The sequence below is a fragment of the Culex pipiens genome, chromosome 1, assembly GCF_016801865.2.
Source record: "Culex pipiens pallens isolate TS chromosome 1, TS_CPP_V2, whole genome shotgun sequence".
NCBI lineage: Eukaryota > Metazoa > Arthropoda > Insecta > Diptera > Culicidae > Culex > Culex pipiens.
The window spans coordinates 48,158,852-48,302,652 of record NC_068937.1 but is presented as its reverse complement, the minus strand read 5'-3'; the positions used below and the strand labels follow the sequence as shown (position 1 = coordinate 48,302,652).

At 35.5% G+C, this 143,801-nt stretch overlaps 9 protein-coding genes and 5 non-coding genes across 15 annotated transcripts; 9 read left to right on the top strand and 5 right to left on the bottom strand.

Moving 5' to 3' along the window:
• Positions 1-8,059: 8,059 nt before the first annotated feature.
• On the bottom strand, positions 8,060-9,553 carry LOC128092473 (uncharacterized). The gene is made up of 2 exons (XM_052706347.1): positions 9,376-9,553; positions 8,060-9,318 (listed from the first exon to the last, which is right to left on the bottom strand). The coding sequence occupies exons 1-2, from the start codon at positions 9,412-9,414 to the stop codon at positions 8,086-8,088; spliced, it is 1,272 nt and encodes a 423-aa protein (XP_052562307.1). The 5' UTR covers positions 9,415-9,553; the 3' UTR covers positions 8,060-8,085.
• Positions 9,554-40,274: 30,721 nt separating this feature from the next.
• Trnav-cac (transfer RNA valine (anticodon CAC)) lies at positions 40,275-40,347 on the top strand. The gene has a single exon. It is a non-coding gene; the product is annotated as a tRNA-Val (tRNA).
• A 5,743-nt stretch (positions 40,348-46,090) lies between these two features.
• Positions 46,091-46,163, bottom strand: Trnav-aac (transfer RNA valine (anticodon AAC)). Its single transcript has one exon. It is a non-coding gene; the product is annotated as a tRNA-Val (tRNA).
• Positions 46,164-53,984: 7,821 nt separating this feature from the next.
• On the top strand, positions 53,985-54,056 carry Trnae-cuc (transfer RNA glutamic acid (anticodon CUC)). Its single transcript has one exon. It is a non-coding gene; the product is annotated as a tRNA-Glu (tRNA).
• A 5,487-nt stretch (positions 54,057-59,543) lies between these two features.
• Positions 59,544-60,418, bottom strand: LOC120416446 (uncharacterized). Its single transcript, XM_052706274.1, has 4 exons — positions 60,244-60,418; positions 60,095-60,177; positions 59,815-60,031; positions 59,544-59,747 (listed from the first exon to the last, which is right to left on the bottom strand). The coding sequence occupies exons 1-4, from the start codon at positions 60,347-60,349 to the stop codon at positions 59,653-59,655; spliced, it is 501 nt and encodes a 166-aa protein (XP_052562234.1). The 5' UTR covers positions 60,350-60,418; the 3' UTR covers positions 59,544-59,652.
• A 12,694-nt stretch (positions 60,419-73,112) lies between these two features.
• LOC120416431 (uncharacterized) lies at positions 73,113-74,054 on the top strand. The gene is made up of 4 exons (XM_039578184.2): positions 73,113-73,322; positions 73,382-73,491; positions 73,549-73,765; positions 73,827-74,054. The coding sequence occupies exons 1-4, from the start codon at positions 73,196-73,198 to the stop codon at positions 73,979-73,981; spliced, it is 609 nt and encodes a 202-aa protein (XP_039434118.1). The 5' UTR covers positions 73,113-73,195; the 3' UTR covers positions 73,982-74,054.
• A 3,032-nt stretch (positions 74,055-77,086) lies between these two features.
• Positions 77,087-77,899, top strand: LOC120416433 (uncharacterized). The gene is made up of 4 exons (XM_039578187.2): positions 77,087-77,246; positions 77,310-77,392; positions 77,455-77,674; positions 77,741-77,899. The coding sequence occupies exons 1-4, from the start codon at positions 77,156-77,158 to the stop codon at positions 77,833-77,835; spliced, it is 489 nt and encodes a 162-aa protein (XP_039434121.1). The 5' UTR covers positions 77,087-77,155; the 3' UTR covers positions 77,836-77,899.
• A 5,635-nt stretch (positions 77,900-83,534) lies between these two features.
• On the top strand, positions 83,535-84,598 carry LOC120416444 (uncharacterized). The gene is made up of 4 exons (XM_039578198.2): positions 83,535-83,887; positions 83,953-84,035; positions 84,101-84,320; positions 84,390-84,598. Exons 1-4 carry the CDS (start codon positions 83,776-83,778, stop codon positions 84,485-84,487), a joined length of 513 nt encoding a protein of 170 aa, XP_039434132.1. The 5' UTR covers positions 83,535-83,775; the 3' UTR covers positions 84,488-84,598.
• Positions 84,599-89,654: 5,056 nt separating this feature from the next.
• Positions 89,655-90,846, top strand: LOC120416442 (uncharacterized). The gene is made up of 4 exons (XM_039578196.2): positions 89,655-90,064; positions 90,209-90,291; positions 90,363-90,582; positions 90,657-90,846. Exons 1-4 carry the CDS (start codon positions 89,944-89,946, stop codon positions 90,752-90,754), a joined length of 522 nt encoding a protein of 173 aa, XP_039434130.1. The 5' UTR covers positions 89,655-89,943; the 3' UTR covers positions 90,755-90,846.
• Positions 90,847-97,240: 6,394 nt separating this feature from the next.
• On the top strand, positions 97,241-98,508 carry LOC120416443 (uncharacterized). The gene is made up of 4 exons (XM_039578197.2): positions 97,241-97,465; positions 97,766-97,875; positions 97,937-98,153; positions 98,216-98,508. Exons 1-4 carry the CDS (start codon positions 97,333-97,335, stop codon positions 98,440-98,442), a joined length of 687 nt encoding a protein of 228 aa, XP_039434131.1. The 5' UTR covers positions 97,241-97,332; the 3' UTR covers positions 98,443-98,508.
• Positions 98,509-104,087: 5,579 nt separating this feature from the next.
• Positions 104,088-104,160, top strand: Trnam-cau (transfer RNA methionine (anticodon CAU)). Its single transcript has one exon. It is a non-coding gene; the product is annotated as a tRNA-Met (tRNA).
• A 12,465-nt stretch (positions 104,161-116,625) lies between these two features.
• On the bottom strand, positions 116,626-118,044 carry LOC120416432 (hyaluronidase Tab y 2.0101-like). Its single transcript, XM_039578186.2, has one exon. The coding sequence runs from the start codon at positions 118,027-118,029 to the stop codon at positions 116,968-116,970; it is 1,062 nt and encodes a 353-aa protein (XP_039434120.1). The 5' UTR covers positions 118,030-118,044; the 3' UTR covers positions 116,626-116,967.
• A 6,370-nt stretch (positions 118,045-124,414) lies between these two features.
• On the top strand, positions 124,415-125,630 carry LOC120416403 (leucine-rich repeat-containing protein let-4-like). Of its 2 annotated transcripts, none has more exons than XM_039578154.2 (2): positions 124,415-124,567; positions 124,628-125,630. In XM_039578154.2, the coding sequence occupies exons 1-2, from the start codon at positions 124,551-124,553 to the stop codon at positions 125,538-125,540; spliced, it is 930 nt and encodes a 309-aa protein (XP_039434088.1). In that variant the 5' UTR covers positions 124,415-124,550; the 3' UTR covers positions 125,541-125,630. The 2 variants fall into 2 exon arrangements, with proteins under 2 accessions (XP_039434088.1, XP_052565736.1); XM_052709776.1 differs by having other exon boundaries at positions 124,505-124,567; positions 124,616-125,630.
• A 16,180-nt stretch (positions 125,631-141,810) lies between these two features.
• Positions 141,811-141,881, bottom strand: Trnag-gcc (transfer RNA glycine (anticodon GCC)). The gene has a single exon. It is a non-coding gene; the product is annotated as a tRNA-Gly (tRNA).
• Between the last annotated feature and the right edge of the window lie 1,920 nt (positions 141,882-143,801).

Below are 143,801 nucleotides of genomic sequence, written 5' to 3'. Positions count from 1 at the left end.
TGTACCATTGCTGTTGATTTTCATCAGTTGTTATTTGGTAAGTTATGTTCAGAATGGTGTTTTCAGTTGTTTCTAAGCCTGCTTATTCATTTCCTTTCCAGATTGGATCAGAATGCATCGAAACAGTAAAACCTGCTTCAAAACTGATACAAATGCACGAGATTCCAACTGAGCAAGTTTCCCAGACTATGGATTTCGAACAAAATGAAACTTTGATATTCGACAACTTTACCTTGGGTGAACAGTCACCGGCAGACGAGCCAAATTATAACGATATGGGCATTTATCCAATACCTTCTTGTGATCGTTGTAAAGTACCAATTTCTGAGACACCAGATGCAAACGAAACCTCCGATCCCGGAATTGAAACCAATGCTCGTCTTCACAATCCTACCAATTCGAATAAAATGCCTCTGTTCCAGGTTAAGACTCCGGTAAAGTTGTTGAGCAATGAGTCACTTAACATGAACCCAGACGCTGACCGCATGGGCATCTATCCATTGGCCAATGCCAGAATCCCGCAGGCTCTGCCGATTGGCAGTTTCACAGACAGTCAACTGCTGGAAACTTCTGGCAAAAAGCCTGCCATTACTGCCAATGGGGGTGGGGGTGACCATCATAGAGTTATGAAACGGCAAAAGAAGACGACTACGGCCACAACCCGGAAAAGACTTCGGAAGAGGAAAACTACCACGTCAACGATTACGTCAACCACCAGAAGAAAGAAAACGAAGCGATCCACGATTGCATCAAAGCTTGTAAATTGATGCTTATGATTTGATTGTTTTTTAATATATCTTTGGCCCGACCCCTCCTCCATTTGCCGATTTGCATGAAACTTTGTCCTAAGGGCCCTTTATCAAAAATTCTGTAAGGTACTTTTCGATTGCAAATTCAATTTTGCATCTCTATGGCTCAAAAGTTGCGGATTTTTGTCCCCTAAAACATATCAAAAAATCTTGAAAATCAAAAAAATATTATTTTCGGAAATTGAGTTTTAGTGAAAAAAAAGTTGATTAAAAAATCTGCAAATTTTTTTTCCTTGTACCTATTTTTTCTCAATAGTCCTCAACAATACCTACATCTTTGCCGAAGACACCAATTTGATCAGAAAATTCACTCAAAAGTTACAGCTGTTTGAATATTTACATACCATTTTTGTATGGACAGCAGCCAAAATTGTATGGAGACTTGTATGGGTGAACCAATGAAACAAAAAGCTTATTTGGTCATAGGGAAGGCCCCCACAAAGTTTGAGCCAAATCAAAAAATACAAATAAAATCCATTTCCGGTTTTGGTAGAGAATTGCTCATATAATTTTCCATACAAATTTGGCAGCTGTCCATACAAAAATGATGTATGAAAATTCAAAAATCTGTATCTTTTGAAGGAATTTTTGGATCGATTTGGTGTCTTGGGCAAAGTTGTTGGTATGGATACGGACTACACTGGAAAAAAATGATATACGGTAAATTTTTTTTGTGAGTTTTTATTTTACTTTTTGTCACTAAAACTTGATTGGCAAAAAAAACTACAGTGGACTCTCTCGTTGTCGATATTGAAGGGACCGTCGAGAGCGGGAGTTATCAAATTATAGAATGGAAAATCAAAGCAATCTATTTGAAGGGACTGAAAAATTTATCGACAGCTGGAGCAATATTGATATCGAGAAGATCGACAGCCAGTGGGTCCACTGTATTTTCTTTTTTTTTTTCATTTTCTGATAAGTTTTAGGAGACATCAAATGCCAATTTTTCAGAAATTTCCAGGTTGTGCAAAAAATCATTGACCGAGTTATGAATTTTTGAATTAATACTGATTTTTTCAAAAAATCGAAATATTGATCGCAAAAAATTTTCAACTTCATTTTTCGATGTAAAATCAAATTTGCAATCAAAAAGTACTGCAGTAAAATTTCGATAAAGTGCACCGTTTTCAAGTTAAATCCATTTTCAGGTGACTTTTTTGAAAATAGTCGCAGTTTTTCACTTTGTTGAGACGACCCTTAGTTGCTGATATATTGCCATGCAAAGATTGAAAAACAGAGAAAATTGATGTTTTCCAAGTCTCACCCAAACAACCCACCATTTTCTAACGTCGATATCTCAGCAACTAATGGTCCGATAGCAAAATATAGAGAATTTTCTCAGCTTTTCAAAAATATTTTTTCAAAAGTAGGCAAACATGTGCACTAACTTAAAAAAAATTAAAAACTGCGACTATATTCAAAAAAGTCACCTAATTATGGATTTCACTTGAAAATTGATTGCAAATTTGATTTTACATCGAAAAATGAAGTGGAAAAATTTTGCGATCAATATTTCGATTTTTTGGAAAAATCAGTATTGATTCAAAAATTCATAACTCGGTCAAATATTTTTTTGCACAACCTGAAGATTTCTGAAAAGTTGGCCTTCATGATGTGTTTATTTGCAAATCAAGTATTAGTGACAAAAAGTTAAATAAAAAATCACTAAATTTTTTGTACCGTATCCATACCTACAACTTTGCCGAAGACACCAAATCGATCAAAACATTCCTTCAAAAGATACAGATTTTTGAATTTTCATGCATCATTTTTCTATGGACAGCTGACAAATTTGTATGGAAAATTATATGGACAAACAAACGATACAAAATGGCTTCTTTGGGCAAACCGAAGGTACCAAAAATGTTCAGCCCCCCCTACCCCCCCCCCCCCCCGAGCCACGCCGTAAAATCCACCAATTTGGATATTTTTTCCTTAAGGTAGACATTTTGACGATTCCAAAACACTATAAAACATAGAAGTTTGGTGTTATTTTGCATATTTCCCAAGCCTGCGAAAATATACTGTAACGCATTTTGCAGCCTTCGGGTTGCACAGGGAAATTTTTTCCTTCGGGTCTTGACTGTTTAGGAGATGAGCAATTCTCGCTGAAACCGTCCCACTAGATGCACATGTTCTCAAATCGTTACGGCAATGTTCTCATTCGATTCAGCGCACCAAAAAACCATAAAAACAACCTTCGAACCAATGAAAATGTCAGCCGTTAGCCACCTGTAAATAAAAACTTGTTTTGAACAATGGATTTTTTCGAAAAAATTCCATAATTTTAAGAAATGATATCTCCCAAAATACATTACCAAACATCAAAAACTTATATATCGTTGAAAAGGTAATCGCGAGGGCTTTCTATCGCACTTTGATAAACATTTAAAAAAATATTTTTTCAAAGATAATTTTAAGGATTTTTGGGAAACTTACTCTTAATTTTGAATTTTGACCGTGTTCGCAACCACTTATCGTTACGAAACCATTTTCATTCGAAAGATTGGACGATTTTGCATAAAATTAACTTGAGAAAAGTAGTGTAATGAAATAGTTTTCGTTTAGTTATTAACGGATGAAAGAAATTAGTCAAATTTCAGTTAAAAATAATCAACGCTCAGACATCAGGAATGAGCCTTATTTACAGGCAAAACAAAGCAGGATTGTATTTGAGCCAAATGTACGGTCATCTGAGGCAAATCTGGACATATAGGATGAATAGGCACAGTTATTTCAACTATGCTTTCACTCATTAGATCATATTTTTAATTTGTTTATGGAAAAGCATACATAAACAAACAAGTTTCTAAATTTTAAGCTTTTAAGTACTCTGAAAACTAATGTCCTTACTTAGACTGTAGTCTCGATTCGCCACATTTCACTGAAGTAATATTTTATGTACTGAATTTGTTTTAGGAAGGTCTGCCTTATTTGTAATCGTGCACATCAAAGTGCAAAGTTGAAATCAATATTTGTTGATCAAGTTAAAATTTGGTGGGGCTGTTGATACCATCAAAACAAGCAAGAAACTCGATATTCGTCCGAATCGGACTGCGTTGGGATTCATTCAACTTTAATTTTAATTGCTCTTAGAAATATGAACACCAATTATAAAGTTTTCATTTGCGCAACAAAAATAAACTGAAAATAGTTTTATTTGAAAAACAGACTACACCTATTGATTCTACGTAAAATTATCTTTCTAGTGAATTCTGGCTCGACTTTGTACGGCTTGCGGTTTTAGAGACATAGCAGTTTGAAAATGAAGGTTTTTAACATTGTTTGCAAAAAAAGCGAAACTTTGGGGTGTTGTCAAATAAAAGAGCGTGGTCTGATTTGAACGCAAATCGAGTTTATTGCTTGTTTTGATGGTATCAACAGCCCCACCAAATTTTAATTTGATCAAAAAATATTGATTTCAACTTGGCACTTTTATGTGCACGATTACAAATAAAGCAGACCTTCCTAAAACAAATTCTGTACATAAAATATTATTTCAGTGAAATGTGGCGAATCGAGACTACAGTCTAAGTAAGGACATTAGTTTTCAGAGTACTTAAAAGCTTAAAATTTAGAAACTTGTTTGTTTATGTATGCTTTTACATAAACAAATTAAAAATATGATCTAATGAGTGAAAGCATAGTTGAAATAACTGTGCCTATTCATCCTATAATCCTGCTTTGTTTTGCCTGTAAATAAGGCTCATTCCTGATGTCTGAGCTTTGATTATTTTTAACTGAAATTTGACCAATTTCTTTCATCCGTTAATAACTAAACGAAAACTATTTCATTACACTACTTTTCTCAAGTTAATTTTATGAAAAATCGTCCAATCTTTCGAATGAAAATGGTTTCGTAACGATAAGTGGTTGCGAACACGGTCAAAATTCAAAATTAAGAGTAAGTTTCCCAAAAATCCTTAAAATTACCCTTGAAAAAATATTTTTTTTAATGTTTATCAAAGTGCGATAGAAAGTCCTCGCGATTACCTTTTCAACGATATATAAGTTTTTGATGTTTGGTAATGTATTTTGGGAGATATCATTTCTTAAAATTATGGAATTTTTTCGAAAAAATCCATTGTTCAAAACAAGTTTTTATTTACAGGTGGCTAACGGCTGACATTTTCATTGGTTCGAAGGTTGTTTTTATGGTTTTTTGGTGCGCTGAATCGAATGAGAACATTGCCGTAACGATTTGAGAACATGTGCATCTAGTGGGACGGTTTCAGCGAGAATTGCTCAGATATTACATCATACAAGCGATTAAAAGAGGTAATATGCAACCTGTCAAAATTACACCTTCCATATTCACACAATTTTCGACAGAATTTTAAGCGTAATATAGCGAGACTTTCTAGGAATGTCCATTGTCTAACTCTGACGATCCGCAGATTAACCAATTTAATTTAATGATCGAATGGATGTGCAAATGTGGCTTGATGAAAATCTTATTATTTTGCAATCAATGTCTGCTAGTCACCTCACTTACTAGAGCGTGTCGTCCTTCAAAATTAGTTATAAACACGACCATTCAAGGCTGAACCTCAGTCAGAAACCAAACAGCAGTGCAGTTAACAACACTTTTGTTTTCGAAATGAAACCCGAATTATACCTGCTCCCCGTCCTGTTGGCGGTCTTGATGGCCACCCCGTCCGATGGTCAGGCCGCTGCCACGTACAACCACCACCAAATGTTGCGATCCAACAGAACCAATCCCATCATCGCGTACTCCAGCACGGCAGATTTGATAAGGCAGGTGAAACCAATAAAGACGATGATGGCACCTGAGCCAACGGAAGTTGGAACGACTGAGGAACCGGCCAAGTTGGAGCCGTCTACGGTGAGCGGAGAGGGTACCACGGTTGGGCAAGGAATCGCTGAGGAATCGGTGACCGTTCAGGCCGAGGATGGAGCCAACGGGGAAGATTCGTCCGAAGAAGAGGACGAGGAAGTTGTGGATGAAAATAGTGCCACCGAGGAGGTGGATGAAACGAAGAAAGAGTAGATGAATAATTCATTATTACGTTGTAATGAAAACAATTACCATGGGAACAAATGGAATAATAAAGCAAAATGAAACTTACATTTTTTCTCTGTGTAGAGGGTGAAGAGTCGCAACCGGGACTCCTTGAGACACGACATTCCGGACGCAGCACCATCGCTGCCGATCATTAACCTCCCAACCACCCACTGACCTTATGTCCGCTTCCGTCGTGTCCTGTTCCGGATTCCGCCAACCGGTTCCTGTTGGATTGTTATGGGTCCTCCAGGAACTCCCGGGAGTTATGACCTGATGATCTACCTGATCAACGGGGGTCTATATGGGTATATTAACCATCGGTATAGCCTCCGGTAGCTTCAGTGAACCACGATGGATATTCTGGGTTACATTGGATTGTTATGGGTCCTCCAGGAACTCCCGGAAGTCATGCCCTAGATATCTACCTGATCATCGGGGGTCTATATGGGTGTATTAACCATCGGTATAGCTTCCGGTAACTTCAGTGAACCACGATAGATATTCTGGGGTACGTTGGATTGTTATGGGTCCTCCAGGAACTCTCGGGAGTAATGACCTGATAATCTACCTGATCAACGGGGGTCTATATGGGTGTATTAATCATCGGTATAGCTTCAAGTAGCGTCACTGAACCACGATGGATGCTCTGGAGTTCGTTGGATTGTTAAAGGTCATCCAGGAACTCCTGGAAGTGATGACCAGATGATTTACCTGGTCTACGGGGGTCAACATGGGTGTATTACCCTCGGTATAGCTTAAGGTAACTTTAGTGAACAACGATGTATACTCTGCAGCTTGTTGGAATGTTTAGGGTTTTCCAGAAATTCAGGAAGTCATGGCCTGGGTGTCTACTTAAACCAGGCCATGACTTAAGAGAGTTCCTGGATGACCTAGAACAAATCAACATGGCGCAGGGTATCCATGGTGGTTCACTGAAGTTACCTGAAGCTATACCGATGATTAACTCATCCAGTTAAACCTCCGTTGATTTGGTAGATATCCAGGTCATGACTTCCAGGAGTTCCTGGACGACCTATAACAATCCAACGTACCTCAGAGTATCCTTCGTGGTTCAGTGAAGCTACCTGAAGCTATACCGATGGTTAATACACCCATATAGACCCCCGTTGATCAGGTAGATCATCAGGTCATAACTCCCAGGAGTTCCTGGAGGACCCATAACAATCCAACATGGCTAAGGGTATCCATCATGGTTCACTGAAGCTACTTGAAGCTATACCGATGGTTAATATACCCATATAGACCCCCGATGATCGGGTAGATATCTACGGCATGACTTCCGGGAGTTCTTGGGTACCCAGATTTGTGGATGTGGATTTTACGCCAAAACCCCGCAATAACGCTCCCCCGATTTGCGCCAATTAGAGCGTTATTTGGGGGGAGCGTTATTTCGGGGTTTGAGCGCAATTCGGTGGGCGCAAAACGGGGGAGGCGCAATCGGGGGGAGCGTATTTAGGGAATTTAGTGTGCACGCTTCAGTAAGGAATAGTCCGTTAAGGGATATTATTAGCCGGTCAATAAATTTATGTTGTTTACACTATTTTGAATGACGAAGACCCTACACTCTGCAAATCGTCGTGATCGTGCTAGCATGCCACACGTGCATTTTTATGACGTGCATTTTTTTGAGTTAAGAACGCCATTTACTTGGCTTTCAATTCTTCACTTTTTGGCGTGTAATGTAGTTCCCAGGGCTGGAATAATCGCAAAAATATCATTTTTTTTCTTCGAGCTTCCCCAAGAAAATCAATCTGTTGATGATTTTTTGTGAATTTCCTTTTCAGCACCACTTTAAATTATTTATTTACCTTTGTTTACAAACATTGTCCATTTACCAACAGTGACGACGTGTGACGTTACACTTGCAAGTATAGTATAGTGAAAAAGATGTTCCGCCGAATAATCAAGATGATGATTTTTTTAGATTCCTTTTACCGATTTTTCGTGCGCGAGAGAGGAGAGCCATGTTCCTTTTGGATTTTTTCTTTTGATGAACGTTTAAAGATTTTCTTTTGATGATGATTCCACACCACCCTGCAGTTGCGAAAGGGAAAGTTGGGGAAGGCAAATTTGCCACACTTACGTCGACTGTTTACACTTTACGATTATAAATCGGGACTCCAGCATATCAAATTAAACCAAATGTTGTGAGAATGCAGTTTTGCAGTTTTATTATTCAAGGTCAAACACGAAAACCGTACCGTAACTTTGTCAACTTTTATTGCTTTTTTAAGAATCTGCCGATACAGTGGTCCTCGTGCGTTTTATCTTCTTGCGGCTCGTAAAAACGCCCGTCGTACTCGCTGTCGTCGTTTTAGTAACCTTCCTCTTGCGTTGTCCCTTCTTGGTTGTACTAGTGGGTGGCATGGTACTAGTACTAGTTGTAACCGTAGTTTTCGTCTTCTTCCGCTTCTTGCCTCCGGTTGACAATGAGGGTGTTGATGGTGGTGGCGGTGGTTGCGTTGTTTGCGGATGGTCCATGGTCATGGCAAGCCTGTTTTTGTTTGGATTTTTGGACTCCTTGAAAAGGATGGCTCCATTGGTTGGAATGCGATTGGCGAGATTGATTTGATGTTGATGTTGAATTTGGTCTTGAGTTTGGGCTGGATGGAACTTGGAATCTGTGGTTTGAGGGCTGATTGGAAATCGTGGTATTAATTGGTTGTAATTCATTGTTGGTTTGGTTTCAGGAAGAGCAATCGGGTGGGTCTCGTTCAAAATTGAAGGTCTCAAACCTTCAGTAAACGCGATTTCCAATATTGTAGAATCACCAGGAAAATAACAACCGATTATCGGGAAGGTTTCGTTAAATTCTGACCCCAGTTGGTGGATGTCGACACTATCAACATTTCCGGTAATCAATGTTTCGTTGGGTGAGGATAAATCGGGAACGTCAACTGGATAGCCAATAACATTGCCTTGTTGACCATTCAGAAAACCTAGTTCATTGTTCAATGGCCCTCCAATGGGAGGATATAATTCAACTGTTCCACCACTCAGTTCAGTATTGTTTGAGATCATCAAACTATCGTCGCCCTTTGGTCTCCAAAATGAACAATCTGGAACTCGACCACTGTCCAACGGCAATAGCCAGCAATCTGGATCCATGTCAATCAAATCCAACGTGGCCATCTCAATCCATGGCCCAGTTAAGTTGTAGATGACGCTCGTTTCATTTGTCGGCTCCGGAACTTCCGTGGAATTCATTGATGGTCCATCATCATCATCATAAGGAAAATAACACCATGTTGGGGCCACTTCGTTCGAATCAAGGTAAAACCACCAGCAGGTGTAATCACCATCCAAACAGGAACAGTTTTCGGTTATTGTAAAGTTGTCGAAATCAAGGGTACCATTTTCCGTAGTCGAAACGCTGACATTTGCTTCTTCCAGAGGGAATTCCTGCGCTACTATTTCGAGCACTGGAGCAGGTTCACGAATTCTGTAGCCGTGAATGACTATCTGAAAGTAAAATTTCAAATATTTCTGTATATTTATTAAAAACTTCACCAAACTCACCAAAAAGCTGCAGAGGACACCTAACGACACGGGTTGCATTCTGCCTGAAGGACACAGAAAATTAGTTCTAGCTTCAAATTTGATCACGTTTTATAAGGCCAACCGAGTCCGGGTGTTTAAAGTGACATTAAAAAGTCATTGCGTGCGGTTTGCATTTTCCTATACTGTTTTTGGTAACTGTTAAGGCTGGTACAAATATTTTTAAAAGTTTTTGTCACCCCCCCCCCTTCAAATTTGGCCCGAAAAATCAGGGGGCAAAAAAAATATTTTTACAAAAAACTTCAAAATTTCAATGAAAATTCAAGTGCAACCAACTGAAATCAAATTAAAATACATTCTCCTGCGTTTAAAATCATTTTTAGCATGTTTGGGTTTATTAAAAAATCTTAAGATTTTTTGAAAATTTTCGATGCAAAATCTTTTTTTTCGATACAATTTTTGTTTTTGTCATATCTTAGATTTTTTGAAAACTAATGATTGCAAAACAACTGAACTAGTGTAAAATGCATTTTAAAACACTTTTTTCATTTAAATGTGATGAATATGGCTTGTTATTTAAATTTTTATATTTTTTTATTTTTTTGCCCCCCCCTTGACCTCGGCTAGGGCCGAGGGACAAAAACTTTTTTAGATATTTGCATCGGCCTAAAAAGAAGGTTAATGTAGCGAGAAGGTAATTTCCGAGTTTATTTTTTGCTCAAACTCCTAACAACAGCCAAACAGAGTAATTTTAAGACTCATAGAAGCTTTTATACATCATCAGTTGATCTACGCAAATGTCCATTTAATTATAACACCATAGCTATTGTCTGGGACTTCAAATTGAGTTAAGAACGCCATTTTGTTTTATCTTCGCAGATCCCCGAAATTCGATTTCTATCCTGAGATATTCAATAAAAACACTTTTGTCACTTTTCATATGAAAGAAGTTTCAATCTTTTCGTGCTATCTTGACACAGACTAAAGCTTGCTGTAAGTGCGGCGACCGGACAAAGGGATTTCAAGTCAGAACGCGTTTGACACACCTATATGTCCGACTATCGCAGACATTAGTACACCCAAAATTCAGAGTCGAGAGAATCGTTCCCTCAAAATGTGTTGAGGGCTTAAAACCAACATCGAAAGAATAATGCTACCAACTCACAGCATCTTAACAAATGTCGACATCTGACCAGTTGTGGTGGCCGAGGCAGTTAAGTCATTGGGTTAGCCTGTCAAAGGTCTCTGGTTCAATTCCCGTATGCGAAACTTTTGGTTTTTTGTTTTGAAGGATGAACATTTTTTTGCAAATGAACCTCGAGGGAATAATTCTCTCGTCCATCTCAAGCTGTGTTCTCTGTGTCTGTGAATGGTATCACTGCTCTCTCGACTCGAGGCCATTTTTCTCTCGGACGAACGCTGATCAGTTTTGGGAACTCTAGCAACCCAATTCAACCAAACTTTGGGACAATGCACAGAATGGTCAACCAAGCAAAACGGGTTTGTTATTGTTTACATTTACAAGCGAAAAGTTAGCACGACAGCGTCGAAATGAAGGATATTCGTATGTTTTTATTTGTTACTCAATTTATTATATTTTTCCTCAGCCGTTCGTCTTACATGTTTATAAAAATATGCTATGTAAATGATTAAAAACCAAATTTTTGTCCGATAAATTCCGTCTTTTTTTACTTGTTAAAATAGTGTCCAAGATTGTCCATTCCTAAAAATATTTTATAGTTCAGAAAATTTCCTACAATTGCGTCAAAGAAACATTGAAGATTGGACCACTGGTTGCTGAGATACTGCGGCTTAAAAAAAACAAAACGAGAAAACTTAAGTTTTTTAGGTCTCACCTACACCCAAAACTGATCAGCGTTCGTCCGAGAGAATAATGGCCTCGAGTCGAGAGAGCAGTGATACCATTCACAGACACAGAAAGATTTTCTCGAGGTTTATTTGCAGAAAAAGTTCATCCTTCAAAACAAAAAAACCAAAAGTGTCGACTACGGGAATTGAACCAGAGCTAACCCAATGACTTAACTGCCTCGGCCACCACAACTTTCGGTCAGATGTCGATGTATGACACTTGTTGGAGATTAATTGTTTCAATTAACGAATGAACACATTTGTTATGATTGTGTGAGTTGGTAGCATTATTCTTTCGATATTGGTTTTAAACCCTCAATACAACGATTCTCTCGACTCTGAATTTTGGGTGTAAAAACCCTTCATTTCTTATGCCGATATCTCAGCAACTAATGGTCCGATTTTCAATGTTATAACATGAAACATTCGTGAAATTTTCCGAGCTTTCGAAAACAATACTTTGAATTTTTTAAATCAATAATAACATTTCAAAAGGGCGAAATATTGAATGTTTCATATTTAAACACTATTTTTTGGACACTATTTTAAATAATTAAAAATAAAAATTTAACTTTTAATGGCTATATTTTGAAAACGGTGCACTTAATCAAAAAAAAAGTTAAGTACTGTTCGATTGCAAATTGGATTTAATATAAAAAAAATTAAGTCTTAAAATGTTACACCCAAAACTGGCAGCGCTAGTCCGAGAGAATGATGGTCTCGAGTCGAGAGAATAGTGGTACCATTCACGGACGCAGAGAACACAGCTCGAGATGGGCGATAGAACTATTCTCTCGAGGTTCATTTGCAAAAAAAGTTCATCCGTCAAACAAAAAACCAAAAGTGTCGACATTGGGAATCGAACCAGAGACCTTTGATAAACCAATCCAATGACTTAGCTGCCTCGGCCACCACAGCTTGGTGACCAAGGAGAAGTCAGAAGTCGATGTATGACACTTGTTGGAGATTTATTGATTCAACTAACGAATGAACTCATTTGTTATGATGGTGTGAGTTGGTACCATTATTCTATCGATTTTGGCACTGAGCCCTCAATAAATTTTGAGAGAACGATTATCTCGATTCTGAATTTTGGGTGTAAGTACAAGCTTTATATGTTTTTACAAAAATCACTTTTTTTTAAACAATCATAACTCGTCGGAAAAATTTGGGTACAAACTTCTGAATGGTTCAAAAGATGCGGCGTTTTGTCCCCTAAACTGCCCATGATCGCATAAATGTCCCATATGCATTTTCAACAAGTTGAGAAAACGAGCTTGGAAGTTTGAAAAACGTTTTCTCATTAATTTTAAATATACAACCAGTATACTCAAAAATCATTCAACATAGTTCTCATACATGCTCTTGTTTATGCTTTTGATAAGTTTGTATTGAAATTAGTCTTGATTTTTCTCTTTCAATTAAAAATAGTACGCAGGATGGGACCTGGTATGTGAACATTTTCTACATAGTGCATCAATATGTTCGCAAACCAGCCCGATCGCAGCATGCTGCCTAGGTAACCCCAGTAGTAAACAAATTTTTCAGCAGAAAATCGAGAAAATTTGCATTCTTTTAAAATGATTCAATCAGCCATTTGGGAGATTTGTGTGACCGTGAAATTGATGAAAACCCTTCAAGATGGCCGGTCTGTATAATTGCTGACTATATTTAAAAGATTGGAGTATCCGAAAGGTATGTTCAGGACATAATATTTCGTAGAGGGACTGGTTTGTGAACATTATCACGATGGGACTCATATTTGAACATTTTTCAGATGGGACAAACAAATTTGTCGTTGATTACTGAATTTCTGGAACAAAGTGGTAAATATTATTAGTTTAGCTTAAAGGAACACAAAAAACGAAGCCATTCCAATATCTAAGTCAAAATAGACAAAAATGCATATGGGACATTTATGCGAACATGGGCAGTAAAACAAATAAAAAAATAAAAAAAATATGGGTTTTGGAAAATTTTATTTTTGTTGAAAAAGAAAATTAAAAATCACGAAAAAAAAATTCCGTGGGCCTATTTTTTCAAACAATCCCCATCAATACCTATAACTTTGCCGAAGATTCCAAATGAATAAAAAAATCCTTGGAAATATACAGATTTTCGAATATATACGTACCATTTTTGTATGAAAAGATGCCAATTTTTTTTTTGGAGATTTGTATGGGTGAACCAATAACACAAAATGGCTACTTTTATGATAAAGAAGGTCCTCACCAAGTTTGAGAAATATAAAAAAAAATAAAAATAAAAATGATCGAAGTCAACTGATTTCGTAGAGAATTGCTCACAAGGCACAAAATGTTACTTTTTTTCAGGTTTTTTGAATGAATATTAGTTGTTGCAAAATATGAAAAACGCTCATGATTTGTTTCATTTTTGTATATAAAATTGAACATGCAAGCGACAAGAAAATAACACAATTTTTGGTAAACTGATCCGTTCTATCCTCGAAATAATGTTGTTTTTGTTTTGAAAAGTTCATAAAATTTCTAATATTTTTACTTCAAAAACAAAAAAAAACTAGTTTGATCAATGCATCGATTTTTACCTGCATGGCATTTTACAATATACATTTTCAAATATTAACAAAATAAATTTGAAGACATTTGGCTTTATCATTGCCGAGATACAGCTATTTAAAGTTAGCAGTTTCAAAAATATCTCAACACTTCTTTGACCAAATCGGCTTAAATTTTTGGTAAAGACTCGTTAAACTAGTTTCGTGTGCATGACGAAAGTCGATTTTTAAAAAGTTTATTCAAAAAAAATAAAAATATTTTTATGTTTTTCATATAAAAAATCATCAGTTTTTGATTTTTGCATTAAAAAAACTAAATTTAAAAATCGGACTTTGTCATGCATACGGGATATGTGTTGAGAGTCTTCATCCCAAATTTCAGCAAATTTGTTCCATCTAATCTTGAGATATCGTGGCACACGTAAATCAACTCCGTGTTTCGAGAAAAACGTTCACAAAGTTTGAGTTAGATTTGCGCATGGCAAAATTTTAATCTTAAATCGTCTGTTACTTACTTTAATCATGAAATATCTCCATGGAAGTGTGAAAACTTTTGAATCGTGCATTGTATTCAGTTTAAAATGCAATTTAAATCGATATTTTCAAAAGTTCTAATTAGTTCTAATTACAAAGGTGTACGGAAGTCGGGCGTGTACGTGTGTCAAACGCGTTTTGACCTGAAATTCCTTTGGCCACTTGTTGCACTTACAGCCATTTTCAGGGTGTGTCAAAATTGAAATTTCTTTGATATCAAGAGGGACTTGGAGTTGTTCCGTTTTTTGTTGAATATCTCAGGATTGAAAACGAATTGTGGGGATCTGAAGGTACAAAAAAAAAAAGTTGAAATATTCTGCAAAACATGGATTTCGGGACAACGCTCAGAATGGTCACGTTTTTTGAACATATTTTGTATTTCAAGCTCTAACTTTTGTTGTTTCAAGATTAAACAATAAAACTGTTTTCGAAGCCTCCAAAAGCAATGTGCAATGACAAGACCACACAATCCCACACTCCAAACGAATCAAGAATCTGTCGACACCGTGGTACGCTTCCGTTTCATCTTCCTGCGAGTTGTGCTGGTGCTCACGGTTGGCTGGGTCGTTTTGGTAACCTTCCTCTTGCGTAGCATCTTCTTTCTGTTGGCAGGTGACATGGTTGTGGCCGTAGTAGTCTTGTGCCGTTTCTTGATCTGCCGCACGTCACCACCACCATCGGCACTGAATTGAATTATTTCATCCTCCATGGAGTTTTGGTTGGACCGCAGCATGGAATTGTAATTGTACGAAAATTTCGGACTCAGTCCTTCAGAAAACGCTGGCCACAGGGGATCATCCTGCAGGGGTTCTTCAGGTCCACTGGCTGAATAAAGTATTGGATGAGGACTATCAACTGGTTTCATAGGGGAACTGTATGGAACTAGGGAATATCTTCGGATATCATCCTCATCTGTCGTTTGCTCAAGTGGTTCATGTTTAAAAAAAGCGCTGTCAAAGTCATCGTCCGCAAAGTTGTAATTGATTTCAAAGTATGTAGCTTCTCCAGTGGCCTCAAAACTTGCAGGACTGGTTGTAACTGGTAACTTAATTGTCGGACAGTTTATGGAAGAGTTGAATAATGCTACGAGCCAACAAATTGAAGAATTCTTAATCGTTGCAATGTCCAATGATCGTGCCCAAGAATCGTCAATTGTGAGATCTTTAAAAAAGTATGAAAATATGATTCAAACAGTTCAGTTGCCAAAATAACAATAAACAATTCTCATCACCTCGTTCGAACCAACATTTTGTAACACGATGTTCATATATGTTATTGTAAACAAACCAACATGTCTCATTCAAGAAAGAGCAGGGACATGTTTTGTTCGCCGTTGACTTAAGTGTTGTTACCATGCTGAACTTGGATGTTGTCACATTTTGCCCAAAATCAACGATTGAAGAATCGAACTCATCAGGTGAAAAACTTGAATTTGCCCCAATCACAGAAGCAGACTCAAGACTTCCAGTCCTTGAACCGTAAATTCTAACCTGAAATTCAAAACCATATAGTTTGAACACTTAGTTAATAAAATTAAAACTTTACTTACAAAACAGCAGCAGAGAACTACAAACGATACAATACTCATTCTGTCCAAGGACACAGGAAGTCAGTCAAGTTCTAGTACGTACGCGCTTTATAAGGCAAAAAATGACGTTTAAAGTTGCATTAAAAAGTCGTTGAAACGCACTGGGGTGTGTTACTATTAGTAGTACACAATTTAAAACTGTTATAATGCAAAAATAGTAAATTTTTTAAATTAAATGCATTTTAAAAGTGAAGTCCAGAAAACGTAATTATAAAAATTAAATCTTTGTGAAAGATACCGATTAAACCAATCATTATCCAAAGGAGTTATTTTTTTTTTTAATAAAACAGATGAATAACAAATTGAAGAACTGCATATGAACCCGTTAAAAGAAAATTTCCCACAAACAAATACCCAGGAAAAACTACCCCTTCCTCCAAAATCAAAACCGAAAGAAAACAAACCAAACAGGAAACGCTCGTACAAAAGTGAGCGATGTTGTTTTTATTGAACTTCAATTACCGGAAGCACATCGTGTGTAGTGGCAGCCACTAAAGAGCTCCTTTCACCGGAGAGTTTTTGTCCCCTCTAAAAGTCACCGATGCTCTCGTTACACATCGTTAGAGATGAAACTAGAAGGAGAGTCCCGGAATGTTCCCGGACTAGTTTGGGACTTTGAGGTTGACAAGGGCAGAGGAGCATTTGGGGAGGGACAGAGAGTAAAAGTACTTTCCTGTACGCGCGCCAAAGGTACACAAAGGAAAAGTCAACCAGACAGAACTTTTGTGGAATTTGGGGGCGAGGGAAAACTTTGTCGCGAGCACAACTATACATGATAGGTTGGGGTTGTTGGGGTTAAAAATATGTTCAACACTGAACTTCATTATTCTTACTTCTTTTCTATTAACTACAGTTTCATTTCTTTTTACTTTACTTTACTTTACTTTACTTTCCTTTACTTTACTTTACTTTACTTTACTTTACTTTACTTTACTTTACTTTACTTTACTTTACTTTACTTTACTTTACTTTACTTTACTTTACTTTACTTTACTTTACTTTACTTTACTTTACTTTACTTTACTTTACTTTACTTTACTTTACTTTACTTTACTTTACTTTACTTTACTTTACTTTACTTTACTTTACTTTACTTTACTTTACTTTACTTTACTTTACTTTCCTTTACTTTACTTTACTTTACTTTACTTTACTTTACTTTACTTTACTTTACTTTACTTTACTTTACTTTACTTTACTTTACTTTACTTTACTTTACTTTACTTTACTTTACTTTACTTTACTTTACTTTACTTTACTTTACTTTACTTTACTTTACTTTACTTTACTTTACTTTACTTTACTTTACTTTACTTTACTTTACTTTACTTTACTTTACTTTACTTTACTTTACTTTACTTTACTTTACTTTACTTTACTTTACTTTACTTTACTTTACTTTACTTTACTTTACTTTACTTTACTTTACTTTACTTTACTTTACTTTACTTTACTTTACTTTACTTTACTTTACTTTACTTTACTTTACTTTACTTTACTTTACTTTACTTTACTTTACTTTACTTTACTTTACTTTACTTTACTTTACTTTACTTTACTTTTCTTTACTTTACTTTACTTTACTTTACTTTACTTTACTTTACTTTACTTTACTTTACTTTACTTTACTTTACTTTACTTTACTTTACTTTACTTTACTTTACTTTACTTTACTTTACTTTACTTACTTTACTTTACTTTACTTTACTTTACTTTACTTTACTTAACTTAACTTTACTTTACTTTACTTTACTTTACATTACTTTACTTTACTTTACTTTACTTTACTTTACTTTACTTGACTTTACTTTACTTTACTTTACTTTACTTTACTTTACTTTACTTTACTTTACTTTACTTTACTTTACTTTACTTTACTTTACTTTACTTTACTTTACTTTACTTTACTTTACTTTACTTTACTTTACTTTACTTTACTTTACTTTACTTTACTTTACTTTACTTTACTTTACTTTACTTTACTTTACTTTACTTTACTTTACTTTACTTTACTTTACTTTACTTTACTTTACTTTACTTTACTTTACTTTACTTTACTTTACTTTACTTTACTTTACATTACTTTACTTTACTTTACTTTACTTTACTTTACTTTACTTTACTTTACTTTACTTTACTTTACTTTACTTTACTTTACTTTACTTTACTTTACTTTACTTTACTTTACTTTACTTTACTTTACTTTACTTTACTTTACTTTACTTTACTTTACTTTACTTTACTTTACTTTACTTTACTTTACTTTACTTTACTTTACTTTACTTTACTTTACTTTACTTTACTTTACTTTACTTTACTTTACTTTACTTTACTTTACTTTTAATTTACTTTACTTTACTTTACTTTACTTTACTTTACTTTACTTTACTTTACTTTACTTTACTTTACTTTACTTTACTTTACTTTACTTTACTTTACTTTACTTTACTTTACTTTACTTTACTTTACTTTACTTTACTTTACTTTACTTTACTTTACTTTACTTTACTTTACTTTACTTTACTTTACTTTACTTTACTTTACTTTACTTTACTTTACTTTACTTTACTTTACTTTACTTTACTTTACTTTACTTTACTTTACTTTACTTTACTTTACTTTACTTTACTTTACTTTACTTTACTTTACTTTACTTTACTTTACTTTACTTTACTTTACTTTACTTTACTTTACTTTACTTTTTACTTCACTTCAAATCACTTTTTTTTGTTTTTTTTTTTAATTTAATACTCCCGAGGTTTGTTTCAACCCCACATTCCCCGAAACTTCCGCTAATAAACGTGACGTGATGTTTTCGGGTGGCTTTTTGGCCGCGCTGAACTGATCGCAATTTTCGAGGGTTATGGGCAAAGTCGTGTCGTTTTCGTCGAACGACGACGTCTTTTATGCCGCCAATTTCTTCCGTTCTTTGCTGGTGCGCTTCTTGAAGGAAAAAGCTCCACGGTTGATTTAATACTTCCGCCATTACCGCAATCAGTGGATGGTGGTGAAGGTACTTTTGCGATGAGATGAACTTTTTCGCTGCCACTTCCGGTGGATATTCCGAGAAGAGCTTGTAAGAATTATCGACAAAGGTGGGCACAACTTGTTCACAACTTTAAATAGGCCGGAAATTATTAAACTTTCTTGGTGGGTTGTCAGAAAAAGTGCCTAAAAAAACAAAAAAATACAAAAATGCAAAAACACAAAAATACAAAAATACAAAACTACAAAAATACAAAAATACAAAAATACAAAAATACAAAAATACAAAAATACAAAAATACAAAAATACAAAAATACAAAAATACAAAAATACAAAAATACAAAAATACAAAAATACAAAAATACAAAAATACAAAAATACAAAAATACAAAAATACAAAAATACAAAAATACAAAAATACAAAAATACAAAAATACAAAAATACAAAAATACAAAAATACAAAAATACAAAAATACAAAAATACAAAAATACAAAAATACAAAAATACAAAAATACAAAAATACAAAAATACAAAAATACAAAAATACAAAAATACAAAAATACAAAAATACAAAAATACAAAAATACAAAAATACAAAAATACAAAAATACAAAAATACAAAAATACAAAAATACAAAAATACAAAAATACAAAAATACAAAAATACAAAAATACAAAAATACAAAATACAAAATACAAAAATACAAAAATACAAAAATACAAAAATACAAAAATACAAAAATACAAAAATACAAAAATACAAAAATACAAAAATACAAAAATACAAAAATGCTAAAATACAAAAATACAAAAATACAAAAATACAAAAATACAAAAATACAAAAATACAAAAATACAAAAATACAAAAATACAAAAATACAAAAATACAAAAATACAAAAATACAAAAATACAAAAATACAAAAATACAAAAAAAAACAAAAATACAAAAATACAAAAATACAAAAAAAAAAGTTAGTTTTTACAGTCCAGACTTGATAATCCGAAGGCCTCGGAAAAATTTCACTTCGGATTCGAAACTTTGTATAATCAAAACTTCGGATAGTCGAATCACGAAAAAAAATATTTTTTTTTCGTTGTCTTATTTTTGAGTCGAGCTTAAGTATGACCCCTAAACTACGCTAAAGTGATTTAAATTTTTTAAATCCAATATTATTTTTTTCATAAAATTATTTTTATTAGGTCCTTTTCGGTACTGGGACCTGGTAAGGACCGAGTCGGCTTTTGTAATTACATTTGACTTAATAATTACAGAGGATCTTGTGTGTAAATGTTAGTGGGAGGGGAGCCGATTACCCGCGGCCTACTCGGGGTTAGTAGGGAAGGGATTGATGTTAAAAGACAAGGCGTGGGAAGGGAAGGGAGATTGTGTAGGGGTCTTACCCAAGTAACCACAAGCACTAAATTGAAGTATTTATTCAGTACTAAATCAGCACTCGAATGTTTTGAAGTAGTAAATAAGCTTTACGAATGCCTCAAAGTACCAAGACTTTGCAGCATTACAACTGGCATTAAATCACCATTTACGACCTTGAAAATGTGCTTCAAAGCATTTGATGTTCATCAACAAAGTAACCCATCCATACGGGAAACATTTCAGCCAGGCACGCTCTTATTGACTTTTATCCTTCTCCCGTTATACCGTTCCAATAAGCGTGCGGGCTAAGGCGCATTTCCCCCAGTGTGCAACAGTTTTATTTTTGCGTGAACTGGGTTCAATTCCCGCTGAATGAAGTGTTTTTTTTGTTTTTTTTTTTTTGTGGAAAACTGCAGCCTGTAATTAAGCCAAATTTTTCAAAACATATTCCCATAGCACAAAGGACATTATCAAAAGTTCTCTGGTAAATTGAATGACTTTTCTCGCAAGCAAAAAGCTGATTTACGGAAGTCTGATACACTTTGTGAAATTTTGCCAACCGTGGACCAAGCACTCCTCGGAAAAACAGTTTACGTTAGCCGTTAGCCATTACTTGTCCCTATTAACCCCAAGCCTTCCGTAATTGATTGTACTGTACTTGACTGGATGGCCGCAATTTGCTGAGTGACTCGTCAATAATTTTCGTCCAACAAAATGACAACGGGTTTTTCTCATGAACCAGAAACTCGAAACAGCAGAAAGAAAGTCTTCCTTAATGTTCGATGCATCAACCACATCGATTAAAACTTTCAAAACAAACACTCATTTCAGAATACAGCAGTTGGCTGGCGCGCATCCTGGAGATCGACGAGAAAAATGCAAGAATAACATCAAAGTGTCACACTCACACATGAAACGCAACAGGAGAAAAAAAAACAAAGGAGGCCCACCACCAAGTGTGTGGAGCAGCTAGCTGTCCTTTTTTTTCCCCAGCCTTGACGTCGATAAAGCAGTTTTTTTGTTCGAGCTTTCGATGAGGCATTAAATCGGCATCACTGTGCGCCACTTGAAATATTTCTCAAGGGAAAAGTGCTGATTTAATGTTTTGAAGCATTATTTGCTGGTATTAAATGCCAATATAATGCTGATTTAATGCCGCTATTTAGTGCCTCGCGGTTACTTGGGTAGTTGCCTCTACTGGCCTGGAATTATTGAAAAAATGCATTATATTGTTAAATAGGCAATCAACTATTCAAATTTGACTAAAATGGGGTCGTAGAACTTAAATATGTTTAAAATAAAAAAGAGGAAAAAAAAAAACAAAAAAAATTGTCCGTGATTCGATTATCCAAAGTCCCATAAAAACCTTCGGATAATTCGGAAGACCCATACAAACCATCGGATAATCGAATTTCGGATAATCGAAACTTCGGATAATCGAGCCTTCCGATAGTCGATTGTAGTTTTAAGTTTTAAGTTTTAAGTTTTAAGTTTTAAGTTTTAAGTTTTAAGTTTTAAGTTTTAAGTTTTAAGTTTTAAGTTTTAAGTTTTAAGTTTTAAGTTTTAAGTTTTAAGTTTTAAGTTTTAAGTTTTAAGTTTTAAGTTTTAAGTTTTAAGTTTTAAGTTTTAAGTTTTAAGTTTTAAGTTTTAAGTTTTAAGTTTTAAGTTTTAAGTTTTAAGTTTTAAGTTTTAAGTTTTAAGTTTTAAGTTTTAAGTTTTAAGTTTTATGTTTTATGTTTTATGTTTTATGTTTTAAGTTTTAAGTTTTAAGTTTTAAGTTTTAAGTTTTAAGTTTTAAGTTTTAAGTTTTAAGTTTTAAGTTTTAAGTTTTAAGTTTTAAGTTTAAGATTTAAGTTTTAAGTTTTAAGTTTTAAGTTTTAAGTTTTAAGTTTTAAGTTTTAAGTTTTAAGTTTTAAGTTTTAAGTTTTAAGTTTTAAGTTTTAAGTTTTAAGTTTTAAGTTTTAAGTTTTAAGTTTTAAGTTTTAAGTTTTAAGTTTTAAGTTTTAAGTTTTAAGTTTTAAGTTTTAAGTTTTAAGTTTTAAGTTTTAAGTTTTAAGTTTTAAGTTTTAAGTTTTAAGTTTTAAGTTTTAAGTTTTAAGTTTTAAGTTTTAAGTTTTAAGTTTTAAGTTTTAAGTTTTAAGTTTTAAGTTTTAAGTTTTAAGTTTTAAGTTTTAAGTTTTAAGTTTTAAGTTTTAAGTTTTAAGTTTTAAGTTTTAAGTTTTAAGTTTTAAGTTTTAAGTTTTAAGTTTTAAGTTTTAAGTTTTAAGTTTTAAGTTTTAAGTTTTAAGTTTTAAGTTTTAAGTTTTAAGTTTTAAGTTTTAAGTTTTAAGTTTTAAGTTTTAAGTTTTAAGTTTTAAGTTTTATGTTTTATGTTTTAAGTTTTAAGTTTTAAGTTTTAAGTTTTAAGTTTTAAGTTTTAAGTTTTAAGTTTTAAGTTTTAAGTTTTAAGTTTTAAGTTTTAAGTTTTAAGTTTTAAGTTTTATGTTTTAAGTTTTAAGTTTTTAGTTTTTAGCTTTTAGTTTTTAGTTTTTAGTTTTTAGTTTTTAGTTTTTAGTTTTTAGTTTTTAGTTTTTAGTTTTTAGTTTTTAGTTTTTAGTTTTTAGTTTTTAGTTTTTAGTTTTTAGTTTTTAGTTTTTAGTTTTTAGTTTTTAGTTTTTAGTTTTTAGTTTTTAGTTTTTAGTTTTTAGTTTTTAGTTTTTAGTTTTTAGTTTTTAGTTTTTAGTTTTTAGTTTTTAGTTTTTAGTTTTTAGTTTTTAGTTTTTAGTTTTTAGTTTTTAGTTTTTAGTTTTTAGTTTTTAGTTTTTAGTTTTTAGTTTTTAGTTTTTAGTTTTTAGTTTTTAGTTTTTAGTTTTTAGTTTTTAGTTTTTAGTTTTTAGTTTTTAGTTTTTAGTTTTTAGTTTTTAGTTTTTAGTTTTTAGTTTTTAGTTTTTAGTTTTTAGTTTTTAGTTTTTAGTTTTTAGTTTTTAGTTTTTAGTTTTTAGTTTTTAGTTTTTAGTTTTTAGTTTTTAGTTTTTAGTTTTTAGTTTTTAGTTTTTAGTTTTTAGTTTTTAGTTTTTAGTTTTTAGTTTTTAGTTTTTTAGTTTTTAGTTTTTAGTTTTTAGTTTTTAGTTTTTAGTTTTTAGTTTTTAGTTTTTAGTTTTTAGTTTTTAGTTTTTAGTTTTTAGTTTTTAGTTTTTAGTTTTTAGTTTTTTAGTTTTTAGTTTTTAGTTTTTAGTTTTTAGTTTTTAGTTTTTAGTTTTTAGTTTTTAGTTTTTAGTTTTTAGTTTTTAGTTTTTAGTTTTTAGTTTTTAGTTTTTAGTTTTTAGTTTTTAGTTTTTAGTTTTTAGTTTTTAGTTTTTAGTTTTTAGTTTTTAGTTTTTAGTTTTTAGTTTTTAGTTTTTAGTTTTTAGTTTTTAGTTTTTAGTTTTTAGTTTTTAGTTTTTAGTTTTTAGTTTTTAGTTTTTAGTTTTTAGTTTTTAGTTTTTAGTTTTTAGTTTTTAGTTTTTAGTTTTTAGTTTTTAGTTTTTAGTTTTTAGTTTTTAGTTTTTAGTTTTTAGTTTTTGGTTTTTAGTTTTTAGTTTTTAGTTTTTAGTTTTTAGTTTTTAGTTTTTAGTTTTTAGTTTTTAGTTTTTAGTTTTTAGTTTTTAGTTTTTAGTTTTTAGTTTTTAGTTTTTAGTTTTTAAGTTTTTAGGTAGTTGAAGTTTAACCGTTGATGCCTATAAAAAATATGTTTGCACACTTGTCATGCACAGTTTTAATCAATCAAAAGTTACGTTTCGTTTACATTACTTCGAGAGGGTGTCATTCTGGAATCACCTTCCCCGATTAATTTCAACGCGCAAATGAGTGTTGATTCCTTGCCGCAGGTTCCACGTTGATGATTCCCGAGTGTCAGAATCGCACACCTCTCCCCTTGCAAAGTCCTTGATGAAACATCCCCGAGGGCACCTCCAGACCAGATCCCAAGGTTGATGATAAAAACATAATCAAAAACCTGTCTTGTGCGTTCAAGTGGGCTGCGGAATTCCAGATTCTATTGTGTTGGCCAGGACTACTTTCCCCGGGGGCCACTTCTTGGCGAGGGCGTGAGCAGCATGTCAAAAGAGTGTAGGAGGAGGGGGAAATACAGCCACGTGGCAAGTGACACCTAAGTGACGTCTAATTTCCACCTTCCTGTGGTTTCTTCACGGGACAGGGGACAAATTGTTCCGGCACCTTTTCATTCCCAGCCAAGGAATCGAGGAATGTGATGAATTATTTTTGCCTCTGGTGAAGGTTGGTTTTTCCCTGCGTTTTCATTATCACCGTGTGGTGGTGAAGTGGGTTTTCTCTATTTCAAGGAAGAAAAAACAATAATGGAGAGGAAAATTGTTTGGGCGATTTGGGAAGGATGGAGAAAATTGTAGGTGGCTAGAAATGATCTAAACTTGTGTTTTATAATTCATCAATATATTTTTTAAAAAAATCAATGAAACTGTATTTGATATAAATAGACAAAGCATGACGAAACAACACTTCCCTTTTAATTTCCAAGAAACGCAAAATTAACTCCATGCAGTAAACACTCCCATGCAGTAACAACATACACGGGGAAACTGATTAACATATTAATTAGAAACGCAGAAAATTAGTCTCCCTCCTTGGTTGGCATCGTCATTCACTCGAGTAAGCAATCCTTACTAATTTTGGAGGATGTGTGTTTCTGGCAAAAAAAATCCTCCCTCCTCCGAAACCCCGTCACCACACGACCGTATCTTTAATCTAAAATAATTTTCTATTATGCAGCCGATTTGTAATTTATATGACGCTACCTCTGCTGCTGTGGTTCTCTTTATATGAACAGAAAATGAGCAATGTTTTGCGAAAAGGTTGGTGTGGGGTGGTGCCATCCAGACACAAATATGTTACACGACGAGTTTTCCTCTCGATTGGGTTTTCATTTGCACGCGCGAGGCACCCGGATTGTAGTTCAGGAAGGGCTGGCTGGAAACATGGAGGAATCGGAAGTCAACCCCAAGTTTTGCGGGGGAAATTCCCGGAACACGATTGTAACGATGCGACGACGCTGGGCTGTTTAGGGGGAAGGTTCCAGTGAAATATTTGTAAGTTTTTTTTTGTAATATTTACCTAGTTACCATCTATAACCTACGTTGCAAATTAAAACAATACATCAGAAGTTATTTATTTTTCAAACTGGCTTGAACGAGACTGAATAGAAAAGCGACCCTAGCAGAAAAGCAGAGTACTCAGAGGACCCTAAACCACATGACTCATTTTGAACCTAAAATCGTGTTTTAGAAATTTGTTATTTTTTCAAACCTTACCAAGTCATCGATTTTTTTACAAATGTGAATTAGAAAAAATGCATTTCTTGTTAATTTTCGACAAGATTTTTTAATAAAAACTTTAAAAACAAGTAGTTCGATGTTTAAATTTGTTTTTCGATTTCTGTAAATCGGAGATCAAAGGGGAAATATTTGCCCTAATCACGTCCCTCTTCTAGTCAATTTTTCGATACCTCGAGACGGTGGGGCAATAGGACCCCTTTTATATTTTGGATTTTTACAAAGGTACGTTTTCAATGGTTTCTAGCTTGAAACAGTGAAGAAATATTTATTGGACGCCCAAATCAGCAGTGAACTCAAAATTTAAAAAAAATCATTCAAAAAAAAACTTTAAACAAGTTGTATAATCACTGCAAATTCCAATTTTTCAACTGTAAAAAATCGAGAGACATGTAATTTTAATTTTTAAATTAAATTTTTCTTTTTACATTTCATATCTTTTGTAACTATACAGGGTTATTTGATGAAGTGTACCAATGTAAACAAAAACAAAAATTTGGATTTGGGTAATTCTCTACCAACTCACACGAAATCGGGAAAAGTTGCCCCGACCCCTCTCCGATTTGCGTGAAACTTTGTCCTAAGTGGTAACTTTTGTCTCTGATCACGAATCCGAATTTTGATATCTCGTGACGGCGGGGCGGGACGAACCCTTCAATTTTTGAACATGCGAAAAAGAGGTGTTTTTTAATAATTTGCAGCCTGAAATGGTGATGAGATTGAAATTTGGTGCCAAAGGGACTTTTATGTTAAATTAGACGCCCGATTTGATGGCGTACTCAAAATTCTGAAAAAACGTATTTTTCATTGAAAAAAACACTATTAAAGTTTTAAAAACTCTGCCATTTTCTGTTACTCAACTGTAAACAAATTTGGAACATGTCATTTTATGGGAAATTTAATGTACTTTTCGAATCTACATTGACCCAGAAGGGTCATTTTTTCAATTAAAAATTTCGTGTTTTTTTCTAACTTTGCACGGTTATTTTTTAGAGTGTAATAATAACCTACAAAGTTGTAGAGCAGACAATTACAAAACAAATTGATGTATAAACATAAGGGATTTGCTTATAAACATCACGAGTTATCATGATTTTACGAAAAAAAGTTTTGAAAAAGATGGTCGTCGTCATTCATGCCCGTTCATGGTCACCCACTACAGATACGGACGACGAAACAAAGAGAAACGCAAAAAGTAACTTTTTCAAAACTTTTTTTCGTAGATTCGCGATAACTCGTGATGGTTACAAGCAAACCCCTTATGTTTGTGTATCAAAATTTTTGTTATTGTCTGTTCTAACACTTTGGAGAACATTGTTACACTGTAAAAAATAACCCTGCAAAGTTAGAAAAAACAGGAAATTTTAAAATGAAAATTTTTGTTCTAAATGAAAAACTGACCCTTTTGGGTCAATGTAGATTCGAAAAGTATATTAAATTTCCCATAATAGTAGTTTATGCAACAAGTTGCAAAAAGAGGATTTTTTCAGCACGAGTCGTACATTTATCCAACGAGGTTCACCGAGTTGGATAAATACGACGAGTGCTGAAAAAATCAAGTTTTGCAACGAGTTCCATACACCATTTTTTGCAATTTCGAAAAACACCCATTGAGTGAAATTTTAAGTCGAATTTTCATGTATTTTGTCAATAAATCGTTTAAATCAAAAAAATGTTGAAAAGTGTTACTTTTCGAAACAAGTGCTGAAAAGTTCAACTTTTCAGCACCCTTTACAGTGCCGAAAAGTAGAACTTTTCAGCATTTATTTTGAAAAGTGTTGCTATTCGATTCTGTTTTTTTTGGTACAGAAAAGTAGGCTATTTCGTCGTTCAAGAATGACAGGAAAAGTAAGTAGTTTCACGACGGAATTGCAAAAAAACTTTTTTAGTGTTTTTTTTATGAAAAGTACGTTTTTTCGGAATTCTGAGTACGCCATCAAATCGGGCGTCTAATTTTACATAAAAGTACCTTTGACACACCTCTTTTTTCGCATGTTCAAAATTTGAAGGGGTCGTACCGCCCCTCCGTCACGAGATATCAACAAACGGACCTCGGATTCGTGATCAGGGACAAAAGTTACCTTTTAGGACAAAGTTTTACGCAAATCGAAGAGGGGCCAGGGCAACAGCTGTGTGAGTTGGCGGAGATCCCCTCCCCTCCCCCCCTCAATTTATTCACGGTGATGATTTCCTGAGCATTTCTGCTCGTCACCCTAAAGATTTTAACACAAAAAATTTAAGTGGCTGAAAATGACACAATATCAAAAATCTCTGTATGGTACTTTCGATTGCAGATTTTCATTCACATCTTAATTAAAAAAAAAAACACATTTCTGAAAAAAAAAATTAAAGGCCATTGCAATTTTTACAGGTTGTTGTCCACCAATGATTTGAAATTTATTTTGAAAAAAACACTTGTAGCATGGGTTGTAAACTATTAGGGATTCATTGTTTATTTTTTATATTTTAATTCAGATTTAGCATTTTGAAGTTTTTTAAAATGTTTAATTTTTGGACCAAACATCCAAATTTTACGCAACACGAGAGACAAAAACATCGAAATTTGTGCAAGCCCAATGATGATTTTTTTTCTGAATAGCTAGCATCACTGCCAAATAAACTCTGACCATCATGTTGTTATGCTCATGATTCGGAGCACTTGGCATGGTATGTCCACGCATCCTTCCTCCTCGATTGATTCTATGAAATGTGATCCGTTCTCAGAATCTGTCTTTGCGGTTAATGCAGTGCAGTAGGCCTGGCCGCTATATTGTTTGCAACACATTCTTGTGGTGACTCGGGTGTACTGAATCCATCAAAACTGTCCAGATTCGATTATCCGAAGGACACGGAAAAAAAATCACTTCAGATAATCGAATCTTCGGAAAATCGAACCACGAATAAATAAATTTTCTATCAAATGATTTAGAATTTTTAAACACAAGATGGTGACCAAAATGGCGGTAATAACATATAGATAAATGCTTTTTTAATTTAAAAGGCAATCAAATTTTTAAATTAGATAAGATTAGATTAGATTAGATTAGATTAGATTAGATTAGATTAGATTAGATTAGATTAGATTAGATTAGATTAGATTAGATAAGATTAGATTAGATTAGATTAGATTAGATTAGATTAGATTAGATTAGATTAGATTAGATTAGATTAGATTAGATTAGATTAGATTAGATTAGATTAGATTAGATTAGATTAGATTAGATTAGATTAGATTAGATTAGATTAGATTAGATTAGATTAGATTAGATTAGATTAGATTAGATTAGATTCGATTAGATTAGATTAGATTAGATTAGATTGGATTAGATTAGATTAGATTAGATTAGATTAGATTAGATTAGATTAGATTAGATTAGATTAGATTAGATTAGATTAGATTAGATTAGATTAGATTAGATTAGATTAGATTATATTAGATTAGATTAGATTAGATTAGATTAGATTAGATTAGATTAAATTAGATTAGATTAGATTAGATTAGATTAGATTAGATTAGATTAGATTAGATTAGATTAGATCAAGAAAAAAAAAATTTCGCGAAAAATAAAATTTTCGCCTATGCTTAGATATTTTGAAAACTAATGATTGCAAAACAACTGGACAGGTGTATAAACACTTTTTTCATTATAATGTTGGAACTACCGTCAGTGGGGGTGACTATGGGTCAAAAAACAATACACCTCTCGTATTTTCTTAATAACAAAAACAATTTAAATAACATCGAAAATCTATCAACGTAGATTTGTTCTTAGATAGTTTACTAACATTTTCCCAAAATATGGTGGATTTTGATGAACACTACCTTAAATGCCTATTGTTTGAAAATTGACCCAATCTCACCCCTTAGAGGGGGTGACATTGGGTCAAATGAAACTAAAATGATGCTCAAATACAACGATATGGTAAAAACAAGTCATCCAACAGTGTTTCTTGTTCGAGGTAATCGTATTGACACGCTACAATGTTTGAAGTGGAGATTTTATAACATTTGGGTAGTTTTTGAGCAATTCTAACAAAAATATTAGAAAAATGATTTTTGCAATTCCGTCGTGAAACTACTTACTTTTCCTGTCATTCTTGAACGACGAAATAGCCTACTTTTCTGTACCAAAAATAACAGAATCGAATAGCAACACTTTTCAAAATAAATGCTGAAAAGTTCTACTTTTCAGCACTGAAATGGGTGCTGAAAAGTTGAACTTTTCAGCACTTGTTTCGAAAAGTAACACTTTTCAACATTTTTTTGATTTAAACGATTTATTGACAAAATACATGAAAATTCGACTTAAAATTTCACTGAATGGGTGTTTTTCGAAATTGCAAAAAATGTTGTATGGAACTCGTTGCAAAACTTGATTTTTTCAGCACTCGTCGTATTTATCCAACTCGGGGAACCTCGTTGGATAAATGTACGACTCGTGCTGAAAAAATCCTCTTTTTGCAACTTGTTGCATAAACTACTATTTCTAGAGGTCATTTTTGGCCAAAAACGTACCCCAACTTTAGACAGCTGCCAAAATAACAGGATTTGTTCTAGGAACGAAATTTTTTCAGCGAAGTCATCTTAAGATGTCCCCTACACAACCCTTTCAACAGAATTCATTTTCATTGAGAAGAACCTGAGAAATGGTAAAATCCGTCAAAAATCACTTTGACCCAATCTCACCCCCCAGACCCAATGTCACCCCCACTGACGGTATGGCTCGTAAATTCAATTTTTAAACTTTTTTATTTATTCCCCCCCCCCACCCCTTCGACTTTGGTCAGAGGCGAGGGACATAAACTTCAAAAAATATTTGCAACGGCCTAAATGAAACATTTCAGCACTTGTATCGAAACGTAATACCTTTTGATACTGTTTTGGTGATTGACACTTATCGAAGGCATGTAATATTCAAGCGAAGAAACAAAAGTTTCACAGAACAAAACCAATTTGAAGGGTATATACCGGAATAGCAAAAAAAAATTAATTGGAAAAAATATTGCAAATCGTTGCAAAACATGATTTTTTCAGCACTCGTGTTATCTATCCAAAATCTAAGTGGATGAATGTACGGCTCGTGCTGAGGAATTTTTCTTTTTTTTATCAACACACTACTATTTCACTCTGCAAAGCCTTTCGGTATGTTTTAATCTCAATTTAAGTTTTCAAATAACAATTGGTTTCCATTCGTTTTGCTAGATTTCACATGACTGCTTATTTTGGATACCTTCTACTGGTCACCCTCCCTTAAACTCCACCCAACTTAACTCACCGGTTGTCATGCTCTGCTCTGCCGTGGAGGTCGCTTTTGTGGGAGCTTAAATAGAATTCCGAATTAGAAGCGATTATACGCGAGATACATTTTAATATTATTATTTAATCTCCATGTATTATTAGTTCTAAATCTGGTTTTTGGTTTTGCCTCATTTCGCACTCCAGGCAATCGTCAGCAGCGTCGTCAGGTTATGTGTTGACAACGCCAAATTTAGATCTTTTTCAGCTGCTTGCTTGCTGTTTTTTATTACGAAATTTCCACACAAAAAGTCCTTCCCACAGTTAAGGAAGTTCCTTCACATCGTTTAGCCACAGTTTATGGACATAATCTCTCGCTCGGCTTAATTAATTTACATATGTTTTATTTTAATTTTTTCCTGTTTTCCCTCGCATGTGGAAAGCCATTGGCCGGAATGACCCGTTGTGCGTTTGTCCTGCCGTGGCCATGCGTTTCGCTGCCAGCCTCGCACGATGTTGTAATGGACCACGGCAAATTTATGTATGGCTTTCAGATTGCGATCGGCATAATTTAGTCCACCGCTAAATTGTTGAAATTTCGGGGGTTTCCTGAAACTGGTTTCTAGAGTTTGGAAAGAGAGGTCGAAAAAAAAGAAAAACATAGAATGAATAAATTGAACATCTTCTGGGAAATGAGATTGACCAACGGAGATAGTGTGTGGAGAGTTAGCGGTGGGAAATGAAATAAAATTATGTCATAAAACGCGGAAATTTAGAACCTCGTAAAAACTCGCAAACCACTTGGACTCAAGATTAGTGTGTCCTAACCAAGGATAATCAAATGCCTTCCGTATGCATAATCACTTGTGGTTTTGCGATGAAAAATTCATCCTTGAGCAAAGTTGCTTTATTTTTTCGGCAGAGGAAAAAGACAAACTCCGGTAGCTCGAAAACTTTGGTAGAATTAAGGCGAGGGGGAAGTTTATTTTGGCAATCCTTCCCCCCTGAGGGAATGCGAATCGCAATAAAAATCAAATCAATCCGGAATCCGGATTCGAACGGGGTGTGCGATATCGATGCGATGATGATATGGGGGAGGAAAATCGGTGTGTGATTCTACTAGGTTGATGTTAGGGGAGGAAAATTCCTGAAAAAAATATGTCAAATTGCAAGCCTAATTTTAAAAATTAGAAGGAAAAATGTATAAATAAATTCATGGGAATGTTTTATTTCTTAAAGTTTTACGTCTTCTCGCAAATTAGGATATTGTTTATTCATTAAAACAATTTAAACATTTCAAATTATTTTAAGCAAACAGAATTTCTTGAGTGTTTCGATTATTTTTGTATTTTGGAAATATTTAACATGTTTCAATTTCTTATTTAATACAAAGGTCACTTTGATTTTATTTGAGTTTTTGATGAAGCATTCCTCAATTTTCCAACCCTAATTCCACATCTGAGCCCACACCGTTCCCGAACGGTGAGTACGTAAAAAAAAGGATACACACACGAATCCAATAACGATATCCTTTTAAGGTGAGGACCGCCGGAATCAACAACTGCGAACTGCGTGTTTGACGGGAGGAACCCAGCTGACAGAATGCTACTTTTGCGGGGAGGGAGGTGGGTAAGAACCATTTGCACCACCCCCAAGAGCTAGATGTTCCAGATATGGATGTTTATTGAAATTAATCCCCTGCGGATTGCATGCCACAGGCTGATTTTTATTGAAGGCAGGGAACTCGGAAGAGTCGTTTCCCGGTGATTTTGTGAGTCATTCGCAGAAGAGAGAAGGGTTTTTATCATTTTAATATGCTTCCAATTGACTTGCAGGTGATGAATAACAAATCGAAGCTTCCGGTTCCCCTTCTAGGAAAGGGTCTCCTTTTCCCCCTCAGCAAGGATTTGCAAAACCACATCGCAGACGGCACCCACTTTGAGCTTCTTTTCTTGTGGGGTCCCCCTCTGAAAATTTAGTGCCATTTATCCAAACTATCGACATCCAATGGGAAAATGCACTCTGCAAGAAAAGTGCAACCTCTCGTTTCTTTCACTTATTTTTCGATCGTTTTTTAAACGGAAACGACAGTCAGTTGTTGAAAATAATAAATTCATTAGCAAATTGATAACTTTTATTTTGTATAAATGAGGTAATGAATACAACAAAAGTACAAGGCTGATATAAAATAATCAACACAAATTTTAACTTATATATCTATGATGGCATGTTCATCCAAATAATGATGTTGAAGATAATTAACCTCACTCTCAAGAACGGGGACTGCACATGGTGCGACGTTCGGTGAACTCCCGGGATGCTCTGCCCTGCGTCGCACAAGCAGTGCGGGTGCCGTAGCGCCAGTCCTGTCGGGAAGTAAGATGGCCGCCGAACGACTGTTCCAAGGCCATGAGTCAGAATTCCAGAGATTTGGAGAATTCAACTGGTTCCAATTTACCAGGGGTTTCTCCTGATCAACGCACACGGCACACTGGCACAACTTGTTCCTATCTTTGATCTAATCGTTTAAAAGAATTTAATTATCAAGTTGCAAAGAGTAAACCCACACCGTTCTTGGAAATTGAAAAACGCGAAGCAAAAAAGAACGTAACTTAATCCACCTTTAGGTGGTTGGTACCTTCCTCCCATTTATAGAGTGATTACAATCCCCTAAAGTGTCCACATGGTTTATGGATCTCCCCTAACGTGATCGCAGCACCTAAGAGGTCCTAATAAAAATAAGTGACGAGTAAAAAAAAAACAGACTTCCTACAGACTTTTTGTCATCGCCTTTCAGGAAAATGGCATTCCTCTACAAGGCTTTTTTCGTGGTGATCAGACGGGACCATTTGAGGTTATGTAAGTTCAGACCATTTTTAAACTGCTTGTAATTTTAGATAGGTAAGCCAGATCTTGAAAATTCTTAATCCACAAGAAAGGTCTTCTCATATGCTTTCTAAAAATATATAACATGTGAGGGTTTCGTTACTATAATTTTAATTTAATATGAAACAGTTTTTTTTAACATAACTTGTTAAATACATGATAAAACTGCATGAATTTAAATAGCAACTTAGGGGACGTAAAGACGGATCGATTAAAACCATTCCGGCCAAAATCGGTTGAGCCTGTGACGAGATATTCCAGTGACATTGATTTGGTACACATGTCTACATACAGCCAAACACACAGACATTTGCTCAGCTGGTGATTCTGAGTCAATATGTACAAATGAAGGTAGGTCTAGGAGGTTTAACTAAAAAGTTCGTTTTTCGAGTGATTTTATAGCCTCTCCTCAGTAAAGTGAGGAAGGCAAAAACAAAGACTTTTATCCGGTCACTTTCACTGTCACGGTTGAAATTGCCGTGTTTGTACGTTCGATTACTGGGACTTGTAATCGGCAAGCCGAGTGCCGAGTCTGTCGCTCGTGACTTCCTCGCCCTTGACCCCCAGAACCGGCTAGTGATGTAATTATTTGCTCTACCGCCCAATTATATCTGCCTTCTCGCTCTGCTCATGGCATAACCACTTAAGGTATGGGCCATTAGGGTGGAATCTGATTATATGGAAAAATTTAAAATGATAAAAATCCTATCAGCAACACATTTTTTGGGTCCCTTTTAGGGTCCCAAACAACCTCCCAAAATTTGGGAGCGATTGGTTAAGCCCACGATTGGTGCAAAGCGAATGAAATTTGTATGGAAATTACTATGGAGAAACTTGCATTTTCACATTTTTGAAATTACAAAATTCATGTTTTATTATTTTTAGAAACTAATACCGTAGCCTTGAATGTCCTGAACAACTCTTCCGAAGACAGTATGGTGCTAAAGTGCGTCACAAAAAAGATACAGAGTTTTCAAAAGTAGTGTGTTGAAATAATCAGTGAAACTCGCATTTTCTGCCAACATTGCCGAAGGAACCATGAAATACTAAATAAACACGATTGATCTTAGATTTGAAGAGCCTTACGTAAAAACGTTATGAAGAAATGTTCAGAAGACATTATTTAGTTAAATTTTACCCAAATTCCTCAAATATATTGTAGTTTAAGAAAGTTTCCACTTGACTTGGCAGTGTTGGCAAAAGGTATGATTTTTACCGAGTATTCCGAAATGACTCTCTTGAACGCTCTGTAACTTTTGTTAGAAGCAAGTTAGCACCATACTGTCTTCGAGAGAGTTGTTAAGGACATCGAGGGCTATACTTGTACGGTGTTGGTTTCATAAAATAATAAAACACGATTTTTTTAATTTCAAAAATGTGAAAATGCAAGTTTCCCCATAGTAATTTCCATACAAATTTCTTTCGCTTTGCGCCAATCGTGGGCTTAACCAATCGCTCCCAAATTTTGGGAGGTTTTTTGGGACCCTAAAAGGGACCCAAAAAATGTGTTGCTGAAGAAACCAATTTTCGATTCCACCCTAATGGGCCATGGGATAGTTTAGGTCACGAAGTCCAATATAGCCCTGTCAAATCAATCCGAATTCTGAAACAGAATCTAATTAGAATCTTATACAAATTCCGTTTCAAACGCAACAACCGGTTCCGTGTTGAAACGGAATTTGTATACGATTCTAATAAGATTCCGTTACAGAATTCGGATTGATTTGACTGGGAGCTCTCCAGACGGTCACGAGAAGAGAGAATTCGACGGAATTCAGCTTGATCTTGATGATTTGCATGCATCCACGCATGCAAGTTTGGATTTACTTCGCTCGAATTCAAATTCAGCCACGTTCGTTTCATTTGTACTAGTGTATTCATTCTTATAAATAATAATTATAGAACGCTACAAACTTTTCATAACAAACTTTCTATTTTATCATGCTCCGATTTTTTTTTTTGTAAATTTTAAAGGTATCGAAAATTTACCCAATAAAGCTTTTAACAATCAATTTAAGATGTACAGTCCAAACTCGATTATCCAAAGTTTCGATTATCCGAAGTTAGATTATCCGAAGGTTTGTATGGAACTTCGGATAATCGAATTACGAAGAAATCTTTTTCTTTCGTTTTATTTCTTTTTCTTGTTTTGAACATTAATTCGAATTCTGCAATCTCATTTTAGTCAAATTTGAATAGTTGAGGCCCGTGGGCTGATTTTGAATGATCATGTAAGATGGCTCTTTGACCAATCTGTAAACTAATTTGTAATTCTTAAAAAAATCAGATTTAGTTAAAGCTTTTTTTTAAGAACCATATTTGAAAAAAAAATATTTATCCATGCTTAATCCTAATTATACGAAACAAATATTCTGTTGAAAAATCGATCTTATTGAAACAATTTCACATGATTTAATGTGATTGAAAAAAGTAAATTTTCTCAAAATTTTCACCAAACATTTTCGTAATTGAGCTATAAAATGTTCTAATTAGACTAATGAAGAAAACTGAAGTGTTTACAAAAAATATAGGCCTCAAACTTATTTTGCACCTTGGGATATAAACGTATAACATTTGATTACGAGTTTGAGAGCAAACATCTGATTGTACTTTCGTGGCGTTACAACGCAAACTTTTACAAAAGGGTGTTCTGCTTGCGTTGTAACGTCACGGAAATGCTGTATTCTCAATGCTGTATCTCTACGAAAAATTTACCAATTTTCATTTACCCAGTTGCATTCGACGGAAAATTTATCATATTTTCAGGATATGATAAGCTTTGGAAAAATGGTTCCTGAACACCGGAGATATTTCGGGTTTCTCGAGGTAATTTTTAGGTGTTTTTTTTTTTGCTGATAGAGGTGCCTGAAAACATGATATTTCGGTTTATTGCAGTTTATACTCCACTTGCGTCTAAAGTCAAGATTTTAAGTCTTTAAATGTTTGAAAATGTTGGTTTTACAAGTCTTAAACTATACAGGATCCAATCACAACATCTATTTTACCATTAAATCAAGTTTTTTTTTATTTTCCCGCTGGTATTTATACTAGCCCAGAGAATGTGTCAGATGTATTTTTAGCATTAAGATTGATATAACGTAATTTCTTTTTTTCTAATAGGGTAATTCTCTACCAACTCACACGACATCGGGAAAAGTTGCCCCGACCCCTCTTCGATTTGCGTGAAACTTTGTCCTAAGGGGTAACTTTTGACCCTGATCACGAATCCGAGGTCCGTTTTTTGATATCTCGTGACGGAGGGGCGGTACGACCCTTCCATTTTTGAACATGCGAAATAAGAGGTGTTTTTCAATAATTTGCAGCCTGAAACGGTGATGAGATAGAAATTTGGTGTCAAAGGGACTTTTATGTAAAATTAGACGCCCGATTTGATGGCGTACTCAGAATTCCGAAAAAACGTATTTTTCATCGAAAAAAACACTAAAAAAGTTTTAAAAAATCTCCCATTTTCCGTTATTCGACTGTAAAAATTTTTGGAACATGTCATTTTATGGGAAATTTAATGTACTTTTCGAATCTACATTGACCCAGAAGGGTCATTTTTTCATTTAGAACAAAATTTTTCATTTTAAAATTTCGTGTTTTTTCTAACTTTGCAGGGTTATTTTTTAGAGTGTAACAATGTTCTACAAAGTTGTAGAGCAGACAATTACAAAAAATTTGATATATAGACATAAGGGGTTTGCTTATAAACGTCACGAGTTATCGCGATTACACGAAAAAAAGTTTTGAAAAAGTTACTTTTTGCGTTTCTCTTTGTTTCGTCGTCCGTGTCTGTCGCGGGTGACCATGAACGGCCATGATCAACGACGACCAACTTTTTCAAAACTTTTTTTTCGTAAAATCAGGATAACTCGTGCTGTTTATATGCAAACCCCTCATGTTAGTATATCAAAATTTTTGTAATTCTCTGCTCTACAACTTGTTGCACTCTAAAAAAGAACCCTGCAAAGTTAGAAAAAAACACAAAATTTTAAAATGAAAAATTTTGTTCTAAATGAAAAAATTACCCTGTAGTTTAAATTTTCCATAAAATGACATGTTCCAAATTTTTTTACAGTCGAGTAACGGAAAATGGGAGAATTCTTAAAAATTTTTAGTGTTTTTTTCGATGAAAAATACGTTTTTTCGGAATTCTGAGTACGCCTTCAAATCGGGCGTCTAATTTTACAAAAAAGTCCCTTTGACACCAAATTTCTATCTCAAAACCGTTTCATGCTGCAAATTATTGAAAAACACCTCCCTTTTTCGCATGTTCAAAAATGGAAGGGGTCGTACCGCCCCTCCGTCACGAGATATCAAAAAACGGACCTCGGATTCGTGATCAGGGTCAAAAGTTACCCCTTAGGACAAAGTTTCACGCAAATCGAAGAGGGGTCGGGGCAACTGCTGTGTGAGTTGGCGGAGAATAACCCAATAAACATTTTTTTACGTTTGGCCCGCAAGCTTATTTGCGCTTAATATTTGGCCCGGCTTTCAACTTTGAGCGCTCCTGTATTAAATATGATGAAATAAAATGATTTTTTTTCAATATTTCTTTTTTTTTCGTGATTCGATTATCCGAGGCCTTCGGATAATCGAGTCTGGACTGTTTAATAGAATTTTAAAACTAAAAAAATCTTATTGGTTTTTGAAAAAGTGTTAATTTTCGTCTATCTTTCAAAAATCAAGTAAATTATTTAACGGTGCACATCAACCAGAGCTTGTTGGACCAAGATTAATTCTACACGCATTTTAGTCTCTTCAAAACAATGGGAACTATCGATATAATTCTTTTTTCATCCCCTAAATTTGCTACACAAATGCTAAAAGTAGAACTTTTCAGCACTCAAATGTATAGGGGGATGGTGTTGCTATTTTTAGACCACGTTTTCCACTTTTTCTCATCGAAACCGACTACTTTATCGACTTCATTTTGCTGGGCGAGATAGGACGCCGTCTATTTTTAGACGATGACTCAGCACTTTTCCACTCTTGCACTTCAAAAAACCAGATGGCAGCACGATGTAACGCCACGTCCCTATATGGTTAGTTATTAATCGTGTTGAATATAAAAACAATCTTGTATTGTATTACCTCACGTTCGAAATGCTGAAAAGTTCAGCTTTATAGCAAACATTTGAGTGCAGGAATAGAAGTTTATGCAACAAGTTGCAAAAAGAAGATTTTTCCTCGGAATTGGGTTCTAAAATCAAGCTTAAATTTGAGATATTATTGTTCACAAGCTTATTTTTCTTAGAACCATGACCCTTTGATCCTGTTATTTCTGGTGAAGAAATGTAGGCCAGTTTGACATTCGAGAGTGACAGGAAAAGTTAACAATGGAATTGCAAAAAAAATGTATCAGACCAGTTCTGAGCACGCAATACATTTTGACAGGATCAAAAAAGTTAATCCCTAATCAGAATGAAACTTCTTGTTGCAGTTTTTTTGTGAATTTTTCCTGCACATGCTATATCTCAACATAACACTAACTAACACTAACATAACTAAACAAACTGTACATAAATTAATACAACAATTAAATGAAATGAATGAAACTTCGCTTAAAATAGATACAACCTCAACATTTTAATTTTGAAAAGAAACTTGTCGTCATATTATTTAAGTTTCTTTTAGTGACCAAGTGTACAAGAAGGATGGACGAACTGTTGCACACTTCGGTACTCGAACTCCGAACCCCGAGAAGCAGTGCACCAAAAGTCGTAAAGAAGTCAAATAAAATCGAGACCCTCACCGGATCAGACTGGTGAACTTTTCCTTTTTCCAGCGAAAAAAGTAGTGCGACTAGTTTTCAATCCAACTCGAATTGGGAAGGTGGGTGGAAACCTCGTCGCGATTCATTGAGCTCAGTTTAAAAGCTTATTTTTTTACTTCTTTTTTCTCTCATCGGTATGAGGAGCAAATTTGTGATAAATTCCTGAAAAGCACAAATTCCTCGACGGAATCGTTTGTGAGATTTTTGCAACTAGCAAAAAAAAAAAGCAGAGTGAAAAAACCGCCACCACCGTTTAAATTCTACAGTTCAATCGATGCTGAACTTGAGAGTCGGAGTCACATAAAGTTACGTCGAATTTTGGGTTTGAAAAGGACTGGAAGGAAAAAAGGACACGTGTGAGTGCGGCTGTTTTCACCCAAGTTGAAATAAATATGTAAAACTTTAAATTGGTTTTCGCCACCAGCCACCTGCGATCGGAGAGAGGAAAATTGGCGAAACAAGTTTTTTTGTTTGTCGTCGTAGGAAAGGCGTTTGAGGCGTTCTGATTTAACGTGCACAACACACAAACACATTCTAGAAGGACTCGAGTGACAATTACTTGCTGTTCGGTTTTGGCTTGGTCCGAAGGAAGTAGGTATTTAACGGTGGAACTGGATCTGGGGGACACATGTGGGACACGTGCAAAGTTTGATTATGGGGTGACTAAGCGGAAAGCAATTTGGGTGGGAAATTTAAATTTGGACAAAGTGAATCAAACTAAAAATACTGAAAAGGGTACTTTAGCCATGAAATCACTTAAAAAATATCACTGAGAAATCGATCACTTGCGCTATTTATCATCAGTTTCCGTAGTGTAGCGGTTATCACGTCTGCTTCACACGCAGAAGGTCCCCGGTTCGAGCCCGGGCGGAAACAGATAAGTTTTTTTTCACGTAATTAATTTTGTTGATGATTTCACATTGATATTTCTCAAGATCTTTATTCAGAATAAATTGCTCTTTAAAATTTGCTTAAATCCAAACTAACACCCAATTCATCTAAATTGATTTCTCCAATCTGCCAAAACCTTAAACTGGGCCATAAATTTCCCTACTCCCGTGAAACCACAGCACGATCCCAATCCCAATCATCACCTCCCAAAATCCGGGGCATCATTATCGTAAAAGGACTCCGTGATTACGGTCAACAATCTCAGGTTCCCCCGGCCGGCACAAAGAGAGCCCCTCGGGGGAATTAGCAGGCCATAAATCGTCCACGAAAGCGCCACCGTATAATCAACATCTTAATCAATTTGCATAAAAAATTAAAACTAACTCAAGTTCATTTCGGGAAACATTCCGAACGAAGTCCGACTATGACAAACCGTTCGACCGTGTAATGAATTCCTCCCCGCTTTTTCCGGGCGGCGCCCAACACTCCTCCGGCAGTCAAAACACTCTGTTTAAAACGAGAAGTTAAAAGTAAACATAAACAATCAACATTAAAAATCAGTGGAGGCCGCCGTACCCCTGGGTCCAGCTCCCGCCCCTCCAGGAAGGTACCTTTCGAAAAACGAAGGAAAATCGCAAACTTTTCAACTTCAACAGCAAAAGGAATGTTTAATTACCTTTGGTGCTGCTCGTGCCAGAACCGGAAGACCGAAGCTCGGAACAGCAGCCCCTAAGGGCCAGATTCGCCAGATTTTTATTGCTTTCGGATAGACGCATAAATTTGGCAGCGCAGAAAGGGCGCGTGTGCGACTTGGAAGGTATTTATTTGCTGGGTGGGAACAATCTTGCTGATGAAGAACCAACGTGAACCAGTGATTTAATTAAAAAGTTAAGTGAAAGGCGGCGAAAGATGATTGTGACACGATTCATTTTCAGAAGATTTTGCTACAAAACTGGTGCATTTTTTTTAATTATCTAGAGCCAAATAATATAACCAAAGTTATTTTGATTAGTCTCTAAATTTAATATAAGGTTTTTTTTTATTTGTTTAACTGGACATTAGGCCATCCCAAAAAAAAGTGGTCAAAATCTTGGAACTCACCTCTAGAATGATAGATTAGGATGTCAAAAACAATGTTTTCATAGAACACAAATTCCCAAAAATGGTTTGGAAACTCACGCGCTGAGCTTGTCACGGTGTGTTTCTTAGAACAAAACTAAAGATAAAAAGTTTTGGCAAGTCTGACACTAGGCACCATGAACTATCGAAAAAAATCGTCGGGGAGTTATAGAATATTTTCTTCGGAAAGTCGCTGGATAACAAAGGATTTTCGAACATATTGTCCGTTTCTCTCAAAGGTACACGCCGCGCGGCATTTCAGAATATGCCGCAGACATTGTTGCCAGCGATTTTCTACACTTTTGGTGCAATAAAAATCATACCCGGCAACAATACCATGCGATTCAAAGAAAAGATCAACAAAAACGAAACGTGGAGTATGGGATTTGATAGCGCGCATTTGCCGACAGTGCGGCGCGTCGTTTCGAGGCTGATTTGCCGCGTGTCTTTTTCGGGAATTTGCGCAATATTCATCAAATTTTGTCATGAATATGCCTTGGGAGACTCTAAATTACATATTTGACCAATTTTTTCCGAACCGAATTTAACATTTTAATTACATTTATTCTTTTCTGAAATTACCCCTAAATCGAAGCTACAAAAACAAAGATGACCGAATAAAAACCATTTTCTTTGTACAATTTGTCATGGAAAATTCCGCAAAATATTGCCTAGATACAAATTTGAATGATCAATAATGCGTGGAATAAAAAGGGAGAGGGCTGAGAGGGAGTCACCTCAGACTCAATGTCACTACTGATGACGGTACTATGTTTATTTTTTTATTTTCGTTTATTGGACATTTCAAAACTTCAGATATTTTGAATATTTTTATTCTGCTCTCTCAAAAAATTACATCTTTAAATAATATTTCTAGTAAAAAACAAGTGGTTTTCTCACAATGTGATTTTTTTATTGTTAGTAAATTATTTTCAAATAAAAACAATGTTAATCACAATATTCTAAAAGTGTTCAAATTACTCCCATTAATTTTGTTGAAGCCTCGTTAAACTGTTCCCGTGTGCAAAACGAAGAAAGATTTTCAAAAAGGTAATTTCAAAAACCCGATTTAATCTCACCTAAAGTTAGATAAAGCCTTTCTTACAAAAGGAAGATAACGGCAGTTGAATCTTTTCAAAGAAATAGCAAAATAAGGAATGGTTCATTCATTAATCAATTCAAAACTCAACATGATTTATTCATATAACTGAAAAGCGCTGGTTTTTGCCCCAAACCCCAAATTATTTTTGAGGCAGAGAATTAGCTCACAATTTGCGATGTTCGTAATGTTTTCTGCCATTTTTTTTAATTTTTTTTTTTAAATATCAAGAATTAACGAGAAAACAAAATAATTCCGTCTTGCTCCAGAGCGTTAAAGTGGTTACAAAATAACTGGCAGAAAGTGTTTCCACACTCGAGAATTTGCCGTGTTGTAAACGATGTAACGGTAAAGCCGCTTAAAATTTCTTGAAAGCTTTGAAACGCCAAGCCAGAAAATTATGTAGTATGCAATTAGGGGTTTTTGTAGAGAACCTTCAAAGAGAAATGATACAACAAAACTCGCTCTCCCGCCTCTTTCCCGCTCATGTGCTTCTAAACGAAGAAACTCAAATTTGACAAGTAATTCAAGCGCTGCACTGAGTGACGACGCTTCTCTCTCATGTTCTCTAGGTTTTTGGGATTGGGAAGCATACTGCGACTGAGCGCTCGGTGAGACTTCACTACGACAAACGCAAACGTACCGAGTGAACCACCTTGGTTCATACGCTGGGTTCATTGCCCACGAGCCGACGCGTGTCTTGGTGCACTGGTACGATGAACCAAAATACTAACACACAAATAGGCTCGTACTGAAGCTAGAAAACCAAACCCGCGATGTGCCTTGTCACAGGCGCATGGGAAGCATGGACGCTCACCAGAAATTCGTTCACTCAGAGATCGATCAGAGAATGAGCAAGAAAAAAAAAGAAAAAAAAAAACAGAATGAGCATAGAGCTATCTACGTGCTCATGTATTGCGTGTACGTACACGATGGAATTTTAGGTTAAAATTTGTGGTCGCCAGCAAAAACAAATGGTAAGCTAGTGTGCGTGAGATCGGGATTAGATAACTCTATGGGGCTTCAGAACGGATAGCTGCTTGCGTCGTGTTGCCTTCACTGAAGCTTAGCATCGATAATCATGATAGGCGATGTGTGATGAACGAGCAATCGATAGGGCTACTTGTACAAAAAGGGGGTAATCTGGTATCAAAACTCAATACGCGCCAGCATTACTCGCGTCTGCATGTGAAGCTCAACTTGACAACGAGGCGACGAAAATCGATCGTTCATGATTTTTCGAATGAATATTTCTCGAGAAACGATTGGAGAACGAAGCTTGATTTGAAGTCGGAGCCAAAAGCAAACCCTATACCTTTCTTTAGTAAGAAAGGCAAAAAAGATAAAAATATATTTTTTGCATTTCATATAAAAAATCGTTTTTATTTTACTTTTGTATATCTTGACGGTGCACATCACGCAGAGCTTTTGCACCAAGATTTTTGTTACAGACATTTTAGTATCCTCAAAACTACGGGAGCACTCGATAGCATTTTTGATTCATCCCCTAAAGTACTGTCTACAGAATAATTTACAGCAAAGTTTGACTATTTTTACAATCAGATTGTTGCAGGATTGGGTCCGTAAGTTTGACAATTTTGGAATAAGAAGACAACAACTTCCTTGATTGCTGTGCACCCTTAAAATATAAAATTTCAAAATCGGGCTTCGTCATGCACACGGAATATGTCTTGAGAGTCTACAAACCAAATTTCAGCCAATTTGGTCCATCCCATCTCGAGATATCGTGACACCCGTAAATCAACTCGGTGTTTCGAAGAAAAAAACGCTCACAAATTTTGACAGTTCGCTTTGCGCATGGCAAATTTTTGAGCTTAAATCGCCTCTTACTCAGTTTAATCATGAAATATCTTCATGAAATTTTCATGAGTGATTGAAAATATTTTTTTAGTCGATTTAATAAATTTTCTGTAATATGAAATTTTGTAATTTTCTAAATTATGTAACCCCTTATGGTCTTGTTAATAAAGTAAAAAAAGAACCTTGTAGGTGGCCTACTCAAATAAAAACGAGAAAACAGTGAAAAAATCCGGAACTCGACTAAAACGAAATTGACTTTATAGCTGTCGGCCACCATTGCTAGTACCAACCACTAGTGTCTTCCTTTTTAACTACAAGGACTTCGCCGCCCTGGGCTCCTAAGTGTACTAGAGTATGGCACGGAGCAACCTCTGGATTGTGAGCCAGTGCGCGGTCCGATTGATCCACACGGGCGGGACAAAATGGAACTCAACTAACAAACCTAGATAATATTTTATTAACAGTCTGGACCCGAAGCCTGATTTTTCTGTTACATTCTTATTGGAATTCCATATAAACTGTAACGGGGATTGCAGGCACCGGGTCCTGACTATTAAGTTAGGTTAAAATTTACAAATTGATCTATTTTTTTCTAATAAGAATATTATATAAGTAATCCTAAAATAATTATTCGGGAAAACTCTATTTGATTATGTGCAAAAGACTCAAGCTTCTTGGTTTTCAATTTATTTCTGCCATGGTATTTTGAACTCTAGCAAAGCAAAATTTAAAAAAAGTGTTTAATAATGTTTTCTTATCAAATTTGCATACAAAAGGTAAGATTCAAATTCTGAAAAATTTTCATAGCCAAATAATTTTGTTTGTTTGTTGAACAAAATTGCAGCAAGCACATAATGTTTTTTTAAACATCTTGTGTTGTAACTAAAAATAAAACATAATCAGTAAGTTGAAAACATAAAAGTTTGTTTACTTTGTGCAACTCATTATTCATGTGAAAATAGTTTGCAATGTAGACAACGATTTTGAAATATTTTATAGCATTTTTGTATGTAACACTGCCAAAATAGTACAGACGAATTAATGATACAAAAAGCGTTTCTGGTCAAAAAAAAGTTCTCACAAAATTTCACCTTATTAAAAAAATACAAAAAAAATCAATCAATTGCTAATTCTTGGTCATAGTATTTACTTTTGTAATTCTTTTTTAAACTAACTTACTATTTTATAGCCATTTCCTGCTTTCAGTAATAATCAATATATTTCCATAAAACGAAAATATGTAATTTATTTATTTTAATTTTTGGAGACGAAATATCCTAAGATTAATGAAAACTGAAAACAGACTGAAAAGCATTGTAATTTGATGTAAAGTCTTTTGGTTCTGAAAGGAAACCGGGAATTTAAAAATCTAAATCTGGTGAACACCCTGTTGTTTAAGTAAATAATCAATTCAAAATTTCGTAATTGTCATAACCTAATAGAGTTTTGAATTTACTCTCAACTATGATTTAAGCTTAATAGTCAGGACCCGGTGCCTGCAATCCCCGTTACAGTTTATATGGAATTCCAATAAGAATGTAACAGAAAAATCAGGCTTCGGGTCCTGACTGTTAATATCATTTTGATGTAATTGGATTTTCTAACAATGAAGTTGGTAAAAGATGCTTCTAGACAACCTATTTAAAGCAATATATGGGAACATTTTGAATTAAACAACAAAACATTGTTTGTTTCCGCCCGGGATCGAACCGGGGGCCTTCCGCGTGTTAGGCGGATGTGATAACCACTACACCACGGAAACAACTGATGTATTTTGAATGCTGCTTCGAAAGTGGATACTTTTCAGAAATATAATTTTCTACTGAAAATACTCATCTAAATCATTTAAAAAAACGTAACTTAATCCACCTTTAGGTGGTTGGTGCCTTCCTCTCATTTATAGAGTGATTACAATCTCCTAAAGTGTCCACATGGTTTATGGATCTCCCCTAACGTGATCCCAGCACCTAAGAGGTCCTATTACAAATAAGTGACGAGTAAAAAAACAGACTTCCTACAGACTTTTTGTCAAGATTATACAGACACCGCCTTTCAGGAAAATGGCATCCCTCTACAAGGCTTTTTTCGTGGCTACCAGACGGGACCATTTGAGGTTATGTAAATTCAGACCATTTTTTAAACTGCTTGTAATTTTAGATAGGTAAGTCAGATCTTGAAAATTCTTAATCTACAAGAAAGGTCTTCTCATATGCTTTCTAAAAATATATAACATGTGAGTATTTCATGAAAAAAAACACCCTTTTTACCATAATTTTAATTTAATATGAAACAGTTTTTTTAACATAACTTTTTAAATACATGAGTAAACTGCATGAATTTAAATAGCAACTTAGGGGACGTTAAGACGGATCGATTAAAACCATTCCGGCCAAAATCGGTTGAGCCTGTGACACGATATTCCAGTGACATTGATTTGGTACACATGTCTACATACAGCCAAACACACAGACATTTGCTCAGCTGGTGATTCTGAGTCGATATGTACAAATGAAGGTAGGTCTAGGAGGTCTAACTAAAAAGTTCGTTTTTCGAGTGATTTTATAGCCTTTCCTCAGTAAAGTGAGGAAGGCAAAAAACGATGAATCCGATACACTGAAATAAAAAAAAGTTCCAAATTCCTCAATTCTAGGAATGTTGCCTCTTTTTCTTATTAAATAATCCAAAAAAAACCTAATCACTAAATGAGGAATGGAGCCAAATTCCTAGAATTTAGGAATTTTGTACTTTTTTCTTATTTCATTGTAGTTTGGATACTTAACTACACATCAATGTGGTTTTGATCATAGTAGGCCATGATTATTATCTACTAAGAAATCTCACCAGAACATCCTAAGCAAATCGATTTTTTAATACTCGTTGTATTTATCCAATGAGGCTCTGCGCAACACTTTTTTGCAAGTCTGTTTTGAAATACATACTTTGTTATTTTATACTGACGAAATGGCCTACTCATCGTCACACCCAACCGGCGGTCGCATGATTATGATGCATGGCGGCATGAAAGTATATCAGAATCTGCATGAAAACTGTCCTCATGCATTTTTTGCGATATAGGGGTATGACATTTTTGCCCGTTACCGACAATTATCGATATTACCGACGGCTTTTTGGTTGTATTTCACAAAAAAAAACTCTTAACAGAACGAGGATTGAACCACTAACTTCTTGGTTATTGATCCGACACGCTACCACCGCGCCATGGACGCTTGATGAAAAGTGAGTGAAAGAGCACCAACATATGCTTCTCTTGGGAGTGTTGCTCGGGGACGAGCCAGCGTTATATGTGTTGGTGAGAACTGCAGATCGCTGGAATGTTTACACGCGGGCAAAAATGATCTAGGGGCTTGCTACAAAAAATGTTATTATTTTTTTTTTTTCATAAAATTATTTTTATTAGGTCCTTTTCGGTACTGGGACCTGGTTAGGACCGAGTCGGCTTTTGTAATTACATTTGACTTAATAATTACAGAGGATCTTGTGTGTAAATGTTAGTGGGAGGGGAGCCGATTACCCGCGGCCTACTCGGGGTTAGTAGGGAAGGGATTGATGTTAAAGACAAGGCGTGGGATGGGAAGGGGGATTGTGTAGGGGTCTTGGTTGGCTCTGCTGGCCTTTGCTTGTGTCCTCAGCCGCAACTCGGTGTCCAGCTGCTGGGGCGTTCTTGCTTTGCTTCCGGTGCAATCCAGAAACGACGGCTTTGTGTGAAGGCGAGTTATACTAACTGAAGGAAAACTAACTGAAGGAAAACTAACTGGAAGAAAACTAAATGGATATTTTGGAATCTACGAGGAACTGATAGATCGGATAGAGAACATCAAGGTCTAGTTGAGATAACGCGTCTCGCATCGGGATTTCTGGTGGTCTTCCTCGGGCCCTGAGGGTATCTTTCAACTTAATTCTGTGAGCCTGGTGATCTGGACACGCCCATACGAGATGGTCGATGTCCTGATAACCCTGCCCACAGTCGCATAAGTTTGTATCACTCATGTTGATACGGTAAAGATGAGCCTTGGACGAGTAATGGTTCGACATAAGGCGGGACATCGTTCTGATGAATCCACGCGTCAAGTCCATTCCCTTGAACCAGGCTTTTCTTTGCACCTTAGGTCGTATGGAATACATCCAACGTCCCTTGGTGTCGTCGTCCCATTGTTTTTGCCAATCCAGGAGCGCACGCTGCCTCGGCAAACCGTAGCATTCTTGTAGGCTAATTGGCCTTTCAAAAATGTCTCCACTCTCAGCACCCTTCTTGGCGAGCAAGTCCGCTTTCTCATTACCCGGAATCGAGCAATGAGCGCGGACCCACACCACCGTGATGCTGAAGGACTGAGCCGCCAGGTTGTTTAAAGTCTTGCGTATTTCCGTGAGGAAAAACGCAGACTCCCTGGTCGGCTTCAGAGACCGGATAGCCTCAACAGAGCTAAAGCTATCGGTGAAGATGAAGTAGTGGTCAGGTGGCATGGTCTCGATGATTCGCAGTGCGCAGTAAACCGCGGCTAACTCTGCGACGTAAACCGAACTCGGGTCCTTCAGCTTAAAGAACAGCTGATAAGATTCATGATAAACACCGAAGCCCGTACAGCCGTCGAGCTTGGAGCCATCGGTGAAGAATCTGTTGTTTGGAGGAACATGGTTGTACTTTGATGCGAAGATCGACGGTACAACTCCCCGCAGAAGATGGTTTGGGATACCGCGAGTATCGGCTTTCATGGACGTGTCGAAGCCAATCAGGGTGCTGTTGGTTAACGGAGGCGTGCGCTGTACCGTTGTGCTCGGGCTCCACTCCCACGATGACATAAAGTCATAGTATAGAAGCATGCGCCGAGACTCAACGTGAAGGTTCAGCAACGTTTCAAAGTTGTCAATTACCAGTTTATTCCTGTAATCACACCGGATCAGGAACCGGTAAGACAGTTCGTAGTAACGAGTTCGCAGAGGCAATACTCCCGCCAAGACCTCGAGGGTCATGTTGTGAGTTGAGTGCATGCATCCCAAGACAATGCGAAGACTTCGGTACTGTATCCGCTGGAGAACCAACAAGCGTGATTTCGCAGCTGACTGGAAGCAGAAACTGCCATATTCCAGCACCGAGAGTATCGTTGTCTTGTACAGTCGAAGCAGGTCAGAAGGATGAGCACCCCACCGGTTGCCAGAGACGCTGCGCAGAAAATTAGTCCTTTGCAGGCACTTTTGCTTCAGGTAGTTAATGTGCTTCCCCCATGTTCCCTTTTGATCGAAGATGGTACCCATGTACATGAAGTGGTCCGACTGCTCGATAGTCTTTCCCGAGAGAGAAAGATTGAGCTGCGGCGGTTCATGCTTCCCCGTAAAAACGACCAGTTCCGTCTTCGCCGGAGAGAATTCAATACCCTTTTCAACTGCCCAATGGGCCAAGTTGTTCAGGGTATCTTGCAAGGGTTCTAGCAGATCGACTTCCTTCTTGGCAGCGATTGAAACCACTGCGTCATCTGCGTACTGTATAAGGGTGCAGTCTCCGGTCAAGCAATCATCGATGTCGCTGACGTAGAAGTTATACATGGATGGGCTAAGGCGTGAGCCTTGTGCCAAACCCATGTAACTTATCCGGGTGATTGCCAGATCACCTTGCACAAAGTGCATGTGTTTTTCTGACAACAGGTTGATGAGGAAGTTGCACATCGTCGGATTGAGACCGCTCCGCCGCAGCTTTACTCCCAACACATCGATGGAGACTGAATCGAATGCACCCTTGATGTCTAGAAAGACAGAAGCCATTTGCTGTTTCTTACCACGGGCTATGTCGATCCCTGTGGCCAGCAAGGCTAGACAGTCGCTTGTTCCCTTGCCTCTCCGGAAGCCATACTGCGTGTCAGACAGCAAGTGCTCTCGTTCCATCCATGGTTCGAGGCGGTCGAGGATCATCTTCTCCAGCAACTTGCGTAGACACGACAGCAAGCTGATTGGACGATACGAGTTGTGGTCGGACGCCGGCTTACCGGGCTTTTGAATGGCAACCACCCGGACCTGTCGCCATTCGTGTGGAATTACGTTCTGCTCCACGAACGTGTTGAACAGATTCAACAGACGCTGCTTGGCGACGTCCGGAAGATTCTTCAGCAAGCTGAACTTGATCTTGTCCGGACCAGGAGCAGTGTTGTTGCCCGTCAATAGTGCTATGGAGAGCTCTACCATCGAGAAGGGAGGATTAGCATCGCTCCCATCAACAACGTCGAATGATGGTTGTGTCGGCACCGAGTCCGGGCACACCTTCTTGGCGAAATCCAATATCCACTTGTCCGATTTTTCCACACTCTCGTTCGGAACGGAACCTCTACGCATGGCCCTCGCAACGCGCCACAGAGTGCTCATGGACGTATCTGCTGGTAGTCCTTCAACGAACTCCCGCCAGTACATTCGCTTCTTCCGCTTCAGAGTATTACTGTACCTGCGATCGAGAGCTCTATACCTTTGGAAGTTCGCTGGGGATCCACACTTGCAGAAGTCCACATAAGCTACAGACCTGGCCGCCGAGAGATCCGTACACTCCTTGTCCCACCAGGGAAGTGGAGGGCGCGTTCGGATGTATGGTCCCGGGACGGGTTTCGTCTGAGCTTGTAACGCACTGTCATAGATCGTATTAGCCAGAAACGCATATTCTTCAAGCGGTGCCAACCCAGCTCGCAACTCAACTCCAATGGAGACTGCCTCCGCGTACTGTTTCCAGTCGATATTTCGCGTCAGATCGTAAGGCATCTCCACCGTTGTCGATTGCTGTGGGCCATGGCTAACCAGAATAGCGATCGGCAAATGATCACTGCCACGAGGATCTTGAAGCACGTTCCAGTCACAGAGAACTGCCAAACTGTTGGAACAGAGCGACAAGTCGATGGCACTCGCCTTCGTACCGGACGTAGTTGGCGTTGGTGGTGTTGCAATCCGCGTAACTTGCTTGTCCCTGTTTAGGAGGGTCATCTGGAAGTCGTCGCACAGTTCATGAATCAGATATGCTTGAGGGTCTGTCTTGTGACTTCCCCACTCGGTGCTGTGAAGATTAAAGTCACCCAGAACCAGTCGCGGTGCCTGCAACAGCTCAAGCATACCCCACAACTTTTGTCGAGTTAACGACACCTGTGGGGGAACATAGACGGACACAATGCAAATGTCCAGTCCTCTGATCCTGGCCTGTACTGCGACTGCTTCGATTCCTCCTAGCTTCGGGAGCGTGACCTTTCTAAAAGTGTGGCATTTCCTGACCCCAATCAGTACGCCTCCACCTCTATTTGGCCCTGCCCTGCTCTCTGTGATGATGTTGTACCCCCGGAAAGCTGGCGTCTCATCTCCGATAAGAAACGTTTCGCTCAGCGCAAACACATCACAGTCCCGTTCGAATGCGAATTGTTGAAAATCGTTTAACTTGGGGGTTAAACTTCTACAATTCCATTGTAGGAAGGAGATGCCATTTTTCGTTTTTGGTGTATTACCCATCAAAGGAAATGAACGACAAGAGGGGCATCGTGCTAGCAAGCTGTTTCCCGATGTGTCTAGCGAGAGGCTCAAACCGCTTTATGATTAAACGCGTCGGTTCACTCACGAAAGAGCACAGCCATTCCACGATTGTGGAAAAAGGAAGGACTCCTTTGAAGGCATCGGTGATCGGATTCGGTTGAGGAACCGGTTTTAGGGGGATCTTTGGCAGCTTGGGAACGGGCTTCAGCGGCTTGAGAGGAATCGGTGCCGGCTTCGGTGTCGGCTTCGGAGCGGGCTTCGGAGCGGGCTTACCCGACGGACCGAAAGGAAAATCCTCCTCGAAGTTCAACGAGTCACTTTCCTTACCCTTGCCGCCAGCGGCTTTTGTGGACTTGGAAACCTTGTTGCGCTTCGGATTTGGTCCGGAAGAGTCACTTTCCTCGTCTCTCCGGAAGAGGACTTCCTCCTCGTTTTCCTCGTCCCCCGAATCATCTGCCAAGGGGGCGAAACGATTGGATTGGTTCGCCTGACTAAGGATTTCCGCGAAGGACTTCTTGGAGCGTTCCTTCAAGGATCGCTTCATCTTGTCCTCGCGCTCCTTGTACTTTGGGCACTGCCGAGTTTTGTGCGGTTCCCCGCCACAAAGCAGGCATTTTTCAGCCTGCTTTTGGCATTCCACGTCCTTGTGGGGGACAAAAAATGTTATAAAATATAACATTTTCTGCAGCAAATCCACTGTTGCAGATTTTGAGATATATTTTTCCTTTGGGTGCACCAACAATTAATGCATAACAGCACTCATTTGAGTACTTTTCAGCACTATTCACCAAACTAATGCAAGGCACAACAAATCATCATTTCGCAACATGTTGCATATAGAAGTAGATTAGAACACTTTGTATTTTTCATTTGTTCAAGCAAACAAGTTTACATTTCATGAGCTACAAAGTTTCACTACTGGGTGCCCGGTTTGCGAGTCATGTCGTTATTTTCCAGCAAAATTGGCTTAGCATTCACTCCACCTCCAAAGCCGTAGGTTTTCCTTATGACACCATTCGCGCCTACCTGCTGGGACCTTTGGCCGCTTACTTTTTGGATAATTTCCCGAATAATTCCACCCCCTCTTCCAGCATTGGGTGGCCCAGCATGAGGCTGCAACTGATGACTTCTTGCGAAACACTGAGGAAAATTATAAAAGTGAGTTTGAATTGAAATCATTACTATACATACAAACTTTGCCAAAAAGGCAACGAACAACACGAACAAGGTCACTCGCTTCATTTTTCAGCTATTTCATCGAATTTCCGAGGTTTTTATAACATTCGAATCGTCCAGTCTAACGAGTTTATAATGAGTGTAATAAATTTCCAAATGTGTGCACTCTTCAAATCGAGTGTTCCAGCAAACTAACCTCAAAAAACGGTGCAACTCCCACGTGGATTATAAAAGCCAAAGAACCAGAAACCAGCTCACGTGAAATTTGTCCGATTTGAACCTGTCAGTCGTGCCGCTAATTTAGAGCTCTCGGCCAGAATTAAGTGCTTTATGGAAATGTGGCCAACCACCACCACCTTTTGCCATCGACCGTTTGAAAACATGATACGCACTCTCTTCAGACTATGGGCTGTACGATAATCGGGAGAGAGAGAGAGTTGAACCTGGCCAGGCCACCGGGAACATAATTTCCGAACATTATAATTCTAATCTGCCATGCGACCACCAAAAGTGGTTGAAGTGGGTTGAAGCAGTGAGAGAACATCGGAGTGGACCATTTAGGTGCAATTTTGACCCTTGTGGAGCTGGACTTAAAATTTTGTTATTTTCATGACTGCAATTTGATGATATTTTTCTTCAAATATCGGCAATTTGGTTTTCTTTTTGCTTTTTTTTGTAAAGTTTGTCGAAACAATACAAACGTTTAATTTTCTCTGTAGAATCTTTTATATTTCTATAAATATTTCTTTTATTTCTAGACTACTTTTTCCAAAGGTCATATGTATTATGGCATGAAGTTTTAAAAACAAATGGAAAAACTAGAATTTATAACAGTGATCATACGCTAGAAATTAAAATTACAGCATCAGCTGTTGCCTAAGTTTACATTTTCCCCCAACCATCCCATATTGTCTAGTGGTTAGGATATCCGGCTCTCACCCGGAAGGCCCGGGTTCGATTCCCGGTATGGGAAGCTTTTTTTTGGCAACAATAGCTTCGGTGAAGAAGATGTTTTTCTGGTGTTTTTTTGTCATTTTTCTAATTGTTTGTTTTTGTTTCCGATGTTTGGACTTATTTGTTGTAATTATTTTTTTTTTATATTTGTTTGATATAAAAAAATGGAGCTGTTTTATTGTTGTGTGGTAATTGTAATATTTGTCGCATTTGTTGTAATTGTTGAATTTGATGTATTTGTTGTATTTGTTGTTTTTGTTGTATTTGTTGTATTTGTTGTATTTGTTGTATTTGTTGTATTTGTTGCAGGGTTGTTAAAATATCAAAATATCAGCTCTCAGCAACTACAATTATCTCGCCTGAATATTCATGCCTCAAATACAACTGCTCTTCTCTCTTCATTGAAACTCTCAGCGCCGAACATAGCCGAACACGTTTTCGTGTTTACCCACTCGCGATTGACATTTTTCTTTTCTCTCTCATTCCCGCTTCCACGATCATCCTACCGCGACAGCGTTTAACCACAAAAGCCGCCACAAAACCAATTTCGCAGACGCAGTTTAACGGGACGTCATGCGTGGTCGGCTCCTAATCGCCATCTCGCGTTCTCTCATTGCAGTTTTCGGAGAGATTGGGGGACTCAGCGGTGAGAGCTCAGAGTCGAGGAAAAGGGGAAGAGTGATAAAGAGAGAGAATGACATCGCTGGGAATCACGAGACACGAGAAGAGATTTCAAGGCTATAGTGACGGCCGCTATACTCTCGGATATTTTTGGTGCAGAGATAATCTATTGATAGCTTTTTTATCACTCATTTGCAACACTGATTTGTTGTATTTGTTGTATTTGTTGTATTTGTTGTATTTGTTGTATTTGTTGTATTTGTTGTATTTGTTGTATTTGTTGTATTTGTTGTATTTGTTGTATTTGTTGTGTTTGTTGTATGTGTTGTATTTGTTGTATTTGTTGTATTTGTTGTATTTGTTGTGTTTGTTGTATTTGTTGCATTTGTTGTATTTGTTGTTCTTGTTTTATTTGTTGTATTTGTTGTATTCGTTGTATTTGTTGTATTTGTTGTTTTTGTTGTATTTGTTGTATTTGTTGTATTTGTTTTATTTGTTGTATTTGTTGTATGTGTTGTATTTGTTGTATTTGTTGTATTTGTTGTATTTGTTGTGTTTGTTGTATTTGTTGCATTTGTTGTATTTGTTGTATTTGTTGTATTTGTTTTATTTGTTGTATTTGTTGTTTTTGTTGTATTTGTTGTATTTGTTGTATTTGTTGTATTTGATGTATTTGTTTTATTTGTTGTATTTGTTGTATTTGTTTTATTTGTTGTATTTGTTGTATTCGTTGTATTTGTTGTATTTGTTGTTTTTGTTGTATTTGTTGTATTTGTTGTATTTGTTGTATTTGTTGTATTTGTTGTATTTGTTGTATTTGTTGTATTTGTTGTATTTGTTGTATTTGTTGTATTTGTTGTATTTGTTGTATTTGTTGTATTTGTTGTATTTGTTGTATTTGTTGTATTTGTTGTATTTGTTGTATTTGTTGTATTTGTTGTATTTGTTGTATTTGTTGTATTTGTTGTATTTGTTGTATTTGTTGTGATTGTTGTATTTATCATATATATATTTTTTTGTATTTGTTGTATTTATTGTATTTGCTATATTTGATGTACATCAAGTATTCGTTATATTTGTTGTATGTATTGTGTTTGTTTATTTGTTTTATTATTGTACTTTTTAGTTGCATTTGTTGAATTTTTGAATTGTTTTGCATGTTGTATTTGTTTAATTTTTTTATATGGTGTTTTTTGGTTTATTTATTTTTAAATAAGTTTAATTTGCTTTGTGTGTTTGATTTGCTTTTGTTTTTTCTTATACCTTTTTTGCATTAGTTTTCTTTTTTTATGATTTTATTTGTTATGACATTTGTTATGGTGGCTGTTCTTTGTAGTTTTTTTTGTATTAATTGTTGCATTTGTTGTATTTTTGTTTTTTATTTAATTAGTTGTCTTCATTAAAGAGCCTTCCTGCCATACACGCTGTTTCAGCTCGTTCTGTATTGGTATTGGTTGTAGTTGTTGATTTTGTGGTATTTGTATAATTTGTTGAATTTGTATAATTTGCCTAAATTATTTTATTTGTTTAATTTGTTTTATTTTTAATGTATTTGTTACATTTTTTGTGTTTTCAGTATTAATCAGATGTTTCATATTTGTTTTATTTGTTTTATTTATTTCTCTTCATGGCTGAGAAGTTTATTATTCAGTGTTTAATAATTTTATTTTTGCAATTCCGTCGTGAAACTACGTACTTTTCCTGTCATTCTTGAACGACAAAATAGCCTACTTTTCTGTACCAAAAGTAACAGAATCGAATAGCAACACTTTTCAAAATAAATGCTGAAAAGTTCTACTTTTCAGCACTGAAATGGGTGCTGAAAAGTTGAACTTTTCAGCACTTGTTTCGAAAAGTAAAACTTTTCAACATTTTTTTTTATTTAAACGATTTATTGATAAAATACATGAAAATTTGACTTAAAATTTCACTCAATGGGTGTTTTTCGGAATTGCAAAAAATGTTGTATGAAACTCGTTGCAAAACTTGATTTTTTCAACACTCTTCGTATTTATCCAACTCGGTGAACCTCGTTGATTAAATGTACGACTCGTGCTGAAAAAATCCTCTTTTTGCAACTTGTTGCATAAACTACTATTATATTTTGAATTCCAGAGTGGCTTTAACCTGCCCATGGTCTTCGTTTCGTGCATACACTTATGTTACTCGGGTCTATATGACCCAGAAATGAAATGAAAGTTTAGAATGTCTACTTTCGGTTCCGACTGGCAGAACCGTTTTTGGACACTGTGGCCACCGGGAACCTGCTACAACCGAAAAAGTCCTTTTTGAGGCCCCGACTTTGAGGACCTGTATCTCCGAAACGATAACACAGCATTTGACGGGTAATAACCTCAACTTTAGGCTCCCTTAGAGATAATTTGTCCAAAGTGGACACCGGTTCCGTTAACCCGGAACATCCGAAAAACATGATTTTTACAGCTTTTGTTATAAAATCAACCCATGGGCCAATTTTTTCGACCGGATTTTTTGGGATCGGTTCCGGCCAACTGTGTCCAATCCGAAACCGGTTCCAGGTTACCACGTAAACGGTTCCTATAATGGTATCGCTAGAAACCCGACATGTTGCATATCAAACTTCATGAATTTGAAAATTATGACCATCTGAGGTCATGCCGATACCCTCTGATCCAACCTGGTCACTCCAAAACCGGTTACCGGTGGCCACGGGGGGACACTTCCTGAGTATGCAAAGAACCCTACCATGCGACGTATCAAACTTCATGAAATTGCATATTATGACCACGTAAAGTCATGTCAATATCCTATGACCCAACCTGGTCACTCCGGAACCGGTTACCGGTGGCCACTGAGGGACACTTCCGGTGTATGCAAGTAAGCATATCATGCGACATATCAAACTTCATGAAATTGAAATTTATGACCACCTGAGATCATGCCAATAATCTCTGATCCAGCCTGGTCACGCCGACACCGGTTACCGGTGGCCACGGGGGGACATTTCCAGAGTATGCAAAGAACCCTACCATGCGACGTATCAAACTTCATGAAATTGCATATTATGACCACGTAAAGTCATGTCAATATCCTATGACCCAACCTGGTCACTCCGGAACTGGTTACCGGTGGCCACTGGGGGACACTTCCGGAGTATGCAAAGACCCGAAGACTACCCGGGTTAATAGTAATTGTTTTTCTTGCTAAGATCAGATTTTAAGTGTTTAAATTTAATTTCTAAGGTTTTCGTTTTTGAGAGTTATTTTTTTTTAAACTAAGTTTATATGCTTTTAAACAAAATACATATAAAAAAAAACGAAGTTGACTTTATAGCTGTCGGCCACCATTGCTAGTACCAACCACTAGTGTCTTCCTTTTTAACTACAAGGACTTCGCCGCCCTGGGCTCCTAAGTGTATGAAAGTATGGCACGGAGCGACGGCGCCGAATACCCATATTTACACAAGGAATTTTAGAGCGCCCGCCGCGGGATTCGAACCGGCGACCTCTGGATTGTTAGTCCAGTGCGCGGTCCGATTGATCCACACGGGCGGGTCAAAATACATATAAGACTTAGGTAAAATTGTGAAAAGATCAGAACTTTGGCTGACATTTTTTTTAATAATTTTGTTTATAATGATATTGATTAATATTGAATTTTGTACTAATTTCGAAGCACACATAAAAATTCATATTTTTTATTAAATATAAATGTATTATTTAGAAACTAATTATATATTCTCCTGGTGGAAAATTGACAAAATAAGCATTCCGTTTTTCAAAACGAACTTATTTTGAATGAGGATTTCACGACACTTTGAGATTATTGAAATAATCTGCTGGTTATGAATATCAACATTTTCTTTTGAATTTGGTTTACTACTTATTTAATTATTTAATTAATTAATTACTTGAACTTTTACCGCTGTTCATATTAGATGTTTTTTTTTTTTTGAAAATTTGATTAATTTTACTAAGAATTTTGCTTAAAATGTTATCATATAGAAAAAGTCAATCAAAGTCCTGCCAGGGTTCCCAGATATCCCGCAAACAGTATCCAATCGTGATGACTTTTCGGCGGCCATAAACCAAATCCTCTCCCGCTGGACGGTGGTCGTCGGACGCTAGTTCTAGTTCTGGTTTGAAGCGTCCTACCTCTACACAATGTTGGCGGTGCCGTGAAAATTCCACCCGCTTAAGTCCTACCCCAGCCACGTGGCCAAAAACGTTTGTTCAAATATTGTAACTAGTGGCCGGCAAACACGAGTGTGACTGTTGATGGCTAATGTTTACTATAAACAAAAGGCTGGTTCTGATGTTTGCCCTGTCACACACGCGAAGCGGACCCAAACTGGAGTCACGGGAAGACAAATTTGAGGGGGGGAAGAGTGGCGTTGCAAAAATAATCCCCACCGGACTAATTTTTGACAAACTTTCCCAAATACAACACCTGATTTAATGTTTGCCGGCTGGCAGCACTGCCGTTGTTGTGTGAAGAGCTGGTTGCCAAACACGAGGGTTTAACCGTTTGGAAAGAAGGGGAGAGTGGGCAGAACAGGAGAGACTGACACTGTTTAAATTGCACATGTTTTGATTGTATAAATTACAACAACAAAAAGTGGTGTTTGGTGTTGCGATTTTAACAGCTCTGTCCCGACTGTTGGGGGAATGGTTTGTTTTGAGTCTGTCGGAATAAGAGTGTTGGTTGGCAGGAGAAGCTTGAATTAGAATTTTTGATTGTGACTTCATCGTTTTGAATTGTTTTTCCAAACTAGAAAAAAATATTTTGATTGTTTGTTTGCAACAGTAGTTAATTGTTCAGCTGAATTGCTAATTATTTAAATACTGAACATTTGATTAGTTTTGAATTATTTAACAACATTTGAATCAAAATACATTGCTTATGCCACGCATATCAATTTATTGAATTATCATATCGACACAAATTGAAATTACATGTAAAATTTAAGCAAAATGCATTTTGTATTGCTTTAAGCACAGTTTAAACTGTCTTCATCAATTGACGATATTAATCGAAACCTGCACCTCTTCATCTCTTTTTGTTGCGTAAATGAATCCTTTGAGGACGCCTTGTATGATTGAATAGACCACTAAAATAATTAAATGATTAGTTTTCTCATAATAACTAAAAACACATTTTGTAAAAAGCCATCTCACCGTAAAGCACTGCACAGCACACCAGAAAGATGACACCCAAAACTTCCGCCGCACCTTGGGCAAGCCCAACTTTGCTAGCCCAGGGAAGGTTGACTTCATCCATCAAACCAACGAGTACGGCCAAAAGCAAGACTCCCAGCCCAAACAGGGCAACGACGAACGTCCAAAGTACCGCCTGGACGTAGTAAAGGTGGATCCTTACGAAGGTTGTATCGCGCTAACGAAGAAAAATCATTTTTGAGGTTAATAATATTGATATTTTTTAGTATAGAAAATTTACCAAACAAAGACCATAAACGAGGGTGAAATTGAATATCAGCCATAGAACCGCAAAAAGATGAATGAACTGACACTCATTTTCAGCTGAAATCATTTTTTTTTTAAATATATTCATTCAAGAAACTTTAACAAATCAATAAAAACTTATACATGTTGCCAAATCTTTCCTGTAGAACAGGAGAAGTAACGATCCCGCCAAGCTTAGTCCAGCGTACACAAAACTTAGAACACGAAAAACCGTTGCAGAAAGCGCCATTTGGACAATTTTTCAAAACTTCTCAGCTATATTAAAAACGCCAGTGAAATGAATGCTTCAACTTTAAGATCCAAACCAGAACTGAGACCCCTATCGCGGTGTTAATGTTTGACGGAGCAGAGCGAGTTGATATTTTGAGACGTTCATTTTTGATTACCTAACGAGGGAAATGCCAAGAGTGTAAACAAAGCGGACCTTTGTTTAGATTAGGGGCCGAGAATCGATGGCAGGAAGTGGCATATAGTTTCAATATGACGTCATGATTGTTTCTGCTGATGCTTTCTTTGATTTACTAGCTTGATGTTATATTCTTGGCTTTCCAAGATTATAGTAGAATAAGTGTTATGGCTAGCATATCGTCATACTCGTGCTATCCTGCCGCACTAGCATTTTCAGCCAAATTAAGTAACGTCATTTTATGCTGCTCTCAATGCCTTACCCATTGACCTTCAGAGATCTCCAAAATTCAATTTCAATCCTGAGAAAATCAACAAAAACCGCAATGTCGTCACTCTTCATATACACGAAGTTTCTGTCTGTGCTTTCTTGAAACACCATGAAAATTGTTGCAAGTGCTACAACTGCCCAAAGGAAGTTCAGCTCAGAACGCGTTTGACACATATAACTTGAGCGAGTTGTGGCGCTATAACCACGGCAAATAGTGTCCAGGGCATTTGTGGAAATACAGTGTCCCATCCTCGAGGGTCCCGGAGCACCAAAACTTCTTAGCATGGTGGCTCCCAACGATAATTTGCCTAAACAAACAGGAACGTGAGCGGGGGATCCCCACGTTTCTTCCTCCCCTGTCGATTCAGAAATGTGTTGTTGTTTGAACATTCGTGTTCAAACTCAATCCAATTCAAAGAATCATCTTTGCGGTAAACTTTACGCAGTTGGCCTGGCCGCTTTAACGTTTGTGATGTTTCAAAGCAATTTATTGCATTGGGCACTGCAATTGTTAATAATGACAAGAGGATGCTAGGCGTTAATCAACCTAAGGCATTTTCCAGGATGCCCTCGAAAGACTGGCTGCGCTAGGGTTAGATTAGATTAGATTAGATTAGAACGCGTTTGACACATATAACTCGGGACTCCAGCCACCAAATACAACTAAACTTCGAGACAATGCCCAGAATGGTCATCCAAACAAAACGTGTTTGTTATTGTTTACATTGAGTGCTCTAGTTTTTGTTTATTCAATTGGCGGGTGCGCAAGATAGCACGATCACGTCAATATTTCAATGTTGCAAATTTAGTACAGATTCAGTAGCACAGATCAAAATGTTTTATTTATTCTCCGTTCCCGCTGTTTCCTGCAAAAATGTATTTGAAAATCCACTTTTCATAACGGCTGCAGTGATGGGTAGTTTTTCCAGTGACACCAACTCTAGCTTCCAAGAAAAGCGAATAAAGCGGGATTTAGAGACTTCCATTTCAACTCTTAAAAAATACTCGACTCTATCGACAGCAACTACAAAGGTGTTAAAAATAAGCCGACTCCGACTTTGAATTCATTATCTTACTATTTAGAGACTTAGATTCCATCCACACAAAATAAAACTCCAAAGGGTCATTTTAACATAAAATTGACCGAACATTCCAAACAAAGTACTTTCAAAAGCTCACGATTTAGTTTTGAATATTTTAAACATCAAAGTCTGCTCAAAAATTGCCCAAATCATCGCTTAAACAACTTTTTCGTATACCGTCAGTGGGGGTGACATTGGGTCAAAGTGATTTTTAACGGATTTTACAATTTCTCAGGCTCTTCTCAATGAAACTGAATTCTGTTTAAAGGGTTGTGTAGGGGACATCTTAAGATGACTTCGCTGAAAAAATCTCGTTCCTAGAACAAATCCTGTTATTTTGGCAGCTGTCTAAAGTTGAGGCACGTTTTTGGCCAAAAATGACCTCTCGAAAAATCATTTTTCTAATATTTTTGTTAGAATTGCTCGAAAACTACCCAAATGTTTGAAAATCTCCACTTCAAACATTGTAGCATGTCAATACGATTCCCTCGAACAAAAAACACTATTGGATGACTTGGTTTTACCATATCGTTGTATTTGAGCATCATGTTAGTTTCATTTGACCCAATGTCACCCCCTCTAAGGGGTGAGATTGTGTCAATTTTCAAACTATTGGCATTTAAGGTAGTGTTCATCAAAATCCACCATATTTTGGGAAAATGTTAGTAAACTATCTAAGAACAAATCTACGTTGAAAGATTTTCGATGGTATTAAAATTGTTTTTGTTATTAAGAAATTAAGAGGTGTATCATTTTTTGACCTATAGTCACCCCCACTGACGGTACGTACAAAATTCGGATAACTTGTTTTTTAGATTTGATCAAAGATTTTTGAATTTTTGTCTACAGCCAAAGAATCTTTTATTATTCCTGATAATTTCCGTTTAGTCCAAAAACAATATGGGAATTTATGATTAAACAAATTATTTTGATTTAAACAAACATAATTCATCATTAGGAATGATATTGGGTCTTAGGGTGACATTGGGTCATACAAATTTCTTTTTTTGTATTACCCAATCTCACCCCCAGACCCAATGTGACCCTAATGACGGTTCTATAAATTTATCTTTCAATTTTGTAAACATCTATCAATTTTTTATTGATAGGAAAATTGTGAAAATATAACTCCCTTTAGATTTAAACGATTGGGATGCTTCTTCGTGCATTTTGTTGCATTTTTTAAGCCCTTTCAGTTGCATTTTTAATTTAGAAATTAAATTGAATTTTGCCTGAGTTATAGACTTTTTAAGATTGTTGACGTTTTTGAACCTTCAAACTTTGTGTCCCGATTTGCCCCACTTCTCGTTGACCTAGAGTGCTCATATTTTAGCCAGATGCTAGTTTTATATGTACAAACAACTCCTGGAAATTTCAGGCAGATTGGTGAGGTCGATGCGAGATGGGTATGCTTTGCTCGTGGACTCGCTCTTAAAGTAATTCTAGACCACGATTTATTTTGAAAAATATTCATTCGGTGAAATGATAAGTACACAATGAGAAAGATTCAACTTTTTTTTGCCTTCCTCACCTTACTGAAAAAAGGCTATAAAATCACTCGAAAAATGAACTTTTTAATTAGACCTCCTAGACCTACCGTCATTTATACATATCGACTCAGAATCACCAGCCGAGTAAATGTCTGTGTGTTTGGCTGTATATAGACATGTGTACCGAATCAATGTCACTGGAATGTCTCGTCACTGACCTTGCCGATTTTGACCGTATTGGTCTCATTCGATTCGTCTTGGAGTCCCATAAGTCCCTATTGAAATTCATAAGATTTAGTAAAGCACACCAAAAGTTATGCTTAAGAAACTGCTGCATATAATTGCCACCATTTGCAAAAAGGGTGGTTTTTGCATGGAAACCTGTCTCATCATATATTTTTAGAAAGGTTCTGAAACAACTTGTACAAGTTGGCAAAGGGAACTTTAGTCAGATGCAGTTTGATAAAGTTCATAAAGTTTTTTTTTTTTGTTTTCGTAACACATATTTTGACCATTAAGGTGAAGCCGTTGATCAATTTCGAAGAAAATTGATCATCAGCCTAAAATGCTCTGTATCTCAATCAATTTAACTAATTTCTATACCAAAATGAATCAGCATGTGCCGGTTGTTGCCTTCTTGAAGCCACTGAAGGAATTTTTGGTCTAAGTCAAATGTGTTTCAAAATTTATATAATTTTGTGGTACAATCATTGACGTCCTAGTTGGCAATCATTGATTAATGACGATTTCCATAACTTTACAAGGAATGGGATAATCTTTACCAAAAAGTATGAGCATGCGTAGGGCACTATTCTAAACAACTTGTAGAAGGATTTTTGTCAAAATATTGATAGCGACGCAAAATTTATATCTTTGAACGAAAAATCATGGCAATGATGGAAGTCTTCACGTTAAGGTTGCTATCTTATACAATTTTTTAACAACTTATTTTTCAGAGCCAGAATCAAATTATTTATAAATAAATTTATTTTCCTGGGATTCCCGGAACATTTGTTGAAAATTTGCAGAGAAATTAACGTTTCGCGACATACAATAAGATAGCAAAATCACGTCTAATTAAGAATTAAGAAATTAAATTAAACTTGGTACGAAAGTCGGACTAGTTATTTTGTGTAACATTTTTTACCTTGAAATTTTCAGAAGTTTCGAAAGACCTTGAATAGTTCTTAAACGTTAAGGTTGTGACTTTGATAGGATTTCAATTATTTTTCAAATATTTTTCAACGGATACGCTTTTCTATAGATTTAGTTTAGTGTTACCAGACGTACTATTTTTAGAAAACATGTCTCATTTCGAGCCGAAAAAATGCGTACTCTTCTTTTTTAAAATTAGTTTGTGTACTCTTTATTGCAATTTGCGGAAGATGTACGTTCCAAATATTTTTCAAAGTTTCTGTCAAAATCGGTCCGAAAAATCAGGGGGCAAAAAATATTTTTACATTTTTGAATACTTTTTTCATTGAAATGTTCAGACCAGAATACATTTTTGAATACTTTTTTCATTGAAATGTTCTGACCATGGCTCGTTATTTCATTTTTTTTTAATTTTTTTTTTATAAGGTTTAGATATTTCAAGACTATTTCAAATATTTTCTTAAGTTTCTTATTTGTTGTTTATTATCTAGTGTATTTTTTTCTAGTTTGGCTGACTCCATAATCCTAACAAATTCTACAAATCACTTTTATTTTGAATAATTATTACTGTTACAAGAATTGTTACCTATGGTTAACATAATGACAGCCATCAGTGGCATGATTTTTCCTGCATAGAAAGAAATTTTGCTTCCCTTACAATATTTTTGACAAATTCCTTCTACAAGTTGTTCAAAATAGTAGCCAACACGTTGTGATACTTTTTGGTGACGATTTTCCTTTTCGTTGTAAAGTTATGGAGATCGTCATAAATCAATGATTGTCTACTTCGACGTCAACAATTGTACAACAAAATTATATTAATTTGGTGACACATTTGCAGAATTAAGTACAGAGTGAGTTGAGTGATGATCAAATTTCTTTGAAAGTGATTGACGGCTTTACCGTAATAAATTTCCATCTTAAAATTTGATACCGATTTGTGATAAATTTTTCTTAACCCAATTTTATCATGAAGAAAAATTAAGAAATCCTCAAAATCGTGAATTGATTTCATGAATTTGAGAACGATCAATCTTATTAACATGTTGAACTATAAACGTGAATGAATTGAAAATTAAAAAATCGAATTGACTAAAAAACCAATTCGTTTAAAAGTTAGCGACTGTGTTTTTTTTTTAGCAATGTTTCTTAAATAAATAGAGAAGCATAGTTAATTAAAGTAACAAAAAAATATGTAAAAAATATTAATAAATAGTCATGGTAGAATGTTTAAGATCCAACAAAATATTTTTTTATGAGCATGAAATCTTAAACTTTTTACCATTTCTAACATTAAGACATGTATTGTTTTTTTTGTGGAATCAATTTTTTTTTATTTCAATATTTGTTTTTTAGTACCCTCTGATTTTTCATGAATTAAATGATTGGAGAGCTACACTGTGACCTCGTATTAGTTTCCATTTGTTTCAAAAATTAAAAATGTCAGCAATTCAAGCATTTGTTCACATTGCCAAGTATTTAGAAATACACTTGATCAAATATTTTTGATTTGAATGGATGAATGAAATGAATAAAAAAAAATTAAGCCCGTTTTCTTATTTAATTTTTTTTACAATGCTTTTCAAATTTTGTTCTGAACTGCTTCTCAATGTTTACTGTGAAAAAGACGCTTAATGAAATAATATACAACCATTTTTTAGGGAAAAGATTACAATTTTAAACATCGTCTCAGTCACTCACTAGTCACACAGGAAAGGATTCGTTAGTTCCCTCCTAATCAACCACTTCACACTATGATATGCAAATCGCACTAAGTCGCCCGACGAAGCAAAGCTGCTGAGGTAAACACTTTCCGGCCGGAGGTGTTTGTAACCCGACTAAGCGCTGTACCCATTTTCATCCCACCACCTACGTTTTCAGGGGGTGGGTGGGAAAAAGGTGTGCAAATAACACCAGAGGGAGAGCAGATTTAGAGGGGGGAGGCCGTTAAAATTTGAACATAAATTATGCTGTCGGACTTTTCAAACTTTTTTACGTTCATCCTCCCCCTCTCATGGTCAGGTTTGAATTTTATTACGTTTAATTTATGAATGAAATGTTGATGTTAATTTTATTATTGCGTCGTCGAGAGTCAGAACACAAGAGGACGATGTTCTGTTCCTCGGAGTTATTACTGCCCGGTGAGAGATTTCGGTCGGTTCCGGACCGTTTTATTGCCGCCGTGACTTTGCAGGAAAAGTCCGACAATTGACAAATTTATGAATGTTGTTTAGCGGTGCTCAAATTCGTACCTTAAAATGTTTAACGATTTTCAATCCACTCCCCGAGTCGAAACCAAGTGAAAATCCAATTTAATCTAGTTCTTTGAAAACGGTTATGAACTGTTTGTGTGTGTGGGAGTGTGTTTGTGTCGAAAAACTTTATCGTCACCAGAAAGGTAAAGTTTTTCAGCGCAGAGTTGGGGAAGAATTACCTTCATCTCCAGTTTTTGAACCAGTTCTGCTGTCTAATCCACTTCCGGTGCAAAAGGGTTGCCATATGTTGAGTTGAGGGAAGGGAAGTGAATTCTACCCGTGTGTGTGGCTTGCCCAAATCCAATTCTGAGCATCGATGCCAGGAGGCACGACACGTTTCGAACGCTTGCACAGTAATATATTATGATATCACACATCTGCGTTTTGGAAAACAATTTAAATTGTTGCAAACAAAAGTTTGGCTGCTGTAATTGAATCTGCGATGGTTGGTGTTGGAGTTTTGGGACTTTGAGGAATGTTATGGGGAGGTTGTGAGAGTTGTTGTAAATTTGATAGTGTTATGCACTAAAAATAATCATTTTTATTTGCAAAATGTTCAGTGTTTCAGTTGAGCTTCACAACTTTCCACCCAACAAACAAGAATTGAAGATAGATTTTTCTGGAAATTCCAGAGGTGGTCTAAATGTATTACCTGATAATATTTTTACAGAATGCCAAAAGTTGTCTGGGCTGTAGGTGGGCACTGCTCGAATTGTCGTGATAAGAATGGCGACTCGAGACTTTGGACCAATTTGACGATTTGTTTATGCAGGCCATTTTATTGCCTTTTCCATGTTTCTCTTCAGGCTCTTCGTTCGCCCAAACCACATCATCCGAAACCGAATGGTCATAAACCAATTATTTATGTTTGTGTCTGAAAATGTGTTATTTTAGGTAAAATAAACAATATATTTTGGTTACCAACATCGAAGAGCACGGGAAAGCAGGATCAATTACAAGGACCAGAAATAATTTTGCAGTGCTTGTTACAGATCCATTCGTTTCACTTTCATTAGAAAAGCTTGCTTGAAAAAATAAACTTTTACTTGTTCTTTTATACCAATTAAAGGTACACCTGTCGCCTCAGAAACAAAAAATAAGAAAATGTCTAGAAAATGTTTTTTAAAGCTGTCCCGATTTTTAAATCTGACAACTCTGGGTAAAGGTAGCAGAACATGATCGCCCATGTTTTCATAAGAGTATCCAATAAAGTTGGCCAAAACTGGCTACAACATAACAATTGGAAAATTTCAGGTTCCAAAACTAAGTGCCCCGCTATCTCATACTGCACAGTAGGAAAATGGGCCTGAAAAATTACTGAAACATGGCTTCGCGCAATTCACCGATTGTTATACATATACACCAATTCCATTTGAAAAGAGCCTAAAGCGAAAAAAAAGTTCACCGATCGGGTTCACATTTTTTCTGGGGGTTCCTTAGCCAAAATAATTAGACCCGTATTTTTTGATTGGCCGTTAGGGTGACCTACACTGTGCTAAGGGTGGTTCGAAAAATTGCAATTTTCGTCATTTTTCGCAAAAACCACCTTTTTCAAAAAATCATATCTCCGCGTCATTTCAGCCGATTTTAGCTGTCATGCCTTTCAAAAAATAATAATTTGAGATCCGAAAAACCAGCCAAACATTTCAAAAACTCATATGCAAACATAAAATGGCGTTTTGGCCGTGTCTTAACCAAAGAGACCTCGGAAAATTTTACATAACATGTCAAAAAATTGGCTATGTCAAACCAAAAAAAAAAAAAAGCAGAGCAATCCACTAAAACGACCCCCGGGTCTTTTGTGGGCTCTGTTGCAAGTTTCTGCTCATTTCTAGGCGTCCGAAGGTTATGTGTGGTGAGTCACCCAAAACCTCTTTTACGCAAATGGACCGACGTTTTACTTCCCCATTCGATAGAAGGCGTGATCAGGCAAATCTCGTCTCGAAAAATGCCACCGGATCCGTCTGGAATTGAACCCAGGTCATACTGGGATTTAGAGGCTACCACGCTAACCACTAAACCACCCAACCATATACGTTTCCGGGATACGATTTTTCGAAAATAAAAACTAGATTTCCGACGCGCCACGTGCAAAAACGGAAAAAGACCAAATCGGCAAAAAAAATCTACTTTTTCACTAAAACTGCGATAACTTTAAAATTTCAGCGATGACCTACAGTCATCCCACATATTCGGAACACCCACAAATTCGGAATACTTTTGTTATAATTTGTCAATGGGTCATTCTCCGCCAACTCACACAGCAGTTGCCCCGACCCCTCTTCGATTTGCGTGAAACTTTGCTCTAAGGGGTTATTTTGGTTCCTGATCACGAATCCGAGGTACGACCCCTTTCATTTTTCTGGTTTTTTACTAATTCACGTTTTTTAGTGATTTGTAGCTCGCAACCGTGAAGAGATAGAAATTTGGTGTCAAAGGACTTTTGTGTAAAATTAAATTCCGAAAAAACGTATTTTTCATCAATAAAAGTTAAAAAATAGTTTTGAAATCGCTGCCATTTCCCGTTACTCAACTGTCAAAAATCGTGAGACATGTCATTTTATGGGAAATTTAATGTACTTTTCGAATCTACAATAACCCAGATGGGGTATTTTTTCATTTAGAACAATTTTTTTCATTTTATAATTTCGTTTTTTTTCTAACTTTGCAGGTTTACATTTAAGAGTGTAACAATGTTCTACAAAGTTGTAGAGCAGACAAAAACACAAATTTTGATATATAGACATAAGGGGTTTGCATGTATTCTTTACGAGTTATCAGAATTTTACAAAAAAGTTTTTTGAAAAAGTGATGATTTTGACCATTTTTGACCAGTTTTTCGAATTTTTAACCCCTGGGGCGTCTAATTTTACACAAAAGTTCCTTTGACACCAAATTTCTATCTCTTCACGGTTGCGAGCTACAATTCACTAAAAAACGTGTCCTAGTAAAAAACCAGAAAAATTAAAGGGGTCGTACCGCCCCGCCGTCACGAAATATCGAAAAATGGATCACGAAATATCGAAATCGTGATCAGGGACCAAAATTACCCCTAAGAGCAAAGTTTCACGAAAATCGAAGAGGGGTCGGGGCTACTTTTTCCGATTTCGTGTGAGTTGGTGGAGAATAACCCCATAAGCATTCCAATGCAGCTTTTCTGTCGACCCACTTTTTTTAGGACTTTCATTTGGACATTTTCTTGCCTTTTCACTAATAAAAGTAGTACTTTTTGAACAAAAAACTTCATTTTTAGACTATTCTGTCCAGAGCAGCAAAACACTGCCTCCAAATTGCCTGTTTCATAATTGTGAGATGTTATTGTGCCTCCCACAATTGTGGAACACCTGAATTTAACGGATATTTTCACAAAAAAAGTTTTCAAACCATTCATAAAACATAACTAAGTTTAAGTTTCGTTGGTGTCAGTGCCTGAAGTCATTATTTTGTAAAAATTATGTACTCATGGAGAGAACCAAAGTTTGTAAACATCCGTAAGGAAAAAAGTGTTCCGAATTTGTGGATTTCTAGGGTCAAAGTTTTTCTTCAAAAACTTGATATAAAAGTTAAAATTTGCAGTTGTTCGATACAGCATTCGAAAGATCGCAAGAAAAGCTTTCAAATGAAGGTAAAAGCGAATCATAAGGTTTAATTATAGATTTGCTATGATTTTTTGAACATTGGCCGATCAGTAAACTGTTCCGAATATGAGGGATGACTGTATACATGTTTGGGTGCCAACATTTTCGTTATTAAAAGAATGAATTTCTTGGAGATTTTGCATTTTTTTGAAAATACTGATTGTTTAAAAATTATTCGATTAAAAAAATCTGTTATTTGTAATTGTAATTTAAAAAAATCCAAAAAAAATAAAATCACGAGCCATAGTCTCAACATAAGAATGCAGAAAATGTTTTAAATGCATTTTACACAGTTGTTTTGCAATCACTAGTTTTTTTTAAATGTATGATTTGACGAAAACAAAAATTTTAGCGAAAAAACTAGTTTTTGCGATACTTAACATTTAACATTTTCAAAAATTCTAAAGATTTTTAAATCAACCCAAACATGTTAAAAATGATTCTAAACGCAGGGAAACGATTTTATATTGATTTCAGCTGATTGCATTTCAATTGTTCTTGAAATTTTGAATTTTTTTGAAAAAAAAAATTGCCCCTTGATTTTTTGGGCCAACTTTGAACAACAAGAACATTGAATAAAATGTGTTCCAGCCTAGTCAGTTCTTTGAAAATGGATTGTTTTTTCGAAAAAAGAAATCCTTACTTAATCCATCCTTAGATGGTTGGTAGGCACCACATTTAAAGGGTAATGCTATCCAAAATTGACACAAATGGGCTGACCTCAAAGTGTTTTATCAATTTGACTCATTATGCATACCATCTTCATAATTCAGGGTATTTATGTGCTTACAACTTTTGATAAGGTTGTCAGATTTTTCAATTCATTGGAATGGTCTCTTGATTACCTTTTGATAAATCTGGGCAACGTTTTCATCAACAGTAGAGGTGGGCAAAATCGCTCTTTTTTGGGAGCCGCTAATTTTCGCTCTTTTTCAAAATTTTGATAAAAAGGCTATTTTTTAAGATTGGTATGATTTTTTAAGTTTTTTTTTTTTGTTGGACTTTTATGAATTATTTGCAGAAAAAAACTAAATTCGAGAAAATCCCTGCACTTGAAAACCATTATTTCCAGAAAATATTCTTCATTCTGATTAAATCAATAGAGTTTTAAATACAAAAGCTTAATAGGGCAAGAGGATTTTTTACCACTATCTCCTGGGCTATTTGATTGATTTTTGGTAAAACTTTCCAAGCAAAGCAATATGAAATGCTCAAATTTGTATTCCATTTACAATCAACCTCCGGTGGTCGGTCACGTTTTCGTTTGACACTTTTTTAGTTTTCACCCCGTTGGTTGGTCAAACTAAAAAGCGACGAACTGTCACTTTTTACACGGCGCTCACGAGCACTATCAAAACAAACGTTTGGTAGTGTGTGTGAACTCCGCGTAAAAGAGGTGTCAAACTAGGTTTTCGTTTGACAACAGTTGATGTCAAACCATTGGGGTTTGAGTGTAATTTTTATCTTGAAGTACCGTAAACCGGGGTGACATTGCACAGTGGTCCGAACCGAAATCTAGCGTGACAAAATTGATAGCGGCCACACGTTAAGATTTAGAGCTTTGGTGTCTTCGAGACAAATGATTAGGGTCAATAGGAGCATCTTTTGGTATGGTGGACATTAGGGTGGTCCAAATTTTAGGGTGGTTCAGAATTTTTATTTTGGCGGGAGTGCTTCGATGTCTTCAGAAAAGTTGTAAAGAACACCATTCTGAGCAACTTTGCTGAAGAACACAAAGCTCTATCTTCAAACGGGAAGTTTCTAGAGCCATTTTTGTAATTTAGGTGTTTTGAAAAATCAAGTTAAGAATTTAATGTTCTGAGTGTTTTTATAGCCTTTCCTCAATGAGGTAAGGAAGGCAAAAACAATTTTAGTTTCTTTTAAACAAGACCAGTCTTTTGGGTTGTTTAGATGACTATTTTACTCAAAATCCGCACAAAGGAAATGTTTTGAAAGTCTTCATCTAAAATTTCATGCATTATTGACCACCAAGCCCTGCGATATTGCATGTTGGTTTTCAAGGTTTTGGTTTTTTGGGACAGCTAATTCCAACGCTCAATTCAGCCTCTCATTGATGGTTAAATATTCTCCTCTTTATGTTTCCTTAATTTCCCTTCTCTCATCACCTGTCTACGCACCTTCCATAATAAAATTTGCATTTGAATTATCCCACTTCCTATAACAAGTTCAATCGCCCCTGCCGCAGGTTAACCTCGAGTGTCACCACCAGGCTGATGATGACGACTTCCAGAATCACTTTTCAGTGGAGGACACTTGAACTCCTGTAGGAACATCTGGCTGTGAGCAAGAAGAAGACGTTTTCGACAAGACAGGATAATTATTGTGTTCCACGTCATTTTGCCATAATGGCGACTTGCCATAAAAACGTGACATTTGGTTGCGATTGTTGCACCAATTTAAGAAAAATTCCGTGATTCAATTCTGTAAACAAATCTTTCAATCGAGTGTCGTTTGATTTTATTTGGAGTTTCGCCACGACTCTTCCAGCAAATAGATTTCGTCGAAGGAGTCTTGAAGAAATCCGATTATTGCGATTCCTTCATTCGATATGTGCTCTTTGAAATCATGCCCATCCAACAGTGGAAATCATTGTTTAAATTCTGTCATTTGCTGAGTCTGCATGTTTAGCGATAAAGTTTCTCCAACGGTTCCACTCTTCAACCGCCACTTCAGTACGATCAGTTCTTTGGTGGACCTCCTGGTCGTTAGTCGCGTTTTAGTAAGAGTCAAAGTGATTTTCAATTTTCAAATTTCAAAGATGGCAAAATTTGTGGCGCTGATCAATTTTTCTCCGATGACCTATCGAGTACTTACCCTAGCTTATGTCGTTCTGAGCATAACTGGATCGATTCTACTGCTAGTGTACCGGAAAGATTTGGTGGAATGTGTGAACAAATCGTGATTTTCGTTGTTACAAATGTTTCTAATGTTTCGTTTTTTTCAGATTGCAACGTCAAAGAGTTCATTTCTGATGAGACCATGCGCAAAGCTGTGTTCATTTTTGGTCAATTTTGGGTTATTTCCAATTGGTCCCTCCTGTACGGTATTTCAAACGTAAGTTTGTACTAATCGTGTACAAGTCAATTGTTGCAACGTTATTTGAAATTTTAGCAAAAAGAGCTTTATGTGAAACTTCATCTCTACTACACGATTGTAGTTTTCATCGGATTTGCAGTGACCTTAGTATTGATCGCCTTTATGGTTCTAAGCGCAATGGTTGGAATAATGGACAAGGAAAATGCTGACTTAATAAACATGTTCGGGGCGTCGATGATGGTAACTTTGGGACTGACATTTTTGCTTACAATTGGTATTGGCATATTGACATGTACGTATATTTTTAATGCTGAATCATTAGCGATAAATGAACTACTTTTTTAAAATTATAGTGGTCATTGCAATGATCAACCTTACACTCATGGGAGTCGTTGTGACGTTCATACCAATTGAAGAAGCAGCTAAAGTGGTGAAAGAAGGCGATGACCAACAAACCAAACTACTGAAGTCAGAGGACGTTCTGAAAGAGAAGGAATGCATCGCCTAAACCAGGTGCGTTGTTTTGCGAAGTAGACTATTCATAAGTCAGAAATACTGAATATAACTCGAGTCCATTTCAATCAAGTACACGTTTTATGTTTGATTTGATGACATCCTTGTTTATAAATTAAATTAATTCATAAAACCCTCCACCCTCATCCTTCAGTGACCATGAAAAAAAAGTCAGAGATTTTTTGTTAAAAGTCTTGAAAAGTCTGTAATTCCACGCCTAATTGCTTGAAATTTATTTTCTAACTCTTTAAAAAATTATGTTATATTTTGTTTAATTTTCAATACAAATACAATCAATTCGCGTTAGGCACTTTTATCACAACTACTTTGAATCCTTTCACTTTTTTATTCTTTTTGCCTTCCTCACCTCAATGAGAAAAGGCTATAAAATCACTCGAAAAATGAACTTCTTTATTTGACCTCCTAGACCCACCTTCACGTATACCTACTCAGAATCAAATTCTGAACAAATGTCTGTGCGTGTGTCAGGATGTGAGTCCGTGCACCCAAAAATATGCACTCGATTATCTCCGGATTGGCTGAACCGATTTAGACTGTTTTGGTCTCATTCGATCCGTCTTGGGGTCCCACAAGACCCTAGTTAATATTATGAAGTTTAGAAAAGTACTTCAAAAGTTATGCTAAAAAACGGTTTTAGCTAAATTTCGGAAGATTGTAAAAAGGGTGGTTTTTGTAAGAGAACCCGTCATGCTATATATTGTTAGAAAGGTATTTGAAAGACCTTTCCAACGCGTCCAAAAGATTGAAGATCTGACAACCCCATCAAAAGTTATGAGCACTTAAGTGTTATTTATACACTTTTTTGAGGCCGGATCTCAAATATTTTGATGAAAAAGTTGTCCGGATCTATTATGCGACCCATCGTTGGATAGGTAATCAAAAGACCATTCCAACGAGCCCAAAAGATTGAAGATCTGACAACCCTATCAATAGTTATGAGTACTTCACTGCCCATGTTCGCATAAATGTCCCATATGCAAAAACAGCAAGCTGAGAAAAACGCTAAACAATACACTTTTTTTAGGCCTGATCTCAGATATTTTGATAAAAATAAGTGTTATTTATACGCTGTGTAGTGTATTCACTTTACGAATGTGAGGAAGGCACCAACCACCTAAAGGTGGATTAAGTAACGTTTTTTTTTGTTTGTTTATTTGAATATTGAATCAATTGATTGGAAAATTTAGTTTTCTGTTCTAAATTATACAATATGTCAACAAACTGCGTTTTAGTTTAAAGAAAGCGTGGGTTTTTTTAAATAAACATTTTTTTACATTTGTCCTGCCATTCAAAAACACCTTTGTTTTAGAAAAAAAAGAAATATATAAAGATTGATTTTCATATATTGGAAATGAGTTTCAAATGAAATCCAAACGGTTCTTGGGATTAATGAAAAAATATTGAAAACTTTTATGCTTTATGAAAATATTAAAAAAAATAAAATTACCATAAGATCCAATAGATTATACCGTAAACCGGGGTGACATTGATAGGATTTCATATTATTTTTGGATTATTTCCCAACTGGTAAAGTTTGTCTCAAGATTATTAATTTTAAAACATGTACTGGGGTTTGCCACACAAAGTCTATGACTAAAACTATGTTTTTATTTAGTTAACTAAGTTTACATACTTTACACAAAAATCATATTATATACCTAAAAAAAATTAAACTAGTTTTGTTTACAAAATTATCGTTTCATATAACATTTTAAACTATATTCGAAGCAAAAATTAGAAAAAAAATATTTCAAATGAAATTTGTTCTACTGAATTTTCAGCCTGCAAATTTGAATATTTTTTTAAATTGTGATTCTCTTAGTCGAAAATTTTCCAAAGAATCTCAAAATATTTCTCCTTTTTTCGATTCGAACTAAATTTCAATCAGAAATCCAAGATACTTTGATTATATTGAAATAATACTATTCATCTACATTTTATTAATTATAATTTACTAACTTTTTAAGGTCTTCAAAATTTTATGAAAACTTCTCCTTTGCACACTTCTCTAGCAGGGTCACTATGATTCATACTATTCGTATATAATTAAAGTGTACTCTTCATTATGCGGAAAAATCTCAAAAACTTATCATAGTCATCAGCCACATACGGTATCTTTAGAATATGTTTAAAGAATTAGTTTCTTCTAAAATTCGCATTCAATTTTTGTTAAAGGTAAACTGTGTTTTTCGTTAAAATGAAACTCAAAACATGATTTGATTTTGGGGTGATTTTGGTCACTGATTTCGAATCCGAGGTCCATTTCATTTTCAAGTATACGAAAAAAGACGTTTTTTCAGTGAATTGCAGTTCAAAATGGTGATGAGATAGGAATGTGGTGTATTGAAACGCTGATTCTGCCTGGTGAAAACTCGAAATTCCAGCAACCAAATTTAAGGAAAATGCACAGAACGATTAGCAAAACAAAACGTGTTTGCCCTGTTTTTTTTTTTTTTGTTTACTCCAGGCCAACCATTAAAAACTGTCAACATAATTGATGCATTTAAAATGTTCCTTTACATTCGCTTTCGAACAAACTTCCAATCTCGTCCATGGGGTTCACCAGAGCATCATTCTCGACGTGATCGTGCTATCTTGTCGCACGTCGCTTTTTGACGTTCCGAGAAAGACGCGTTTCAATGTTTGACCTTGAATAAACACAAATTACTGTAAGCAATGTAAACAATAACAAATACGTTTTGTTTGGCTGACCATCCTGTGCATTGTCCCGAACATTGGTTGAATGTGGTTGCCCGAGTCCAGAGTTATAATTAAAAATGCTTACCAGTTGTCGGGCTTGTACGTGTGTCAAACGAGTTCTGACTAAAAACCATGTTGCCAAGATAGCACAATCAGAACGATTTTTTTTTGATTGAAATCGAAAAAAAGATTTTTGTTGAAATCGAATTTTGGAGATCTGTGAAAGTAAAAAAGTGAGGCATTTCAAGCTGCACAAAATTGCATCCTTAACCCACTTTGACACAAAAACAACGTGCGGCAAGATAGTACGATCACGACGATCTGATAACCCTGTTCGCCATTTCCTTTCTTCGATATGCTTTTTGTGTGTGCATTGCGTCGTTGATAACCACAGCATTCTTTAAACAGCGCTCAGTCTGAGTTTAGCCCTCTATTTTATAACATCAACATGGTTTACCGAGTTTTGGGTTTCATTTACGCTGTTGCGAGCTTGATTGGTTCGATTCTCTTTTTCCTATCAAAGGATGATTTAGGATCAGGTTAGTTAATTATTTGAAATTAATCCTGGTTTCAAAATTTGCTAATTAACTTCGTTGAAACAGATGATCAGATTCGTCAAGCACTTTCGTTCTTTGCTGTTTTGTGGCTGATTTTCAACTTTGTCCTTATCTTTGGACTGTATTCAGTAAGTTTTGATCTTTTCATACAAATTAATTACAACACAATAAATTATGGTTTCTTTTCCAGAGTAACGAAAGCTACGTTAATGCTCACCTTCAGTTCATCAACTTTGTGTTCATTACGCTCACTGCAATCGTATTGTACCTCGCCTACGTGCAAAACGAGCAAAACGTTGAAGTCATGAACGTTGCCTTCTTCCTTCCCTCGTCGTTCAAGAACGGGGTGAGAAGGGAGGTCGTGAAAGATATCGCCGGAAGGGTTTTGCGCTGTTTGATTGTGCTTGGCGGTGGGTAACTTTCTTCCAGTTGTTGGCAAAATTAAAGTAGGCTTATCAATGTAATTTGCATTTCAGCCGTTTATGCACTCATCAGACACATACTCGTGAAGGTTATTGCGTCCATCAAAAAGGAAAAGCAGCAGCAGCAAGGGGTGGCCATTTTCGTGTGAGATCATCATCAATTATGATGCTATTCGATTTATTCTAATATAAATAGATGCAAATAAGCTTTTATACACATGTTATAATGGAGCAATTCCATCTCAAATCAGGAATTTTTCTGGTACTTTTGTACCCGACCCTCTCCGATTTCAATGAAACTTTGTAGACATGTTATCCTAGGCCTATATAAGCCATTTTTGTGTATACGGAGCCATTTGTACTCGAAAATAACATTTGAGAAGGGCGTAAGGTATTTAGATATTTTTGTATTCTGTAATTTAAAAATGACTGTAACTCGAAGGCGTTGCATCGTACCAAAAAGTGGTCAAAGACAAACTTGTAGGAAATTGGACGGGCTTTCTGAAAAAAATACACTGGACGAAAAATACGCGCCACTTCTATGGGATTTTTCAATTTTTATGTTTAAAAGTTAATTTTTAAGGTGAAGTCACGATTTTTTTTCGTTCAAAATTTTTGAGGAAATAGCCTAAAATGTGACAAAAAGACTCACAAAAAATGCAGGATGGTATGTCTCTCCTAAAAAAATACAAAAATCATTTACTAAAACTGTTTTTTTTGAAAAGTGGTCTAAACATCAAAATTTTCAAAAACCGATAGTGGGAATCGATTCTCCAGACAATTTTACATAAAAGTCTCCATACTGACCATTGTCCCAAGTCTAATCCTTGCGAAGTTACAGCGGTTTTAAAAATAAAAGTGTTGAAAAAACAGCTTTTTTGGTGGTTTTTTGCATTTTCTATATGACAGACTTGATTTTTCAGTCTCGAAAATATTTTTACCGGAAAGCTCGTCCAATTTCCCATAAGTTTGCCTTTGACAGCTTTTCAATATGACTCGTTTTAATATTTACGTAGGATGATTTACCTTCCAGATTTCTACCACACTGAAAATTTTGAACGAAAAAAAATCGTGACTTCACCTTAAAAATTAACTTTAAAACATAAAAATTGAAAAATCCCATAGAAGTGGCGTGTATTTTTCTTTCAGTGTATTTTTTTCAGAAAGCCCGTCCAATTTCCTACAAGTTTGTCTTTGACCACTTTTTGGTACGATGCAACGCCTTCGAGTTACAGTCATTTTTAAATTACAGAATACAAAAATATCTAAATACCTTACGCCCTTCTCAAATGTTATTTTCGAGTACAATTGGCTCCGTATACACAAAAATGGCTTATATAGGCCTAGGATAACATGTCTACAAAGTTTCATTGACATCGGAGAGGGTCGGGTACAAAAATACCAGAAAAATTCCTGATTTGAGATGGAATTGCTCAATGGCAAATTGTCTCCGAAGTCCATAAAATATGAGTCAAGACATGAAGGTCTTTATCAAAAATATGTTGTTACCTGAATTATTTAAATAATCTTTTTTTACTGAAATTCCCGAAACTAGCTTTAGATAAAATCAACAATTTCGACTCTGAATCCAAAATTTAGTAAGTGTAAGTATGTGGATGTGATCTAAATTATCAGTTTGCAGCACTAATTGAACCGATTTAACCAAAACGGTTACATTCTTCTCGGTTTGGGGTCCCATACGAACGTTACAAGAAAAGAGATCAGGATGTTACATAAGTGACCGAAAATTCAACAAAAAAATATCATGTAATACATCGTTGTGTAAGTTATCGAAAGATCTCCAAAACGATTAGCAAAATTTTAAATGTCGATTGCTAAGGACTTCTCAGACAAAAAAAAACACTACGAATTTTTTTTTTTGACATGGCTTTTCGCCAAAAAAATCAAATTAACCAAACATTTTTTTTAACTGACATTTTTTAATTTAACAAAAATGCCATCTTATAATTTAACAAAAATGCCATCTTTTAAGCTAACATTATTTTAAAAAAAAAACATGAAAAACTGTCGAAATAGTAGTGATGCAACAAGGTCCAAATTCAGAGCTGCTCTGCCGAGTTGAATAAATTCGCAAGGGCTGAAAAAATCGAGTTTTATTCTGAGTTCCATGCATCGTTTTTAACAATTTTGTAAAAAATCGTTGAAAAAGTTTAACAATGAGGAAACCCCATTTTCTGTTAGCGTCCAAAAGTTTGGCCATTAGGATGTAACAAAATGACTTTTTGGCGGGGCATTCAGGGGTTTGTTCCGGTGGGCATACTGAGCCCAAATCCCAATTTTGTAGCTTGATTGGACGTAACAGGAGCCTTCAATTTTAAATGGGATTTAACCCGTAAAATAGTTTTTTTTTTCAAAAATGACAGTTTTTGAGACATTTTGGCCACTAAAGCGTTTATTTTCAACATCACAGGCGTGTAGGCCAGATCCTTGCGCGTCTTTTGGTATATATAACAAAGGCTTATGAAATGTTCTCAGTTGAAAGGTTTTCCAAATCTGGAGTTAGCAGAACTGTGAAATTCTAATAAAACACTAATTGAATTGAAAATTGAAATAGTTCGTTCTAACATAATTTTACCAACCAACCATGAGTCAGTCCGAATCACATTGTAACTGTCCTATGGACTTTCCGAAAAAAAAAAACGCTGTAAGAAGCTGCCTACAAGAAGTTTCAAGATTGGCAAGTGAAGAATTGAGTTCAAGCCACGGACGAAAAGTCGGAAATCGTCACCAAGGAACTAAGTCCTTGAAGGACGCCGATGATTCTATTCATTTGGCTACAAAGGTAAATTTATTGAGGTCGAAAGTTGAGCTATCTTTACAAATAAAAATATAGACGATCATTTTTTTTATATAAACAGATATATTTGTGAGGTCAGATTTTGCAAGGATCTAATGTGAGCATGAATGATACACCCAAAGTTAAAGAACGAGGGGATAGTCCTCACGAATAGAAACGTGAGGAAAGTGCTATTTTGCGAGAGTATAGTCCTCTCGTGTTCACCGTCTGACATGGGGTGTCGTAATTTTCACCTAGCCGTCATAGCATACTAAGGACAATGCGTACTTTTGAATGGTGAATCGTTGATTCTAGACACACCGGACGTCGATCCAATGCGCACCTTGGGGACAGAATGGACAACCCGAATTCCTTCTGGAATGTGTTCATTGGACCATCCCCTACACACTTGTCTTTATTCCGAGTGAATCCATGTTGTCCCCAGACCTGTAGGAACGATTGAACGAAAAGCGCAAAAATCCCATAGTAATTTCCATTTAAACTTTAAACCGCTGGGGACAGGCCAATTCTCAACCAAATGGGCTGATATTTGGCATGAGAGTCCCTATGGGTATCCTCTACAAGGGGAACCTCGGTTTGCCTGATTCTGAGAACTTTTTTGTTTGGATGAAACACCCTAATATATATATACCGGTGTGGATTGAAAAAAGATAGAATACTTGCAACAATACTTAAAAAGCAAGACTTTATCATTTTTCGGAACTGTTTATATTTGAAATAATGGAAAAGTCACTAAAATATTCCAACCATTATTTTTTTATAAATCAAATAAAAACTTACACAAAATTTTAGAGGTAGTATTTTTAAAAAGAACCGCTCATATTTGAAAGAAGGCAAACATTCACAAAAACATCACAACAGGCAAGAAAATGTTTTTAAGAATAAAATAAAAACTTTAAAAATATTCTAGAAGTCGAACTTTTTTTTGAAGAACTGCTCATATTTGAAAGAATGGAAAAATAATTCCTGACCGATGGAAGGAGTCATTTGTTTTCCCGGTATTCAGAAAAGGCTGTAAACGAGACATTTGCAACTACCGCGGAATTGCAGCCCTCTGTGCCATGTCTAAAATTTTCGAGGTTATCGTGCTTAACTTTTTCCTGCATAACTATTCTTCGGGCACTGCTTACGAAAGCACAGATTTCTCCCCATTAGGTTAGTTTAAGTTATTATTTAAAAAGCCTTTTTGTCATTTGGATTGTAAATCTGTTGACAATAAAAAAAGAGGTTTTGTGCCTATTTGAGAAGTACCCATCGGTAGGCGATCCACTCAAACGGGCGTTTCCCTCCAAACAAAACAAAACAAAACAAATAAGAATAGGTAGTTAAAAAAATAGACTTTCAAAATATTCTAGAAGTAAGATTTTTTTTGAATGCACTGATCATTTTTGAAAGATTGTGAAAACTAACAAAAATAATATAAGACAGTCAAGAATAAGTTTAAAATAAAAACTTAAAAGATATTTCAGAAGTCGAACCTTTTTTGAAAGAACCGCTTATATTTAAAAGAATGGAAAAATCACAAGAATAGGTTGTTTAAAAAACAAACTTTAAAAACATTTTAAAAGTCGACAAGAAATGTTTTTTTTAATAAAAACTAAAAAAAAAATAAAGTTTTTATAGGTCGTTATTTTTTATTTTTTTGAAAGAACTGCTCATGTTTGAAAGAATGAAAAAACTCCCAAAAATGTTATAACAATCACGAAAAGGTTGTTTTTGAAATAAATAAAAATATTTAAGAGTTCGCCTTTTTTTAAAGAATTGCTCTTATTTGAAGGTATCCTATTCAAAATATGATTACAAAAACTAATGTTTTTTAGGGAATGGAAACTTATCAAAAAATAATTTGGAGGTTATTCTGTTTAATTGAAAAAAAAAAATCATTACTAAAAGGACGGATAAACTCACAGAAAAAAACGGATTTGTTTGTAAGAAAATAAAAGTTTAAACAAATATTCTTTGTTTCCATTGTCCATTCGAACTTTTGTCCATTCATCCTTATGTCTTTAAACCTTTTGGCATTCGTACTTTTTCCATTCGACCTATAGTCATTCGATCTTTTGTCGCACATCCTTGTTCAGAGCGTTTCAATCAGCCATGCCAGATATACAGATAAATCTGTATTTTACAGATTTTTCGATCCCAAAAATTCCAAAAAAACTGTGTATACAGATTTTTTTAAAATGATTCTATTTAAAAATTTCAACAATTCAGTACCATAATTATGTTTTATTATTAATATTAATACAATTTTTAAATCTGCTGTTAAAAAATTGAAAATATCTTCTATGGCTTTGATTTTGACATGATACAGATATAATACAGATTTATTTTTAAGAAAATACAGATCTCTCATAAAATAATCTGGCAACGTTGGTTTCAATTTTTCATTGAATTTACTTTACCGATGACACTAAATTCATCAGAAATTCTGTTATCATGCTACATATTCCAGACTATAAAAAGCTGATTTATGAGAGAATTGCACAGTATGAAAGCGAAACCTAATTTCAAATATTTTGATCCCGATAGCGACAATATCACAGTGGATCTCTTTGTTTATTAAATTGTCGTTTGCTGAATCTGCAAGCCCGGCTATAACAATCCTCCTTCCCTCTTCACACTTGAAACTTCGATACGATAATTTTTCATTTGCACTTCCTGGGCTTGCAATATTACAGATTGATGACAGACACGAAGCTTAATGACTTAATGTCTTCATAAATTCTAAAATAAATATAGTTGCCAGCAAACCTTTGCTTGATTGAATTTTAAGATATCTATCTAAGAAATGTTTTATATGATTTTTTTTTATATGGACTGCCGACACAAAAATCATTGGTTGAATATTACCTCTTTTTGAGTAACTTTACCTTAATAATTGAATAAAAAAGTGAAATTCAACAGAAACTGATAAAAATTTCACATTTTTTACACAACATCTGTCAGCCGTTATGATTACGTGTTCTTTGACAATTGGCGCTGCAATTCTCAAACTAATACATACTTACACACCGTTCAAACCAAAATAGTCGAGACAATATCTCACTTTCTCTTTCAACCATTCAACCATTCATTAAAAAAACTGCATTGTTTACGTTTCAACTCCTTTTTTCTCGAGACGCGTTCTGGAGTTGGGTCATAAACCAGACAGTCTCCTTTGCTGGGGTAGCTGATGTCGATCGACTGCATAAACTTAGAGCTCACTTGTTGTTTGGACCTTCTGGAAGGCGGTTGGCTGCGCTGAAACTAAGTGATTTGATTTGTTAAGATGATGAAGATTGTTTCTACCGCGATTTACCGATTTTTTGGATTCGTTTACGCTGTCGCAGGCCTGATTGGCTGTATTCTTTTGTTAGTGTTCAAGAATGACTTAAGCTCAGGTAAGCAATTGATTGTTTTAAGTAATCGATAGATTCGTTAATTTTATAACGTGCCATTATTACAGATCCAAGGGAACGTAATGCTATTCTGCATCTTGCTTGTTCTGGATTGTTTTTCTACGTGGTTCTAATCCTTGGACTAATTATGGTGAGTTTCTTCAGCATGCGTGTGATCAAAAAAATGGTTTAATTCAATTTTATGTCTTTCTCTAGCGCAACGAAAAACTTATAAAAGCTCACCTGATTTACATGGATGTAATGTGTTTAGTTCATGTAGTTGGTATTATTTGGGCCGGTTATGCGAGCAGTGAAAAAGTCCGCCAAAATATAGAGGAAGCAAATTTCCTAACTTTACCTGAAAAGATCGCGCTTGAAAACAAAGTAATTAGTAACATCGAAGCATCAGTTACATGGACCTTGGTTTGCATTGCCGGTAAGTATTGTTATTTGATTTGTTTTGAATTTTGATAAAAGTTAACTATCATTTTATTTATTTTTTTAGCAACTAATATCTTAGTCACTGTCATTTTTAGAGGTGTCATTAAATCTATCAAAAAGACTGAACAACAACAGCTGGATGTCGTTATTTCCTACGTTTAACAGGCATGAAGTTTGATTTCGTTAGAAGAAAGGTGGTAATGATTTAATTAGGTTGGTTTACTTGTATTGTGTAACACAATTTAGCAAATATATGTAGCTTGTAAAAATTTACACTGATATAATTGGTCATAATTCTATTTAACTAGTTTGAAGATTTCCTCTATTAAGTTTTTTTTTTATTGTTCTATTTTAAGAAAGCATTTCGATGCCATTTTGCTCTCTTGTACTAAGTTTGCTGGGTTTCGTATTCTTAAGAAACATTTTGGAAGTCAGAAAGTAATCCCTTTTAAAGTTTGTTTTTTTTTTTGGTAATATCAGGTATTTAAAGAAGTTTATCAAAAAAGTTCAATAATGTCTTTCTCCAAAATTTTGTTCTGATTTCGTTTTAAAGAAAATTATCAAAGATTTGCTTTTTTGTATGAAGCTTTTGGTAGATGTTTTCTATGGGTAATACTTTCATTTCTGCACAATATGCTAAGCAATCTTTTGTAATTTCAACATTACAAAGATTTTTTTAAGGAAAAAAAGCAAAAGTAAGTTGTACGAACTTAACAAAAGTTTAAATTGTTGAAATTAGAAAATCGGATAAATCACTTGTTTAAAAGTTTCAGATAGTTTTTCTAGACCTGAATATTTTTTTATAAATTGAACAGTTCTGAATTTTTTTGAATTCACATGACTGAAAAACTCAAACACAACAAAAATAAAACTACATAAAAATTTAAATGGCATTTCTATGAGAAGCCCATTGCAAAATGCCTTATACATCCGTACAGTTGATATGCAATCAATAATTAAAAAAAATAAAGATTTAGCGAAAAAAAACACTTTTTGAGGATTTGTGCATAGAAAATTCACAAAAAAAATCTAAAGATTTTTTAATAAACCCAAACAAGCAACCAAAGTTTAACGTTATTAGAAATCAACCCAATAACGTCATGATTCGAATTCCCGGACGCTTCGAAACCCGGACACTTCATCTTGTTTTATCAATTATTTAGATATAAATTCGCATTATGAATGTCAAAACTGTGTTATTTGATGAATTGAAACATTAACTTTCATTTAAAGTTTGTTTGAACGCTGTAGTTAATGCCAAAACAATTAAATACAATAAAATTATAAGTTTACCAAAAATGCGAAACATTTCACTTGAAATATTTCATAGGCGTTCGAAGCACCGGGAAGGCAAAGCAGAAATTTATGATTTCGATTTCCTTAAATTCTAGCATTTTTTTATATAAACTATCGATTGTTTTAATGTTAACAGCTTATTTGAGACCTAAAGAATGCCATTCAGTAACATTTCAGTCCAAATTTGTGCGATTCATAAGTAAATTCGAGTGTCCGGAATTCGAAGCAAAAGTGTCCGGATTTCGAATCAGCTTTTATCAGTGTCCGGGATTCGAAGCACAACAAGTCATTTTAATTTTAAAATTCTGATGAAAAATTGTTAGAAAAGACATATTTTGCATGCATTTTCTTGAAACTGACTGTTTATACTACGTCCTGATGATATTTCTACATTTCCAACTTATTACATGATTTTTTGCCAGCTATAACAAAAATGATATGCTACTAAGTGTCTGGATTTCGAATCATGACGTTAGTTTCCGATATATCTTGAGTGTTTGAGGAATGAGGACAAATTTTCGTATTTCCAAAAAAAATAAACTTTATTGGGATTGAAAATTATATACCAGTTGTTAAGCAGTCATTAGGTTTCTAAAAACAGAGTTCTGACGTTGAAAATCTTTAAAAAAAAAACAAATAATGGTACTATAAAACAAAATTTCACGAAAATTCAAATATTTTTTAACTGGTTCAAGCATGATTAAAATAAACATCAATGCATTGAGATGCTTTTGAATTGTTTTCGGTTACTGCAAGTAAAATTTTTCAATTCATAACTTTTGTACAAGATATTTTGTAAATTCAACTTTTAGTGATAAAAACAAAAAAATATGTTTTCCAAGTACCATACTTAAGAAATGTATTGACAATGCCAGATAAAAAAAAATAAAAAAAAAGTTGAATCCACCAAGTGAAAAAGCGGAAAAATTGCTTTATATAAGCTGATTTTGAAATCTCAATAATTTTCACTTTTAGCATTGGAAATTTGTTTCCAATAACTAAGTAAATTTCGAATTATTTTTTTTGAAATTAGTCCGAATATATTGAATATGAGAAAAACAACGTAAAAGATTAATTTTGAATTTAGTTTAGTTGATTGCACTTCTTTATTTAGGAAATTCTCTTTGATAAAAATATTTGACGGCTTTTTGGATTTTTGTAATAGTTTTAATGAAAATATATTTGATAAAAAGTCATTTTATGTATTATTATCTTCTTCTCTTAACATGAAAAAGAGTTGGTTATTAACAAAAATTGAAAAAAAAATCTGATTACAAGTATATTTTTTTTAAATATTTAATTGCTTTATTTATTATATAAAAGCTTTAATTACCTATTTATTACCTTTAACTACTCTAATTACCATCAATTACAAAATAATGAATGAATTACCAAATTACCAACCTTAAATCAAAGTAATCAATATTGGATATTTAATACTGGAAACCCTTTGCAAACATGCTTAAAAATGATTCTTAATGAATGCATTTAAAATAGATTTCAATTGATTGCAGTTTCTTGAAAATTTGAACGGAATCGACGTAACATCACGTAATGTTGCGGTTTCGTCAACGGATCCACAGGCGGGTCTCCGGGCACCGAATACCTATTATTTACACGTCCGACTCGGGATTCGAACCGGTAACTTTTCGATTGTAAGTCCAGTGCGCGGTCCGATTGATCCACACAGGCAAAAGTTGAAAATTTGAACTCCTTTGAAAAAAAAAAGTTGTTGTGACCCCAGATTTTTCAAGACTACTCTTGATAGGAGGAGGGCAAGTACATCCTGGGTAGGTATAATCAATTCTTTCGCAATCAACTCTTTTTTGTCTGCACACGTATAATCACACGCACCAACGAGGGTAGAAACTTTAACTTGCTCCTCCGTTCAGTAATAAAAAAAGGGTTATAAAAATGCAACAGGAAATCCCGATCGCTTACGTTTCGTGTCGCCATTCTTAGTTTGTGTTTTCTTTTAGGTCAATAAACAAAACTGTCTCCTCTACGACGACGTGGTTCAAGAAAGTGATCCTTATCGATTAGTTTGGACCTCCTGTGTGTTGGACGCACGTGCTCTCTTTTAGATCGTGAAAAAGATTTCAAAGTTGTTTGGAGGAAATATGTATTATTTTTAGTTTGTGGAAATGGACAAGTTCACTCCGAAAGTCTTCCGAACGTTGGCACTCGTGTATGCCTGGCTGAGTTGGGTGGGATCTATTTTGCTGCTGAAAAACAGAAAGGAATTGGTTGAAGGTATGATTTTTGTTTTTGTTTATGCAATCTTCTATTATTCATAATTTCAGAAAACCTCGTGGATGACCTTATTACTGATGAAAATCTGCGCATAACTATTTGTCCATCTGGCCATTTTTGGCTGATTTCAAATGGCTTTCTTCTGTATGGAGTTCTGTTGGTAAGTTTTTTGGTCATCAGTTATTTCGAAAAAAAATAATAATATTTTTCAATGTTTCTTCTTAAATTTCAGAAACGTGTCTTTTGTACCAGAATTCACCTTTACTTTATGGATGGAGTTTTTGCCACAATCGCTGCAGCACTACTGATTTTCTGTTTCTTGGTTCTGGGCTACGGTGTCAGAGAGATGGACAGAGCCGAAACTTCCTGGACGGAAATGATTGGCAAGTTGATGCTAGCCACCCTTTACTTGCTTGTTCTTCTTACCATCGCAGGTGCTCTGTTGTATTGTAAGTTTTTGTTTTCCTGCCCAGTTGGAAAATTTAAATCATTTTGATAATTAAAATAAATTTTCTTTTTAGAATGCATCGCATTGATCCACTTGATTCTTACTGAAGGTTTTGATTCAAGTGAATCATACAAAAATCTGAACTCATCCGAGAAGTCACAGGATGATGCCGAGCGGGAGAAACTCAACCTGTTGAAGGAAGTCGATCGAATATATAAATGTGTGGCTTTGAATATATTTTTACCATTTCAAAAGAGTGTTTCCCAAATTATTACTCCAAATAAAATTCAAATGCAATTATAAATCCTGGCTTGTAAGTTATGGAAAATATCACAAACCTTCTTGATTGCAGCGTTAAAATTCGGTCCATCTCGTTAAGCACTGTTTGAACTATTAAATATTTTAAGTGGACTTGAATACTCTTTTCTAAATTATAAATATATACAGTAATTCCATTTGAAAAGAGCATACATCGAAAAAAAAGTTCTCCGGCACTTTAGCACACTCAGTATTTATTGGCATTTTCTGGACATGCAATACAGTCCAGACTCGATTATCCGAAGGCCTTGGCAAAATTTCACTTCGGATAATCGAATCACGAAAAACTTTTTTTTTTTTTCGTTGTCCCTTACCCTTACATTACTCTAAAGTGATTTAGAATAAACTACTTTTTTAAAACAAAATGCATTTTAAACCATTCAAATTTGACTAAAATGGGATCGAAGAACTCGAATTTGATGTTAAAAAAAGATACAGCGTCCTCAAAACTCGTCTAAAACGTGATTTACGAGCAAAAAACATATTATAGACGAGTTTTGAACACGCTGTATCTTTTTTTATGAGCAAGTTAGCACCATACTCTCTTCGGGAAAGTTGTAGAGCACATTCCAGAGCAACCGAATTTGAATCCGGTTTTAATATAGCGTGAAACGTTGATTTTTAAAATATCAAAATCCAAAAAAATGTTTTCCCCATACAAATTTATATGAAAAATTGAATCGCTTTGCTTTGTGGGGACTTAACCAATCGTTCTCAAACCTTATGGAGTTGTTCAAGACCCCAAAAGGAACCGAAAAGTCGCTGTGCTCAATAAATTTGAACAACTTTTTTTTCCATACAACCATATTACACCCTGATGGACCATATGGCTGAAGCATGGCAGCATGACATCACTTGATTAAATGATTGTTTTGGAGTTTCAACAATATGTTTTATATTGTATTTAAAATAACAATTCAAAAAGAAATGCTGAAAAAAAATGAAAGTTTTTTCATGTTTCTTCCTGTTTTTTTTTCTATCTTCATAATAACGTGTTCTTTTATGATTGGCGCTGCAATCCTCAAACTAACACAAACTCACAAACAGTTCAAACCAAAATAGTCGAAACTATATCTCACCTTCTCTTTCAACCGTGTTCTTCGGCAACCGAATACAGCTTACAAATTATTTTCTTACCTTTCGTTTCCTTTTTTCGAGTTTGCTGTCCTGGGTTCGGTCAGAATTACGACCTTCGAGGGGGTGGCATTTGCAATCACTTGTTGTTTGGACCCTCTGGAAGGCGGTTGGCTGCCCTTAAACTAAGTGAAAGTAGTGTTTAAAAGTTTTCGAAACAAAACTGAATATGGTTGGCCAAATGAAGCATGCTGCTACAGTGATTTACCGAGCTTTGGGATTCGTTTACGGTCTAGCAGGCCTGGTTGGCTGTGTACTTTTGTTGGTGTTCAAGAATGACCTAAGTGCAGGTAAACTATCAATTCTAGATTAAATTTTCAAAACAACCTATCCCTCATGGGTTTCCTATGCAGATAGGACCTTTTGAAAATTTAATCTAGAATTGTTCAAGCAATCGATAGTTTGATTAATCATATAACGTGCCTTGTTTACAGACGCAGAAAAACGTGACGTTATTCTGAAGCTTGCTTGTTTGGGATTGTTTTTCTTCATTGTTCTTATCCTTGGATTACTTTTAGTGAGTATTTATTCAGCGTTTGCTTGTGATCAAGCAAATTGGATAAACTTCCATTTAATTTATTTCTCTAGCGTAACGAAAAACTCATAAAAGCTCACTTGATGTTCATTGATGGAATGTGTTTACTATTTATGGTCCTTATTATTTGGGCCGGCTATTCGAGCAGCGAAAAAATCCGTATCAAAGTAGAGGAAACAAAGTTCCTTTCTTTATCAGAAAAGATCGCTCAGCAAAATGAAGCAATTCAAAACATCGTAAGAAGGATTCTCAAGAGCTTGATTTACATTGTCGGTAAGCATCATCACTATTTTCATATAATTTAAATTATAACGAAAAATGAATCGTAAATTTCTTATTTTTTTTAGCAACATATGCCGTTGGAAGATTCCTTCTTGTAGGTGTCATTAAATCTATCAAAAATGCTGATCAGCAGCAGGTGAATGCCGTAGCTTGCAATGTTTAACAGAGATGATTTGGGATTATGTTTCAAGTAAAGGTGGAAAAGAATCATTTACTTTTATTGTGATACAAAAACTTTCAAATAAAAGATAATTTAAGAAATTTGCGTTTTTTATTTTTTTTTTAATTCATGCCTTGCATTTTTGCATCAAAAGTTTTTCCATACAAGGCTGCATTGAGCATTGAGAAAAAATGGTTAATGTACTGTCATCAGGGGTGACATTGAATCTGGGGGGTGAAATTGGGTCATACAAATTTCAGCATTTTTGTATGAGCCAATCTCACCCCCAGATCTAGGCTTCACTGAACACCAAAATCTGGTGCGCCGTGGTGCGGTTTTCGTGTCACTCTAGAAACCAAACCGAGCTGTTTATTGTCACACCATAGCAACTGTACCGAAAGCACCTTGGTACACCACCGGTGCACCCAAACTGTATACCAAGGATGCAACTCAACATATGGTTGATCCAAGTAACCGGAGGCGACATTGTTTTGATTGAGGTTTGTCAGCCACCATTCACATCTTCGGGATGGCCTGGCGGTTGTTGTCTCCGTCTGTTTACCACGAGGTTCATGGTTCAATCCTGAGTACAAATATTTTTGAGGATTTTTTTTTCAATATTTGCTGTCAAAATAACTGATTATATACATTTTTAAGTAACTTCTTCGAACCTGTGACGCTTTAGTCAAAGAGTTAGAAAATTGAATGGATTTTTGTAGTGGAACAGAGAAAACGTTCCATATTATGCAGGCAGGTTTAAGTGAAAATGCCTATTTCAGGATTATATGCACGAGAAGTTAAAGTTAATATTTCATGACACTACGAAATTCTATTCCTAAAGAATTATTCTAAACAAATAAAAATCATTGAAAAAAAAAATTCAGGATTCGATCCAAGAACCTTTAACTTAATATTGCACTGCCTTTGACAACCACACCATTAAGAACTGTTGAGTTTGTTTGGCTTGTTAGGCAAGGCAGAAGTTCCCAACTTCTCCCGTGTGGTAAGCGCAGAAACCATGTCAGTTTTATGTACCCGATCCACACCGCCGTCACACCAACCTTCGGTTTCGGTGCACCGATCAAGCTACCGAGCTGTGTCGGGTTTGGGTTGTGACGAGAAATGGTGCGAATAGAAAAACCGGTATCATAGCAAACCGTTGTCGCACCCGTCAAAAGGTAAGTCTGCCCAGACCCAATGCCACCCCGGATGACGGTATATGAAAAAAAATCCTCAATTTTATCAATGAAATTTGAACTCCCTAAATCAGGGGTGCCCAACCTTTTGGCCCTGCGGGCCAGATCTGATTTTTCTAAAGCAGAGGCGGGCCGTAACTAATGTTGGTGACAGTAAAAAACAGTAAACATTTTTTTTTATTAAATTTATTTAAATAGGTTAATTCAAGTAAACAAATATATAAACAAGTGTTGCAAATAAGATTCAAAGAACTTGATTTAAAGAAAGAAATACAAAGATTACTTTCAAAGATGTGTTTAATTGATTTACTTTTATTTTGTTTTGGACAAAATTGTATTGTAATTGTTCTTGTCGATGGAAATTGAATTCCGACACCATAAACAAAAAAAAAATATATCAAAATTGCGTCTTTGCAAGTTTTTATTCATGTTTGAAAAATCAACAAGACAAGATAAAATTTATTAAAACGAAATTTGGATTCAAATCTTCTCTACGAAAAAACAATTTTTGCGTTGTTGTGCACCTTTATTCAAATATTTTACAAAACATTTTAAAATTATTTTAAAGACATGAAATTAAAAAAAATGTATACAAATATAAATCTGATTCGTCATTCTTCAAATTTCTTAGAATTATTGAGGATCATAAACAATGCTATCTAATTTCTTGACTTCTTTAGATTGTTTTTTAATTTTTTTTAAATATTTGCAGCGATTTTTGTTATATATCTATTATATTATATAATATATATCTTTATCAATATGATTAATTTGCCTTTTTAAGCTATTTCCCAGCAAAACTTTATCATTGAAAAGTTACTCTGAAAAAATAATAATAATTAATCAAAATCCTCAAAAAAGAAACAATTAAATTAGAAATAAAAACAGCCAAAACTTTAAGAAATTAGAATTCAGTGTCTTTTGCAATCTTTTTGCATTTTTTCCAAGATTAAAAATTAATTCTTATAACATCAATATTGAAATAATAAGAATTAAATTCAAACATAAAGAATGTTTAGATGTGAAATAAAATCATTTCAAAAAATACAAAGGCATAATCCTAACAAACGTTGAATTAGTAACATTGTATGTCAAAAGCAAAATAAACAAATAATTGTTTTGTTATAATATCTTTAGAATTTATTGAATATTTTATGAAGGGCCGGTCATAGAACCATTTTGAAAAGCCGTCGCGGGCCGGATGAAATGGCTTCACGGGCCGGTTCCGGCCCGCGGGCCGGACGTTGGGCAGGCCTGCCCTAAATAGTTTTTTTTTGTTTTTAGATATTTTAATGGTGCTAAATCTGGTACTGGATTGTTGGGAAAATCTAAAACATGGTCAATCAAAATTTCAAAATTCGTCTATAGATGCTTAATAAAATTTTAAATAATTTGCACCCTATTTTTTATGTTTTCGGCAATTTTAGATATATTTTATAAAGCACACCTGAAAAAAATATTGAATGCTGAGAAAATATCTAATGATTTATTTTTTTGACTTTGTTGCTACAACTGATGGTTGCTTAGATATTGCCTGTTATACACACAAAAAATATTTACGAATTTTGCATCATTTATGATGTAACACTTTTGCACGTCATTAAACAATTAAATTTAAATGCAATTTGATGTATATTTGCAACAAATTATACGTAAAACATGATTTTACGTGGAATCTATGACATTTCCCCGAAACCCATATTACCGAAGGGACATTTCCCCGAATGCCACTTCCCCGAAAAGACACTTCCCCTAATAGTCATTTCCCCGAATTCCATTTACCCGAATTTCCCATTTCCCCTAATCGTCCACATCCCTGAAAGTCATTTTCCCGAATAGGCCACAATCCCGAATGCCACTTACTCGAATAGTCATATCCCTGAATAGTCATTTCCCTGAATGCCATTTCCCCGAACGCGGTCAAGCGGAAATGCCCGGTGCCCCGGAGCGCGCGCGCTCCTGGGCACCGGGCATTTCCGCTTGACCGCGTTCGGGGAAATAGCATTTTATAAGAAAAAAAATGATGGCAATTTTTATCACATCAAACCACATATAATATTTCTTGAAAGGTTCGTATTGGCCTTGAATGATCAACATTCTTTTTGGATTCACTCAGAACAGACGTAGCATTTTAGGGGGGAAAGAGTGTTGAAAGGTTTGGTACTATTCATTCATATAGGGGCAGGGGGGCAGAATGGACCATGGGGGCAGAACGGGCCACCCTTGGGTTTGGGCTTTAGAATGGATTTAGACCAACTGTAAGGCAAGGGTCTTATAAAGGACGTCAAATAGCATCACCATACCGAAAACGACGTTTGAATTCATTGTATTTTTCGAATTATGAGCAAAAATGAAAATTTATTGACAAAACCACGCAAATGTTGTTTATTTCGAGGTTTTTAAATAAGCTTTCTAAAAAGTTGGATTGTTTGAAAAAGTTTGCTCAATGCTTATAACGATACTAGATGTTACTACCAAGGTATACAAACAACAACGGAACCTTGAAATCATTTAGAGGCTTGGTGGTGGAAGTGTTAAATTAAAATCCACTTGGGGGCAGAATGGACCACCCTTATCCTGCCTTATAAAAACAATCAAAAGTTATGAAATTTGGATTTAATGGATTATTTCACTCCTGGTAGGTTCACAAATAACGTTTAATGCAACAATAGTTGATTTTTTAGTTGTTTTGATGCTTATTTGTGAAAATAGTGACTTATTTCAACATATTAAAACTATTTCCAAAAATGTTTGTTTTGGTAAGTGACTATTTTTATTAAAGTTGTCTAACTTCATGGAAACTATGTTAGAAAGGTACCTTAAGTCATTCTTATCTCCCTTCAACGTTGTATAAGACGAAATGGCTTGTTTTTTAAGGTGGCCCATTCTGCCCCGCAGTGTGGCCCATTCTACCCCGCAGGGTGGCCCATTCTACCCCGCAGGGTGGCCCATTCTACCCCGCACCCCTGAAAGTTAGTCGAAAAAACTTTTTTTTTAAAGTGGCTCAAAAATAGTTTTAAGCTAAAAAATTTCATAAACCAAGTATACAACATTGAAGGGAACATTCCAAAGCATAAGCCTACTACACTGAATTCATTTATGATTCAGAAAACATACCGTGCGATTTTCGTAGTACAGAACCCCGTTCACACTGATCATTTTATTCACATTGCTAGTTTTGGATTTGGCGAAAAGTATAATCAACAAAAACTTTAAATAAAATTTGTACCAGCCTGAACCTATTTGTTCGATTTTTGGGTTCTTGAACACACAACAACTCGATTATCCGAAGGCCTCGGAAAAATTTCACTTCGGATAATCGAACTTCGGATAATCGAAACTTCGGATAATCGAGGCTTCGGATAATCGAGTCTGGACTGTAATTGGGTCCTAAAATTAAGCTGATATTAGTGTTCACAATGATAAAGCTTATTTTTAAAGTACAATGACCCTTTTAACGACCGCAAAGGATTTAACATGGATTTTTAATTCAATTTTCAAAAATTCACTTCCCTGCCCTTCTTGGCAGAAATGCTCCTACTTGACAGCTCGTTCCAAGGGGACCATAGTTGATCCATCGAAAAAATGTTGTCTTGTTAATAACTTTTTTTTTGCATAAATAAAAAAACGTCATCAGAAATGGTTTTTAATCGTGTTCCTTACCGTTGTTCAAAAAAATTGACAAAGGGCTTTACTACCCAATTTACAACATTTAATCAACAGAATACCCGAAAAAGCTGTTTGTTCGGTAAAATTGAAAGAGAAAATAACTGTTAGTCATGGAAAAAGGCTTTAGCGAAAATAAAGATTAGGGAATATGAAAATTCGGGAAAATTTAAATTTAAATAAACGGCAATTAGCGTAAGTGTCACATCGGGGAAATGACCGATTAGGGGAAATGGCATTCGGGGATATAGCCGATTAGGGGAAATGATATTCGGGGAAATGGCATTCGGGGATGTGGCTGATTAGGGGAAGTGGTATTCGGGGATGTGGCCAATTAGGGGAAATGATTTTCGGGGAAATGGCATTCGGGGAAATGTCATTCGGGGAAATGAGCTAGACCCTTTTACGTGTGATTCAACCGTTTACATCGAATTTCAAGTTTACATCAATTGAGTTTACAATTGATTCATATTTCCGTGTCGAGTAAATTCACATTTTTTTCTGTGTAGTAAAATGTTGGTAATAATGTTTTTTTTTTTTTCTCAGCTTTTCTTAATTAGCCTCCCCCCCCCCTTTCAACTCACGATGTTTCGGAAGCTATTAATCTGTTTTTCAATTTAAAAAATAAAACCTAATCTCATGTCCATTAGGGTGCCCAGGATATGGGACTTTTTTTTCTAAACCTCGCTCCACAGGCTGAATATTGTTCCTTGACCTATTTTAGGACTCTGTGCCAAATATGAGCAACATCGGTCAACATTTACTCGAAGGTGAAGTTTGTATGGGAAAAATCGAGAAAAATGTATAAAAAATCCAATTTTCTTACAGTTTGGTCTGCACGGTCTGCTATTTCTATACAAATACAGTCCAGACTCGATTACACCGACCAACAAAAATTTTGCGCAGGCTCAACTCGAGGGGAAGCATAAAGTTTTGGGTCCCCAGAAACACGTGCACTTTGAATTTTTCACAAATATTTAGACAAGACCGAATGGTTTTTCTACAACGTTTGTATGGAGAATAAGGGCGGTTCGTCGCTGTTCCGTACAATCAAAAAATTGCATGCAATATGTAGGAGTAGCGAACAGCACTAATTCTCCATACAAATTTCGGAGAAAAACCATTCGGTCCTGTCTAAATATTTTTGAAAAATTCAAAATGTACGTGTTTCTAGGCACCTCAAACTTCATGCTTCACCTCGAGTTGAGCCTGCACAGATATTTTGTTGGTCGGTGTTATCCGAAGTAAAATTTTGCCAAGTCTTGACTGTATGACTAATTTTAAGAAAATATTTTCAAAATTATAGTCAGATCAAATATGATCTTGGAAAATGCGTAGTAAAGCAACTCCTTTCAAGATCCATCACGATCTTTCATGATCTTTCACGATCATCCCATCAATAACCCTTCACTCACACATGCAAACACACATCAAAACACCGGGGGTCGAAAATATATCTTACCTTTTCATTCAACCAGGTTCTGAGCGTGATAAAGCTGCAACACTGATGCAATCCTCGTTTGCTTGAACATTTTGTCTCCCTTTTTTCAAGTGCTTTTTGAGCTAGGTCATAAAATGCTTTCTACGACACGGTTCAAGAGTGCAATCGATGCACCGATCAGTTCAGTCCAAGTTTGAACCCCCTGGAAGTTGGTTGTGTGTGCTCGCTAAGATCGCGGATCTCTGCATCATTATTTTTTTTTTTTTTTTTTGGAAAAAATGTTCATTGAAAGGTGTATTGAAAGGTTGGTTGACTCTCCGGTGACCTGCCGAATTGTGTCCGTTACTTACGCTTTGCTGAGCTTGGTGGGATCGATTTTACTGCTGAAGTACAGACTAGAGCTGGTGGAAGGTATGAAGAGATTGTTAACTCCAAAATTGTTGGAACGGTAACATCAACTTGCTTGTTCTTGGTCATAACTCAACCAATCGGGCCTATTTTTAACCAGTGTTTTGTCTCAAAAATCCTCTCGAAAACACACACTGTTATTAGAGGATTGATCAAATAGAGTTTTCCAAAGTTGTGCGCACATCCTTTTAGAACTATGAAAATAATTATCCCGATTGGTTGAATTAAAATTTCCCTTCCAACTGATTTGGCAAGTTGGGTTATGATCAAATGTAACAAATATACTGCAATTTATATTTTTAGATTATAATCCGGATGGTCTCGTTAGTGACAAAAATATGCGCATCATTGTATTTGTTTTTGGTCAATTTTGGCTGACGTCTATTGTTATTCTCCTGGGCGGAATGTTATGGGTATGATGTTGTTAGCTATTCAACTTCAACAAATCTATCAAACGTATTTTTCCACCCTCAGGGAATCGTCACTCTCATAAAAATTCATCTCTACTTTCTGAATGGTGTTAATGTTGGATTTTTTGCAACTCTACTGATCGGTGCTGTCACATTTCTGGGCATTTGCGTTGGAGAGATGGATAAAGCTAGAACTCCTTGGACGGAGATGATCGTTCAGTCGTTTAAGTTCACCTTAGCAATGGCGGCTTTACTATCTCTTGTGGCCTTAGTGTCACTTTGTAAGTTTTATGATTTTTTTTTTTTGAAGTTATACTGATTGAACAAAAATATCTTATTTTAGGTTGCATTTTATTCATCCGTTTAATCCTCATGAACGGCTTCAGAACGTACAAACCGTTCAAACCATACTATGAGGAGCTGGTGAAGGTAGCTGTGCTGGAGAACGCCAAAGAGCACAAGATTGTTGATGCTGATAGACCAAAGGGTATCGAAGAGCTGAAGAACGCTGACGCAAATGGAGATATTCGTCTGACGAAGGAAGTCAAATGTGATGCTTACAATAATTGAACCGAGTGTGCAGTTACTTTATAATTTATCAAAATTGTTCCTGCAAAATTATCTTGAACAAAAGTGAAAAACGATTTTAAAACAACTTATCTTGCCTTTTGGATAAGGTGAAGTATCACAAACCAATTTGAATTCTGTTAACATGTCAAACAATTAATTCAAATAAAAAAAAAGATTTTTCTTTTTAAATCTTATCAATGTTTTTTTTACAAATTTCAATGATCAAAACTGTTCCTAATTTTTTGCCAACTCTGATGAAATTTCCTGATGTTTTTAAAAAAAAATCAAGAACGATGCAAACTGAGCAATCTTTAGAAAAATAATTAAAATATATTTTCCGCTAAATTGCCCAAAGTTGTTAGTGACCTAGAACGGTGCAAATTCATTCAACATTTAATTTTGAAAAAAAAATGCAACGATCAGGATACACGAATTACTTTCGAAAGAAGTTAAAAGGCTTTGGATTTTCGATTCTAATGAAAAATAATGCTTTTTAAATGACACATTATTATTAACTTTTATTACTGATCAAATTGTGGATTATTCTAACATCTTAAACTTCAAACGGTGTTCATCAACCAGAGTCTGGTGCACCGAGAATCCACGTACAAAAATAGTACAGTCCAGATTCGGATAAACGAATAACGAGAAATACAAATTGTTCGTTGTCTTATTTTTGTTTGTCGAGTTTAAGTATGACCTCTACACTAAGCTAAAGTGATTTAGTATTTTTGAATCCAAGTTGGTGGCCAATATTGTCGAGACGAAATATTAAAAAACAGCATTTTATTATTTAGTAGGCAATCAACTATTCAAATTTTATTAAAACGGGGTCGCAGAACTCGAATTTTATGTTAAAAACATGAAAAGGAAAAAAAATCGGAGAATCGAACTCCGGATAATTGAAACTTCGAATAATCGAATACTCTCCTTATTCGTATAAATGTCCCTTACGGTTTCGCAAATCAACGTTTCATTGTATTTTTGATCAGAATTTAACTTTGTCAATCGATTTCTTAGGTCCAAATTAACCATTTTGCATTATTTTGGTTTCTCCATACAAGTCTCCATACAAATTTTGGGCTGTCCATCGCAAAGTGCTATACAAATATTTGAGAAGCTTACCACAAAAAAAAAACAATTTTGCCAAATTTCACCAGATCTATTTGTTCCATTTTATTTTATGTTTTATGACGAATGTTTTGTTTTCAGCCAATTTATGTTTTTTTAAACATTTCGATTTTTGGAGAGTGTCGAATATCCTCTTCGAAAAACTCCAAACATTACTTTTGAAAGTAAAATTAAATTGGGAACCAAAAAGTACATTTGTGATTTTTGAATTAAATGCACCGTTTTCGAGTAAAAGCAATTTGAAGACTAAAATTTTTAGGGAAAAAATATATTTGAAAATCTGAGAAATTTCTCTTTATATTAAAACTTAAAGTCCTCTCATACCCTGTAGCTCAAAAGTTGTAAATTATTGTCCATTAAAACATATAAAAAAATAGAATCGAATTGATGAGAAAATCGTATTATCGAGTATAGTTTCAACAAAATCAAAATATTCTGATATAAAAAAAGATTTGGGTAATTCTCCGCCAACTCACACAGCAGTCGCCCCGACCCCTCTTCGATTTTCGTGAAACTTTATCCTAAGGGGTAACTTTTGTCCCTGATCACGAATTCGAGATCCGTTTTTTGATACCTCGTGACGGAGGGGCGGTACGACCCCTTTCATTTTTGAGCATGCGAAAAAAGAGGTGTTTTTCAATGATTGCAGCCTGAAACGGTGATGAGATAGAAATTTGGTGTCAAAGGGACTTTTATGTAAAATTAGACGCCCGATTTAATGGCGTACTCAGAATTCCGAAAAAAAAAGTATTTTTCATCGAAAAAAAAAACACTAAAAAAGTTTTAAAAATTCTCCCATTAACTCGTTACGCAAAAAGTAACTTTTTCAAAACTTTTTTTCGTAAAATCACGATAACTAGTGATGTTTATAAGCAAAACCCTTATGTCTATATATCAAAATTTTTGTAATTGTCTGTTCTACAACTTTGTAGAACATTGTTACAATCTAAAAAATTACCCTGCAAAGTTAGAAAAAACACGAAATTTTAAAATGAAAATTTTTGTTCTAAATGAAAAATGGCCCTTCTGGGTCAATGTAGATTCGAAAAGTACATTAAATTTCCCATAAAATGACATGTTCCAAATTTTTTTACAGTCGAGTAACGGAAAATGGGAGAATTTTTAAAACTTTTTTAGTGCTTTTTTCGATGAAAAATACGTTTTTTCGGAATTCTGAGTACGCCATCAAATCGGGCGTCTAATTTTACATAAAAGTCCCTTTGACACCAAATTTCTATCTCATCACCGTTTCAGGCTGCAAATTATTGAAAAACACCTCTTTTTTCGCATGTTCAAAAATAAAAGGGGTCGTACCGCCCCTCCGTCACGAGGTATCAAAAAAAGTTACAAAAGTTAGGACGAAGTTTCACGCAAATCGAAGAGGGGTCGGGGCAACTTTTCCCGATTTCGTGTGAGTTGGTAGGGGACCATCCATAACCCACGTGGACATTTTAGGGGGGGGGGGTATGGCGATTGTCCACGCTCCATACAAAAAAGATTTTTTTTGTATGGACAATTGTCCACGAGGGGGGGGGGGGTTGAGATTACCAAAAAAGTGTCCACGTGGTTTGTGGATGGTCCCTAGAGAATTACCCATTTTCTTTTTGTGATTGAGAACTGCTCTTTATTTAAAAGAAACAGCAGGTGGAGAAAAACACAAGAAAATTTGACCCAAACATAAGATAAGGTTACGTGGATTATATTGAGTTGTACAAACAATGTACTCAATTTCTGTAGATTTGCACTGCCCATGTTCGCATAAATGTCCCATATGCATTTTTGTCTATTTTGACTTAGATATTGGAATGGCTTCGTTTTTTGTGTTCCTTTAAGCTAAAGTAATAATATTTACCACTTTGTTCCAGAAATTCAGTAATCAACGACAAATTTTTTTGTCCCATCTGAAAAATGTTCAAATATGAGTCCCATCGTGATAATGTTCACAAACCAGTCCCTCTACGAAATATTATGTCCTGAACATACCTTTCGGATACTCCAATCTTTTAAATATAGTCAGCAATTATACAGACCGGCCATCTTGAAGGGTTTTCATCAATTTCACGGTCACACAAATCTCCCAAATGGCTGATTGAATCATTTTAAAAGAATGCAAATTTTCTCCATTTTCTGCTGAAAAATTTGTTTACTACTGGGGTTACCTAGGCAGCATGCTGCGATCGGGCTGGTTTGCGAACATATTGATGCACTATGTAGAAAATGTTCACATACCAGGTCCCATCCTGCGTACTTTTTTGAATTGAAAGAGAAAAATCAAGACAAATTTCAATACAAACTTATCAAAAGCATAAACAAGAGCATGTATGAGAACTATGTTGAATGATTTTAGAGTATACTGGTTGTATATTTAAAATTAATGAGAAAACGTTTTTCAAACTTCCAAGCTCGTTTTCTCAACTTGTTGAAAATGCGTATGGGAAATTTATGCGATCATGGGCAGTGCATTGCTTTAGAATCAGACCTCAACATTAAATCAAGTGAGATTAAAATGACCTTCTGCTCCACAAGTGGAAAACATATTTTTTTGTTATTTTAAGTATCGGTGCCAATTTTGATCGAAATTGATTAATTACTTTAAAAAATTCGCTTAATTTTACAGCTTTGGTGTGTTGCAGAAAGTTGTAGAGCATTACATTTCCAACAAGAATCTCATTTTTGGGATTTATACGGGAATTAAACCCGTAAGAAAATTGGGTTTTTCATACATTTTTCCTTATTTTCTAAAATAGCTCAAGAAACAATATTCAGCTTGTGAAGCGAGGTTTTGAAAAAATATCCCATATTGTGGGCATCCTAATGGAACATTTATGCAATCCATTCCGACCTAAAAAGATGGACAAGTATTTCATTTACGAAAACTTTTATTAAAATTAATAAAACTTTTTAAAACAGTCTTAATTCTACTATTTTTGCCAATATTTGCATTTTTGAAACTTTTTTCTTTATTGGAAATGCTTAGGAATAACACAAATCGAATATCCTTAACTAATCATATTTTTTCAAAAAAAAAAAAAAATATTATGGCGCATCGTAAAATATCAGAACGTGTGCCCGATATGTATTGATATTTGCTTTTAGAAGACAACAAGTTTACTGATGCATTTTATTTTCTATTTTCAACAATAACTCATCCAACGAATGATACTAGATATGTGTTGGTTGTTAGAAAATTAAATAAATTTGATTTAATTTTTAAATTATTTTTATTGAATCTAAATTAACTAAAATGAAACATAGCTTACAAAAAAAATACAAAAAATGGTACTTCTCTCAATACCTCAACGACCGTGGCACATTATCGTCGATGATGACATCAATTAAGGATAAAAGCATTCCACGATGGATGTTTTTTTTTCTTCCGGAACTTTCCCGGGAGGTTTTCCCCTTATTGGCCCCCGGAATGAGCTGGCAATTTTCCTCTCCTCCCCAAAAAACAATCAACCGCTGTTGAGATGAATGAGTTTTGATTTCTGACTCCTTCCTTGACTTCTCCATGTTGAACTTGCTTGTAATCTTGCACGAATTGCTACTACCTTAGGTTAAGGGATAGTTTACCCGGGAACATCTCAATTCCCTGAACTCATCGCTGGAGTATAGAGGGAAAAACTTGCTCTTTCGTTTGAATTCTTGGTGTTTTTCACAGCAGCTAGCAAACCGCTTGAGGTTCCTAAACGATGAATCGGGTGTGAGAAGAAATAAATGTTCCTTCATTTATAAAATCAATTCAGACTGTCTTGTTTTCAACCCCTCTTTATCTTTCACATTCATTGATTGTTATGATCGTCCGTTGCTCAATTCAAATTAAATTCAAATCCTTTATATAAGTATAAAGTTCATATAAAGTTAATGTCAATTCGTTTCAAACAAAGTCCCACTTGTGACTTAAAATTGAAAGAGACACTTAGGTCAAACAGGCAAATATTAAAGCTATTTGAAAAAATTTGATTCTCATTTGAAGATTTGTATTTTTAAACAACCAAGAAAATTTAAAAAAATTAAAAATAAAATTAACAATTTTACTCTCTTGTGCCCCGATTTGAAAATCCGTTCTCACCATTCTCATTTGAATTATATTTCAATAGGAAAGTAATGAACTTTTACCTCTCTCTCTCCTCATATATTTTCAAACACACACACGCCGTCACACACTCTCCCTCGACGGTGTCTCTGTTCGTTTGTTCTTAATCTAATAATAGTTTGTCGTTTCTGTTTTTCACCGTTTCTCTACCCATCCCTAAATCGGTGTGGCCACCACCGGTGAACACCGGCAGCTGCTACCTTGCCTTGGTGTGTGATATGAGCAAAGACCACCACCACGAAGTTTCTGGCGCGTTGTTTTGCGATTCAATTGAACAGTTTTGAGCTCGAGAGCTGATAAGTAAGTTTGTTTACGTTTCATTCTCATTCCTGTTGGAATCATTGTTGATGGACTTTTGCTCTGTTGATTTGTTCGAGCAACACAGTGTCTTTAGCTAATTTCTCCCCTCCTTCACCAAGCCTCGATGGCGCAGTTGGCAGCGCGTAAGTCTCATAATCTTAAGGTCGTGAGTTCGAGCCTCACTCGGGGCAGGTTTTTTTTGCGGCTGTTTTTTTTTGTTCACAGTAGGAGCGGGAGTTTGAGTAAGAGTCGCCAAATACGGAGAAGGAATACACCAAGTTTAGAGCCTAGTATTAGAAATGCAAATTACGCTCAGACCAAAGTTTAACGTAATTAATTTGCAATTTCTTTGTTTTTTTACCTGATAACTGAATATCCCCAGTCCTAAATTAAGATCGTGAATTAAGTTTGTTAATGGAATTACGTATCTTATTTCCATCAACTTGGAACAATTTGATTAGAGTCAGAGAATCGGTTGAGTCAGGTGTTTTGACAGAAGAAAAGTTGGAGTCAACGAATATAGTAACAAAAGCTAGGAAATCGATTTTTAATGATTTGATTCTTAGAATTTTTCAAAATGATTTTTTATTATACTATTTGTATCAAGTCAACTTCGTTTTCTTTGTTTCAAAATTTGGAAAATCAACCTTGAATTTGTCATCTAAAACTGACCTCTAACACAATATTTAACCATTTATTTTTCATGATATGTTTTCTTTATGACATTTTTTGTCGAGTATTTAAACCTTTTTAAGACCGTTGCAAATATTTTTCAAAGTTTATGTCTGAAATATCAGGGGGCAAAAAATATATTTTTCCAAAAAACATGAAAATAGAAGTCTAATCAACTGAAAACAATCTAAAATGCATTTTTCTGCATTGATAATCATATTTAGCATGTTTGGACTGGTTTAAAAATGTTTTGAATTTTTATGACATTCTAATGTACAGTACCGCAAAAATTTTATTTTTCGCAAAAAATAAAATTTTCGTCAATACTTTGATATTTTGGAAACTAGTGATGGCAAAACAACTGGACAGGTGTGTAATGCATTTTTAAACACTTTTTTCATTAAAATGTTGAATCCATGGCTCGTAATTTTAATTTTTATACTTTTTTATTTTTTTGCCCCCCCCCTCCCCCTCCTCGACTTTGGTCAGAGTCGAGGGACATAAACTTCAAAAAATATTTGCAACGGCCTTACATAAATTTGAAAAAAATAATCTAATATGCGGCTTTCAAACTGTTTATTCCCACAAAAAAAAAACAAAAAACAAAAAAAAAAACAAAACACAAAAAAAAACCAAAAAACAAAACACAAAAAACAAAAAACCGGCCGGCCCAAAAAAAAACAAAAAAGTTCAAATTTTCAATACAAATTTATGTGTAATCAACTGAAATAAATTGAAAATGCTTTCCTCTACGTTATGAAACATTTTTAGCAGGTTTCAGTTAGTTAAAAAATCTTTATATTTTCTTGTGTATAAACCGGCAAAAAGTTTTTTACCGCAAAAAAAATTGTCAAATCTTATTTTTTGGAAAATTAATTATTGCATATCTACTTTACGGGTGTAAAATGCATGTTACAATGGTTTTTTTCATCGAAATGTTGAAATTCTGGGTTGAAATTTCAATTATCTTTTTTTAACGGGTTTTCATCAATTTCCCAAAAAAAAAAACAAATTAACTTGCTTCCTTCCTCCTGGCCGACACAAAAATTCGAGACTCTATTAGCTTCTTCGTTACGATTGCTGTACTTCACTTCAGAGTTCCTCAGCAAACGACTCCATCGTTAAGTAGCCCTCTCAAGGACAGAGTTCCCTTCACCTTTTCCCAAGGCATCACACCGTGACCGAGTGTCCATGGTGGCAATTTCCAGGCCTCCCGCACCACCGGAAGCCAGCCAGAAACGGACACAAGACACGCCGTCGGAACTCACCTTGGTCTTCGGGGCCCAGAAAGATCGCCATGAATTGTACATTTGTTCAGCGTTTAACGAGCGCCCCGCCGGGATTCGATGAGGGTGAACACCGTTGATGACTTTATGAAGGTTTTGGGTCAAGACTTTAGGTGAAAAGGTTGGTACGAATTTGTTCAACGTTCATCAAATTAAAAAGATAATTGAAATAAAAAAAAAGACATCGAGGTTATAAAAAATAGTCTAACCTCTTTTCTAGAAGTCTGGACGCACTCCCGCACGAATTGTTTACTCCAAGGTTTCCAAAAAGAGTAAATAACCTCAATTTTCCCCATTCCCTTATTTCGATATTGTAAGGTACTTAAGTTGTTTCCTCGTTTTCCTCAGCAACAGCAGGAAGCTCTCTGACCTCGGAAGTGTTGGCGGCGGTCGTCCAACGACCGGGAAAATGACGAAAATCAAGAAATAAAAAACGAAGGAAGAAGAATCAATTTTCACGCACCAACAATTCCACCTTCCCAGGTCTTTGGTGTAGCTGTCAAAGTGGACGGAGGGTGGTGGGGGAAGTAAGTCATCTTCCCCTTAAGTGAAAGTCAGGAAGGAGGACTTGTTTAAATTTGCAGTTCGATTTTCCGTGTTCCGTTGCTCATCTAATCACAAGTCATGCTTCCGGGGAGGGAAAAAAAGTTGGTCAGGAATTTTAAAGAGGGGAGGGTCAACTTTGGAAAACTCATCAATGGCATTGAACACGTTCTGTTGGACGTTGAAGAAATTAAATTAGGTTTTTTTCTTACTTTCAATCATCCCCCCACCACCCCCTCCCCCTTAAATATAGGACTGTTGGTTATCGATTTGACACGATGACACCTTGGTGGGGATGGAGGAGGTTGAACTAAGAGGGCAAACCTTAATTGAAGAGTGTGTCGTTGACAGGTTTTCAATGGTTATTTGGAGGATATCAAGCGTTCATGTATTTAAATCATACCCATTTTCTGGTGTTTAACATCAACTCAGGAAAAACAACGTAATAGCTGTCGGCAACTATGGATAGTACAAACCTCTAGTTTCTTTCTTTTATCTACAAGGATTTCGCCGCACGGGTTAAGGGCACCAATACCCATATTTAAACTTATAAAAAGGCAAAAAAAAAGAAAAATTCTCGCTTGCTTTTTAAAAGGTTCTATGTACATGGGATACCCATGGCGTATTGGTTGTTTTGAAAAAGTTATCTAGAAATGAAAAAAGAAATGCTAAAAACCAATCATGCTTAAAATGATTTTCAGCGCAGGAAAATGCATTTTGAATTATTTTCAGTTAATTGCACGTCTAATATCATTGAAGTTTTGAAGTTTTTTAAAAACATTTTTTTGCCTTTTGTAAAGTTTAAATAATAAAATATTACAATCGCTCATTTGAAATTTCAACTGTAGCAAAGAACTTTAAGACAAGCAACTTACCTTGGAATATCCGTGAAAAAAATAGTTTTGACAGTGCGGAACTGTGAAGATATTAAAGTTATGAGGGTTGTCAGGCTTAATTAAAACATTGTTGCTATATATTAATTGAATCACTAACGTCTAAATAAATTTGAGGGTTTTTTTCTGGTATAGAGCAAGTCCAGCTCAAATCAGGATTTTTCTGGTACTTTTGTACCCAACCCTCTCCGATTTCAATGAAGCTTTTAAGACATGTTATCTTAGGCCTATATAAGCCAATTTTGTGTACATGAAGTCAATTGTACTCAAAAATAACATTTGAGAAAGGCGTAAGGATTTGGTGTAAAGATTTTAAATACTTTTGTATTTTGTAATTTAATTATTGCTGTATCCCTAAGCCGTTGCATTGTATCAAAAAGTGGTCAAAGACAAACTTGTAGGAAATTAGACGAGCTATTTGAAAAAAAAAATACGCTGAAAGAAAAATGCACGCCAATTCAATGATAACTTTAAATTTTTAAGTTTAACGGTACACATCAACCATAGTTTTTGCACCCAGAATTCTATTACAGACATTTTAGTATCTTCAAAACTACGGGAACTATCGAAATATTTTTTTATTCATCCCCTAAATGACTGTCTTCGTAGTTATTTACAACAAAGTTTGACTATTTTTACAATCAGATTCTTGCAGGATTGGGTCCGTAAGTTTGACAATTTTGGAACAAGAAGACAACAACTTCCTTGGTTGCTGTGCACCCTTAAAAGTTAAATTTTAAGGTGATGTGACGATTTTTTTTCGTTCAAAATTTTTGTGAAAATAGCCTAAAATGTGACAAAAAGACTCACGAAAAATGCAAGATGGTATGCCTCTCCTAAAAAAAAAAAACAGAAAAATTAACGAACACTGTTTTTTTTAAGTGGTCTAAACGTCATAATTTTTAAAAACCGATTCCCCAGACATAAAATTTACATAAAAGTCTCCATATTGACCACTGTCCTATTTCCAATCCTTGTTAAGATACAGTGGTTTTAAAAATAAAAATGTTGAAAAATTGTATTTTTTGTGGTTTTTTGGCAATTTCTTTTAAACAGTGAACGGCCCGAGCGGTTTAGGCTTTCAGGATTTTTGTGATATTTACTCGTAGAGTCAAAACAGATCAGTAAACTTCACTTATCTGTATATTACACTTTTTGAAGATTACATTTTTACGGTAACACTTTCAACTTTTACGCGCACGATCACATCACTTTGCATTGAGATCTTCGTCGAACCAGTTCTCTACGTTGAAGCCAGACTTGTCCTCCAGACCTCTTCGCCGAGCCATGCCAGACCCGAACTCCTAAGTCCCGGGTGGACTCTTCACGGCGGCTAAGTCCCGGCGGACTCTTCACAGCGGCTAAGTCCCGGCGGACTCTTCACAGCGGCTAAGTCCCGGCGGACTCTTCACAGCGGCTAAGTCCCGACGGACTCTTCACAGCGGCTAAGTCCCGGCGGACTGCGGCCTCCACCGCTAAGTCCGGCTGGACTGGGGCCTCTGCTACTGGTGGCTGCTGGCGGGTCCGGCTGGTCTGGGGCTTCTTCAGGATCTGGAACTGGACTGGGCTTGAACTGGCTGGAACTGACTGGAACTAACTGGAACTAATTGCCCTCCTCAAGAATTTTGGGGTTTTTATAGTCAGTCCCCGAAAACTCTACTAAATTTTGTTCTACTAAAAGTGGTCCGTTTCGATGAGAAGCATCGATGAACCTCATGAATTAAATTATGCAGACCTCTGCAATTCTTCATGACTTTCCGTATGGTGTAGTGAGTACACCTCAAAATCGGAAGTCATGGGTTCGAACCATTGTCGTGAAACTTTAAATTATGTTATTGGAATATCAAAATTATGTTCCTAAAACATTCTCAAAAATGTTGGTCAATAATGAGAAGGTCGAATTCTCCATTGAACAAACATGCCAATGAATTTGGTTAAGCCACACCCTCAATTTCCCCTGTGTAATAACATCGCACATTCATAATTGAAAGCTTAACCATTTTTTTTGATTGCCTAACAATTGGCGAAATTTAATAAAGGGCTTTTCAGGTGAGGATGACTCATGATCCACACCTGTACATAAGCTTAATTATTTGTCGCGCAACGCGAGTCGACGGGTAAAATTATTTATGCTTGCGTAAGCGCGCATGGTCAGAACTGTGGTGAGGATCGATAAATGGACAAATTTAATGATTTAAATTTGAGGTCGCTGCAACAGGCTTGACTTTTCAGTCTCGTAAATATTTTTACTGGAAAGCTCGTCCAATTTCTTGTTTAGCCATGGAGCAATTTTGTACGAAATCAGTTCTTTTTTTTGCAATTTTATTTTTTATATTTTTTATCTGGCTAAAACTTTTTTGATGCCATCGGTATGCCCAAAGAAGTCTTTTTGCATCATTAGTTTGTCCATATAATTTTCCATACAAATTTGGGCACTCATTTAAAAAAATAAATAACCTCGACTATTTTAAAAAAAAAAACACCTGAAAATGGGTATAACGTGAAAACGGTGCACTTTATCAAAATTTCACTTAAGTTCTTTTTGATTGCAAATTCGTTTTTATATCGAAAAATGTTTGCGACCGATATTTCGATTTTTGAAAAAAAAAAACAGTATTGAATCAAAAATTCAAAACTCGATCAAAGATTTTTGCCCGTTCTGTAAATTTCTGAAAAGTTGGCTTTTGATGTCCCGTAAAACATATCAGAAAATAAAAATAGTGTGTTTTTTCAAATCAAGTTTAAGTGACAAAAAGTGAAATTAATTTTAATTAATTCAGTGTAGTCCTTTTTTATACCTACAATATTGCCGAAGACACCAAATCGATCAAAAAATTCTATCAAAAGATACAGATTTTTGAATTTTCACATATCATTTTTGTATGGACAGCTGCCAAATTTGTATGGAAAATTATATGGACAAACTAATGATGCAAAATGGCTTCTTTTGGCATACCGAAGGCGCCAAAAAAGGTTCAGCCGGATTAAAAAATACAGAAAAAATCGAATGACCGAAATCTCAGAAAATTGCTCAATTGCAATATGGGTATCAAATGATTAGGATTTTTGCATACATTTCGAAAGTAAAAACACAAGTTTTTGAAAATACTCTAAATTTTCACAAAGCTACGTATTTCGAAAATAATACTCAAAATTTCAGTTTTTACAATATGGGTATCAAATGATCGGGTTTTCTTTCATAGACTCGAGAATAATAACAAAAGTTTTTGAAAATGCTCAAAATTTTTAAAAAACTACGTTTTTGTTGAAACATACTCAAAATATCATTTTTTTTTTAATTATTGGTATCAAAATGGTTGGGATTTTTTCAAACATTTCCAAGGTTATAACACGAGTTTTTGAAAATACTCAAAATTTTCACAAAATTACGTATTTTTGAAAAAAGTACTAACAATTTAAGTTTTTTAAATGTGAGTATCGAATAATCGGGATTTTTTCATACATTTAGAAAGTTTTAACACAAATTTATGAAAAAAACTCAAAATTTTCACAAAACTACGTCTTTTAAAAAAATACTCAAAATATCAGTTTTTTAGATGATTGCTATCAAATGATTGGAGTTTTTCATACATTTGAAAGTATTTTTGTAGTTTTGTTTTGTGAAAATTTTGAGTATTTTCGAAAACTTGTGTTTTTATTTTCGAAATGTATGTAAAAATACCGATCTTTTGATACCCATATTGCAATAACAATAATTACTATTTTTTCGAAGATACGTAATTTGGGAAAATTTTGAGTATTTTCATAAATTTGTGTTATAATTTTTGAAATGTATGAAAAAATCTCGATCATTTGATACCAACATTGTAAATAGCGGAAATTTTGATTATTTTTTTTCGAAAAAACGCATTTTTGTGACCATTTTGAATATATTCAAAACTTGTGTTATTACTCTGGAAATGTATGAAAGAATTCCGTTCATTTGATACCCATATGGTAAAAACTGAAATTTTGAGTATTTTTATTCGAAAATACGCAGTTTTGTGAAAATTTTGTGTATTTTTTAAAAAAAATTTTTATTACTTTCGAAATGTATCCCGATCATTTGATACCCATATTGCAATAATAATAATGTTGAGTACTTTTTCATTGCATTTTCAAAATACAGGAAAAATACGATCTTTTGTAAAAAAAAATCATGTAATTATAATTGCAATGGATAGCTGACATCATCCCGATTCTAAAACACTATATTTTTTTCAAAATTTGGATGATTTTTCATACGGTTATAGCCAAAATCTCACTAAACCGTGCTTAACCAAGGCAGCTGAACGAATCAAGGGCAGTGCAAAACCGAGGCATGACTGTAGTTTGCTGTAGGGATAAAAAAATTGCATATAACATGATGATATTGGATTGGCGGCAGATTTTTTTTAAGTTGTTTTTTAAAGAGAAATTTGTAAAAAAAATTATAAAAAATGTATATTTTTAACTCAAACATGTGTCCAATAAAACAATTGCGACTTCTTGGATCAAAAAATGACTTCTAAAGTTATTAAAATGTCCTACAAAAATACTTTTGGTTAAGTAAAAAATTTTGAAATAAATTCCCAAAGTAAAACTTTCGAATTCAGTCTTAAAAATGTAATCAGCATAGCAACTCGACAACAGTTTCAACAGTAATATTTCGAATCAAATTCAAATTTCCCCTTTAACCGCAACATTCCTTCAGGTTGTAAACCCAAAAGATCTATCAAACTCTCCCTACTTGCATATATGACGCAAAGATTTCACTCGTTTCTCATACAACTTTTTACGATTGGCGCACTTTTATTTTATACCTTCCGTTTATAGATTGTGCATTTATGCGTCCCTCACCGCTCCACAATTCCCCAGCTCCTATTCTCTCTTGAAGGGATGTCATCGTCCCTAAAACACCTTCCAGCTTGAGTGGAACTACAACTCCAAGAATTCTGGTTTTCTTCCCCACAGAAAAAAAAAAACCCGCCAAAAATTGTGGCACGTCTTTCGCCGCCAGCCCCCCTTCCCAAAAGTAAGCTCAGCATAGTAGTTCTGCTTTGTGGCTGAGGTGGGGAGTAAGATTCGCTTCTTTCTTCCCATCCCTCCCCCACGAGGGAAGGGAGGGTGGAAACAGGACACGAGGGGAGACGAGATTGGCTCCAGGCTGGCGGGCACTTCTTCCTTCCAACGCATTAAAGATGATGAAGCATACAGCAGCAGCATTGGGGGGGAGAAAGTGGAGGAAGGACGCTGCTTCTTCTGCGTCTTGCTTGGTTAAGGGAAAGTCTCGAGGTTGGTGGCTGGTTCCGTTTTACTTATTCGCATCCGCACCTATCCGAGATCCTTTTGTCCGGCGGCGGCGACGACGATGACGATGGTCAGAGAAAAGGACGTTGTCGTTTGGTAAAAGGTTCACGTGGCACCCGGTTAAGGTGGAGCTGCGAGGGGTCCACCAAGGGCAGAATGTAAAGGGCAGAATTTAGACCAAAATGCAGAATACTTCAAGTACCATTCCAGAAAGCAAAAAGAAGAGAAAAGCTGGATTTGGAATAGTCAAAAGCTGGAAGCAGAATTCTAAAACCAAAAGAATATTGAGAAGCAGTGTGAGAGCAGTGCCAGAGCACAAAAAGCAGATGCAAGATCACAGAATGTATAGTACAGAAAGGAAATCAATCAAGGAAAGCAAGCAGAAAATAGTTATGCTTCCGAAAAGAGCAGAAATGTACAGTGTAGAATACATACAACAGGTAGCATGAACCTTCTCAGGTAACAGATATCATGAAATATGATTTTTTTTATTCATCATAAAACAAAATGTAGAAAGCGAAATGCAGAAGGCAAAACAAGAAACCAGATCACAGAAAGCAGAACGTAGTTTGCAAAAATAAAAACTGCAGAAAGTAGAAAGCAGAAGGCAGATCAAGGAACCAGAAAGCAGAATGCATAACGCAGAAGGCAGAAGGTAGCACAACAATGCAAAAAGTGAGAAGCAAAAGGCAGATAGCATTTCTACTTCAGAATAAGCAGTAATGTACAGTGTTAAATACAGAAAGCGGAAATGGAAACATAAGTTCAAAAATTTAGATAATTGACTTCAGCAAGCATTTAACAAAAATTAGAAATCAGAACTGAAGGCAGGAGGCAGGAAAAAGAATGCAGAAAGTAAAGGTATCATAGCAGAATGCAAAAATCAGAGATCAGAAAGTGAAAAGCAGAAAATAATAATACTCCAGTTAAGGAAAAAAGGACGGAAGAGAATACAGAGCAAGATTCAGAACGCTAAATTCAAAAAGCATATAACAAAAAATAGAAGGCTGAATGCAAAAGGTAAAACAGATCTTCGCAAACAAAAGGCAGAATATAATAATACCTCCGAACAGGCAGAAATGTACAGAAACGAATACCGAATGCAGGATTCAAAAGCCAGATTGTTTATATCAGAAAACAGATATCAGAAAGCATACAATAAAAACAGAAGAAAACATAATGCAGATCCCACAACAAGAAACAAATAGTATCCAGAAAGCAGAATACAGAAAGCAGAATGCAGAAAGTAGAATGCAGAAAGCATTTATCAAAAAGTAGAAAACCGAATGCAAAATGCAGAATGCAGCATGAAAAAAGTATACAGCATAATGCAGTTTGCAGTAAAAATACTTCAAAAACCATAAAGCAGAAAGCACAAAGCAGGTGGCAGAAAAAACCAGAAATCAAAAAGCAGAAGACAGAAACCTGCAATGCAGAAAATCCGGTAGTAATTGTCGAACTCTGGAAAGGATATACAAAAGTTAAAAAGCAGAATGCATCATGCATAAGGCAGAAAGCAGAATGTAGACAGTAGAGAGTAGCAATGTTAAATACCGTTTGCGTAAGGCAGAAGGCTGAACAAACATATATATTATGGAAAGTAGAAGGCAGAACGCAAAAAAAGTATCAACTTAAAAATCTAAAAGCAGAGATCGTAAAACAGAAAACCAGAAATCAAAAAGCAGGAGGCAGAAACCTGCGATGGAGAAAACCCGGTAGTTATTGTCAAACTCTGGAAAGTATAAACAAAAAGATAAAAAGCAGAATGCATCATGCAGAAGGCAGAACAAACAGAGTGCAGAAGGCAGAAAGCATAATGTAGACAATAGAGAGTAGCAATGTAAAGTACCGACTGCGTTATGCAGGAAAAAAAAGCAACGTGAAAATTTAAAAGCAGAGATCGGAAAAATAGAAAATAGAAAGAAGCATTACTTTTGAAAAAAAAACAGAAATGCTATGTTGTATGTTGTTGTAATGTAGGAAGCAGAAACCTGAATGCAACAGCAGGTTGCCGAAAGCCTATAACAAAAAGCTAAATGCAGAACAAAAAACTAGGCTGCAGAGAGCAGAAATTTGAAAGCAGAAAGCAGAAAAACCTTGCATATACATAATGAAGTGGAAAGAAAACAGAACAATAAATAATAAAGAAAGCAGTAGAAAAGAAGGCAGAACAAAAAATAATACAGAAAGCAGTAGAAAAGAAGGCAGAACAAAAATAATACAGAAAGCAGTAGACAGTATGCTGAAAGTAGAAAATATAAATCAGAATGCAGAAAGAAAAAGAATATGCAGACTACCAAAATATAAGCAGGAAGTAATAACATTATAGTAAAAAGCAGAAATGTACAGAGCAAAATAATGAAAGCCGATTTAGAAAAACATCCAACGAAAAGAAGAAAGCAGAATGCATTAAGCAGAACGGAAAACTATAATATAGTTAAAAAGAATGCAAAATTCATAAAGCAGAACGAATTAGCAAACATCAAAAGTAGAAAGCACATTGTGTAAATGGCAATAGAGCTAGCAGATTGTATAGAGCAAAAATTATAAAACAAAATGCAAGGCAGAAATTTAAGCTACAATATAGAAAGCGAAAGGCAGAAGGCAAAAAGTAGCAATGCTGAACGCAGGTATGCAGAAATGATGAAATCAGTAATAATGAAAGCAAAATTTTAGGAGGCAGAACTGCAGGAAGCAGAATTGCTGAAGGCAGAAATGCTTAAAGCAGATATTCAGAAAGTACAGAGCAGAAATCATAAGTTAAAAGGCAGCAAAACAAAATGCATGCAGCAGAAGGCAGATTGCGTACAGTAAAAAGTTAAAAGCAGAATGCAAAACACAGAAGATGATATTAAACAATAGGATAGAGAAAGCAGAAGGCAGTAGGCAGAAATTTGCAAAGCAGATATGCAGAAGTGATAAAAGCAAAAATGCAGGAAGTAGATCAACGGTGAGCATAATCGCAAAATATAGCGCAGTTTGCAGAATCGAAAGTCAAAAAATTAGAAAAAGACATTTTTGAAAAGAAAAATGCAGAAAGCAGAAAGTAGTTTCACCCAGTTTAGCATCGCTAGACCCCTCGTCATCTCGTCCCTTTGCTTCAAAGAAAAAGCAGCATAATCGACGTGAGTCCAGTGCCGTAGTTTTGTGATGGTTCGACCTGCACGAGCGCCGCGAAATGTGGTCCACCGGGGGTCGGAAGTGGATGTTGTTTCCCCTCCCAGCCCCGGCAAAAGTACGCTGCTCGAAAGAAAGTGGTAGACACGAGCGCGCAAGAACATCAACAACCAGCCTTCTGGTCCAGTAGTTGCTGCAGGAAAACTATTCAACTGCTGTATAGAAATGGCTTGCTTTGGGAAGGATGGTTGGAGCTTGTAATTTGGTGAGGAGTTCTGATTTGGATGGTGAATTTGGTTCAAGTTGAAGTTAGAATCGCTGACCCTAGATTCTACCTCAATAGAAATTGAGTGCTATATTGAAGATGCTCCAGAGTAACATGAGATGAACTTTTGGTATTTCCATCGTGTCTCGATTGGGTGTGGGATTTTTCCGTAACGCATTTTCTTGAATTAGAGTTAATGTTTTCGTTGTTTTGTGGTGAATTAGTCGAGACTGTCCACCTTCTCGAAGACTTGGAAGACTTGGAAGACTTGGCTTTTTGAAGACCGTTGTTGAGAGATCGATTTCTTTTGCTAATTTTTTGACAGTCAAATACCCAATCAAAACGACCCAAGTAACAAGTTCGACTCCACAACTTCAACAACTCCCTCCATCAAAACGATCAAATGATTATTTATGACCCACTTTCGGGTTGACATGACCTGTGCGCGCCTTCAAGGAGTTGACTAATTTCGCGTAACGACGCAGCAATGATGGTCACCTAAAAGGGCAAACGCCCTCCACCAAGCGCGGTGGTCATTGCCGTATAATGACACATAATTATCACGATAATTTGAGCGTGTAAGAAGAGCCGTCTTACCACGGCTAGAAGTTCTATTTATAGTGCCGACCATCGGAAACTGGGTGAGAAATGGGTTCTAGGCGGGTTGAAGAAGGGGGAAGTGATTATTTATAGACTCGATAAGTTTTGGCTGGCAGCACTGCTTCGTGGGGGCATTCCCTGGTCTATATGCGTAAGTGGCAATTAATCGGTTGAGCACTTGGAAGGTTGGTTGGTTGCCATTGGTTTCTTTGGGCACGTGATTTAATGACCGGAGTTCAGTCGATCTGGGTGGTTGATGGTGGAGTTTGGGATAAGTAGGTGAACCTTCTTGTTTGTAGAGGACCTGTAGATTTCAGTTATGGTTATATTTTATTAGAGAGATGATTTTTCCTGAATAGATTTTAGGATCGGTCCTAATGTGTCATCAATATATTTTTTAAATCTTTCACATTTGTCCTTAGTATTGACGTCTTCAGAGCTTCCCCACAGAATAACCCCATCGGATCCGTTATCCTTCATTGCTGGCAGTATTTTGGGCCAATCTGCTTCCTCCAATAACTTCGAAATATCATCCGTGTAGACAAAACGCATGTAAGTCAATACCTTCGGCAACGGATAAGCCTTGGTTAGCTTAGCTACCCGAACTGCTTCCTTTACTCGACCACTGACCAATTTCGTACGATTCTCAAGATCCAAATTAGTTTGCAAGTAAACTGCTGGAAATATGATCTTCACCTGATCGAACAACCAACTCTGGAGTTGATCGTTCTCATCCTGAATCTGCTGCGCACAATCTTCCTTTCCATCTTTAGCTCCATTTATATTAAAACAATACGGAAAGGCGTAATATCCCCAAGAAGCACCTGGTCTAAGTTGTTTCGCTTTCGCAAGTGTCCTGCTCATAAACTCCCTAGCAGCGGGTTCGTACTGCTTCGCAGCCTCTTTCTCCAACTCCTTGCTGCTGTAATTCGGATGATCTTTCTTCACAAGTTCCTCGGAAAAGTTCTTGTACACCTTTAGCAATCCAAAGTTGTGCCGATAGATTGGACGCCACATCTCAAAATCAATCACGCCAATACCGGAAAAGCCCTTTTGAACTTGTGTGTTCAAAACTTCCTCGAATGCCTTCAAGTGATCGTCAACATTCCCTTTCTGGGGAACACCACCGTAATGTACTTCCATCCCATCACTTTTATTAACAAGTGCTGGAAAGTGCCCGGGTTCGTATAGGATCGCGATCTTTTCGCCTCTAAACGCGTCATTTTCATTTTGGATGATTCCGTAGTTGGACGTCACGTCGGTGAAATCTACCGCATATTTTTTGCACAAATACGTTGGAATATTCCAGTACACTTTGAATGGTTTGGACTTGGTTCCACTAACGCAGGATAGCAATAGGACTACCATGAAGTGACGTCTTAACGTGGTGAACATTTTGTCTAAACTATCTTTCGCTGTTACTTGGTACTACTTTCTTGAACAATTATTTGCAACTTACAGCAAGTGATTTATTCACGATATAAAGAAAGAAAGCACATTAATTCGTTTGCTATCAATTCTTGACCGAGCCACGTAGCCTAGTGGTAACACTTCCGCCTAGTAAGCGGTAGATCGGGGTTCAAATCCCGGCTCGGACCAACACAACTGGTGATCGTTTCTCTTCTAGATTCGATTGCTTAGTAAAGGGAAGGTAGTGTATCGTCACAAACTGGACCTTATCACGACACCTTAGGGAGGCGACCTATGGAATGTTAACATTAACCTTAACATGTTAACATTAAGTTGAGAATGAAATTGCCACTGAATCCGCTTTGTAAATGCCGGCCCCGATACTCTTCAAGGGTGTTCCCCTCAGGAACTGGGAAAGATTTACTTATCAATTCTTACATTGAAATATAGTTAAAAAATATTAAAACAATTTTAAAATTCAGAAAAGTTATGAAGTTTCATGAGGAGCAAAATTTAAACAAAAAATCAAGAATATACCAATACTTTCAAAAAATACCAATAAAAGGTGCATTTATGTGCTTTGATTACTCAATTTGTGTTATGATCTCGTTGAACACTTGAAACTATTTAATTAACTGTTTCTCATCATTCTCACTTGATGTTTGCTAAGAAACAGTTATGACTGCCTACTCTTTTGCAATCATTTTTTTTTAATAAGCAGAAAAATAGTTCATACAAATTCCTCTTAGGTCGTAGAAGGTGTCTTTCACTCCTGGGGAAATGATGGTTCTGAATTCATGGTCCAGAAAAAGTAAAATGAAATGAAAAAAATATCAAGATATGTAAAATGCTTCTGCAAACAATACAAAGAAACCCATTTTTTTAACGACACATTCTGAATCAAGATTTGAATGTTTTTGAAAAACAAACATGGCCGCCCAATGGCCAATAGAGAATGATACCTTCACAGCTAAAAAAGTAGTAATCCAGCTGCGTGTAAAAGGCCTGGGTGTAAAATAAATATTGCATTATTTTATGCAATTTTATGTGATTTTACACCCTGAAATATGTAGCCCATCAGTATAGGGACGTGGCGTTACATCGTGCTGCCACCTGGTTTTTTTAAGCGCAAGAGTGTAAAAGTGCTGAGTCATCGTCTAAAAATAGACGGCGTCCTATCTCGCCCAGCAAAATGAAGTCGATAAAGCAGTCGGTTTCGATGAGCAAAAGTGGAAAATGTGGTCTAAAAATAGCGACGCCATCCCCCTATGGGAAACCTACTTGACCGAAATGTCAAGCTCATATATGCGTTTATCCTTTCCATTATTTATCGGTCTGATGGCCGAGTGGGCTAAGGCGCCAGTCCTTACTGATAGTGCTAGGTTTGAATCCCGTCGGTTGCAGCTTTTTTTTTGTGTTTGCAAAAATTGTACACGCAGTGTGTAATATTAAGTGTTTATTTTGACGAAGGTGATGTGCATGCTTTTGCATGCGATTTTACCATCGGATTTTTTGCTGTGTTCCAGAGTCTTAAAACTAGTTAAAAATCTGTTTGTAAGGGAAAAAACTTATGATTAATGATGTCTTCGGCAAAGTTTAGACTATTATTAAATCCATCCATAAAAAAATGGTACATTCTCGAAGTTACTTTATTTTGTAATTAATTTTTTACACAACTTTACGAAGAATTTGATCAAATTAACCCCAATGATTACACTGTAAAAAAATGTGTAAATTAGGAAGGTGTACATTTTGAAGATGTAATTTTACCTCTTTTATGATGTAATAATACCTCAGTTAAGACTGGAAAAGTGGCAAAACACTGGAATAGTGGTAAATTTACACATTTTCAACTAAAGTACAAAATGGATTTTCCGAGAAATGGTGCAGTTCTGGAGCTTTGGTGCCTTCAAAAGAGTTGTTGCAAATGGGAAAAGACAACTTTTGGCTTGGTTGTAAATTAGGGTAGTTCACGATTAGGATGTCTAACTTTTCAGGAATATTGTTGACGTAGGTCTTGCCAAATCAAGCTACCTTGTCCCAAACATCAAAATTTTATGTCGCAATCTACACCTTCTACGATCAAATTTAGACAATATAAGGCATCTGAGCAAACCTTCAAAAATCAGTTTTTTGAAAGTAGCAATTCCGAGTCATGTTTTAGATAAAAGTGATGTTCGAAGCACTTTTAGATCATAGTTTTTTGAAAAGTCAATTTGAGCTTAAGGGTCAAAAGTTACAGCCATTTTATGGTTAAAAAGATGAAATTTTACTTAAATAGCTTAGGCCGTTGCAAACATTTTTCAAAGTTTATGTAGCCCCCCCCCCCTTTTTGACTGGACCGAATGGTTTTTCTTCAAAGTTTGTACGGAGAATTAGTGCTGTTCGCTACTCCCACATATTGCATGCAATTTTTTCTTGTATGCAACAGCGATGAACCGCCCTAAATCTCAATACAAACTTTGGAGAAAACCCATTCGGCTCAGTCTAACTATTTTTGAAAATTCAAAGTGCACGTGATTCTGGGGACCCCCAACTTCATGCTTCCCCTCGAGTTGAGCCTGCGCAGTCATTTTTGTCAATTTTTGTAGGTCAGTGTAATCGATTTAGACTGCAATTTTGAAACTCAAACTACTCGAAAAAGTGCAAGCCAAATTTGACGATATTTGGGCATCTATTGGGTTTCTATGGATTTATGCGGTTATTTTACATTATTGTGATTATTCACATTATTTTACAAAATATGACAAAAATCCGCGTTTTTACTGCTAGATCTTCCCTAGGGCATACAAATTTGGCCTACGAATTTTCGAGATATTTGAGTTTTGAAATTGCATCTTTTAACGTTAAAATAGCTGTAACTTCCAATTAGACTTTCCAAAAAATGAAAATGTTTGTTTTAGATGTCTCAAAGAAAAGTGCCTCTCTTAAATTTAAACATGAATTACTGCGTCCAAAAAACTGATTTTTAAAGGTTTGCTCAAACTTTCTCTAAATTTGGTCATAGATGGCGTAGATTGCCTGATAAAATTTTAGCGTCTTGGGGAAAGTGAAAACGGAAAGATGAAAAATCAAAAAATATTCCTGCAAAAACACCCTAATAGTGACCCCCCCTTATTTTCAATCAAGCCAATAGATGCCCCTTTATATTTGCTACAACTATTCTGAAGGCACCATTTTTCGGAAAATCTATGTTCCACTTAATTTTACGATCTGGATTACTGTGCATTGATCCAATAAAAAAACCAAAACATTTGTTAATAAAATGCTTCATTTTTAAGTTAATTAATTTGTTTCCTCTGCAGATAGGACATTTTGAAAATGTTATCTAGAAATGTAATTTTTGTATAGAAAATTGTTTTTTTTTTGTCTATAGAAGTTATGATCGAGAAAAACCATCTCAGAAAATGTTTTTTTTCATTTTCTCTGTCTCTGTAATTTTTTTTATAAATTTGTTTTGAATCTTATATGTTGCGAAAAATTTCACTAATTTTTTGTGCTGTCAGAAAATTTCGGCAGCCATTGACAAAACAAACCAGCAAAAATATGTTGCTGGTTTAGCGAAAAATTCCGTTGGTTGGCAAATAGCCCCAAATTCGAATCAAGAAAAAATCTCTTTGCCGATTTGACCATGGATCACGTTCACAGGTAAAATTTCTTAGACTTGAAATCTAGAATTTATGATCCCTAGAAGAGTTTGTTTGAAGAAACATTTCTGCCGATAAACGAAAGATTGATATAAGACCTTCTCACACGTTTTGACTACACGTTTTGAATCCTTAATTAAGTCAATATTTGATACTAGGGGACAGGACGTCAAAACGCATTAACAAGCCATGTGCGATAAGATCAGTAGAATGGAAAAAGGCAGGATCGAAAGTAAAGCGAGACAACTACAATCCCAGGAAAAGGGAAAGAAAAGAGAAGTTTGAATCGAGGAGTCGAAAAATCTTACAAGACAAATTTCTTGGCAGTTGGTTGAGGACAACGAAAGATAGCGGTTGAAGTTTAAAGTATAAGAATAACAGTCAACCTTCGGGCTGAGTTCTTATTGTAAAACCTTCATAATGATTGATATAGTTCTACGGTGTTCATAAATGTATTGTCCTAAAATCAAATTGAAGATACAGAAACACAGCGCTACACTAGATCATGACTTCTACAGATAAAACAAATATTTTTTTATACAACAATTCACTTTTAATGTGGATATAACTAGAAAGTGGAATTTGTTTTCAAAAAATTATTTCTTATGCAAAACAATTTTGAACACTTTGCATTTTGCCCATCTAAACACGTCCAAATAAAAATAAACGAAACAGTTTTTTGAGCAATTTGTTCCTATGTTTTGATTAGAAATTGCACCAATTTGTATGGAAAATAGCAAGAATGAATGGATTATAAACAGCTTCTTTGGAAAACCCAAACGTGTTTGCAAATTTTGATGCAAATTAAAAATACGATATTGTGTCATTGACTAGTCTTAGACTAGGATCTTCGACTAGTTTTTGACCTAGCTATAAGTTGTTGAGTAAATAGTGATTCTTTAAAAGCAACACTATTTGTAATTTTAACAAAACAAGTAAGTTTGTTAAGTAATTCCAAACATTATTTCATTTATAACACAAAATTTGTTATTTCGAAATGGTTGATAAACAAAAATCGATAAGATAATTGTTTAGCTATAAATTTTATTCAACAATAGCAAATGTTCTGTCCTTTCCAGAACTTCTGAATAAATCGGCCTAAAGTTAATCTTATTCCTTTAGTCCAGCACACTCCCCAAAACCTTCCCGAAAATTTCAGCTTTAATTAGCCCTCGAGCAGTTAAAATCACATCGGACAGGAGCCAGCGCACAAAATAATCTATCGTGTGGTTTTTGGCCCACTTTCAGGGTCCATCAGCAGGATTCGAATTTTAATCTCCTTTTCACCAGACGCAACGTTCCTATAGGAGGCCAAAGTTAATTTCCCAGTGGTTTTCCGGAAGAGGATTTTAGTTTTCCTCTAGGAATGAGGGAGGAGGATGGAGAACGGTCGTAAAACTATAAACACTTTCACCTTTTTCGTCGAGGGTAATGAAATGCTGGAATCTCGTTTTTGTCGTTTGGCCAAAAAAGGTGACCATTAACGAAATTTGGAGAACCCTCAATGATGGGGGATGGTGAATTATTTATTTAATTAAGAGAAGCGACACCTCTTCGGTTAAGGTTTCGGGGGGAAGGAAAGCTGGAAGAAAGTTTTTCCCTGCAGGAGAAAGTGGCCCGAAATGGATTTGTTGTGGACTGAAGTTGAGCAAAAAGGTGATCTTTCACACTGGGAAGAGGTGTTGAAATGGAGACTGTGGTATTGCTTGTTGGACCGAATGCAGTGTGAAGGTGGTTTTGAGAGGTTAGAACAGTTTATGGGTCAAGTGACCAGCGTGAAGGTGGTAGACAGGGATGAAGTTTAAATTTTCAGGGAACCATATAATAAGATTTAAATATCATTGAAGTCTCCTTTCCTCTAACTATCCCACATCTATTAGCTATTTCGGAGGGTATTTTTCCCCTTTTTTGTTCGTTCTCTGTCTAATTCGTTCTCCTTAGTACCAGTAAACTCTCTCCCCATTTTGAACAAATCAGCTGTTGAAAGGTAGTCCATATCTCAGCTCAGGATAACAACTGCACCAATGTAATTGTTAAAGCAACCTAATAAAATGAAATGAAATGAAAATGAAATGAAATATCATTGAAGTAAGTTTCTCATTTTTTTTATATTAAATCTAGAAACATGACATATTTTCACAAAAGTTAACCCTGATCGCCAGCTGACCCCTTAAACACCACCTTCAGGTTCTCCCCAACTCCCAGTCTACCTAGAGACACCGAATGTCCACTTTGGCTGGACCATTTTCGGGTGGTTCTTCGGTTTCTTCCCTCCAAGGTAAGCAAGAAAGCTTGGTGGTGATGGTGTAAAAGCTTTTAGTCATAAAATACAAGATAATGCAATAAACATTAGGGAGCGAAAGCAGAAGAGATGTGAAGAGCTGGAAAAATCGTTTGTTTGTTTTACCTTAAGGCTACGGCAAAAAGGAAGAAACGCTCCACGTGAGGATGTTTACTACTAGCACTATTAGGGTGGGAGGGGGTTTGCCATTTTCTTGACCTTTTGCGTTGCCACAGGGCAGATTGGTCATCGCACACCTCCCCCCCTTAAGAAAGTTCGAGCCCTTTTAAGAGGCCAGGTTAAGTGGTTTCCGTGATGAGGAATGAGTTGGGGAGATAATTTCGTGTTATTAATTGGTTTGACCTTTTAAGGAAAAGTTTCGCTTTGAAGAAGGGGAGCTTGCGGAGAGGTTCAGCTTTAAAAGTGTAGATTTCTGCTCGTGCAACAACTTAAAGCGAGATAATGAATCGTTGTTCACGCAAATGCCAATCATTCATTCAAGCGTGAAATGTTTCGCCTAGATTACTTGAACTGAAGTCGATCCTTATCAGTTCTCGACAGTCCATCAATCGGAAAAGATGCTCCTCTTGCAGCTGTAAGTACTTATTCTGATCTTCTTCAAAAAATATCAACCTCAAAAAAGCGTCCTCCTCAGCTCCCTACTCCTCGCTGCGGCAACCTCCGCCCTAACCGACCAGCTCAACATCTGCCAGGACGAGTTCTCCACCAAGGGGGGCTTCATCGTGCACCACACCAACTGCCGGGACTACGAGGACGATGCCGCCCTCACCGGAGCCCATTTCGACGAGGATCACGACCTGTGGATCCGCAACGGCACCATCGAGGACATCGACCAACTCCTCAACGGCAGCTTGTACAACATCAGCAAGTTGAGAATTTCCGATATGGCGGAACCCGGAAATAGTCCCATCGAAGTGTTCCCGATCGATTCGGGCAGGTTCTCGACGCTGGAGCTGACCAACGATGGGATCGCGGAGTTGCGCATCCCAGAAGCGGACTACCGATTGACCCACCTGAACGTGGCCCGGAACAAACTGAAAGTCTTAGGAAACGTCAAAGAGTTGAAGGTGCTCAAGTCGTTGACGTTCGACGGGAACGAGCTGGAGCACGTCTCGATGGATGACTTTATGGAAATGCCGGAGCTGTTTTCGATTTCACTCGCTGGGAATCGGATTCGGACGATCTCGGCCGAGCAGCAGATCATGATCGTAAAGTTGCGAGCGTTGGACATCTCGGACAACCAGCTGAGTCAGCTCGATGTGACGCAGTGGAAGTTTCCCCAGCTGGTGAGCTTCTACATGCACGATAATCAGCTGAACCGGATCGTGGGGCTGAGGGGGAAGTTTAAGAATGTTTGGGATATCTCCATGGGAGGCACGAACCGGTGGGATTGTGCGTGGTTCGATAAGGTGCTGGAGTATCTGAAGCAGGACAGGAAGTTTGCGATGAAGATGTTTGGGGATCCGCTGAACTGTGCGGAGGAGTCCAGGATGGAGGGCTTTATCTGCTGCACGAATCCGGTGGACGATGGGGAGAATACGGTTTAGTTGTTCTAGAACGTAATTTTGAAATTTATGTTTTGAATTGTTAAAAACTTCATCTTCATTGAATAAAATAAATAGTCTAAGTATTTGAAATTCTCAAAGAGTTTGAGAGTTGAAGTTAATGTTTCCCAGAAGAGTTGTTGTTGTTCAATGGTGAGCAATTCTCTACGAAATCTGTCTTTTTCTTTTAGAAATTTTATTTTTTGTATTTTTTAATTCAGCTGAAACTTGTTTGGTACCTTATTATGCCCAGAGAAGCCATTTCGAATCATTAGTTTGTCCATATAATTTTCCATACAAATTTGGCAACTGTCCATACAAAATTGATGTATGAAAGTTAAAAAATCTGTATCTTTTGAAGGAATATTTCGATCGATTTGGTGTCTTCGGCAAAGTTGTAGGTATGGATATGGACTAAACTGAAAAAATTAAACACGGTAAAAAAACAATTTTGATAATTTTTTTAATTTCACTTTTTGTCACTAAAACTTGATTTGCAAAAAAAAATATTTTACCGACCGAGTTATGAATTTTTGAATCAATACTGATTATTCAAATTGAAATTTTGGTTGCAAAAATCGAACTTGCAATCAAAAAGTACTTTAGTGAAATTTTGATAAAGTGTACCGTTTTCAAGTTATAGCCATTTTAGAGGTAACTTATTCAAAAATAGTCGCAGTTATTATTTTCTTTAAATTAGTGCCCATGTTTGCTCACCTTTGAAAAACATATTTTTGAAAAGATGAGAAAACTAATATTGAATATTTGGCCCTTTTGAAATGTTAGTCTTGATTCAAAAAATTGAAATGTTGTGAAGTGCAGTGCTTCTGGGGACGCGCAGTCCTGTTGTGTCGCTGTTTAATAATTTTCGTCTCTTTTGTGTCGTTGTTTGTGTGCATGGGGTGATTGGTCATAATAATTGAATAATGCCATCATAAGTGCAGTGCTTCTAGGGACGCACAGTCCTGTTTTTCGCGATAATTTTCGTCGTAAATGATCGTAAAAATTTATTCCAACTGGCAGTTTTAGTATTAACTCATCAAACTATCGATTTTATGAAGAGTAAAGCGTCATTTATTTACTATTTTTGAAATTTGCTCGCGATATCTAAATTGTAAAAACAGTAAAAATATACTGATAAGTCCAGCCCATAGCACTACTGCTCAGCTGGCACGCGTTCGATAAAAAAAACCATTTAAAAAAATCAATTATCTATCTTTCCGCAGCCGGCTGCCTAAGATTTAAAATTTTCAACCAATAAACAAAATGCTCATGGTCACATCACTGCCACTCGTGAATTCTGACCTCATACCCATCTACTAACCCCCTCAAAACTCATGTGATACTTTGTCGGAGAAGCAGTCGATTGGGCGGTCTCTATCACTCAAGTATCGGACTAACATTCCCATCCACTTCCTCGTGACCCTACCACTGGTTATGGCCGGCGCCGGTATTGATCAGCATGATAGGGTCCTTTGAGAAGTTGTAAAGCGAGGAAAGATAGCGCCCATTCATCTTCCACGGCTCGTGGATGTAACTTCTGGAGGTCCTGGTCAATACGGAGTAGCAACTGCGGGTGGGCACCTATGCTTATGCTTATGCTTTATTTAAAATATTGAAATGTTGATTTCGAAAAAATCGGAAAATTTCACGAATGTTTCATATTTTAACATTGAAAATCGGACCATTAGTTGCTGAGATATCGACATTAGAAAATGGTGGATTGTTTGGGTGAGACTTAGAAAACATAAATTTTCCTGTTTTAAACCTTTGCATGGCAACATCTCAGCAACTAATGGTCGTATCAATAAAGTTCAGAAAAGCAAAATATAGAGAATTTTCTGAGCTCTTAAAAAAAATTGAAAGTGGGCAAACATGGTCACTTATTTAAAAAAAACTAGCTGGGACTATTTTCAAAAAAGTTACCTCAAAATGCGACCAATTTAAAAATATCAGTATTGATTCAAAAATTCATGGCTGTCATCTAAAACATATAAAAAAATAAAAATAGTGTTTTTTGAAAATCAAGTTTTAGTGACAAAAAATTAAATCCAAAAAAACAAAAAAAAAATTATCGTGTAACTTTGCCGAAGACACCAAATCGATCAAAAAATTCCTTCAAGATACAGATTTTTGAATTTTCAAACATCTTTTTTGTATGGACAGCTGCCAAATTTGTATGGAAAATTATATGGACAAACTAATGATGCAAAATGGCTTCTATGGGCATATAAAAAATATAAAAAACCGAAATCTCTGAGAATTGCTCAGGTGCATTTCCGTCGAACAAACGACTGATTGTGATAAAACTTTCACACATTTTTGACCTGACACAATGCATCGTAAACAATCAAGTCTCTTTTTGGGCACCGCAAACAGGACGCACGTCTCCGGTCAGGGGTGCGATAAGATCAGTACAAAACGGTTGAGGTTGAATCAAAACAGAGCGAGAAGCTAATAATGCACGCAATGAAGTGAGAGAAGGTGAGACAAATGCGGGTTTCATAAAAAAGGGATAGAAAAGGGAAATTAGATTTTTGAGGGTTGAAAGACCTTAAAAGTCGTAATTCAAGGTATTCGATTTCTTCATCTCTTCATGTAATGATTCTAAGTTTACGATTTTGATAACACAATTTGACTAAGAGTATACATTTTTAAGTTATGTTGTGAAAATCAGCAAATTTATGAAAAAACGTGAAGCCCAAAAAGGTTTACGGACTTCAGTACCAGCTTATCCATCCCCATAATCAGTTCGTTAAAATGGCCTCACAGTTTATTGGACCCAATAACTCTGGCTCCCAACACGGCTTCAGCAACCGCCATCAATCAATAAAACAAAAACGTTAAAAAATCGCACCCCAGCCTCACAAGCACTAAATATTAAAAAGTAGAAAAAAGATGAAACTACTTGTGGGCTGATCAGGCTTTCCTCACAGTTATAAGGTGGAGTTTTTTTTAAGTTGAAAAGTTCTTTAAATTCTACTAAACTCACGATCTCACGATAGGTTACAACAACTTTGGCTAGTGTTGCCAGATCTGACAACGACAACAACAACAAAAACGTTTAAAAATCGCACCCCAGCCTCACAAGCACTAAATATTAAAAAGTAGGAAAAAGAAGAAACCACTTGTAGGTTGATGAGGCTTTCCTCACAGTTATAAGGTGGTGTTCTTTTCAAGTTAAAAGTTCTTTAAATTCTACTAAACTCACGAGCTCACGATAGGTTACAACAACTTTGGCTAGTGTTGCCAGATCTGACATTGTTTTCAATGTTTCGAATAAATAATTCAGCAAGTAATGTTTGTAGATGTTTCCATCGTCCAGAATGTTATGTTAGTATAGATTTCAATTAAGTACTGATAACTTTGAACAGTGTTGCCAGATCTGGAATATCTTCCGCGTTATTTCGTTTAAAAAAATGGTTCATGAAGTACTATTTCTTCTTTTTTCAGTAGCTGGAAATACAAGTTTGTTTACATTTCAACTTTAGACAGTGTTGCCAGATTTCCAATCACTTACCATGTTTGTTTATGTTACGTACTTCCAAAAAGTGTCCACAAGAAAGCCACTTTTCGAAACGATTTCACAACTTCTCTTCAGAGAGAAAGACAAAAACACACAAAATCGACCAATACAGGAAACGACCCGGGGACATTTCCACCCCCCTCCTGGAAAATGATGGCCGGCACATGTTACGGTTGTTTCGCGGAATTTTCACTTCTCCCGCGGTGAGCACACACAAAAAAAGTGAAATCATTGTCGAAAATAAAAACCTGCTTTATCGACACTTCCTGGGTTTCCCTGGTGGCGGCAGTGCCATCTGGTGGACGAATTTCACCAAAAAAAAAACTCGAATAAAATGTGCACCTATTTGGAAGTTGATTGTGGGGAGGGGGAAATCTCCCAGCAATTATGATTTCGATGACAAGTGCCGCCACGAACTGGTGTTGAAGGATTTTTATTGATGGTCAATAATTTGGCGCGCGGAATTAAAAGTGAATCGGGGTATGTAATTGAGTGTGATTCGAGCTGGTGCATGTGCGAGGGTTTCTGTGTTTTTTCGCATTAATGAGTTTATTGAGGCGTCATTTGGTGATGTAAATGAGTTGGCATTAACGAACGAAATTGTTGATGAATTGTGGCGTTAAATGAGAACATTTTATGATAATACTAATATTTTTTATTATTTCTGAGTGAATTGTAAAAGTAAAAGTTGCAAAATTTAGGATAAACAAAATTTACATTTTCAGCTAATATTGAGTCTTAAAAAACTGTATGCGTTCAATTTAGTTTTAAATGTGATGATCCAATCATGTTTTCTCAAAAGCATATGGTGTCATTTCAGTATGAAAGTTTTCGAAAAACTTGTCAAAATCACTACAATTTACATCTCAATTTTCGGGGTCAACGATTAATTAATCAGGTACAATATTAACAAACATCCATCAATTTAGATTTCTAATGTTATGAGGAGTATTTTTATCGAAATTTTAATTTGCAAAAAAAAATGTGTTGACCAAGGTTTTGTAACTATTTAAGCACTGTTTTAAATTAAAAAAATATGATGTGATGCGTACAATTTATATAAAAAAAGTTTTTGTCACTTTGTAAAATTTGTTATTAAATTTGTAAAATAGGTTTTTTCAATTTTATAAAATTTGTACAATTTGTTGTTAAATTTGTAAAATTGGCTTTGTCATTTTTTTTAGCAGTTCTCTACGGAATCGGTCTTTTTTCTTTAATTTTTGTTTTTTTAATCCGACTGAAATTTTTTTAGTGCCTTCGGTATGCCCAAAGAAACCATTTTGCATCATTAGTTTGTCCATATAATTTTTCATACAAATTTGGCCGCTATCCATACAAAAATGATACGTAAAAATTCATAAATCTGTATCTTTGGAAGGAATTTTTTGATCGATTTGATGTCTTCGGCAAAGTTGTAGGTATGGATAAGGACTATACTGAAAAAAATGATACACGGCATAACAAATTTTGGTGATTTTTAATTTAACTTTTTGTCACTAAAAGTTGATTTGCAAAAAAAACACTATTTTTAATTTTTTTTATTTTCTGATATGTTTTAGGGGACAGGAAATGCCAACTTTTCAGAAATTTCCAGAATGGGAAAAAAATCTTTGACCGAAATTTGATTTTTTGAATCAATGCAGATTTTTTCAAAAAATCATTGTAAAATTTGTAAAATTTGTAAAATTTGTAAAATTTGTAAAATTTGTAAAATTTGTAAAATTTGTAAAATTTGTAAAATTTGTAAAATTTGTAAAATTTGTAAAATTTGGTAAAATTTGTAAAATTTGTAAAATTTGTAAAATTTGTAAAATTTGTAAAATTTTTAAAATTTGTAAAATTTGTAAAATTTGTAAAATTTGTAAAATTTGTAAAATTTGTAAAATTTGTAAAATTTGTAACCTCTTAGTACGAAATATATCGCTATACCAGACGGAGATCATCTCCATTTCGTTTTCGTCGGGAATAAAATTTTAGTAGTTTTTTTTACTCTACATTCCTCGCGTGTGATTTTTAGTTTAACCTTAATCCGAACATTTTTTGTAAAATTTGCAAAATTTGTAAAATTTGTAAAATTTGTAAAATTTGTAAAATTTGTAAAATTTGTAAAATTTGTAAAATTTGTAAAATTTGTAAAATTTGTAAAATTTGTAAAATTTGTAAAATTTGTAAAATTTGTAAAATTTGTAAAATTTGTAAAATTTGTAAAATTTGTAAAATTTGTAAAATTTGTAAAATTTGTAAAATTTGTAAAATTTGTAAAATTTGTAAAATTTGTAAAATTTGTAAAATTTGTAAAATTTGGTAAAATTTGGTAAAATTTGGTAAAATTTGGTAAAATTTGGTAAAATTTGGTAAAATTTGGTAAATTTTGTAAAATTTGGTAAAATTTGTAAAATTTGGTAAAATTTGTAAAATTTGGTAAAATTTGTAAAATTTGGTAAAATTTGTAAAATTTGGTAAAATTTGTAAAATTTGGTAAAATTTGTAAAATGTGGTAAAATTTGTAAAATTTGGTAAAATTTGTAAAATTTGGTAAAATTTGTAAAATTTGGTAAAATTTGTAAAATTTGGTAAAATTTGTAAAATTTGGTAAAATTTGTAAAATTTGGTAAAATTTGTAAAATCTGGTAAAATTTGTAAAATTTGGTAAAATTTGTAAAATTTGGTAAAATTTGTAAAATTTGGTAAAATTTGTAAAATTTGTAAATCTTGTGTTCGGTCTACACCCGAACGTTCTGCAGTTGCGCGATTCTACCCAACTTCGCGCATACTGTTTTCAGCGTGCAACCGACGCAACGCTGCCAACTTGACAGCGACGAAAGAGGAGGACAGAAAACGGCGCGCGTCGACGAGCAGGAAAGCGCGCGCTGTCAAAACTTTTCACACTCGTCTCGCGGACCGCGTACAGTTCGGACGTTCCCTACCACTTTTACTTCAATAAATAATTAGTAGTTTAGTTTTAGTGAAAGTGTGTAGTTTTTCTTCTGTGGAATCGCCCCACACAGTGTTTACAGTCCACTAAATTCCGCCGTCATAATTCCACCGCCGACCGAGTTGCGGCGCGAACATCTTGTTTCTTGTTTCTTGTTTCTTGTTTCTTGTTTCTTGTTTCTTGTTTCTTGTTTCTTGTTTCTTGTTTCTTGTTTCTTGTTTCTTGTTTCTTGTTTCTTGTTTCTTGTTTCTTGTTTCTTGTTTCTTGTTTCTTGTTTCTTGTTTCTTGTTTCTTGTTTCTTGTTTCTTGTTTCTTGTTTCTTGTTTCTTGTTTCTTGTTTCTTGTTTCTTGTTTCTTGTTTCTTGTTTCTTGTTTCTTGTTTCTTGTTTCTTGTTTCTTGTTTCTTGTTTCTTGTTTCTTGTTTCTTGTTTCTTGTTTCTTGTTTCTTGCCAAACACCATTATCGTAAAATATTGATAAAACAAAACAGCCTTCAACTGAACTGCTCTTCAGAGACTCTCCCCTCTCGGGACACACAAATGCAGTCTTTTTTTGCTCTCCAACCAATCGAAGCACCCGATCCATAAAGGTAAAAACAACATCAACCATCCATATCCGGAGTTTCCCCTAAATAAAAAAACACTCCACATGGTACCTCACCTTAACTTAAGGGATGGGAGTCACTTTTGTTTGCCCGTTGTCGCCGGGCATTAAACCAGAAACACTGCAAATATATATTTTTGTGTTTTGCGAGAGCAAATTTTATAGCCCTCTCGCTGGAATCGAACGGCAGCTGCGTCCCTTTTAAGCGCCGTGATGTATGCAGCTGGCGTGACCCCTCACGTTTCAACGGTAAAAGGTGTAGCGCGGCGAGTCTACCTTGCAGGCGTTAAAAACTTGAAATTAGCTTTTTTGAGGTTTGTTGAAGGACTTGAGGATTTTTACATGAAATGTATGATTTTTTTTTTCAAAAATTATATCTTTATGATAATTTTAAAATTTTACAGCGAAAAAATGGCCACGTTCCTCTGCGGCAAACATCGGGAGTACATCTCTATAAATATTGATGGGCATAAAAATCACAGATGTTCCCCCAACGGTACCTTGTCCAGGCAAGCAGGACGTACCAGGTTCGATTCCCGGTGTCCCCCTTCCCCTTGGATCGAAACAACCTCTTTGGCACGTTTTTATTTTCGCAGTCGTGATTTTTTTTTTTTGCGCTCTGCACCACGGAAACGTGTCCACGTGTGGCTGCCTGCCTGCCGAGAGGGGCTCGTTTTCCAGTAACAAAATTTATTGCCCTCACGACTCGCTCGCAGTTTTATTTCAATAATAATAATGCAAAATAAAAGTAAGTGTAGTGTGTAGTACTACCTCACGAGGGCGCATGGGGAGGCTGGGTTGCCTACCGGCAGGCGCGGTTTCCCCTCTGCTCTGTGGTGTGTACCCGGTTGCCGCCATAAAGGGGCAAGTGCCATAGCACACGTGTGGCGGCGGGCGCAGAAAGTGAAAATGAGTGATGTTTCGAGAGTGAATTTATTAGCGGTCATAAACATTCCGGCAAGTGAATGACGGAAGATGGTGGAGGGGAGTTGGAAGAAGGGAGGAGGCTGTCAATTGGGGTCAGAGTGATGACTTTGAAAAGTTTATGGAGTTTGGTGTGAAACTTTGGGTAGCGTTTGAAATATTTCGAAATCCGCCTATTTTATTAGATTTAATGCTGATTGTAACTTCACATTATTTTCCTTTAACAATTAAATTCTTATATCCCTTAAATCAAATTTATAGAAAATTCCGTTGTACCTTGATAAAACTTAAAAATCTCCAATAAAACACGAAACAAGTCCAAAACTTCAACTCACCTTCCAAAAGTCATAAATCCTGCATCCCACATCTCTTACCCCTTAAACAAAAAAAAAACCCCGGCCCCAACCGGTAGACAAAACGCAAATATTAAGTATGAAAACAGGTGTCGGTCATAAAGTGTGTTGAAATCGGTCCCACAGGAATTAGGATTAAAATGTGCCCCGGTGTCGTCCGGCAGCACCGCGCTCGTTCGGACCGTGCTCTGAAAGTGTCGGAGTTTTCCACCGCTTTTCACGAAGTTTAAAGTAGCGCGGGAGTGGGAGAAAATGACCACCCCGGAAAGTGAGGCTGGAATTCCGACCTTTGTTGGATGGCTATAGAGCAGTACAAAGCATATTTATCGCCGTAAAGCAGTCAGTGTTGGTGATTGGCAGAGCTGGGAATGTCATTTTAAGACACTTTTTTGTATTTTTTTTTTTGCATAACAAAACTGAAAATTTACGATGAAAATCATAAAAGAATAACACAAAAAATATTCAGGTGATTTTCAATCCTAAACTCAAACCAAAAATCGTATGGTATTGGTATTTTCCGGAATTCTAAAAGTCCAATTTTTGCAATTTTATTTCATATTCCTGTTAACATGAGACATTTTTTGGATATGTTCAGAATCACTCTAATCGCCAAACAAAAAATACGAGTCTAATTATTTTGGCCATGGACCATGGTACATCCATGACAATTTTGAGCCAAGTTGGAGCATTTTTGATCTAAAGCCTGCTGGTTTGACGTGGAATCGCTGTACATATTTACGATTTCATTACACTTATTCTTGTAGTAACTGATCCATCCCTAGTAACATTTTAGGTTTTAAGTAGGCCATAAAAGCCTGTTTAGGTTAGATGAGGGTTTTCAGAACCCTGATAAAACCTGTAAGTTTAAAAATGTTACTAGGGATAAGACTAACTTGAAACACACGACACGAATGCCAGTAACACTATGAGTCTTATTAGCTAGTTTCGGTTTACCCTAAAGCCACTTCCATAATGGCTAACACAAATATATTTATGAAACACTTCTGAAAATTGTGCGACTTTGACTTCTCAGAATTATCCGACTCAAAAAGTTTAAAGTGTAGTCACAGTTTTTTTTTTTAGTCTAAAAGGTCCCTTTTTCATTAACAATATAAAAATATACGTTAAACAGTTATTTTAAATAGTTTACAATCAATTGGGTAAGTTTTTGAATTAATAAGGCTGTTGCAAATAATTTTGAAATTTATTTTCTTCAACTCTGGCCAATGTCGAGGGGAGAGGGAAAATAAAAGCAATTTTAATGAAAACTGCCCCTGATCGCATAAATGTCCCGTATGCATTTTCACCGTTTTTGAGCTATTGATGCAGTTTTGGTTCAAAATCGTGAGATCTTTCAAAAAAGCCTATAACATCCAGCACCTTTTTCTAGAAATCTGGAGGAAATTTAGTTATATCGTAAAAACTTAAAACATAGCCTTATGTGTGGGACAAACATCAAATGCGTTTTTCTCAGCTTGTTGTTTTTGCCTATGGGACATATATGCGAACATGGGCAGCATATTGCAAATAAAAAGTAATTAGAGTAAAAAATAAAATATTTTGTGAAAAATTAAGTATTATACAAACAACTAATAAAGTCAAAATGCATTCAAAATTTCGCTTGTTTTGATACCCATTTTGCAAATAATGAAAACCCATATTCCAAAATATAAATATTTAAGTATTTCGAAAAAAAATACGGTATTTTTTGTGAATATTTGAGAGTTGAAAAAAACTCTAATAAGATGAAAATGCGTATAAAACTTCGCATCGTTTGACACTCATATTGCAAATAATGGAAATTTGAGTATTTTCCAAAATACGATATTTAATGAAAATTTTAGTATTTTACAAAAAAAAATAAAAAGTGGAATTGCATAAAAAATTTTGCTCTGTTAAATAAAATGAACATTTGAGTATTTTTAAAAATACAAAAAAATAGTTTTCAAAAAACTGTACTTTTATTAAATGGAAATTACACATTTTGTTTCATTTGATACCTATATTGCAAATTATGAACATTTGAGCATTTCGAAGAAATACGGTAATTTGTGAAAGTGGGAATACATACAAATTTCGCTTCGTGTGATAATCATATTGAAAGTTATTGAAATTTGAGTACTTTATAAAAATTGTTTGTGAAAATTGCAGAATTTTTCAAAAAAAACTAATTAATTCAAAATTTATTCAAAAATTTTCTTCGTTTCCATATTGCGAATTTTAAAATAGTTGTGTTATCGAAAAAAGAACGGTATTTTGTAAGTTTTTTTTTTGTTGAGTAAAATCTGTAAGCCAATCCGGTAACTCTATGTGGTCGAATTTGTCATCATTGAAATGTTTCCAAAATCGTCAACATTTTTCTCGATTTCGCTGGAAATGTTTTAAACAACGACAACATTGTTGTTCAAAATCTGAAAAAAATATTGACGATTTTGAAAACATTTCAATACTGACAGATTCGACAACATAGAGTTACCGGAAGTACAGAATCACTCTAATCGCAAAAGTACGAGTCGAATTATTTTGGCCAAGGTACACCCATTCCAATTTTGAGCCAAATTGGAGCATTTTTGATCTGGATCCTGCTGGTTTGACGTGGAATCGCTGTACTTATTTTTGTAGTTATAACCCAAAACCACTTCCTGGATACCCTAATAATGGCTAATATAAATATATTTATGAAACACTTCTGAAAATTGTACGACTTTGACTTCTCAGAATTGCCCGACTCAAAAAGTAAAAAATGTAGTCTCAAAATTTGAAAATTATTAAAAAATTTAAAGCTTCCTATTAATTTATATACAAAAATAATCATTAAACAGTTTTTGTTAAATAGATTACAATCAATTGCGTTGAGCGAGTTGTGGCGCTATAACCACGGCAGTTAGTGTCCAGGGCATTCGTGGAAATACAATGTCCCATCCCAGAGGGTCCCGGAGTACCAAACCTTCTTAGCATGGTGCTCCCAACGAATACAACCAAATCTCGGAGCGTATGGTGGTGTGTCCCCACGCTTCTTCCTCCCCTGTCGATTCAGAATTGTGTTGTTGTTCGAACACTCAGTGCTCAAACTCAACCCAATTACGAGTCATCTCTGCGATATGGCTTTACGCAGTAGGCCTGGCCGCTTTAATGCTTGTGATGTTTCAATGCATTTTCGATGCAATGGCGCACTACAAACGTTAATAAATGACAAGAAGAGTGCTAGGCGTAATCTAACCTAAGGCACTCTCCAGGATCCCTTCGAAAGATTGGCTGCGCTAGGGTCTGATTAGATTAGATTAGATTAGAATAGATTACAATCAATTGCGCAAGTTTTGAAATGAATAAGGGTGTTGTAAATAGTTTTTAAAGCTTTTGTCCCTCAACTCTGGCCAAAGTCGCGAGGGAGGGAAATTAAAAGCCTATACCATGGCTGTGAATGAAAAATGTGTGCATTTAACACCTGCCCAGTTGTTTTGAAATCATAAGTTTTTAAAATATCTATTTATTGATGAAATTATTTTTTTCGCCGAAAAAAAAACTTTTTGCAGTGCTGAATAACTGAATATTACAAAAAACGCCAAATAGTTTGTTTGACTTCTAAATCCATAATAATTTTCAAGTTTTTTGATAAATATTTTTTTGTCCCCAGATGTTTCGAACCGATTTTGAAGATTGGAGAAAGGGGGGAGGAAAGCCATGAACTTTGAGAAATATTTTGAACGGCCTAAATTAATTTTTACACCCTTGGGATTTTTTATCAAAATCTGTCATAGTGTATTTGCTACAAAAATGACAATCAGGTAGGTATTCATAAAATTCCTTGTTTTTTTCTAAAGAACTCATTTTTTAATTTTTTAAGTTTTTGCATGCAATTTTGCTGCAATATTATTTTAATACCAATTTTTTTTTCGTTTTATTGCGAAAATACTCAAATTTGCTTTTATTGCAATATTGGTATCAAACGAAGCGAAATCACATTTAATTTTACTTCATTTTAGTAATTTTTGAACTACTCAAATATTCACATAAAGCATTTAAAAAAAACTTATTTAATTTAAGTATTTTTGAAAAAAATACGGTCTATTGCAAAAATTTGAGTAATAAACAAAATGCTACATGCTAAATTTAATATCGTTTGATACTCAAATACAACACTTTTGTGAAAATTTTAATATTATATAAAAAACTAATAAAGTCAAAATGCATACAAAATTTCGCTTATTTTGATACCCATTTTGCAAATAATGAAAATTTGAGTATATAATAAGAATACAATATTTTATGAAAATTTAAGTACTTTAAAAAATATTGAATGAAGTGAAAACAACATACATTATTTCGCTTCGTGTGAAGCCAATATTTCAAAAAATAAAAAATTTGGTATTTCGAAAAAATACGGTATTTTGTGAAAATTAAAAAAACTCTAATAAGGTGAAAATGCGTATAAAACTTCGCATCGTTTGACACTCATATTGCAAGAATGGAAATTTAAGAATTTTCAAAAATACGATATTAAGTGAAATTTGAGTATTTTACAAAAAAATAAGAAGTGAATTTGCTTAAAAAGTTTTGCTCCGTTTGATAATTATATTTTAAAATGAACATTTGAGTATTTTCAAAAACACATAAAAAAGTTTTTAAAAAAACTATACTTTTATAAAATGGAAATAAAACATTTGTTTCATTTGATGCTTGTATTGCAAATTATGTACTTTTAAGTATTTTCGAAGAAATGTTTGTGAAAATTGATGTATTAAAAAAAACTAATAAATTTTTAATTCATACAAAATTTTGCTTCGTTTGATACCCACATTGCGAATTATAAAATGTTTGCATTTTCGAAAAAAGTACGTCATTTTATTAATTTTTGTTTGAGTAAAATCTGAAAGCAAATCCGGTTACTCTTTGTTGTCTGATTTGTCATCATTAGATTGTTTTCAAAATCGTCAACATTTTTCTTTATGATTTTATGATTTTATGATTTTATGATTTTATGATTTTATGATTTTATGATTTTATGATTTTATGATTTTATGATTTTATGATTTTATGATTTTATGATTTTATGATTTTATGATGATTTAGCCATCTCTGCATACCTTTTAACCAGAGAAGCGGCCAGAAAACCTGGCTGGGAATGACCGTCGTTACCGTGTCGGCAAAAAGTCCAGGAGTTGGAGTCGGAGTTTTCGCATCGGTGGAAAATGCTTTATTTGATTTGGATTTAACAATATATACGATACAAATGGGATATTTGGCGGCCGATGGCGCTTTTTCGGGGGGAAATTTTGGGCGCGGGGAGAGTGGGAACTTGAAATGCTCAATAAAATTCAGTCATTTGCCTTTAAACTCATTTTCGGACAAGGGCCCGAGTGTTCTTTTGTTGTTTATTTTCTGACCTGACTTTTGGGCGGCATTTTTTCATTGTTTTTGCACATGTTTTTTCGGGGATGAATTGTTCTATTTGGAATTCGATTTATTTAATTTCATTGCACTTGAGTGCATTTCTCTGTGCAATTTTGTTTTTTTTTAATCGATCACTTATACCTTTTTAATTTGAAAACTTTGATCTCGTAAATGAACAAAAGTAGAAATAGTTTTAATTACATTGCACTTTGCAATTTATTGCCCATCGTGCCCATATTTATTTTCCTCCTACAAACACTGCCTAGCTGTAGGCGCGTTTACTTCGATATTTTTAGTTTCACCGAAAAATGACCAAAACTCCCACACCGCCAAACCAATGTAACAGTTTGCAGTCACTTTTTTCCAACACTTTCCAAAAAAGGACGTTGGCAAATTGCGTTTTGATGGCACTTCACGTGGCATTGTGTGCGGGGAAGTGTGCTCTATTGAATCCTGCAGCGGAACCCATCAGCGAGCCATCCAGTGGAAATTTCGGGCAAAAAAATAGGACCCACTTCCGACGATCCACCGGAAGAAGAACTTGGGTAGGGGGGCAAGTGGGGTTAAATGAATACAAGCAGTGAACATGGAAGATTAAGTGCTGCCATTTGTTGTTATTTTTAAGCACTTATGCAACTTTTGACAGTTAATCTTGTCCATTTCACCCCACAACCCCCTTCAAGAGAAGCCCCCGAGGTGCACCGACACGGTAGATCACCCAAAACCAATGATAACAGCGCAATATTGCAGCTAGGAAACGCACACGCATTGGTCGCAAACTAAAAATGGCAACAACAAAAAAAGAGCAGCTTCATCCAGGTTTAATTTAGTGTGTGGCCACCCCGTAAAAGCTCCCTGCTATTCGAGGTCGAAATTTGGCCCCGCGGTCAAGTTGATCCAGGAGGAAAAAAACACGCGGCAGGAGACACTTTCACATGGCGCAGAGGTTAGGGCAGTGCAGTGTGCGTTGCATACTTGCAGGCGAGCCTGCTGATGGTGGCGCTACCTAGTGGTAAAAACCCCGCGTGGTCAAAGTTGGGTAACGCACACTAGAGTTTGGTCAATTCGGCAAGATTTATTGCGCTCGAAATGAATGAAATGAAAAATAATTTATTGGTTTTTGAGAAGAGGTAGGTTGGTGCGGGTTTGGTTTGGTAGTTTTTTGTTTGTGAATGAAAAAAGGAGTGGAGCGTTGCATAGCTTCAGGGTATTTAAGGGAAATTTTAAGCTGAAACGATCAGATGGAGGTAAAATGCAAATTTTTATAGCAAATTTTTGATCATATTTTTTCATAACTTAAGCTTCAAATCTAGAGTTGAAGAGAGCCATCTTCATTATCGATCCAACCCACAACGGGACAGACGCCTGTCCCTCCGCTTAACGACACGATAAGTAACTGCTCCCTTTAAACGGCCACTTGTCCCTAGCTCGCCGACAAGGACCCCTTTTCGAATCCAAAATTTGCATTCCACGGCTCACGATTATGCCCACCGTCGCACGTGTGCAAGTAGGTAAAGCGTAATTACCACATTAAAATAAAGCTCTCACCTTCCCGTTCTCCTTTCGAACCAGGGAAAATCCCCTCACGACACGGCTCAAAAACGGTTGTGGACCAAATTAACCCCGGCGCGTTTTCTTCATCGCTCCCTGTCATTATGAAAAACCACACACACATGGTGGGGGGAGGCATTTTCCGTCGTCGTCAGGTTCACCACTTAATTTTCATTAGACCAAAGTGGCTCTCACTGGTTACACCTTACCCAAGTTGGCGCGCCCTTCAGCAGTGGGAACGGGGAACACGTTCGAGTAATCCGCACAAACGGCGGACGGTTCCCGGTGATGGCTGCCCTGGGAATATTTGAACACGGGGGAAGCTTTCTTCCCGACAAGGTTTTGGGAAAATGTCTGAAGATGATGAAGGAAGAGGGGTTGGATTTCACATATGGGATCCTCCGTTAGGGGGGGATTTAACGGCGGGGTTGGAACCTTAACCAGTTAAAGAAGTTCAGCAATTAAGAAAGTGAAACTTTGCACGTGGGACACCGATAAGACGATGGAGGTAATAACAATAGGATGAACTCAATGAAGAAGAACGTTTTCTGACAGCTTCATCAAACACTTATTAAGCTGTTTAAGCTATTCAAAATTTTCAAAAAAATTATCTCCTAATTTTTCATCTCTTATCTCTTATCTCTTATCTCTTATCTCTTATCTCTTATCTCTTATCTCTTATCTCTTATCTCTTATCTCTTATCTCTTATCTCTTATCTCTTATCTCTTATCTCTTATATCTTATCTCTTATCTCTTATCTCTTATCTCTTATCTCTTATCTCTTATCTCTTATCTCTTATCTCTTATCTCTTATCTCTTATCTTTTATCTCTTATCTCTTATCTCTTATCTCTTATCTCTTAACTCTTATCTCTTATCTCTTATCTCTTATCTCTTATCTCTTATCTCTTATCTCTTATCTCTTATCTCTTATCTCTTATTTTTGAACAAATCACATCAAGAAAAATCTGCTTCCTCAAAAAAGTATCTATGCATCGGCCGGGAATCGAACCCGGGCCGCCCGCGTGGCAGGCGAGCATTCTACCACTGAACCACCGATGCTTCTTGAAAATGACGGGAAAAATTAGCGAATGCAAAAATTAATGTTTTGCGCAGTGAAAAATTTAATGAGTGTCAAATTTGAGTAATCATTCTAGCTGATGGACGTTCTTTAACACTAAATTAATTTATAATCATGATATTTGTTTGAATTTTAAACTGTGAAAATCGTGTAGATAGTTTGATGTTTATAGATTTATACGAAAGACAGTAAAATTTACTCAAAATACAGTATTCTTTGAAAAACATCAAATAAAGAAATTTGCCATAGTGGAATTAATTTAATTGCTTTAATACAACATAATTTAGCAATTTTTTCAGCAAAATTTGTGAAAACTGGTCAATCGTACGTTCAATCAGTGATTGGTTCAAATCTAGAAACAATATTATGTAATTTAATAGATATGCATATAGATAATGAATAAAAATCAACATTCGCATTCGCATTCGCATTCGCATGGAGATGGTGATCTTAGCGGGTTGCAGACTGGATTTCGTCATGTATGTGTGATAATTGTCTAGCTCCGGCTGCTTAGAAATTGATTAGAGGGAATTAAAACCAATTCTACCAGAACAGGACAGGTAGCACCATGAAAGCCATCCATTGCCGGCCGCTCCCATCTCCACCATTCACCGGGAGAGGAATAAGGATTAGGAGCACGGGAAGTGTTGATGCTGAACTTACTTAGAAAAAGGTAGCGAAACCGCAGGCTCTTTTTCCCAACCTTATTGTGAGCCATATAGATAATGAATAAAAATCAACAAGTTAAGAACTAATGTAAGTATTTTTCTAACTTTTTGTCAAGAACTCCCACCTTTGGATATTTGCTCGAAAAATCAGGTGGCAAAACAAGACTGTTTTCAAAAATCCTCTAAAGATATTATTTTGGAAATAGAATCTAAAGTTCATAACAGTTTGAAATGCATTTTGTTGGGTTGATAATATTTTTCTTCATGTTTGGACAAGTTTAAAATATTTTGAAATTTTATTAAATTTCGATGCAAAGTTTTTTTTTCTAAACTTAGATTTTTGATCATTTTTTATTGTGAAGCATTGTGTTCTATCCATTAATGTGACAATACTTTTTCATTCAAAATGTCAAAATCAATTTATAATCTTCAAGTTCTTGTTAGGACTAAGGCCCTTACAAATATTAACTGTTAAATTTGTAAAGTTTGTAAAAAAATAACCTTGTAATCTTTTTAAAATTTGTAAAATTTGTAAAATTTGTAAAATTTGTAAAATTTGTAAAATTTGTAAAATTTGTAAAATTTGTAAAATTTGTAAAATTTGTAAAATTTGTAAAATTTGTAAAATTTGTAAAATTTGTAAAATTTGTAAAATTTGTAAAATTTGTAAAATTTGTTAAATTTGTAAAATTTGTATTATTTGTAAAATTTGTGAAATTTGTAAAATTTGTAAAATTTGTAAAATTTGTAAAATTTGTAAAATTTGAAAAATTTGAAAAATTTGTAAAATTTGTAAAATTTGTTAAACTAATTGTCACGAAACCATTTAAATAACTAAGTGATGAAGTGAAGTAAACTAAGTGAAAGTGGTGGGTCAAAATTCTAAAACTAAACATTATTCAAAGTGTTTGAAGACAAAAGCCATATCGACGTCGTCGTGCTATCTTGTCGCACCCACCATTTTGACGTTCCGAGGAAAACGCGTTTTAATGTTTGACCTTGAATATACAAAAACGAGAGCACGCAATGTAAACAATAACAAACACGTTTTGTTTGGCTGACCATTCTGTGCATTGTCCCGAAGTTTGGTTGAAGTTGGTTGCTGGAGTCCCGAGTTATAATTACAAATGTTTACGGTAGTCTAGCTTGTACGTGCGTCAAACGCATCCTGACTTTTCTGGCCTAAAATCCCTTTGGCCTTTTGTCGCACTTACATCAATTTTCATGGAGTGA

Excerpts from the sequence above, each read along its gene's own strand:
- LOC120416431 (XM_039578184.2), top strand. The coding sequence starts at position 73,196 with ATGGCAAAATTTGTGGCGCTGATCAATTTTTCTCCGATGACCTATCGA. Across the intron at positions 73,492-73,548 it reads TCCTGTACGGTATTTCAAAC|CAAAAAGAGCTTTATGTGAA; the intron begins GTAAGTTTGTAC and ends TTGAAATTTTAG. Across the intron at positions 73,766-73,826 it reads TGGTATTGGCATATTGACAT|TGGTCATTGCAATGATCAAC; the intron begins GTACGTATATTT and ends TTAAAATTATAG.
- LOC128092473 (XM_052706347.1), bottom strand. The coding sequence starts at position 9,414 with ATGCAACCCGTGTCGTTAGGTGTCCTCTGCAGCTTTTTG. Across the intron at positions 9,319-9,375 it reads GTGTCCTCTGCAGCTTTTTG|ATAGTCATTCACGGCTACAG; the intron begins GTGAGTTTGGTG and ends TTTTACTTTCAG.
- LOC120416446 (XM_052706274.1), bottom strand. The coding sequence starts at position 60,349 with ATGGCGCTTTCTGCAACGGTTTTTCGTGTTCTAAGTTTTGTGTACGCT. Across the intron at positions 60,032-60,094 it reads TCGTTTATGGTCTTTGTTTG|CGCGATACAACCTTCGTAAG; the intron begins GTAAATTTTCTA and ends TTTCTTCGTTAG. Across the intron at positions 59,748-59,814 it reads GTGCTGTGCAGTGCTTTACG|TGGTCTATTCAATCATACAA; the intron begins GTGAGATGGCTT and ends TAATTATTTTAG.
- LOC120416444 (XM_039578198.2), top strand. The coding sequence starts at position 83,776 with ATGATGAAGATTGTTTCTACCGCGATTTACCGATTTTTTGGATTCGTT. Across the intron at positions 83,888-83,952 it reads CAAGAATGACTTAAGCTCAG|ATCCAAGGGAACGTAATGCT; the intron begins GTAAGCAATTGA and ends CCATTATTACAG. Across the intron at positions 84,036-84,100 it reads TAATCCTTGGACTAATTATG|CGCAACGAAAAACTTATAAA; the intron begins GTGAGTTTCTTC and ends GTCTTTCTCTAG.
- LOC120416443 (XM_039578197.2), top strand. The coding sequence starts at position 97,333 with ATGTTCATTGAAAGGTGTATTGAAAGGTTGGTTGACTCTCCGGTGACC. Across the intron at positions 97,466-97,765 it reads CAGACTAGAGCTGGTGGAAG|ATTATAATCCGGATGGTCTC; the intron begins GTATGAAGAGAT and ends TTATATTTTTAG. Across the intron at positions 97,876-97,936 it reads TCCTGGGCGGAATGTTATGG|GGAATCGTCACTCTCATAAA; the intron begins GTATGATGTTGT and ends TTCCACCCTCAG.
- LOC120416433 (XM_039578187.2), top strand. The coding sequence starts at position 77,156 with ATGGTTTACCGAGTTTTGGGTTTCATTTACGCTGTTGCGAGCTTGATT. Across the intron at positions 77,247-77,309 it reads AAAGGATGATTTAGGATCAG|ATGATCAGATTCGTCAAGCA; the intron begins GTTAGTTAATTA and ends TCGTTGAAACAG. Across the intron at positions 77,675-77,740 it reads CTGTTTGATTGTGCTTGGCG|CCGTTTATGCACTCATCAGA; the intron begins GTGGGTAACTTT and ends TTTGCATTTCAG.
- LOC120416442 (XM_039578196.2), top strand. The coding sequence starts at position 89,944 with ATGGTTGGCCAAATGAAGCATGCTGCTACAGTGATTTACCGAGCTTTG. Across the intron at positions 90,065-90,208 it reads CAAGAATGACCTAAGTGCAG|ACGCAGAAAAACGTGACGTT; the intron begins GTAAACTATCAA and ends CCTTGTTTACAG. Across the intron at positions 90,292-90,362 it reads TTATCCTTGGATTACTTTTA|CGTAACGAAAAACTCATAAA; the intron begins GTGAGTATTTAT and ends TTATTTCTCTAG.
- LOC120416432 (XM_039578186.2), bottom strand. The coding sequence starts at position 118,029 with ATGTTCACCACGTTAAGACGTCACTTCATGGTAGTCCTATTGCTATCC.